The sequence below is a fragment of the Cryptomeria japonica genome, chromosome 3 (assembly GCF_030272615.1).
Source record: "Cryptomeria japonica chromosome 3, Sugi_1.0, whole genome shotgun sequence".
In the NCBI taxonomy this organism is placed as follows: Eukaryota; Viridiplantae; Streptophyta; class Pinopsida; order Cupressales; family Cupressaceae; genus Cryptomeria; species Cryptomeria japonica.
In genome coordinates, this window is record NC_081407.1 from 188,647,572 (window position 1) to 188,791,750 (window position 144,179).

General features: G+C 37.1%; 1 protein-coding gene and 1 long non-coding RNA gene across 6 annotated transcripts; both read left to right on the forward strand.

Annotated features, from left to right (window-relative positions):
• The first annotated feature begins 10,277 nt into the window (after positions 1-10,277).
• On the forward strand, positions 10,278-108,316 carry LOC131037311 (golgin candidate 2). Of its 5 annotated transcripts, none has more exons than XM_057969407.2 (11): positions 10,278-10,610; positions 10,746-10,898; positions 11,728-13,185; positions 32,716-32,826; positions 33,006-33,065; positions 51,012-51,069; positions 88,490-88,542; positions 88,753-88,845; positions 106,099-106,237; positions 107,371-107,418; positions 107,566-107,638. In XM_057969407.2, exons 2-10 carry the CDS (start codon positions 10,845-10,847, stop codon positions 107,373-107,375), a joined length of 2,031 nt encoding a protein of 676 aa, XP_057825390.1. In that variant the 5' UTR covers positions 10,278-10,610; positions 10,746-10,844; the 3' UTR covers positions 107,376-107,418; positions 107,566-107,638. The 5 variants fall into 5 exon arrangements, with proteins under 5 accessions (XP_057825390.1, XP_057825386.1, XP_057825387.1 ...); XM_057969403.2 differs by having other exon boundaries at positions 10,281-10,610; positions 106,099-106,224; positions 107,566-108,316; XM_057969404.2 differs by having other exon boundaries at positions 10,281-10,610; positions 10,751-10,898; positions 106,099-106,224; positions 107,566-108,316.
• Positions 86,306-88,470, forward strand: LOC131037312 (uncharacterized). Its single transcript, XR_009104207.2, has 3 exons — positions 86,306-86,657; positions 86,748-87,080; positions 87,273-88,470. It is a non-coding gene; the product is annotated as an uncharacterized LOC131037312 (long non-coding RNA).
• Positions 108,317-144,179: the final 35,863 nt, after the last annotated feature.

Below are 144,179 nucleotides of genomic sequence, written 5' to 3' on the forward strand. Positions count from 1 at the left end.
GGTTTATCAAAGGATTAGGAGGGTTTCCCATTTGAGGGATATCATTTGGGTTTTCTTAGAGGTTATGGAAGGTAAATTTTGTTGTGGGGCATTGTTTTGAGAATATGATATCAAATTTAAAAAATAAAATAAAACAAATAAAAAACTATGAAAATACAATAAGATTTTAAATAAAAAACAACAAGAATGCATAAATGAATGAGAATTTACCTCTACGATGGTATGGCATGAATCTAGCTAATAGGGCATAAAACACGATCAGGTCCTTTCTATTTTTGGGTGTGTCATCTATTTTGTTGGTCACGGGTTAGAATGACCTAGTCGAACATTTAAAAAAAATATATAATCAAAGAAATGCGAATGGGTTACTCTAGTTTTAAAACCCCAATCACGTTTCGTAATAAAGTTAATACATATAAAGTTTTAAAATTAAAATCATGTACGGGTTATGGTTTGGATTTTTCGAACCATAACACGTTCGAGCTATTTGAAAAATAAAATAACTCGAACGTGTTACCTACATTTTTTGGTTTTTTTGGGTGTGTGGCCACTTTTTTGTTATCGTATCGGTGCACTTACCTTCATAGAAAAAAAAAACTATCATCCATGTTTTCCAAATTAGAGTTTGTAATTGAGTGACTTTGTATCTCTTTCATGCCTCTATATGTCCTACATTGACTTGCTTTAAAATAATGGAAATGATCAAGATAAGAATTAAAGAGGCCTTCATAAATTTCAATGATCCCTTTGATGCCACCATGGAGTAGATAATTACTCACTATAAATGATTGTGTACATGGTTTCATAATTGATTGATTGAGTCACATCAAACATATTTCACCTCCCTGAGCATTGACTAGGATTTGATAACAACAAAGCCTTGTCCATCTCCTTAGTTCCTATATGCATGGTACTGAACAATGAAGATGTGTATTATTGATCTCCATTTATAGATAAGTTAAAATTATCCACCATATTGGTATCATCCACCCTTTCTTTTTGCCTCTTGTCATTCCATCCTAATGCTTCTACCCCATAGTCTTAGCATTTTCTCTTCCTTAAGCTACTCCTAGAGTGTAAGGCCATTGCATTCAATCCAAAGTAATCAATAGTTGAGAAGAGGGAGTGTAATCACCTTTTTAAATAGATTATAATCATATTAAAAACATCATGAGATAATTGCAAGAAGATATGTTACAATATACCAATGCATGAACAAGAGGCCTATGGAGCCTATCAAACATGACTCTCATTCAATGTGCTTCTAGTAGAAATAACTACTACCATCCTTGTGGTGCATAATCCTTTTGCCACAATGATTAAATTATCATTATGGCATAACGTTCATTGGTACTTTGGTAGGTAAAGAGGACCCTACTTTTGGAGATCCCAAATTAATCAAGTCTAGACCTTGTATGGGAAATTATTTTATCATTCCACATTAGAGATGTTGCAAGGTGTACGCCCTTGGTCTCCTTGTGTTGTGCAACACGGTGCTTGGGGCCAACAAGTGGTATTAGAGCTTGAGTCATAGGTTCAAACCCCTCACTTGCACTTGGGGGGATTGTTGCAATATGTGTGCTCTTAGTCTCCTTGTGGTTGTGAAACATTATGCTTGGGTTTGTGACATGGCTTAACCGCCTCCCGTGGATTCATTAAGTCTCATGGTTGTATCGAGCATTAACAGGTCGATCTTTTGGTGCAACAACAACCATGTTTCTAAACAAGAGAGGTTTCTAATGCTTCTCACATTTACTCCTTTATAGGTTTCCCAATTGGATGTTGAAGTTCCTTATCTTTTGATGTGGTGAAAAGAGATTTCATCATAGCTTTCCATCAAAATTTGTTGTGCCCAAAAATTTAAGCTTGAACAAAAAACATAGCTAGCAATTTTTTTTACATAATATTATGAAACTTTACCAACATGCTTGACATGTAGTGCAACTATATGTACCAAATGAACATCACAAGTTCGACATCATCTGTGGAATTTTTCTTGAGAGTGAAAAAAGAGAGCATGCACAAGCAAGTGTGTTGAAATCCATCACACATGCCCTCAAATGATGAATGCATAACTCTATGAAAGAAAACACTTGCACACAATGCAATGAAGGAGAATATATATATGTTGGTTTCCAAATTGGTTTAGGTAGGGATGGTTGTGTCATTTTCTAAATGTAGGATGATATTTCCACCTAAAATATTTTTACTAACCAGTTTACACACACCCAAACACTTTTAGAAAAACACAAAAAACTAGCCACATCAAGTACATGAACTCCCACCAAGGCTTTCATCACACATTGAATCCAATTTGGTTCAATAAATGGGGGGAGAGAGTGGACAAAACTCTCTTTGGGAAGACACATACAATCACTTCTCGATAAGACAATTTTTTATTTTTATTTTTTACCTTGGTTCCATTTTTATTTACTACACCTTTTCTCCAAACCCATCACATTTTACATTAATGGGGGGGTGGGTACTCATAAGTTCCCAAGCCTCTTCTCTAAGGAGGAATGATTTATTTTCATGGAGTGTCCTTCCCTCTCACCCCTACTTGAGGTCACTCTTCCCGAAATGGTTGAGCTTGACTTCCACATCTATTTTCTCCTCTCCCTAAGCTCATTTATGAGCTTCAGGAAATCCACAAGACACCCTTGGGAGACTTTTGGGTTGAGTGTGCAATCCCCTTCCTATCTTTGAAGCCACACTCAAGGGTGAGCACATGTGGGGATATCAGATTAGAGAGTGATAAGTGTCACTCTCTCATTCAAATTACTCAAACTTGGAACCCCTATTAATCTCCCATTGGAAAGATGGGAGAGATTTCTTCTCTTTGGGGTTTTTGCATTTAATTATGGATTTTGGAGTTCATCTTGCTTAACTTGGAAGAAAATAGGAAAGGGGAGTAAGGATCACACTACCCAATTTCCCCTTTTGCAATGAACAAGTTTGAGGATACCCCATTGTTGAGAACAAAGTAGGAGGCCATAGAGATGCAACTATACATCCTTTTACACCAATCCTAATCGAATATGACTTTAATCATTACCAATATTATGAACCCTGATGTTACCCTATCATATGCCTTATTCACATGCAATTTGATTAACATGGAATTCTTCACATGTTTGATGCCATTAAATACCTCGATGAGCAATGATTATACCATTAAGTATAGATACCTTCCATTAGGAAAGCCACTTTGTTAAGGTTCTAGATGATCACATCAAATTTTTTCTAATATAAGTGTCATAGCCTCAATAACAACTCTATAGATTAAAATGCATAGGGCTATGGCAAGTGCATAATTCATAAGCTCATGGAGACCTTGAATTTTGGGATGAGGGCTACAAATTTATTTTTTACTTTTTAGCATAGCTATTGGTGTAAATAATTATTCATCATGGATATTATTACACCTTACTTAAGTTTACTTAGGTACATGCATTCCATAGTAGTTTGGGTATGAGACACTTGGGTATTTATACCACATTGAGATAGTGTGTGTAGGAGAATTTCCACCTTTTATGGTGTTGATCTTGTTGTTACACTCCACATTCAATGGGTGATCCACCTCATGTGGATTATTATATTGTTTCTCCTACCTACCCACACCTATTTCCTACCTACCCTTGTTTCTTATTGAGCCGCATGTCATGTTTGTGTGCTCACATATCCATATAGCCTTGCCTATATAAGGAGGCTCATATTCATTGTATGTAACATCGCTTGATGATCCAGTGGATTAGTATTTTCATTTTGATAGAATACAATTTATTTCTATCATATATTTTGTCTCTCTTAGTTGTGCTTTCCATTGCCTCTTGATCTTAGAAAAATCTCACATGGTATCAGAGTTGGTCCATGTCTCACATGGTATCAGAGCCATTAGAGTGTCATTGGTTTGCTAATTGAGAGAAATTTGATGCTATTTGGGGTTGTGTATTTTGGAGTTTTCTATTGCAGGTTATTATTGAAGCTTGATGGGTCAAATCTGAGGTTACCATTGGATTTAGGAGGTCCAAGAAAGTCAGTTTTGCCTTTTGTTTGATCTAAATCGGACTTCAGAGGCCAAATCGAGAGGCATTTGAAGTTTGACGCTGCAACGAAAATTTTTCAGAAATTATAATTTTGCAGACAATTTTCAAATAGCGATATCTCACTCATCCGGACTCATTTTTTTGAGCAATTGTTTTTGTTTTGGGGTATAATTTTGTGATCTATACAGTGGTGCAGAATTTTTCGGATTTTCGGATACAGATTTTTTAGAAATCACAAAATCCCGATTTTTACAACTTTGGAGGCTTCATTTGGACTCATATGGACTCCTTTTCAGGTGCCATTTTTTTTGAAAGTGCATATTTTTTCATCTACTTTCATAATATGCCATCTGTTTGCAGTGATTTTAAATAGAAATTGTACTTTCAGTATTTGGCCATTTTTTGGCATATTTGGTACTTGCATTTTGCTTGGATCTTAGTTTAGATCACTAGCAGTATTTGTTGAAGTCTCTTAGATCTCATTTTGAGAAATTGTAAATTGAAATCAGAAATCCACTTTGCCTTGATTTGCAAGTGGCCCATTGTATACACACTAAGTATAAAGTGCCAAAATCACCATTTTGGGAGGATTTCTTGATTGAGTATTTTGGGGGGGTGTCTTGTGTGATTGTGCCTCTCTCTATCTTGTGTTTTTTCATTTTGGTGCTATGGGTTCTCCTAAATTTCCACTTTTAACTCCTCATAATTATTCATCATGGATAATTAAGGCATGGAGTAAACTAATGGAAAAAGGACTCATTCATTATGTAAATGAAACTATTACAACACCACCTGATCCTAAGGTTGATCCTAATGCTCAAATTGAATGGCTTACTAAGAATGTTATGGCAATTGGAACCCTTAGAAAGTATGTATCAAATGACCTCATTTTTCACATTGATAAGTGTACAACAATTAAAGAGGCTTGGGATATTTTTAAGAAATTGTATGGTCAAGTTGATGAGATTAAGGGCTACAAGCTTGATAGCGAACTCACAACTTTGGATCCCAAAGATTTTGATACAATCCAAGATTATGTCACAAAAGCAACTGAGTTAAGAGCAAAGCTAAAGGATTGTGGAATTGACAAAAAGGATGCTCAATTGGTTTATAACTTGTTGGACAAGCTTCCTTCAGAGTATGCAGCCTATGTATCTAGCTTTCACACCCATAGGTTAGCTCAAGGTTCCTCATACACTTCTCCCTTATTTGATTCATTCACAGAGATGTTGATACTTGAGCAATCTAAGTTGACCATGATGGGGATTCTCAAATCTTCAAAGTCACAAGCTTTGGTGGCTAACAAAGGGAATCAAAGTAATCAAGGAAAAGGCAAGAATCAAAAGCAACCTAAGTCTAAACCACAACAAGATGGAGCACAATCTTCCTCTCCACAACAAGGTGATACACCTTTCTCACCTAAGAGGAAATCATATAAGGACAATCTTTTTTGTGGATATTGCAAGAAGTCGGGACATGATGAATATCATTGTTATAAGAAGGATATTGATGAGTTGAAGAATCTTCTTGAGAAGAATAGAATCGACCTACCTTCTAGAATGTCTACATCAGCTTCTTCTTCCAAGGATAAAGGAAAGGATCACTCTTTTGGGACGGATAAAGGAAAGAGACAAGCTCTTTGTGCTACTACAAGTCATGATTCAAGGAGATGGCTTCTAGATTTAGGGGCTTCTCATCATATGGCATCTTCACAGTCTATGTTTTCTATATTTGAGCCTTGCCACATGCCGCAGATTTTGATGGGTAATCATACATACATGGATGTGATTGGGAAAGGATCTATTGCCATTGGGGATAACTCCTTCAATGATGTGTTGTGTGTACCCCACTTGACAAATAATCTTCTTTCCATCTATCAAATCACACATGGGGCAACTAGGAAAACTGTGGAGTTCACACCTGATTCAGTTATCATTAGAGACTTGGAGAGTGGAGCTATCATTGCGACTGGGGTGGTTGATCATACATCTCGATTGTACTCTTTTTCAGATTTTGGTCCTATTGATGAGGTTGATTCTTCCTATGTTGATGATTCAGATTTTGAGGAGAACTTTGGGCATTTGAACTTGGGGATTCTCACATGTGACCCCATTCTTGAGCCTTGCATATCATCTCCTTCTATTGATATCACACCACCTATTGCACCTAATGATGCAGCTAGTGCGACAATTTTGCCTTCTTATGATTCAGTGTAGCAGGATATTTCATGTCTTCCAGCTTCGGTTGATTGGGATGCCTACTTGACAGACATTGTAGGTTTGTTTGTGGACTCCTACATTACAGACATGGGAGACACCATTGATGACATTCATCTTCTCTTTGATGAAGATGATCCTTCATTGATTGTTTTGAGGGATCACTCTGACCCTCTCGTGCATTCTCTACATGATCAATCTTTAGAGGTTGACATGATTGTGGATACTTTTGTGCAACACTTGGAGGAGGTCTCTTTATCTTTTGAGGAGACATATGAGTCTTTGGATATTGTTCTACATTCATCTCCACTAGATCTTGGAGTGCCTTTTTCAGCAGTGTGGCACAGTTTACCACCTTTGGAGGGGGTACCTTTTGGCATCGACATGGGGACACTTGAGCAGTTTTCAAAGATTCCTTTCATCATGAGTATTTTTGCTTCATCTTCCCTTCATGATTGGGGAGACTTTTTGGATACACCTTTGGTTTTGTTTCTTCCTAAGGGGAGGAATGTTGTTCGACGTTCATGGAGAAGTTTCTTCATTCATCTTCGAGCTTCTATCATTGGTGTAGATTCCAGATTGAGGGGGGGCTTCCTAGTCTTTCTTCTTCTTCTCTCATATGGGGGGGACTTTTTCCTTACATGGGGTTTTGTCCTTCACATACTTCTATGAGAGTTCTTTGTATCTAGTTTTCATCTCTCTTTTGGGGGAGGGTTTTTTCCCATTGGGTTTTTCTCTCTTTCCCCACTTTGTGAGAGATTTCATTGCATTGGTTTTCATGCATTTTCATTTATACATGGGTACCTAACATGGCCTCATAGCCGGGACCCATCTTGCATTGCTTAGTTGCATTGTAGACTTAAGTGCATTTCCCTGAGTTGCACTTAAGGGGGGGTGTTGGTGTAAATAATTATTCATCATGGATATTATTACACCTTACTTAAGTTTACTTAGGTACATGCATTCCATAGTAGTTTGGGTATGAGACACTTGGGTGTTTATGCCACATTGGGATAGTGTGTGTAGGAGAATTTCCACCTTTTATGGTGTTGATCTTGTTGTTACACTCCACATTCGGTGGGTGATCCACCTCATGTGGATTATTATATTGTTTCTCCTACCTACCCACACCTATTTCCTACCTACCCTTGTTTCTTATTGAGCCGCATGTCATGTTTGTGTGCTCACATATCCATATAGCCTTGCCTATATAAGGAGGCTCATATTCATTGTATGTAACATCACTTGATGATCCAGTTGATCAGTATTTTCATCTTGATAGAATACAATTTATTTCTATCATATATTTTATCTCTCTTAGTTGTGCTTTCCATTGCCTCTTGATCTTGGAAAAATCTCACGTGGTATCAGAGCTGGTCCATGTCTCACAATAGCCTTATGGTTATGGCATTCGTATGTACCCACTTTATCCCAAAACCTTTTCTAAAAGCTTGTTTGGATACCAGTTGGACTCGTGGACTTCTTAATGCTCATAGAGAATATAGTCATCTTGATTTCCTTAAGGGAAAAAGACTTCATAAGTTTATCATTATGTTAAATTCTAGACTTTAACAAGGAGATGGTTCTAAGCCTCATGATCTAGTTCTAACTCTTGCAATAGTAGTCTAGTATAAAATCTTATCCCTTCCTTCTTATGAATTCCACACTAGTTTCCTTATTGCTCAAATGGGGAATGGTCTTTTCAATTTGCTTGACTCACCTCCTAATTTTTGTAGAGAGGTGAAAAATACTTGGTGTTTTGTCCCTCCCATTTAACCGTTTAATCCATGATTTTTGCAACTAAAAGATCTCTTTCATATTTAGAATAGTATTTAGCTCCCTAACAAGTTGTTTTCCTAACTTCTACTCTCCCTTGTGAGGCCTTAAGAAGCAATCTCCGATCTTAACTCTCCTAGTTCATCCTCCACACTCTTCTTTCTTACAAAAATGACATTCCATGATTTTTTTCCCTATCCTTGACCATTCTTCATTTTTTCAAAGTTTAAATCTCTTATAGCCCTTGAAATTAATTCTCTACAATTTCTTAGGCTATGTTTTGAAATATGGATGCTTGAACCAAGAAAATTTATTTTCGAAGGGGCTACTTCTCCCACCTATCTTAAGGCATACTGGCTAATGTTCCAAACTTGGCAAGGAGATATCTTTAGCAAAGAAGGAGGCATGTTTTAAAGACCATTTTGAGTTTAGGAAGAACATATCTAAGAGACACTTTATGTGCATGTGAACCACCTCTCTTTGGGCTTCATGTCTATTAAAACTAGATGTGAACAATGTGTTTATAAGGCTCCAACACCCACTACAAAGTTGGGTTTTCCTTTAATTTTTTTCTTAGGTACTAATATAAAATTAAAGTCCCCACACACAAGTAATCCATTTTTTAATTAGGTATAGCCCCTAAAACCTTTTCACAAATTACCATAGTTTCTCCCTCTCACTTTCCTAATCAGGGCCATAAATATTTGAGATGACTACCGTAAAACTCTCATGGGTCCCATTGATTCTTATGTGGAGAGCATTTTGGCAAAAATAACCAAACTACTTGAAAAATACTAACTATCCTAGAGCACAACTAAACCTCTTGCACAATCAATTGAGTCAAACATTGCTCCCCAACACTTAAGGCCTAATGTATCTGATCATTGCCTTCATGTCTTCACCATTGACCTTTGTCTCTTTTGAAAATAACACATTCAAATTATGAATGTCCACTAGTGGTTTTATCAATTGAAATCTTTTAGGGGAATTCAATCTCTTGATGCCTCATCTAATTATTCTCATGTTTTCTTTGAAGGGAGGTGCTTACCTCCATTATGATAAAACCTAGTTATGGGGGCCTATATCACCTTCTTTGCCTCCTTCATGGCCATCACTTTGGCTTTGATTGCCTTTGTCTTCCTAAACCTTTACCTTCCTCCACACATGTTTGCTAAAGGAGTGGATGGGTTAGGGACAATAGTCTCGACAAAATCTTGCTTCCCTTTCAAATGAGTATTGCTCCAATATTTTATTCCAGCACTATTTCCTCCTCATTACCTTCACCATCATACAAACTATCATCTCGATCACGAGTTTTCCTCAATCCCCTCCTTGCTATCTCACTAGGTTCTAGGGAGCCTTCCCTATCCTTTAGCACCCTAAGTGCTTAGACTTACTGTGCTATCTTACTCACACTTTTCCTTCCCGAGGGAGTTCTTTGCCCAAATTTGAATTCAAATATTTTTCGAGGTCCTCTCCCTCCACACCCACCTATTTGGAGACTAGGGTTTAGGCAAGGTTTTTCACCTCTATTATTTTTTTTGGCTATGCGGCCTACCTACTAACAACCAAAGTATTGAATAGGTAGACATTCATAATCCAATTCTCACGTTTGGGATTCAAGTGAAGGAGGTCAATTTGGCTTACTTAAGTTCTATCTTGACACCTATCCTCATAAATTTTGCCATTTTGTAGACTCTATGAAATTGGAGTTATGCATGTATTCTCCATGAAGATCAATAAAAACCCATAAGACCATAATTCCATTAAAAAATTATACATTTGAATCCAAAACCATACTTCCTCCTCCAATTCCTTTACAAAATTCAAACCAAACATCCAACCTTAAAGAATTTCCCTTAAACCAAACACTCCCTTCCAAAAAATACTCTCTATCCCCCTATAAAGTAATTTGAAGAAAACCAATTGCTAGGAAGCTAATGTGAGTTTGTAGGAAATCTAACTAGAATGAGTTTGTAGGAAATCTAGCTAGAATTGGACCCATCCAAGTTTTAATCTTATCCATTGATATCCAATTTCTCATAATCTTCACAATTATCATAGTTTCTTTGAGTGTCTTGTCGAGATGGAGCAATAGTTCAACTTGGATGTTACATTAAGAACTAAAATTTAATTATATTGGAAATCTAGCTAGAATTGGACCCATCCAAGTTTTAATCTTATCCATTGATGTCCAAATTCTAATAATCTTCACAATTATCATAGTTTCTTTGAGTGTCTTGTCGAGATGGAGCAGATAGTTCAACTTGGATGTTATTAAGAACTAAAATTTAATTATATTGGATTGCTTTTCAGATTTCCCGTACTCGTCATTTACAGCTTGCCCAGCTTCTTCAAGGATTCAACCGAGATCTGGGTTGCCTTTCGCCACACACACCAAACCTTTTGCCGAATCTGTTTGTTTTTGACATGGATTTTTATCATTTTTTATTCTTACTCCGAGTTGCCATTGCCAATGGTTGAGGTGTAGCATGTCTCTTGCCATGTGAGGGCTTTTACTACTGGCTTCCCTCCGTTTTTCCGCCCTTTACTGATATTCGGATTATGACAGGTAGGTTGACCGTTAAATTTAGGCCGATTGTGAAGTAGATATTATGATCTATTTTTGTTACAATTAAAATACGATTTCATTTGAAACAAATTCGTGTTTGACGAGTCCAATATTTTTCTCATCTTAAAATGCAAGGCAAGTCCCCCAAAGGTCGCCTGTCAAACACCAAACCAAAAATTAAATTAATATTTCAGGGTTTACGCAAAGCGGGTGGAATATGATCCATCTCTAACAATGGCGGGTTGGCTCTCTTCAAAGCTCAAAGTTGCCGAGGATTTCCTTCAACAGGTATCAGATCAGATCAGATTCAGATCTACATATTTCATTATTACAGCCATCAGCATTTCTTTTAAATTTAAAACAACAATCCCCACCGAGCAAAAGCCAGCATCGACTATGAATTAGGTTAAAATTTAAATATTGGGATTGTATACAATCATTCGAATTTTGACGCATTGTATTCGATAAATTGTGTATGCTTCATTCAATTCAACTAGCCAGTCCAAGGCGAGTGAAAGCCAGAATCAATTATGAATCAGGATAAATTTGAAGCATTGTTTTTAATGAATTGCGTACGTTTCTTTTTAAATTCAAACAACCTGTCCACGGCGAGTGAGCCAGAATCTATTATGAATTAGGTTTGGTTTTCAATATTAGGATTGTTTAGAATTGCCCAAATTTTTAAACATTGCACTCGGAGCTTATTGTATTTAACCTTGATCCATGTCTCCTCTAAAAAATAAAAATTCGTAAATAGTTCCCTTTTTTAACAATGGCGGGGGATTATCTTTATCTTAGATGTTCCCAACCAGTGGTGTTTACAAGTTATGTACCTTCGATGCAGTGTCTTACTCAATATTACACTTTTAAGATGTCTTATCGGTACTTGAATGTGGGTTTCGTTCTGAAAATCCTGTTGATTTCCCAGTTGAGCTCATCCCAATTGGTACCTGCTTCATTTAACAACTCGCTAATTTAGTTACTACAGTGACTAAATTGTAATTTTGGCTAAATTTTTCTAAATCTCTTCTGAATTGCATTTTTTGCCTTGTTTATTACATATCTACGGTATTGTATCTTTTGCTGAATTTAAAAGAGCTGTGACACAACATGACAGATTGATCAGCAAGCTGCAGAATCCCTCGGCAAGCAAGAAAAGCCTGGATTCCATGATTTAGGTAGTTCCGCCTCTGTTTTCAGTGAAACCTCTCCTTTGCAAGACCAAAGGTTTAAGCCAAAAGGGTCACATGAGAGCCTTGAATTTTTAAAAAATAATAGGTCAGTGACAAATGTTGAGACAGACAAGCCTTCACAGGTTAAATATCTACAAGGTGTTAAGAAATCCAGTCCATCAATTAACCCCATTCGGCAGCAGGAGGTGGCATTGGTTAAGTCTTCTAGTATTAGGACGAGGGTTGCAAAGCCCTTGCCAGATGACTGGACAGAACTTTTAGCATCCCCTGAACTTTCGACACGTGGAAACAATGATGGAACCTCAAGCAAAGATGCATACAGTAACAGTAATGGAATTTCAAATGGGGTATTCTTCTCTAGTTCTTCCAAGCATACTCTATCCAATTCTAGTCTTGGGAGGACGTCTCATCAGGTGGATGCCTCTTCTGCATCTATTAGATTTCATGATTCCAAGAAAAATGTGAATTATGATGGTAAATTGAGACAGCATTCAGAATTTGATTACAGAAGCAAAGCAGGTCATCCGCAAGGTGAAGCAAGTCTTAAATATAGCAATGAACATGACACAATTCCTGATAGTAGCTCTTCCATTCAACGGAATGGATATGATTCTTCTTCATCTGAAGTTTCTCCAAATGGGTGGAATGGAAAAGACAAAGTGCACAGGAAATCTTATGAGCAGTTTGAAGCAAATCAAGATGCCAAGGAAAGTAACGAAGCGCCCTCTACTTCAGATGTGAAGGAACATGGCTCGACAAGAGTGCAACCTCTAGAGAACTCTGGGGAGGCTTCTTCAGAGCCTGCTTGTGATTCTTATGATAAGAATTTAGATATATCTTCCTATAATCAAAATAACCGCTTTGAACAGAAAGATGCAGAGTTAATTGGAATTAATGAGAATGGTATACCTAAGGGTAAGAGTGATGACTCCCCTCTATCACCTGAGGAAATCAAGACAGATGTGGCTAGCTTAGTGAGGGATGGTAAGCAGGATCAATGTCAGCATGATGCTGAAAGAGATGGATTTAACACAGATGCTTCAGAGGTGCAAATTGATGACATTCAAAGTCACTATAAGCAAGTGCAAGAAATACCTACAGTTAAATTAGATGGTGTCCATTATAGTTCATCACAAAGCGATGGGAGGTCTGAGACAGAGACAGACTCAGCTTCAGCATCTGATTCAGAGGATGATGAAGTTGAAAGGCGCAAACAGTCACAGAGAAAAAGAAGGGCAGCACAAGAAGCTGCAGAGGCAGCAGCTCTTGAGGCTGCTAAAGCCGCTATAAAAGAGAGAGAAGAGTTTGTGATGAGACTGGAAAGGGAGAAGGAAAGGCTGGAGCAAATATTGGCTGAACGTGAAGAAAAGCAGGCTAGAGAAGTTAGTTCTCTTCATCCTTCTTTTCGACATATTTCTATATTATCTCATTGCTGTCATAGAAAAGCTGTTTATCAAAATTCATCAGCTATTCTTACTAACATATGTACTTATGAGAACCTGTCATTGGTGAAAGATTAGAATGAAATAATTTTTTTCTTCTGCTGATTAGCGTGCAATGAACAATCTTTATTTATTTTATCTATTTGTTGTCCCTGCATATATGGACAAGGATGTAGTATGCAAGGCACCTATTCTTTTGCTGTTTTGTATAGCTTTACCTTTTCAGTAGGTAGTGATAGATAATTGTCCCCAAGACGGCCAAGAGATGTCCACACATCCCTCATCTATCCCAAGGACAACTAGCCATCCCCTAACATCCAAGGGACATTTTAATTACTATTAAAAATAAACTTACAACCTTTCAATGCTTGTTTGGTTTATGACATGCCCATCTAGGATTTACAAAAACATATGAAAATAGTGTGTGCCATGAAGGTTTGTGTGGTTTTGAAGGTGTTAATTTGGTCTCGGTGATGGGGGTTCTGCCCTTGACCTTGCCTTGTATTGTGATAGGGAATGCACTAGGAGCGTTGCCCTCAGATCTCATGAGGGGCACTGCCTCTCTACCCTATTGGGTACGCTACCCCTTGATTCTGTTGGAGGTGCTGCCCCAATCCCCATCAAACTGTAGGTCTAACCAAGTAATAGACCAATGATGAAACATGATCACAAAATCTACAAAATAGATACCCCCTGTTGAAAATCGTTACATCTTCACAATCAAAATCACAATCAAGGATTATCTTGTTTCATACATTGGACAACTTGTTTAGTATACAAGGATGGCCATAGACAAAGTTGGCATGCTATAGTCATTATATTGTTGAATATGAGTTAAGTCATAGTTGGTAGGAAATGCCATTTTCATAATGTAAAAATGTATCAATCATGCCCTGCACAGGCAACTCTGAGAACATAACCAATTCCTTTTTACTTAATCGTTCCTTTGTTAATGAGTTTGACAAGAAAACATGCAATCTTGAAGGCTTTAGGAAAACTTTAGTAATAAATCCCTTACTTGAATATACACATGAGTTAGGCATGTCTTCATTAACTCATGGTCATATGTATATATAAAGAACATTGTAATTCTTATTCAATTACCCATTCTCACAAAGGTTCTATAATGTCTACGATGAATGCTTTTTTATCAATGTTATCATATGGATATCTGAAATTTCCATATATTTCAAAAATTTCCTTTTTAAATAGTCATCCTTTGCTGTCCCTAAAAAATGGCCAAAAAAATCCTTGTATTGGAAACATGTTTGACATCCCTTGCCGTCATTGTCTTGGAAACTTGGGGGAGCATAGTTTATTTCTTGCCGCTATTTAGTGTTCATGCAAGACTTTCTAGCTTTTGGAGTTGCTCCAATTGCTCCCATATCCACCAAAAATTGAAGCTCTTTGAAACCTACAACAAGAGAAGCAATAACCCAAAGCCACATTTCCAAAGAATGGACTCTACATTAAATATTAAAACCTTGAGAAATACAAACATTGGACCATTATGTCCCACATGCCACTCTAGCTAACATTATTCCAGCCAAAGCGAAAACCTACTCCAGTTCTTTACAAAATTCCCTTTCGCATGTTTGCATCACCATATGTTGCATACTGGTTATCCAGTAACTTGCAAAAACAATGAGGCATTAAATCCCTCTGCTGTCAATCTAATAACATTCTTGAGGGGTTATGCATGAATATCTATTATGTATCGAGAGGGGTGATTACTAATATAATTACCCAAATCTTATCATGCACCACATATGAGCTGTACTCAGCTGTGTTTGGGTCTTGATCCGAGCCTACATTGGCTAGGTAATATGCAGCACCATTAGCTACCCTTTGACAATGACTCAAGGTAATATCTGTAAAATTCTGCTTCAATCTGTGAAATTCTTCCACATAATGATTAAAATGCTAGTTAGGACATGTTCCTTTGAGGAGGGTGTCTATAACTATCAAGGAATCTCCTTCAACCATCACCTTCTTATATTGATGATATACTACTATACCCACCCCAGCAATCAATGCCTCCCACTAAGACTCATTATTAGTTTTTGTGCCTAAGAACAATGATCCCCTATACCAAGATCGATGTAATGTCCAAACATGCAATAATTTGTGCAACTTTGTGATTTATTGTATTTTTTCTGAATTTTGAAAATCAAACCTAATTGGAACAGCAAATAAAAATTGAAAACAATTGACTGGAAACACATCAGCAACCCTCATTTGTTTATACAATTCTTCATATGATTAATCTCATCAATTACAATTGCTGATATAAACCCTAGGTTACTCCAAATGCTCAGATCTGAATTAAAATAATTATGATAGTATCATTTCACACCATACAGTAATTTTAGGAAACCTCAGAGATCTGATGTTATTTGCCCATTGAGCTGGAAACGATTACAAAATATTATGCATGAAACAATATTTTGTTTTGATTTTAGTCATAAAAGATCACTCCCAAAATGCAGATCTGAACATGTCATGAAACCCTCCAATACCTGGGATCAATTGCTGTAGGTTGTGGCAAGAAATTCATGACTGTGGCATCTGGTAAAATGGTGTAAAGAGCTGCTGCACAGTAGCATATAATGCTGGTACAGCTCCCCCAAGTCTGATCGAACCTTCCTTGATGCTAGTACATGATGTAGAAAGATGAGAAATGGCTGCTATGGTGTCTAAAGGCTGTATGGCTGATGCAATTTGACCCACAAGTGCTGGTATTCCACTGATCTGGAATAAATGCTAGGCACACCGACCAATGTGTATGCAAACCCTTGAAAAATAATTTCTGAGTTTGTGTAGCTGGGCTACCTACAAAATAGTGCCAAAACCCTCGAACAGTGTTATCTAGCAGCTGTTATGCCTATAACAACGCAGATCCAGCCCTTTAGCATGCCAAAATTTGCCAACTATTTGAAACTCAATATATAGATCCTCAAATATGCGTTGGTGATGAAGAGATGATTTTTGCCTGCCAAAAAACACTATAGCACTACTATAGCGATACTGTAGAAAATTGAAAAATGTCTTCAAATTCTCAACAAATTAGTGCAATTGTGATCTTTAGATGGAATCACCCAAATTGTGAAACAAGGGTTTTTGCCCCTGATCCCAAAGGTGGAATCTAAGAGGGTTTTTCGTCCTTGGATGCCTTAGATTGAACAAACTGCTTAAATCTGAAAATTGGGTGCAAAGAGATAACTTGAATGCCCATGAACGAGGAAAAGTGCTTCTTTTATATTAGTCTTTTTCAGGCTCTCCATATATATATGTATATATGTTAAATATTTAAATTTAAATTTTATTTGCACCTCAAGTATTAAAAACCCTTATTATATTTAAGTGTTTAATAAAAGCTTTTATTAAATCTATTAAAATAATATTATTTAAGTTTCCTCAAAAAAAGAGTGATTGGAGGCAACTCAAAAAAATAAAATATTATTAATTATTTTAATCCAAAAAAGGGGACATGATAGTCCGCTCTTCTCAGAATTGCTTGTTCACAAGCAATTGCAAACCCAGATGATGAATTATGGTGTAATGCCCATAGAGTCTAGATCTTGTACCTATATGGTGACACATATCTTGCCAAAGTACACTATGAGGTCTATGCAAACTCGGATATTTGAGTGTCATAGTGCCATTGTCATCAATCAAATTGTAATATCCATGAGACAAGTTTTGCCAAAGAACACTGCAAGCTCTACTATCTCCAATACTCACACCATCCTTATACAACTCATGTAAATTGATCACCTTTGTAAAAAACAACTTGATGTCATGAGAATAAAATAACAAAGAAATATGCATGAATCACAACAACATAAATGCAAACCTTTGAAAATTTTGTGATGAGAGTTTGAAGAGTCTCCTTACTATTCCAATTAGTATTAGACAAGGAATGCAACTCACTCTCAAGGTGATCCTCTTCAATTTGATGATGCATGAAAATATTCACAAACTCCCACCAAAACAAGGGTTGCCTTATTTACTCAACCATATTTTTGTTACATCACTTGGCTCCTCCTATGTAATGAAGAATCTGGAATACCAAATGTAATGTCCCCTTTTGTAAATGCCCTAGCTTTTGCCCTAAAATCATAATCCCAAGTAAAATAAGAAATGAAATAGAGATACCATTTACCAATTAGATTCTGATTGAGACCCCTCAATCATGGTAGATATAAAATCAATCATCCCTACTAGGGTTAGTGGCATTATCTTAATCATCATTGTAGTTTACAAAATGTACATGTGCGGTTCCTTTAAGGTTCTACCCAACAACCCATTGTCAACTATGGAGCACCACTTGGGAGATCATACTAGTCGCCTTTAACCGTTCCATCCAGCCCAGGAGCATGGAATGACGTCCATCATTTGGCCTTACAGCCTCACTTGTGATGTCTCTACCAGAATGGCTTCCTAGCTACTTGCATTCCTCATATGCACCATCTCCCCTCCATAATGGGACGACAGATTGGATGAGAGCTTTAAAGGAATCATTATATCTATTCTATTATGCATAGGCGAGAGTAACAATATATAGAAACTGAAATATATATAACGGTAGCAATATGTTATCTGTGTAATATTCTACTTCCTATCAAATCAAAGACAAATAACAATTCAGTCAATTAGAATGCCCTGCATTATATTTCATACCAAAATATTGGCCAATATGTCAACTGTTGTCTAATTTATTAACAGTGAGACTGCAGATCTCTTGCTTGATCGCTGCCTATTCTCTCTTCTTCGATGCCTTAAACAAATGATGTCTCCTTCACTTTATACCCTTCATGGAGAAAAAGGTTCACACCCTTTGGTTATGAAAAGATACATCTGTTTGGCAACAACTGCTGCCTTTTCACTTCTTATTTAATCTTCTCCTATCTGTCAGTTCTCAAATCTGTCTTTACTTCTTTTTAAATCTGCATATATCCCATTCAAGATCTGCATATCTTCTTCTAGATCTGCATATCTTATTTTCTTCTTTCCTTCTCAAATGTTATTTCAAATCCCTCCATATACTTCTGATTGAATCTGCTCTAGATCTCCTCTAATTCTGAAATGGTAATTGCATGCTGTAATTAGTTAAGGAGAGGAATACTCCTTATATAGAAAATTACATGACAATCTTTCCATGATGGAAACAATCGAGAATAGAGACACGAAAGATAGAAAGGAAACTTCCTAAAACTAACTAAAGATGAAAGCCATAAACGAAAGTTTGTAAATACTAACTAAATGACTAAGATGACCATTATATCAATATTAGAATATTATTTTAATACCCTTCCTTAATTCTACTAACTACCCTTCAGAAGACTTGACATAATCTGCAGGTCGTTTGGCCATGAATGCAAAGAAGTCTGCCCTCAGAATGCTCTGCGACATGAGCTTGCTGAGACCCTCCTTGGTTCTGCAAAACTTTTGGATATGACCAAGTTTACCACATTGGTTTTATGATCAGACTGATAACAAAGAACATAAAACAATAAACGCAATACAAATAACACAGTAGTACCCTGGGAAAACCTCCCTCTTGGAGGTAAAAAACCCAGCAACAATTAGCTCAGTTTATATTAGATCAAACACAGTAGCACAATTACAACATTCCCATGCTAGGGCAGACTTATCTGAAATGCTATGACCTTGACAATCCTTCAAATGCAGATCGCTGTCACTGTAACTTCATTCGGCAGCACTGAAGGATGTTCGCTCAGCTTGGAATACAAAGTTTGCCAGTCTTTAGACAGATTCAGGAACCCTCGGTGATTTGCTGATTGCAAAGATAGGAAATTCGCTGATTGTATTGATGATAGAATGATCACAAATCATCTTGTATACATATGAATTAATGCCTCCAATAGATCATAGTCGGCCTTGTAGTTTTGGTGCCAAGAATAGGATCAGACCTTTAATTACAAGTTACATATAGGTCGGCCCTAATTATAAGTTACATAATTCCACAAGGGGTTCGCCCATTTAGGGTCAGACCTAAATGCCTTACAAGTTACACAAATTACATGTTGCCGCCCATGATTACATAAATAACTTAAACTAGAATCCGATTCTAGCTACATATTTCAACACTCCCTCTTAGCTAGAGAGGATTTTATGAATAATCAAGTCACATAGAGGCTACCACCATGGCTACTCCCATGGATGAAACACATGATACGTTCACCATAGCTACTCCCAGAGGGTGAATGAACTCATCATGGAATTTCTTCCATGATACCCACCATACCTACTCGTAGAGGGTGGGACCACCATGCCTACTTGCAGAGGGTGGAACTTCTTCCATGATACCCACCATACCTACTCGCAGAGGGTGGGACCACCATGCCTACTTGCAGAGGGTGGAACGAGGGCTTTCACCTCAAACTTCTCCCAGAGAAGAATGCATCACCACCATGCCTACTCGCAGAGGGTGGATCCACCATACCTACTCGCAGAGGGTGGAACGAAAACTATTACACAAAAGATGAGTCTTCCTCTGAAGCTGAAAGAAACTGGCTCCCTTTGAGCCTAACAAGCTCCCTCTGAATGTTATAGCCTTCTTTTTCCGAGAAGACATCTTCAGCCACCAACTTAGTCTCATGGCAGCAAGCTGCATCTCCATTCTTCAGCCCGCGTGACTTTCCCACAGGATGTATCAAGCTCATCCACCCTAGAATGCAATCTCCGTCCTAAAAACATTCAAGAGAGGTTACCAATGGTTTAAGACTATCATACATGATTCACTATCCAATGAATTGATAACAGCATGAAAAATTCAAAAAATACTTATCTCTTTATAAGTTAGTTTTCAACATAACCATCCACTTAGATCACACTGAATCATCTGATGATGGTTGCGTGGCCTTCGGCCCTCGCCATCACTCAGAATCCATTCTCATCTATAAGCACTTCATAAATACCCTCGCCACAGGAGTGTGAATTTAGTTTGAAGTCTAGACACTGCTCTGATCTCTCAGTCTGCAAAAAGGATACGGGATCTACCTTCAAGCTATTAGGCTTTATAGAAGGAACCCACTCTGATACCATGTTGATTTTATGATCAGACTGATAACAAAGAACATAAAACAATAAACGCAATACACATAACACAGTAGTACCCTGGGAAAACCTCCCTCTTGGAGGTAAAAAACCTAGCAACAATTATCTTAGTTTATATTAGATCAAACACAATAGCACAATTACAACATTCCCATGCTAGGGCAGACTTATCTGAAATGCCATGACCTTGACAATCCTTCAAATGCAGATCGCCGTCACTGTAACTTCATTCGGCAGCACTGAAGGATGTTTGCTCAGCTTGGAATACAAGTTCGCCAGCCTTTAGACAGATTTAGGAACCCTCGGTGATTTGTTGATTGCAGAAATAGGAAATTCGCTGATTGTATTGATGATAGAATGATCACAAATCATCTTGTATATATATGAATTAATGCCTCCAATAGATCATAGTCGGCCTTGTAGTTTTGGCGCCAAGAATAGGATCAGACCTTTAATTACAAGTTACATATAGGTCGGCCCTAATTACAAGTTACATAATTCCACAAGGGGTTCGCCCATTTAGGGTCAGACCTAAATGCTTTACAAGCTACACAAATTACATGCTGCCGCCCATGATTACATAAATAACTTAAACTAGAATCCGATTCTAGCTACTTATTTCAACATACCACAATCCTTCCAACCTGATGTTGGGTAATAAAGCCATCTCTCCCTTTATCTAGAGACACCGAGATCAGCTTCTCAAAACCACACAAAAAACCCATCATGATTTTTTTTTGTTTTGGAAAAAAATAAAAAAACCCACAAAACAACATTACTTATGATTTTTTGTGGAAAAAATCAGAAAACCCTCTAGTAGAGAAAGAACCCACGATTTTTATGTGAAAAATCACGCAAAAAATGAAAACCCATGACCATGATTTTATGGAAAAAATCATGCAAAACCTTTCATGATTTTTTTGTGGAAAAAAAAATCAGAAAAACCCTCCATGAAAATGTTTTCTTCAAAAACACATATGATTTTTGAGGTGAAAATCGTACAAAACCCCAGTTTGTTAAAAAATTTCACTCGTGGCCATCACGAGTAGTAAACATAAAACAACATGCAAAAGGCCCATTTTAATGAACCCTAGCTCGAACACCAAAATCTCAGAACATCTTCTCAGAAAAATGCTTGATTTTTTTTTTAAATCTGCAATTGTCCTTGTTAGAAGCCCTCATGTGAACGAATCCTTCTACGATTTCCAACAACAAACCACGTTTTTTTTCATTAAAAAACGATTCAAAAAATTTCTGAAAAAATTCCAGGTACCACGAATTTTAATTGAAAAAATTCAGCAAAAAAGCAACCTCTTCTTTGATACCATGAAATTGTAATTGCATGTTTGTAATTAAGTAAAGAGAGGAATACTCCTTATATAGAAAATTACAAGACGATCTTTCCATAACGGAAACAATTGAGAATAGAAACATGAAAGATAGAAAAGAAACTTCCTAAAACTAACTAAAGATGAAAAACATAAACGGAAGTTTCTAAATACTAACTAAATGACTAAGATGATCATTATGTCAATATTATAATACTATTTTAATAAATTCCACTTCATCCCTCCCATTCAATTTGATCCTTCTTCCCCTTAATATCTTCCAATGTGAGGGAAAGGTCACACCTCTTCATGTCTGCCTTTTGGCAAGAGTCACAACCTTTCACAATTAGCACCCTTTGAAAGGGTACAACCCTTCATAATTTCTACCCTTTTGAAAGAGTCACTTCCTTATTTACTTCCCATTCTTTTCTTCTTTCCTTAATCCTTCCTTCATTCACATGCTCCCTTCTTTCTTCCTTTCTCAATATCCCCCCCATTCAAATAAGTTCTCTTCTCCCTTTTATATCTCATGTTGAGGGAGTTACAACTTTTCATTTCATGACTTTTGACCATTCATTAAACTTAACTAAATTTTAATTATTTTAATTTTAAACTTTATATTTTTTTTTAATTTAATTTTTATTCTGTTATATTTTTTTTTAATTTAATTTTTATTCTGTTATATTTTAATTTTATTATTAGCATTTATTATTAAATCCTACTTCAAAATGGGGACATTACACCAAAACCTTGAGTTGCAACAAATCCTTCAATGAGATGACAAACTGTACCTTTCAAAATATAGTACAAATCAGTTTGTAGATGGGTTGGAAACAAGTTACAACAGTCACAAATGATTTGGAATCTCACCCATATTAGAATTATGATTGCTGAAATATTTGTTCCCTTTAGCTAAAACCTTCTACTGACATCAGCTAGTGATAAAACTTTGATAATGTGCAAAATTGTAGCTGTTCATGACTGATGACAGTAGCCTATAATCTGAAATTAGCAAGACCAGTAATATCACAATGGTATAACAGTTGCAATACTGAAACTTGCAAAAATAGAAAATGTGAGCAATCTAAAGGATGAAAACATCCCTACAAAGACTGAAAATTCTTTGTTAGCAGTCACAGACTCACAAATTGAAAACACTCCTTCCCATGACTAAGAACACTTGCATATCCATTTGTGTAAGTGTAACTGAAATAATATGGTGGCTGATAATGGTGATAACAGCAGCATTAATGATGACAGTTTGGTTCATAGCTGTTTTGGGTATGCCCCCTCCTCCCTTTGGTGAATATTTGCAGTTGCACAACCTTCCAAGTTCGATGCTACCTCACTATACTTTTGCTACACCTCTCTTATTGTTATGTGCACTTCTCCCTGAGGTCTCCATGTGATGCTCATGACTGCCTTAATAAGATAGCTACTTGACACACAACTCGCTTTATCTTGAATCCCTTCTTAGTAATGAACTTCCAAAATAATTGTAATCAATACATCTACAACTATACACACCTCTTCTATATTGCTGTTATAATGGTCACCTTGGTCTCCACAAGTCGTTTCCATGTTGCCCCAAGTGGTTCCATGGCTGTAGCATTGCATTCTCTTAATTAGAACTGTAGTGGCTGGAAACCATCTTATATCAACTGCAGACATTTCACCAATGATAATAGGTGGGAATTACATCCTCCTTGTGATAAAAACTTCCTGACGGCTGCGAATAGAATGTGGGGAAAGCTAGAAATGTGGGTAACAATAGTTTTAGAATTGAAAGCAACCTTACAATGATCCATGGGTCATAGTTCATGCCACCAAAACAACTAGCCATTTTAAGTTGATGATTCTTACCCAAAAGATCCTGTTTTGCTAATATCTCATTGGGTGGCCATCTTCAATGTGCCACATTGAACCTATTTAAAATAGACTAAACATTATCATAATGAAGTATCTTACCTTGGAGTGGATCCTTGATGATCTCCATGCATTGAGTGGCTTGGATTCCTTGAACACTCACCTCTCTTCTTTTCACTTTATCCATGCTTGAGACTCCATTCAATATGACCTGGAGTATCACCTCCTTCTCATCCATCTTGAATTTCAACTCTATAATGTACTTTTCAAAGAAGTGTGACCATCGTATGCCAATAATTGTTCACCTCTTCTAAGCTGGTGTTATAATGTTTACCTTGGACTCCAAAGACACTAACCATGATGTCTCAAGCTTTCCTACTTGAAAAATGGTTTGGATCAGATTGTAGATGGGCTGGAAGGTGGCTGTAACAGTCATACATCACTCCAAATTTCTGCCCCAGCAGCACTAAAAATGCTGGGATGTTTGCACTTAGTGATCTCAGCATGTGATACCTTCTACACACAACATTAAACCAAGAGATATTTTCCATACCTTGGCTGTAACACTAAATTCTTTTGCTTAGAATTAGAAATGTAATGGCTGGAACCCACCTTGTACTAGCTGTAAACACCTCAACAATGATAATGTGCTGGAAACTCTGCCAACATGTGACTGAAAACTCTTCTTTGGCTACAAGGAAAGTGTAGGAAGTGCTGGAATTTTTTAGCGCAGCAAATCTAAAATTGGGAGCCATACTCATAGTGACCCTTGGCTTGTGCCTATTACAACTGATACTCATTTTTATTATGTCAACTTTGCTATGGTAAATTGATGTATTAAACAAAGGAGACAAAGGCTCCTTAAATAGATTTACAAGGACAATGTTTCTAAATGAAACAATCGTGAACTGAAGCCAGAATTAGAAACTAACTAAACTAACTAAGATGATCATTAAAGAAACAATACATTATTTAATACCCTCCCTTAATAGTCATCGTCCTAACAACCCTACAAAAGACAATCTGCAGGTCTTTTGATCACAAACACAATGAAGGCTGCCCCTTCTCTTCAGAACACTTTGCTGCTGCTGAGACCCTCCCTGGATCTTTAAAATGTTAATGATCAAGATAATAGAAACCTTTTAACCTGATGTTGGGAAAACAAAAATTGTCCCTCCTTGTAGCCAGAGACACTGATAACAACTTCTCAAACTGAAACCACGATTTTGAGGAAAAATTGGCAAACCCTTGCGTAAACCGTTGCCCAAGCAACTCTAGGTGTGATCCAAAACAGCTGCAAGAAACTATGACTTTTGTGGAAAAAATTGCCAAACCTTTGATGTGATGCGGAGATCATCCACGAAATAGTAATTTTCTTTTTAGGAAAAAATAATGAAACCCAAAAACGATTCAAACACGATTTTTGAGGAGAAAAATCGATCAAAACCTATAAATGATTTTTGAGGAGAAAATAGCACAAAACCCAAAAACTGAAACATCAGAAAGTAGCTAGCACAAAATCCGAGACATGAATCATCATACAAAACTTCGTTTTTTAGGAAAAATGGTAAAACCCTTCCACACTTTTTAAGGAGAAAAATTAGAAAAAAAACCCACCACTAATTTTTATGGAAAAAAATTAGAAAAACCAACACTAATTTTTTATGGACAAAAAATTAGAAAACTCATACAACTAGAGAGCCTTCTCGACCTTTGGAAACCCTAACTAGGGCATATAGGAGCAAACATAGAACCAAAAAGAACTCAAAGGACTTTGTGCGGGTTGCGAGTTCTAAGAAAAACCGCAGACATAAGAACCCAAAAATCCACATCGCAGGCAACAAAGAGGCATCCGAACAGAGATAAGGGCGCCTTGACACGTCTGTAAAACACATCCTTGACACATCTGTAAAACACAACCTTTGTCAAAAAAAAAAACGGTGTGGGATTCCAGAGAACGGTTCACAAAACTTTCGCTCGAGTAGAAAATGTTAGTTTTCATGATCAGATTATCCACAATAAACAGAAAACTAAAGTTGCACAGTAAAGCATACAAATAGAGAATCACACAACACAAGACTACCCTGGGAAAACCTCCCTCTAGGAGGAAAAACCCAGCAACAACAGATCCTCAGATCTGATTATGTTATATTGAATTGTAAGTACAATAACAACCCAGCTAGGGCACAATTGGAGCAGACTTATCTGAGACTTAAGTTCTGATCTGAACTTGATGAATTTCCAGAATGATAAAGAGCAGACCCCTAGTTCATGTTCACAGTCTGCAGGAGCAGATTTAGGCAAATATCTTCGACACAAACATGTTAGCCCAGCATGAGGAGAGATTCGCTAGGCTTGAGAGTGATTTGCTTGCCTAGAAACCCAATATGTCACATGAAATCAGGTTCGCCATGCATGATAATGACTTTGCTGTCCTCTAGGAAGAATTCGCTGTCTTCTAGGGTGAATTCGTTGACTTCTGAAGTGCAGATCAGAATTCGCATATAGCAGAAGATGATCGCATGAATACAAAAATATATCTTTAAGCCTTGCAAGTGGCTGGTATATATATATGGGGTTCATCCTTTTATTTATCTCGAAGTCGGCCCATTTAACCTTGGGCGCTAATACCATTTTACATATTACAATGATGTGGATAGGTCCACACGTTTGGAGTGTAGACTTAACTTCGCACATTTCAATATAGGGTCGGCCCTATAATGGAAGCATGAGTTTCTTTTATGTTTGGCGTGAGGATATAGAGGGGCCAGCCCTATTTGTTTTACACATAAATACAATACAATAGATAGGGCCCTGCCCTATAAGGATTCGGATGATGCCTTAAGGCAATCCGAATCCTATTTATTTTCCTAACCTAGTTACAAAATCAACAGAAAAAACTCGAACTAAGAAATTGCATAACAAAAAAACTTGTCGCGAGTAGAGAAAAGGAGGGCCGTCGCGATAAACAAAGGTAAAAAAACTGGTTAGGAAAATCAAAAGGGTCAACACAAGATCTGGTTCGTCCAAAAGGCTGCTTGATTTGGTGAAAATGGTGCCCAGAAATGGAAGAAAACTAGATGAAATCGTGGATGCAAACCGCTCGCAAGTTGTATAGAGAAAAACCAATGCCTCAAATGCCTGTGAAATACCCTTTCCTTTGAGCCACAAACCAATAGACGTAGGTTTGCAAACAGAAGCTCACAAACACATAATACAACATTTAAACAAACTCCTACAAATTTTTTATTTTCATAAAAAATTGAAGAACAAATTTTTGGAAAAAAATGCAGATCAGAAGAGGCTTGAACTTTTCTTAAAAAATTCTTCAAATTTTATGAAATCCCATCGAGCCACTTTGATACCATTTTATGGTAAATCGATGTATTAAATAAAGGAGATGAAGGCTCCTTAAATAGATTTACAAGGACAGTGTTTCTAAATGAAACAATCGTGAATTGAAGCCAAAATCAGAAACTAACTAAACTAACTAAGATGGCCGTTAAAAAAACATTACATTATTTAATAAAGTTCAAGATTTGCAACAAGAAAGTCCCATCTTACGATTGTTCCATTTGGTAGCCACCTTAGGGTTGTAATATTGAACTTAGTCAAATTAGACCAAATACCATTTTGATCAAACATCTCAAGTTTCAACTTTCAAAAGTTGTGATTGTCACCCAATAATCTTCCATCCACATAGCCTCAAAATCTTGACACAAAATGACATCCATTTTGCTTATCATCATCTAGCATCAAGCATCGTGTGGTAACCATTTCCATTTGGCCGTCCCCTATCTTGTCTTCAATTGTGGTACTTAGCTTCCATGATTGATTTATGTCTGTGAACATTCACAATGCACAATACACCCTATATGGTTCCTCATTAAATTCCTTTCAATGCAAGAGGTACACAACTCAATAGTGATATCAATACCTCTATCCACTTTTACCCCCAAAAGATTACCCGGATCCTAGATGCAAAACAATCTTGAACTTGAATTAGAGAGTCGACACGACCTATATTGCAAGTTCTATCTTTTACTCTATTATCCTTTTTAGCATGCTTTCCTTCATGACAAGAGTTTTGTAGTGACATAAGGAAGCAACAAATTGGAAATATTTTCATAACTTAAGCTGCAGATAAAATGCTCAACCTTTTTCACTGAAGAAAATGTTTAGATATCCTCAACGCATTTATGTGACTCAAAACTGCCAACTTTGGGCTAACCAAAGTATTTTTCTCAAATGCATATCCATCCACAATGCTACTCTGCAAATTAATCAATGGCTCACCATTTGGAAGTTTAAAAGGCAGTGCATGATTTGGTGCATCTTCCTTCAACTTGGGCTCTATGTATCTGACAAGTTAAGCGTTTTCCTCCTTGACTTCATCAATATTTTCCTGACATATACAATCATTAGATGTCAATAAAACATTTTCTATTACCAAAGATATTTTACCTTCAACTTGTATGTTAGACCCCTTTATCTTTGCCCAATGATCTCTTGTGACTTTGAATTTAATAGACAACCTTTGACTTTTCTTCTTCCTTTCTCAGCCTCCTTATGTTGTCATATAGGCCTCTTTTATTTGGATATCTTACTTCGATAATATCCAAGTAATCATCAAAGGAAAATTCAGATTTGATTTCATCAAACATCTCTTGCTATTGGTCAAGGATTTTGGAGGGTTCAAACGGGTACCTTTCTTGGTTCCTCCGTATTTTCAACAACACCTTTTGAATAGGATTTATCTCTTCTTTTTTTGGCAAGAATTTAGGTCTCCAATCCATGTGCTCTCTCCTAAGTTACCCTTTAACTCGTGTCCATTGTAGATCTGAAATCAAAAGTTAGCTTTCAAACCTGTAGGTTGGCAAGATCAACGCTCTAATGCCATTGTAATGCCCTTGATCAAAATCATGCAATTTTTTGTGCAAGTTAATGATTTATTGTATTTTTCTGAATTTTGAAAGCGAAGCCTAACTTGAACAGCAAATAAAAATTGGAAATAATTGATTTGAAACACTCTAGCTAACCCTCATTTGGTGATACAACTCTTCATATGAACAATCTTATTAATTACAATTGCTGATACAAACCCAAAGTTACTCCAAACACCCAGATTTGAATAAAATAATCACGTCAGCATCATTCCACAGCACATGTAAAATTCCACGAAAAAAATATACAAGTAATGTTGATTATGGAAGTTTCTCATCTTAAATTAAAAAGCATGTTTAGCATTTGATTATCCCACATTGATTATAATTGTGAGACAAGGTAAGCCTTATAGCGGATTCCAACCAAAAGCTTTTTCACTTTAGAAGCAGGTATTTGCGTGAAGGGTCCCAGTGATGTGTTAGCATTCTCCTCTCTTTGATACTAATACCTCATATAGTTGCTTATGCGCTTATTGGTTGAGTTAATATTTAATAATTAACAGTGTACATGAGATGGGGTTCATATAGAATGACTTTCATGGAAATTGGTTGTGGCTGATGAGACCTACTACATTCTAAAATCTCACAAAAAAATAAATTCCAAATGATGTTTACTATAGATGCTTCAATAAACTCAAAGTAAGAAACAGGCAGGGGTTTTATATTTCCACATTGAGAGAAGGTAGGGTTATGAGGCATTCTATGTACCAAAAGCTTTGCTAGCATGGAAGTAAGGATTGGGATGAAATTCCCTGGGTTGATTTGCTTGCATCCTCTTCTTGGAACTAAGATTGTTTAGAGGTGCTTGTGTGCTTTGTGGGTCCCCATCCTTTGTGATTGTTGTTTAATGTACGTGAGAAAAGGTCAGAAGAGATTTCTGTTCATGGAAATTGTTTTTTGCAGATGACTTGTATCCCATGGTTAAAATTTCACAAAAATAAATTGTCCAGACTGTGTTTACTGTGGAAGCTCCATTTACTTTAAAATACTAAAATATGTTGGGTTTGATAATACAGCACAAGCTTTGCCAAGTCAGAAGCAGGCTTTGAAGTGAGTTTGTGGGTTGATGTGTTAGCATTCTCCTCCTCTTGGGTACTAAGATTGCTTGGATGTGTTATTTTGTTTTTTGGGTCCCTTTGCATTCTAATTGTTACCAATGCATGTGAGTGACAGGATACATAAGAAATGACAACTGATGGAAATTTGTCATCACAGATGAATTGTGCTACATGGTTGGAATCCCGCAAAAGTAAAAATATTTAAATGTTGACTATCACTTAATGTAGCGTCGTAAATTGTACGCACTTGCTAAAGTGGTACAATTTCACACTTGGTTTAGCTCCCGCCTTGGCGCATTTTGCATTTTGCATTGCATTTCCCCTTTAGCACTTAATTAATTAAAGTAATTAGGTCTAAGGTCCTATTTCATCATCTTCCACATCATAAAGTTGGGCCCTTTTCATTAAAGTGTGCCCCTTTTATTTTATTCCTCCAATACATCATTTAATCAAAAACCCTAATTAGGTCCTATTTTGAACTTGGGGGCTTGATTTCGGGGGTCAAAACATCTTGAAATCAGCTGTAACTTCGGGATTTTCTCTAAAATCATCATATCCGACGGCCCTGAAAATTTGGTGAAAAGTTGTCAGGACCATGGCGCCCAGAGTGCACACGGTCCCGGACATTTTTCCCGAAATTTTAGGAGCGCAATCCAATCATAAAATAAAGCTTAACCCCAAGAAATTGGCGGGAGATTCAATCTCTAGGTCGGCCAAAAGTTGAAATTAAGACCTAGGGTTTCATATATAAGAGCTCTCTTTCTTCATTTGAAAGGATCCGAATTTTGGTTTCAGGGGCCTTCTACGCAGCGAAAGAGCAGATCTTTGAAGACTTCAACAACATTCAATATCCATCCATCAAGCATTCATCAATTTCATTCATCCATTTAGGGCTTTGAAGACATTGAAGAGCAATAGGGGATCACCGACTGAAGATTGGCTTGTACCCCTCCCTTGGGGTTGGGTATGATTTCATGTTGTTTTCATGTCTTTGCATAAGCCTCATTATATCATTTGTATTCATGCTTTAGATCACTTTGCATCTTGATTTGGAGCATTTACATTAACATTTACAAGCAATTAGGGTTTACTTTCTAGGTTGCTCTAGTTTGCTTACTTGCATTTTAGGATCTTGCACACACACAAGGTCTGCACACACACTATTTTACAATACAACTTGGCTATTAGTGGAGGTGGAAATCACCAAAGCGGGGGTTTGACTAAGGCAAAACCCTATATAGCCGCCCACCATACCTTTTCAGATATAAGTGCATATTTCGGGATTCGGACGACGCCGCAAGTTGCAGATCCGGCAGAAGCAGACAGGAACTGAGCTACACACCAAATTTCAGGGCAAAAGACTAGGACAGGGGCGTGGGGCGCCCTGGTCCCTCTGTCAGACAACAAGTTTCAGCATTTCCGACAGCTTTTCAGGTTGCAAAACAGCAGTTTCAGGAGCAGTATCAGGACAGTGGCACCTACGCCCCCGTCCCGAACATTTTCACTCAGATTTTAACACCGGGTACGCATTTGCATTCTTGCCTTGTCCTTGTGTTTACAACTTTCCATTGTTTAATCTCAATTCTGCATACTTGCACTTTAGGGTTAGGAATTGAACTTGCATCATTTTATCTTTCAATTACAGCAAAGGAATAGAAACCCTAATAGGTAGCCCGTGGCTCTCTCTTCCACAAAAAGAAGTAGCCAATTGTGTGATACCTCTAGGCTCTTTCGTATTCCACAATGTGTGTCAAAAGGTAGGATTAGGGCATGTTAGCCTAGTCTCGCTTTTTCCCCTACACAGAATCCCACAAAAGTAAAAATATTTAAATGTTGACTATCACTTAAGAATCTGTTTTTGTAAATATTCCAAAAACATTTTTTTCGTGATTGGTTTGGTGTTTCCTGAAGATGCTGAGGCAGATGGGTACAATGAAGTCCTCAAGGTATTGGTATTTGTTAAGTTCCTCAAGCAAGTAGACTGTTATAGTGAAGTCCTAGAGGTGGTGTTAGATAAATCATCCAACTGAAAGAGGCATCAATTACATGAAATTTTTGAATCCCATGAGGCATTATTATTCGCAAAATCTGAACTCGACCAGATATTGATATGTCATTATATCTCCTAGGCATGTGATAGTGGTGTCCTTGAGCACCATGAGGCACTGCTGTCAGTAAAGTCCATAGGTCATTGAAGGCACTGATTGCATGAAGTCATTGAGTTCCTTAAGGAATTGAAATTTCTAGAATATAATTTTAATATTATTATTTTTATGCTAGGTGATGGAGATGGTCCCTCAAGGAATTGAAATTTCTAGAATATAATTTTAATATTATTAGTTTTATACTAGGTGATGGAGATGAGATGGTCAGAGTCCTTATGTGGTGTTGCGCTAAAGAGTAAGTGTCATGGGACACAACCTTGGATGCAGTTTGGTGATGGTTTCCCTCTGTACTAGATCTACGAGATTTTCATTTTCCAATTTGTGAGTTGGGTGTAGGCATACAGGTGGGGTGAAATGTAACAGAGTTAGTTGTTTTGCATCTTTCCTTGTGTGTAAGTATTTGGGTGGGACAATCAGGAGCATACAGCTTGACATTATTTGCTATCATTGAGGGTGCCAAGGTTGAACATAGAAAAGTCTATTGTTTTCTGGATTTCTGTTACATTCGATAAGGATTCTAGACTTGCAGTATCTATAGTTGATTATCAGTTATCACCTTTGTCACGATGTTATATGAATGTGTTACTTAGCTGTTCCACATTTCTTCAAGCAACATAGAGGACATTCATTGCAGTAGTGGTATCCTGGCAGGCTGTGCATTCTCACTCACTCTATTGTGGTAATGATGAACTATAAAATTTTGTCTCTATGATGCTGGTTGAAATGGAGGTTGATTCCTTTGTAGTGTATCTACCACTATTGTGGTTTTGGCCTATGATGTTATTGTGATGGGTTGTATAGTTGCATGTGTTTCGTGCTAGCTAGATTTTCTTAACTTCTAGATATCGTTTTGAACTCAATTGCAACTTGCAATGCTTGTAACAGAATGCATGTTTGAGTTTTCTTGTGCATCATCACAGTCAAATAATTTGATGTATATTTTTATTCTGATTTATTTATTTCAAATCTTCTCAACTTGTTATCTCAATGAGCATGAATAATAATTTCATTTATTTGGTAATTTCAGGCTGTAGAACTTCAGATGAATATGAAAGAGACAATGCAAGCTGTGGACTTGGAGAAGCAAAACCATAATATTACCAGAATGGAAGCCCTTGCACGAGTGGCTGCATTAGAGGTTTTGTTCTTTACTTGAGACATGTCTATTGTGGCTTGTTATTACTTTCTAATCTGTGGCTACCCATATATGTATTAGAATTCTGTTTATATTGACTAATTAAAAAGATTAAACATTCAAATTTCAGACCATCTAAACTGCAATGTTTTGAGTCTTGACTGAAGCCGTGTTAATTGCAGACAGAAAATGCAGATCTTGCCATGTCCCTTGCTGCAGTACAACGGAATCTTGAACTAGAGGTATGCAAGACTGTATTGTTTAGTTTTAGAACTATCCTGCCATAATGCAGTGCTTGTATTTAACACTTTTTTTAGAAATACTGCATTATTACAATATGGCTAACACCAACATTTTTTTTTGATCGATTAATAGCAACTTGGGCCTGGACCCATATATATATTTCAAAAAAGAGCATTACATAGTTTGTGTGAAGCTGAAACCCAGAGAACCAGGACTACCCAACTAAAACCACCTACAGATGTCTCCTGGCCAAAAGGGCTGACAGCAGCCATCCATATATACAGAGCTAGTAACCCTCCAAATATCTCCGTATGACAAAATGGAGACATAGCTATACACAGTATACCATAGGATATAATCTAAAACTTAAACCGTTATTGAGACCATTACATATATAAAACTAGAACTCAAACCAGAGAGACAAAACCATCTAACCCAGGTTCTGGGCCTTCACCCTAGTCTTCACCGGACAGTTTGTGTTAATTTTAGTGATCAGAATTAGTTAAACTCAGAATTTAACTAAAATGTAAACACACAAGAGACACAAAACACCAAAATACCCTGGGAAAACCTCCCTCTTGGAGGAAAAACCCAGCATCAAAGATCCAGATCAAAATCCTTTAATCATGAGCAAATTACAAGTACAATGAAGATCAGATCACTTTGATTAAGTCACCAACCTAGGGCAGAGCTTTGCGCAATCTAAATCACTGACGTGCAGGCCCTAATTCGCTGATCCCACAAGTAGGGTTTCAGCACCACAGAAGAGGATGATCGCTGCTCTAAATTAGTGAGTTAGACAACTCAACATCGTCCAGCATAGTCGCCCATAATTTGCACAAGTCTGCTCCACAATGGTGATCAGATTCGGGTCTGGAATGGAGCTCAGAATGCTCAGATATAAGGTAGATTCACAGCTCAGATTCCACACTAATTCGCCCAGCCACAAGAACAGATTCGCATTAATTAGGATGACAAATTCGCTAGTAGAAGACCACGGATAGCAGAGCAAATATTCGCTGATGATGAATTGTATTTGGTTGACAAGATTGAGTTTTGTTATATACAAGACTCAATCAATCCTTTGCTCAAGTCGGCTGGCCTAATTTGGCCGACTCAAATTCATATTTCCTTTTTCTATATTGGCGCCCAACCTTGGGATAATAAATTGATTAACGTTACATTGTTTTCCAATTGGGTCCAGCCCAATACTTTATAAGTAATTTGCTCATGATAATATTATGATTATTATAATATATATTTAAATTTTTAATCGCCACTTAGGCATCACTAAAAATTTAATCCACATAATCCGATTCTAGCTATCAAATTTCAACAGTTTGGGCCACAGTCTTCATGTGCTTGTAATGCCCCCTTCCCAATTTGCCCTAAGGTCACAATTGCAACAAATTTGGGTTAGGGTTACGTCTTACCAGATAAATATCTCTTTAATGATGCAATCCTAGATTTAAATCCTGCAATCACAACATGAACAACATATGCAAAAATACACATGTATGTTTAATTATTAGGGTTAGGCAATTACATCATATTCATAGATTATCAATAATACAAGCATATTAGGTTTTGGGAGAAGGGACATGATGGGTTCGCCTGAAGCCATTTCTACACCAAGCCTAAGAGTGGATGTCTATCACAACCCTCTTGCTTGGCGGCTTGTATTTGCTTTCCCCATCAATGTCTCATCCCCTGAAAGACACTTGCCATCTTATGGAATTGGGTGGGGGTCATAAGTGGGTTACTTGGCTCTCTACGTAAGTGCCCTTTGGTCCTAGGAGCCATTACAATCAACTCTAGAATGGCCTACATAGCCTTGTATACCCCTTTTGCTTACACCCCAGGCCCTTCCTACAATGTGGGCTCCAGTCAATCAAGCTGAAATATCCTGAAATATCCCCGAATGGATATAATAGGAAAAAAACGCTATCTACCTTAAAATGTTATGAATGGTAGGCTAAGCCTTGCCGCCTCCTCTCCATGTATCACATCTAGCCGAGAGTTGCATCCATTATTGCCAAGATCTGGCAGATAGGCTCCCAATCTCTAGAATTTATGTCTTTCTTGCTTTGCCAATTGAGTTGGCTTGCTGTGTTGCTAGACAACAACAAGGCACAATTGAACTTTGCCTATGTTGGTAGGAACTCGTGTCCCTTGGTCTCACTCTAGGTGTAGATTACTAGCTCTTGCAAGTGATCAGCTATGAGAAATGATAGGCTGGAGTATCATCCCTCCTATTTGTGATTGCTGAGATTCAGAGATTTTTGCCCTAGCAAGCAATGCATTTGTTTAACGTAAATATCATAAACACTTCTCTATCCTATCCTCCTAGCATACGCATATATACCCATCCTTACAAAGTCGGACTCAGGAAACTGTTGTGACGTTTTCACACATCGCCCCATTGCAAATGGGGACCCTTGCTTTTTTTGTTTTTTTAGGGTTTTGTTAGTTAGCCTTTGCATTTTGAGTGTCGCCCAGGGGATCACATGGATAGCAAGTCCGGCTTGAGTGATGTCTTGATCCTGAAAATTTGGCTAAGTCTGGAATGTCCTGAAAATTTGGCTAAGTCTGAAAGTCCTGATCTTGAAATTTGGCAAAGTCTGGAATGTCCTGATCTTGAAATTTGACTAAGTCTGGAAACTGAAAAACCTCAAAAAACTAGATTTTGCTATATAACTCTTGGAGGTCTGAAACCACTCTCAAACATCCTGAAAGTATACATGGAATATAACTTAAAGTATAAGAAAGAACTTATACTTAAATGTTATATTCCATACAAATTATCCTGATAGAGAGTTCGAAAAGTCAAATTTCGCTCCTGTCCTTCACTGAGGGTCCAGAGCGAAAAAGCTTAGTGGAGTCATTCCCGACCTTGTTTGGACAAATTGAGACATCAAAGGCATGATGGAGGACAAAATGAACGTGATAGAGCATCCAGACTTGATTAAGGACGATGAAATGATGAAGTATTTGTCTAGAAAGGTAAATTCGCTCCTGTCCCTCACCAAGGGACCAGAGCGATTTTATTCATATACACATTTTTAGACCTTGTTTGGACTCGAACTTTTATTCATGGCGTGTAAAGAGATGATATTTTTCTCAGCGAGGGAAATTTGAAGTGAAAAGTAAAAAGATTTGGCCTTGAGAGCAAAAATGGCTCCTGTCCCTCACTGAAGGACCGGAGCTTGAATTCCAATTTCGCATTATCCTTGCAAGATTTAAGTGGTTTCGCGATTTGAGGAGGTCAAGGGAAGTATGTTTTGCTCGTTGAATATAACTTAAGTACGCCAGAATGAAGAAAATCGGCCTAAGTAACAAGTTCGCCCCTGTCCCTCTCCAAGGGACCAAGGTGACTGGCTAGGGCGCTCCTGTCCCTCTATAAGGGACCAGAGCGATTCCTCCACAAGACAAGTTTTTGGCGAAGTGAAATGAGTTTTTAAGTTTGAGGCAAGTAAAAGGAGGCGTAACGAATCTATTGAATATAATTTTGAAGAGTGCAAGACGCCAGTGAAGCCTATTTTGTCCTAGGCGCTCCTGTCCCTCTCCAAGTGACCAGAGCGATTTCTTCCTAAGACAAATTTCTCACCAATTTGAAGCAAATTCCATGTCAAAGATGAGTGAAGGGGAGCATAGCGGATCCATTGAAGATAGTTTTAAACATTGGCAAAGAATGATTGAGCCTACAAATGAAAGTTCGCTCCTGCCCTTCAGTCAAGGACCAGGGCGAAATATTGGTTATTTGGACTTCCCCTTCGAATTTTAATAAATCCAGGCCAAGGTACAAGGGGGCGAGGATGTTTGGGACACTTCGAAGAAGAACAAAGTTGCAAGGACCATGAAAAGTGATGAAATTACCCAAGTTCGCTCCTGTCCCTCTCCTAGGGACCAGAGCGAACTGTCCAAGTATACTTAATTTTGAGATGTCACTTCCATTTCAAACGTTCAAGAAGGAGTAAGAGACACCATTTTATACTTTGAAGACAATCGAAAGTTGATAAGAACAAGGATTAGCCCAAGGAACAAAGGTTCGCTCCTGTCCTTCAGTCAAGGACCAGAGCGATTTCTATGAAGACCATCATCCCTTCCAAAAACCACGCCAAGGCAAAGTTATACAAGGTTGAAAATGTCTTTAGGAAGATGATGAACGAGAGGTAACGACAAAAGGTTGGCAAATTTGAGCTAAATGCAAGGTTCGCTCCTGTCCTTCAGTCAAGGACCAGGGCGATAATGGTTCTAAGAGGCATTCATTTACAAAATAGAATCGATCAAGCATCAAGTTACGAATGAAGATCCCAGTTTGGACGTAGGAGATGAAGTTTCAAACGTGAAAAATGCAAGATGGAGGACCTAAATGTATAATCGCTCCTGTCCCTCTCCCAGGGACCAGAGCGATGTGGTTTGTATCCCTTACATCTCTCATGTTTCGGCGTCAATAAATGTTGAAATACATTAAATGCTAAAATTCGATAAAAACTTTGAATCATTTGATTAAAATGGCATTTGAAAAATAGCGCATAAGGCATTTAATAATTGATTGGGCCTTTTAAAAAATCGAAATTATTAAATACAAAGGCATTTAAATTGATTAATTATTAAATTAAATAAAAAGGGAGAGCGCTTGGGGTTATATTTTTATAAAGTCGGCCTCCCTTTTATTTAAATTTGCTTATTATTTGCCTTATTTCTAAAAGTCGGCCTTTGTGAAAATAAAGAGGTAAGCGCCTATATAGTGGAGGTGTGTTTGGCGATTCTAATCCATCATTCATCCACTCACACAAGTGCGATTTGGAGAAGAACAACAAGGTGCGAAATCTGGTCTAAGGAGGAGCGAATTTAGTTGAAGACTAAAGAAGGAGCGAATTTAGTTGAAGACTAAAGAAGGAGCGAATTTTCCTCAAAGCGTTGAAGGCTAGAGGTGGTGAAGTTGATAAAAGAAGCACATTTTGAGGACTTCGATCCACATTTTGCCTAGCAAACTTGCTTAATTTTGCATCTTTTCTTAGATTTAGTTCTCAAGTGGAGGTATGGCGAGATTCTCCTAGTCTCAATTTTGAATTTTGAATTTTCAATTTCAAGTGGCTTAGTTAAATTTAGGAAATGATAATTCAAAGATTTATCATGAAGTTTCCTAATTAAAATCTTGAATCTTCCTTTTAAAGTTTAATTTTTAGATTTCAAGATATATTACTAATTTTAATATTTTGTGTAGGCATCAAATGGAGATTCCGGAGTTGTAAAATCAAGCCAAATCAAGGACGATCAAGCAAGGACAAGGACGACCTTCTTCGATCCAGCCTAGCTAGGACAAGGGCGACCTCCTCCAGCCTAGCATCGACAAGGATGGCCTTCTTTGGACTAACGTCATCAAGGGCGACCTCTTCCAATCTAGCATTCCATGGCGAGGTACAACAATCATCCTGCACATCAAGGACACAAGAAGTTAGAACAAGGGTTCGTTGAAGAAGCAAATAGTTCCAGATGAATTAATTAAAGCTAGCTTCTCAACAACATCAAGTTGAATATCTACCAAGTTACAAGTGTCAGATGAGGTGGCATCCCAGTCATCACTCCTCCAGTCAGTGTGGTCCACCTCAGCATGTCCAGATTCAATGTACCTAACTCATGGAAGGTGGCACAAATTCCGATGTACCTACCCCAGCTATCCATTGGTGGAATTTTCTAGAGAGGACATGTGTCCAAGCAATACAATTTTATCATTGGTCAAGCATTAAATGTTATGTAATGGTTGTAACAAACCCTAATTAGGGTTTTCATTGTAAAATCTTGGCCATTGATCTCGAATCGATCTAAGCCATCGAATTGTATTGTGGGCACTATATAAGCCCTGGCATTTCATTTTGTAAAGGCAATTAGAAATAGGGAGAATATAATTAGAGAGTTAGAAGATAGAGATAGAATAGCAATTAGAGTAGAGTAGAGAGAGAAGGCAAAGATTGTTGCCAAGATGTTGTTGTAAAAGACTTGTAACTTCATTGAAGAAATGGTGAAATTTATGGGTCGATTCGACAATTTGCATGGTCTTTATACTTCTCATATTGGATTTCGTATTATTAGATGAATGGAAGAAATGTGCTTGATTAATGGTGGAATTCGTATATCCATACTACTAGCAGTTTGTTGATTGCAGACTTGCCTTGCGTAGTCAACTGGAATCATTCAGCTTAAGCTTAACTTCAATTGTCGCTTCTTCATTGATATGCATCAACCTGATGGTGTCTATGCTTGCAGTGATGATTTGAACATCATAAAGCTTTTCTTCGAAGATCGCACTAGCCTTGTGGAGATGGTCCTGCGATGTCAAAACAAGACCTAGTTAGAATTTCATCAAAGATCAATCATTGCTCCTACATTCCTTAGTATTAGGATTAGATTCTTTCCTCACCCTCCTCTTTTTTCCTTTTTTTCAAGTCAAAGTGAGTAAAATCCTGTGTCCAGCAATATTCAAAGCAAATCAGAAGTTCAGGCATCAAGTGTAAGTCCCCTTGTGATTCCAGCAAATCACATCATACCACAAAGAGCTTATCCACACGTAGAGACCCTACATACAAGAACCTTGAAGTCATCCTGATTGATCCTTTTTCGCGATATCTTCAGCAATCAGAGACTTTATTCAAGAGAGGATAAGGTACCCTTGGGTATTTTATTCTGTGTTTGATGGTGTACAAAAATACACGTCAACAGAAACCGCCACAAAAATTGGCCTAGGACATAACCGCCAAGACTTAGATAAGGTCGGCTCAAAGGGATCCGTTACAATTATTTAATAATTTTATATATTATTAATTTATTTAATGTTTTATCTTTTCATTTAATAAAAATGCAAAATAGATGGCCTGGCTGACCTAACAACTAACTGGGGTCATTACAATCCAAGTATTTTCTCATGATTGATGTCCTTATTGTCTTTGCACTAGCATCAGTAGGTTCGAAAATGATTTCTTTTAGATATCCTAGATAACCTTTTCCCATTAGATAGTTCCATGCTGATTTTCTCCATGAAGCATAATTATATTAAGTTAGGAGTTCAATTTGAGTTTTCCCCATTGCAAGAATACACAACAAAGAGATGAAAGCAATCAACCAACACAAGATTATGCTCTCAATTTCACTCAATCAAGGATGCCCCCAACAATATATGATCTTAGCATTTTATATTGAGTGTGATTATAGGGGCCACTTGTGAAAACAACAAAGTGGTATTGATCTTATTACATGCAAGTGCTTGGGCACAAAATTGAAAGTACAATTTTTTGATAGAATGATAACAAATCCAATCACCCAATTGCACAATATACAAAAATCTAATCACTTTAAAAAAAATTGCACAAAAAATGTAATTGTAGGAGTCCAAATGGAGGCTTAGAAATTCCCAAAATGAGAACTGCTTAGTAACACCTATGAGAATCTACATTTCTAGAAAAAACATACACTGACATAAAAAATCCTCTACACCATTACAAAGCTAGAGAAATACTGCCCCAAATAAGAAATATTGTTTGCAAAAAGAAACCTATATGATTGAGAACAAAGCCTCTGAGGTTTAGGTGTAGAAAAAAAATGCAAACAGAGAGGGGGGGCAGGTTGGGAGGAAGGGGCTGATGATGTCATGTTGACATCAACATACATAGCAAACAAAGTTTTCCCCAGGTACGGAGTATTCTCTTTGAAATCCAAAACCATTATTTGGTGTATGAAGCTATCGCTGATCATTGAATATTGCTGTTTTTGGGAGAAAACTACCTTGAACCTGCAAAAAATTGCTTTTCAGCACTCAGAGTGGTTTTGCATAGAGGAAGTGCTATTTGGTGGCAATCTTTTCTTGGCAGTAGCTTATGTTAGTGTTTGTGGTCGATTTGGGGTCGTGCATAATAGGGAAGGCAACATGGTGCCCTTTGGAGGTCCATGGCGTATGCTATGGCTACCTGTTGACGTGTATTTTATACACCATCATACACAGAATAAAATACCAATAGGCATCTTATCCTCTCTTGAGAAAAAGCCTCTAACTGCTGAAGATTCGCATAAAGGATCAGTTAGGAAGACTCCAAGGTTCTGGTTAGTAGGGTCTCTACGTGTGGACAAGCTTCCAGCGGTATGATGTGATTTGCTGTATCCTTCAAGGGGTCTTACGCTTCCGAAAGTTCAAGATTTTACTAAACTAAAGAAACTTTTCAAAAAATAACAAAAGAGTAAGGTTTTCAAGGGGTATAATTTAGTCTAACCCTAAGAATGACTTCGTGTAGACATGACTTGGCAAGATTCAACCAACTTCAATTTTGCCATAAGATAACAACTCAATTGAAATTGATGCGATCTTCTAAGGTAACAAGATGATATTCAATACATCAAAGATCAGAGATACTACCACGAAGGTACATATCTAAGGTACCATAATGATTGAAGATTAAGGGATTCAAGGTATTCTCCAGTCGACCATGCAAGGCGTTCCTACAATCAGCAAGAAGCTAGTGGTTTGGATTACGAATCCTACCAAAGATCAAGTCTTACACTATGTCCTTCAAATTAATACACTACTTTGATTGAGTATGATTCAATTGAATTGAACAACCATGAAGATAACCAAGAAAGTTGCAACAAAACACCATAACTTCAATATTTCATTGATTTCCAAGTCATCATATACAACAATTGCTTGAATTCCTTTCCTCAAAACTCAATCTTGCTACAAAATAAAATTGCTTCTAGCTCTAATCTCTCTAATACAACAAACTCTTTGATATCTAACTATTACAAATGAAATGAAAAATGAGGGTATAAATAGCATCCTCAAGTACAATGAAAGGTCCAGATTGAAAGTAGATCAACGATCAAGATCATGACACCTAAACCCTAATTAGGGTTTGTTACAAATGGCCTCCTTTTTACTGAACAATATTAAATGCATAGCCAAATATTAAATTTGGCACAAAAACCTAGGAGACATAAACCAATGACAAATAAGATGCCATGTCATCTATAACAACCTCCCATCTAGAATCTTATTCCCTTTCCAATGTTCTTTTTTAGCATATGCAATGAATCTGGATACGATTCCTTCGATTTCTGCAATTGGAATCTCGGGAAGATTCTTCATACTCTCTTCCAAGTGGATGACCTGATCGAATGCATCTAGAAGAGCTGTGTCCCAAGTAGGTTCAAGTTCTTTCGTTCTTTCAATCAGGAGCATGGTGGCAAACATCTGATCATATTGCTCATCTGTAACATTAGCGTCCTTGCAAAAGATGACCTTGATTCTATCCTCTAATTCCTGCATATCGACATCTGTCTCGACCTCGATCCTTCTACCAAGAATGGTACGAAGTACCTCAAATATTCTGTCCTGGATCGGATTGATCACCTTCTCAACTGTACGTCCAAGCAATGGCTAATCATCCTAGCCCAATGTATCGTACCTTTTCCCTGAACAATCACCTGGATGAAGTAGAACATCCACTTCTCAAAGTAGAAGGCCTGAGGGGCTCCTGTAACTCGGTTGAGCATCGTGATCAAATCTCTGTACTCCTCCTGGAAATCAATCCTGTGCGGTGTGTTCGGGATCTTGCTTAGACGGGGACGGCTCTTGAGTAACCAGTTCTTATTAATTATGCTTAGACAAGCATCTGGATCATCTTCGTACATTGACCTGGCTCCTTCTATGCTCTTGTATATCATGTCCCTGTGCTCTGGAAGATGGAAAGCTTCACTTATAGCTTCCTCTGAAAGGTATGCCAAAGTGTTTCCCTCATTGGACACGATCGTTCTGGACTGTGGATCATAGTGACGAGCACACTCGATCATCAACTCATGGCACTGAATAGCTGGAGGAAAGCCGGCCGCCTTAATGATGCCACTCTCGATTATTCTCCGGGCGACAGGTGATGGCTTGCCAATGTAAGGGACCTCTCGAAATATCTTCGTGCTAAAGTTACCCAAGTTGGTATCTCCAATGTTGCTCCACTTAGACACGATCTTGGTCTCCACTTCTTCGGTCCTCTGATCTTCTTTCATGAGAGCTGAACGACTGGTGGATGCTCCCGCCTTTGGGGTTGCCATACCTACACAACATTTCACAATGAGAAACTAGATCTTGCAATATATAACATAGATTAGAGAATATTTTAGGAAACTTCATGATAAGTCTTTGAGTTATCATTTCCTAAAAAACGATTGAGCTAGGAATTCAAAATTCAAAATTCAAAATTCAAAATATGACGATCTAAAACTTAAAACAATAAAACCAAATCGCCATACCTCACGAGAGAGCTAACTCTAGAATGCAAATGAATAAAATCGCCTAGGCAAAATTGAAGTTATATAGTCTTCAACGTGATCTCTCCTTCAAAATAGCAACTTCGCCACCTTTGATATGTCCTTGACGTAGTCTCCAATATCTTCTTCAAGTTCGCACAATATGAAACTTTAGATTCGCACCACCTTGGATAATATTTGCACCTTCCTTTGGATATAAATTCGCACCTCCTAACTTGAAATGAAATTCGCACTTGAACACAATTTCGCACTTCTCCCTTTGTCTTCGAAATCGCATGTAAGAGATGAAAATGATAATGTGAAAATGACGATTCTCACCTCCCTTTTATAGCGCTCACCTCATATTCTCCGTGAGGCCGACTTGGTAATTAAATAAGGCAATTTAAAACAATTTTTAATAAATAACAAGGCCGACTCTCATAAACCAAGCGCTCCCTTTGATTTTTTTATTAATTAATAAATAAATAATTAAATGCCTTTATTATTTAAATAAATAAATTTCGATTTTTAACAAGGCAAAATAATTAATTAATACCAAGCGCAATATTTAAATGCCATTTAATTGAATTTTCAAAACATATCGAATTTTAGCATTTAAAATAAATTCAAAGAAATGTGTTTGAGCGCCAAAATTTTGAAAATGAAATATACAAACCTCATCGCCCTGGTCCCTTACTGAGGGACAGGAGCGATCCATCATCTTGGTCTTGATTCTTGCAATTTCGACGTCCAAAGTCTCCATCTCCACGTTGGATTTGGCATTTTCGTTGGGTCCTTCGAGCTTGAGTGTCTTGCTTGTGCGAATGAATACCCTTTTAATGTGACATCGCCCTGGTCCCTTGGAGAGGGACAGGAGCGACCTCCATTGTTTCTCCTTGATCTTGCATCTTTAATCTCAAATTTCCATCATGAGGCGAATAATAACCTTGTTTCTCTATTCCATGCTTGTTTCACTTGACTTCTACAAGGCGTTTAGATGTTTGGAAGGATCATCGCCCTTGTCCCTTGGAGAGGGACAGGAGCGATTCATGTGTTTTCTCCATTTCAAGCTTAAATTGGTAACATCTTAACGTTCACCTCCTTTATATCGCCTTCCAAATGATGTTTTAAACTTTGTGCAACTTTGCTTTGACGTGATTTTCAAAGGATAAAGAGTGCTCTAACCAACATCGCCCTGGTCCCTTGGAGAGGGACAGGAGCGATCCCTGTGTCCTGGCTCAAATTTGCAAACTTTTGATCTTTGTTCTTCGTTCATTACCTTCCAAATGGTGTTCTTGTCCTTGCCTATCCTTGCCTTGTCTAGGTTTTGACGGAACATGAGTGTTTTAATAAAAATCGCCTTGGTCCTTGTCCAAAGGACAGGAGCGATATAGGCTCTTTGGCTCAATTGATAACATTTTGACGTTAAAACCTTTGTATATCATCATCGAAAGACACCTTTGACCTTGTATGATCTTGCATAACCCTGACTTAACGTGGTTTTTGAAGGAATTATCAATTATAATCAATATCGCTCTGGTCCCTTGGAGAGGGACAGGAGCGAACTTCAACATTTTGAGCTTGTCCTTGTTTTGACCAACTTGCAATCACTTTCATCGTGTAAAATAAAGTCCCTCGATCCCTCTTAGCCGCTTGGTACTTGGCAAACTTTTGAAATCTAGGCATTTATAGGAATTTCGCTCTGGTCCCTTCCTGGGGGACAGGAGCGAACTAGGGGTCTTGGTGTAAATCCTCCAATGTTGACGACTTTGGATGCTTCGTGCTTGATTGAGACGCTTTAAAACATCTTCACCCCCTTGTACTTTGTCTTGGAATGCCTTGAACTTGGAGGAAAAGGCATCATAATCATTATGTCGCCCTGGTCCCTTGGAGAGGGACAGGAGCGATATTGCTCTTGTAGGCCTCGTTTCACTTCATCACCTTCAAAAACTATCTTCAACAAATTCATCATACCTCCTTTCATCCATCCATGCCTTGAGATTCTTTCAAACTTGGCAAGAAAAACATCTAGGACAAAAATCGCTCTGGTCCCTGCCTGAGGGACAGGAGCGAACTTGGGCATTTAGGTCCCTTGTTGACGTTTGGTAATCTTCAATTTGTCTTCAACGGGTTCGATTCACCTCCTTTCTTGCCTTCAAACATAAAACTTACTTGATTTTTGCCTAAATTTTGCCTTATGAAGAACTTCGCTCTGGTCCCTGGGAGAGGGACGGGAGCTACAAAGAACTTCGCCCTGGTCCCTGACTGAGGGACAGGAGCGATTTTTGCATTTTGGGTCATTCTTCTTCACGACGGCACTTCAAGTTATATTCATTTGATAAAACACATCTCCTTGGACCTCTTCAAATCATCAAGTCGTTAAAATCCTGCAAGGACAAAGCAATATTTGATTTTAAGCTCCGGTCCTTTACTGAGGGACAGGAGCGATTTTGACTCCTGGAGGCATTTCCTTGTTCGTGAAATTCTTCAATTTATATTCAACGGAAAGATCACGCCTTTCTCTATCACTTCCATTTTGAAATTTATCTTGACTCTGCAGGGACAGTAAGATATTTGAAAACGAGCTCCGGTCCTTCACTGAGGGACAGGAGCAATTTTGCTCCTACAGGCCAAAATATCAAGATTTCACAAATTTAATCACTTCACAAGGCAAAAACAAATCATTTCAAATGCCTAGGATCAAAAATCAAAAGGGTCAAAATTTGTTCAAAATTAGTCAATTGGACAAAATTCACATTTCATCTTCAACACTTAGACAAATTTAAGCTCTGCACTCAAAATTTCCAATTGAAAATAGACCATTTTGGCGAATTCATTGCATTCAAAATTGCATCCTACGAAAGGAGGCTCAAAAAAGCTCTCAAAACTGACTGGATTCTGGCCTGAAAAGACGGCAATTAAAACCCTAAGGCTTGACCCTAAATCCAGACAATTGACTGACTAACAAAACCCTAAAAAAACGAAGCAAAAGGCGAGCGAAAAACGAGCAAAAAGAGGGGGTCCCCATTTCAAATGGGGCGATGTGTGAAATGGTCACAACATCTGGCGACACCACTGAGAAATGTTGAAAAACATTTGGGAATCAATCTTTCTAGAAGAAAACTCAGAAAATCTCCCTCAACAAAACCAGGAGTTAAGAAACACTTACAAGAAGAGACCATCCTATTGAGACAAAGTATCAAGTCCACAGTTACCCATGTGTGTGCAAATGCGTTAATTCCCCTCAACAAGACAATCATGATCTTCAGGCTCCCCTGTGATAAGCTACGTAGTTCGTCTAAACTCCAAAAGCATCCTGGATAGAGCCTCGTTGCGAGTCAGACGTCTATAGTCCCGACGAGGTTATCGCCGCAAGCTCACAAACATTGCTCCATTGCCAGCCAGGCGTCTATAGCCCCGACGGAGTTACTCGTAAATTCCCTTTAGCCAATTTGATATTTCTTTTGGCTCATCTTTTCTTTTGATTTTTCTCATTTTTTCATCTTTTCTTTTGATACTGCTTTTCAGTTCCGTCAATTCTTTGGCTCGTGAGTAGTAAAACTCACTAGGGTCTGAGGATTGCGGTGGCGCTGAAGTTAGACTTTAGATTTTTCACTGATCACAGCTTCGCCTGGAAACCATAATGACTCGGAGATTATAAGTGTGTAAAAATATAATAACTAGAGGACAAAATACGTGAGTTCAATAAGCTAATCTACTTCAATGTAAATACGTCCTAACTCAAAGCTTTACTAAAAGAAACTCCCTTTGCAATTCCAAAAGACCTCATGATTTTCCAGGCTAGGAGCCCCAAGCACACGAGAGGTGTGGCTTAAGGGGGGGTGTTGGTGTTGGAAATAAGCCACATAATTTGGAAAGTTCGCTTTCAAGCCTCTGCAAGGTACACGATTTCTCAAATTCGCTCTTGACTCTTGGCAAGGTACGGGAGCTAAATGCAAAAATTCACTTTGGACCTTCTCCAAGGTACATAATTTGGAAAGTTCACTGTAAATCTTGAGTAGGGTACATGACGGGGTCTAAGGCAAGTTTGCTCCAGCAAGGTACAGGGCCTAAATGAAATTCAAGGAGGACAACATTCAAACAACCAAGGCTTGTTCTTGCAACTAGAAATATGATCAGATAACACAAGAAACCTAGGCATGATCCAAGGGGTTCTAGATCTACTTTCATGCTCACAACCGACTGTCTTCACTCCACCCTAAGGAGACCAACCTGACTTGATGACCCTCTAGCTACTTCAATGCAAAGATTAATAGCAAAGACTCTAACACAACCTAGAAAGCAAAAAAAGTAGGGGGTCCCCATTTGCAATGGGGCAATGTGTGAATACCTCACAACAAGAACCTCAAAATCTGGTATCAAGTTTTTTCTGATTCTCTAGGTCACCATATGATGCAAGGGAAGAGCATACTCAACTTTTCAAAATCCACTAAGATTTGCAATCTAGATCACTCAATAAAGAGTAACAAGAAGCAATTCTACAAGCTTTAATACCATGTAAGAGTTGGTATAGAATTGTCTACAGTTACACCATGCAAGATTTGCCTGAAGATGTAGCCACCCAATATCTAGGAGCTTCAAAAGCACAACAAAGATAAAAAATGAGAGAATAATGCTATTCTATGTAATGTGCCTTGTTGGGATATTCCCAATTCTTGCCCTAAAACAACAATTCCAACTTAAAGTTAAGAATGCAATTCATTTACAAATATAAATTTTATATTAATATTACCAATTGTAATGCACTATATAAGATAATCCTGGTTTAGGTCCTACAAACAATAGAGATTGATACTGAAAGTCATTAAGTATTAAGAATTCATGATAACATCTAAATCCACAAAGTATTAAATATCAAGAATACTTGATAGCATTTAAAATATTTTATATTCATCATTAATATCTTATTTTAATACATGTACATACTAACTATTTTAATCAAAGCATATTCCTATGTCAATTGTACTAGGAATTCATTAGGACTATTTGCAAACCACAATCTCAAGCATACTTGTCCTTGTATTGCAAGAGCATGGGTGGATTTGCTGTCCATCCATCTCGGGGTGGTGTACTTGAGAAGACCCTCAAGCCCAGGGGCATGATTGGATTTCTGATCCTCAACACCCCTTGGCCCACAAGCATGGCAGGATTTCAGGTCCATTTCATCTCTTAGTCCACCTTAGAGGCTAGCCATCCTCCTTGACCAAGCCCAAGGGCATGATTGGATTTTTGGTCCTCAACACCCCTTGGCCCATGAGTATTGCAGGATCTCTTTATAGGGAGTTGAGCTGGCCGTTTCTCCTGAAAGATGCATCTGTTCAGGAAACTGATACCATCCCAGTTAAGGATATCACAGGAGACTGTTAAGCCATATCACAAATCCCGAGGGGATATGCTGGACACTTACCAACAATCTCCCCCTCAGTGTTACCCGAGGGGATTCAAACCTGCAATCTTGCTCCAATACCACTTATAGTGAGTTGAGCTGGCCATTTCTCCCAAAAGATGCATCTGTTCAGGAAATTGATACCATCCCAGTTAAGGATCTTACAAGAGACTGTTAAGCCATGTCACGAATCCTGAGGGGATATGCTGGACACTTACCAACACTCTTGTCCATCCATCTTGGAGTAGTGTACTTGATAAGACCCTCAAGCCTAGGGGCATGATTGGATCTCTGGTCCTCAACACCACTTGGCCTATGAGCATGGCAGGATCTCTTGTCCATCTATCTTTGATTGGTGTGTTTGATATCTCGTAAACTTGGAAGGCTGGCCATCCTTCCTATTTGCAAGATATAAGTATAAATTCAAAATAGATTGCTAAAGGAAATCTGCTATAATAAATGTTAATAAATACCTCTTATAATCTTTGAAGCAACTTGCAAGGAGTATAAAAATATATATATTTATGGCTGAAGATAATTATAGATATGCTGGTTCAATATATACTCCTTTAGAATGATAAACAATTTTCCCAATTGCTGAACGCTGCTGTAGTTCTTAAATGATCCAAATTCCAATGCTTATCCTCCTTACTCGAATGAGGCCTCCTCCTTTTATATCTTCTATAATGAGGGATAATAACTCTTCAAACGAAATGATGCATCCTTCATTAATTTCCTGCGCTTGTTAGCTATTTGTCTTATCTATAATTGCTGCCCAGTTTGTTTACCATTAATAAATATTAATTTGTTTCCTTGTGTAAGCGCTGCTCCCTAATTGGATTTCCTGTGATACAAAAGGCAGCGATTTTAATTTATATTGCTGTCACTTGTCTTTTACGGTGGGGGCTGGTTCAATATATAATCCTTTAGAATGATAAACAATTATCCCAATTGCTGATTGCTGCTGCAGTTCTTAAATGATCCAAATTCCAATGCTTATCCTCCTTACTCGAATGAGGCCGCCTCCTTTTATATCTCTATAATGAGGGATCATAACTCTTCAAACGAAATGATGCATCTTTCATTAATTTCCTGCGCTTGTTAGCTATTTGTCTTATCTATAATTGCTGCCCAGTTTGTTTACCATTATTAAATATTAATTTGTTTCCTTGTGTAAGTGCTGCTCCCTAATTGGATTTCCTGTGATACAAAAGGCAGCGATTTTAATTTATATTGCTGTGACTTGTCTTTTACGGTGGGGGCATGACATTCTATCAAAGGATGCAAATAATAATTGATTAGGACGAATGAAATGATTGAGAATACAAAGAGAACCATTTGGTCACATACACTAAGGTGTGACATAGGATTACATAATTATATGACATGTGTCTAAATCTTATGACTTGAGACATAAAAGATAAGTATCTTGTGTGTACCCTAAGTAAACTTAAGTAAACTAGTGTGAATATAACGTAGGTGATGAATTAGTTAGGTAAAACACCTCGTTCACACCAACAAAAGGTATAGATGTTGCTCCTTTACATCAATCCCACATACTATTGCTTATCAACCATGCCCATTGCATCTAATTCTAACCATGCTGTTCTGCCTAGTTGTGAGCACTTTGTTTCAAAAAGGGCTTTTGTTAAGGAATCCTTGGTTCAGGTGGAACCCATTTGCTCAAGGACAGCCCTGAAATCAAATGGGGGGTGGGTGAAGTTTGATGTTGGAGAGGGTTTCAAAAAGCTCAAATCCAAGGCTAGAAATATTCTGAGGTCTTGTCTTAAGCATATCCTGGTAACTTAATCAGAAAGAAATTTCTAAATAGTTTTGAGTAGGATCATTATATTCTGGATAAATCGAATCATAGAGTACATATCATTAAAGCAATTATTCTTTGATTGACTTTAGACATGTGTGACCTAGGCAATTTATTGCAAATAATATTATCTTCATCTTGAACTGTTCTCTTTCTCTAGAATGCCTTGTTTTATAAGCAGAGCTATATGAGAGAAAATAACTAATATTTGATACGTAGTTGTTATAACGAGATGTTGGTCTTCTAATAAGAAACAGTTTGAATAATTGGAAATCAAATGTTTGCTATAAGTTAATTAACATATTTTGTTTATATCGATGTTAATGGTTTTTAATTTGAATGGTCTGGCAAAAAATGAAGCTAATTTTATGCAATTATTTCAGGTGCCTTTTTTATGATGCATTTTTATCATTTTGCAAATTGCAGTTAGATCATGTAGCAGATCTACGACGAGATATAGAGTCAAAAGAGGTAGCTCAGGCAGGTATACATTCTATCACATCTTAAAAAGTTCTCATTGCATTAAAAGTCAAAACTATGCCAACCTAATGCATTAGCTTATGTTTTGGTTTCATGTGTATTTTTTGATAGTCTAGTGATGTTCATTGTAGATCAACTTTGACAAAGCCTTTAGGAGAATTTTCACAAGAGTGTTTGAAAGGCAACTATTCAATTTGATACATCTGTTCTGTACATACTATCATGTATGTCTTATATATGGATGCTTTTAATGCCGAGAGGTATCTAACTTGAGGTGCATATTTTATTTTGAGATGTTTGATAATCAATTGTTCTACTTTTGTTTTTTTCGCCACAATTAATTATTTAATTACTAACTAGTCTTCAACTTTATCCTTTGTACAACATCTATGAATGAAATTAGTTTTTTTTTATATGGTAATAGTTTGTGTTAATGCATGATAGCTTTGGTAAGATAAATGATTGAATGAGAGATAAATGAAGTCTCACATTCAATCATTTATCCTATCGATAATTATGATGAAAACCTTCAAGCTATTAATCCTTCATTTGATAACCATTCTTCGTTTGTATATGATCAATCTACTTAGTTTGATTAAATGCTTAACTATCGATAATCATCCTATAGCATAGAATCCCGATTTAATATCGGTTACATTATTTGTGTTCACTGATTATTAAATCGGGCTAACCAATGCAATCCGATTTATATCGGTTAACATATTTAATAGTAAACAAATGATTATCGGATCAACCAAACACCGATTAGTATCGGGTGTCAATATAAGCTTGCACCGATTGATATCGGGTTATGCATGCACCGGTTAATATCGGGTGGCAAGGTAAATACGCACCGATTGGTATCGGGCTATGAAGTTAAGCATACACCGATTGGTATCGGTTGTTAAGATAAACGTACACCGATTGGTATCGGTTGTTAAACATACACCGTTTGTTATTATTGCGATTAGCAAAGGGGCATGATCAAGTAATGTCTTGATCGGTCATGTCTAAAAGACATGACCGGTCACATGACCGGTCAAGGCATTGCTTGATCGTACCCAGCTTGCATATATATATCAAATGGCATTTGTGAGAAAGGACATCGAAATCAATAAATGCTCCTCTCACCTGCCATACAAAAGAAGATAGTCAGATTTATAATATAAATAGATAATACATAGAACAAGATAATATCAACTAGAATATAACTTGCATATTGAATGGAAAATTGAACATCATTTACATGGTATCAGAGCCAAGTTAAATTGAACCTGAGGCTGTTCAATTTTGTGAAAAATTCAAAGCAAAGCATATATTCAACATCACAATTCTTCTAATGGCTAGCGCTATCAAATTTGAAGATAGACTCGGAGGAGGTGATGACTTCTCAGCATGGAAGTTCAGAATTCAGATGATTCTAAAAGAAAATAATGTCGAATCATTTGTAAAAACTAAAACTGCAGAACTTGAGACTGAACCTGACAAAACAGCTTGGAGAGAAGGAAATGAAAAAGCCATCAAAATCATAGTTGATGGGGTGAGAAATAATATTATGCCCATCATAAGGAAACATGAAACAGCCTACAACATGTTCAAAGCACTTGAAGATGCATTTGAGATATCTAATGCCAGTAGAACCTTGGCTTTAAAAAGAGAAATAAATCACATAGCCATGATCAAAGGAGAATCAGTCAATGCCTACTTCATGTGAATATCAGCCCTAAGGGATGAACTGGCAACCCTTGGATATGAGATCCAAAGCAAAGAATTAACACTCATTGCTCTAGATGGGTTGCCTAGCATATGGGAAACATTCGTCCAAGGCATCAGTGCAAGGGATGAATTTCCAAAATTCGATAGGCTAAAGGTTGACTGTCTCCAAGAGGAATCAAGGCAAAATAAGAAAGGGATCAAGCAAAAGAATATAGATGAAGATCTCCAAGTTCTAAATACAAACTCAAACAAGAAAAGCAAGCAAAAACAATTTAGAAAGAGGAAGGGTCGTCATGGAAAGAACATCTTCAAGAAGGACCTTTCTCAGATTCAATGTTACAGATGTGACAAATTTGGGCACTATGTTGCCAAATGTCCAAAGAGAGCTAAGCAACAAGTCACATTTGCCTAAAGAGGAAAATCTAAAAGGGAAGAGGACCCCGAGAAGTATGTACTCTATTCAGCACTTACAAACCAAGCATCAAACAAAATTAACTCCTGGGTGATCGACAGTGGCTCATCCAGACACATTACAGGATTCAGAGAAGTGCTAGACTCCATGAAAGAGGAGAATGATGAAGAAGTAACTATCGGAGATGACTCCACACATCCAGTCAAAGGAGTTGGAACCTGCACCATCAAACTAAAGTCAGGGGTATCATTACAACTTAAGGGAGTACTATATGTTCCAGGCACCAAGAGAAACCTAGTCTCAATATCAGCACTGGAGGACAAGGGATACAGAGTGACCTTCATGGACAACAGAGTGTTGGCTTGGCAAAAGAATTCATCCATCAAGAAAGCTAAAACTATTGGTCAAAGACAAGGCTACTTGTATGAGCTATGCACAGAGCCCAACTTAGCCCTAATTCATGAGACTACAGATGCTAATGAAGTCTGGCATAGAAGACTAGGCCACCTAAATTTTAGAGCTTTATCATCAATGGGAGACCTTGTCACAGGTTTACCTAAGTTAAAGCAATATCATTCAGGGGCGTGCAAAGGATGTGCCCTAGGTAAAAATACTAAGGGTGCCTTTCAAAATAGTACTAAGAAAACAAGTAAACTTTTAGAGCTAGTTCATTCTGATGTATGTAGATCCATGTCTGTACCTTCTTTGGGGGGATTTTTGTATTATGTAATATTTGTTGATGACTACTCTAGGAAAACTTGGATCTACTTTCTGAAATGTAAAGAATCAAAAGAGATCCTTAATAGGTTTAAAGAATTCAAATCACGAACAGAGAACTACTCAGGAAATAAAATTAAAACCTAAGAACTGATAATGGGGGGGAATACACATCAGAATTATTTAAAGAGTTTTGTAAAAATTCAGGGATTAAAAGGGAGTTAACAATACCTTATAATCCTCAACAAAATGGGGTAGTGTTGACGTGTATTTTGTACACAATCATACATAGAATAAAATACCCAAAGGCATCTTATCCTCTCTTGAATAAAGTCTCTAACTGCTGAAGATTCGCATGAAGGATCAGTTAGGATGACTCCAATGTTCTTTTGGTAGGGTCTCTACGTGTGGATAAGCTCTTTGTGGTGTGATGTGATTTGCTGGAATCACAAGGGGACTTACATCTGATGATTGAACTTCCGATCTGCTTTGCTGGAACACAGGCTCTTACTAACTTAGATTTGAAAAAATGGAAAAAGGATGAGGGCGAAGAGAAGATCTAATCCTAATACTAAGAATGTGGGAGCAATGATTTGATTTTTGATGAAACTCTAACTAGGTCTTGTTTTGACATCAATGGACCATCTCCACAAGGCTAGTGCGATCTTCTAAGGGAAGCTTTATGATGTTCAAATCATCACCGCAGGCATAGACACCATCAAGTTGATGCATATCAATGAAGAAGCGACAAATTGAAATTGAGCTTAAGCTGAATGATTCCAGTTGACTACACAAGGCAAGTCTGCAATCAACAAACTGCTAGTAGTATGGACATACGAATTCCACCATTAATCAATCGCATTTCCTCCATTCATCTAATCATCTACCATCTAGGATTGAAGACTCAACAAGAAACCATGCAAATTGCAAGAAACGACACACTTCACCATTACTTCAATGAAAATGGAGTTTGTTTACAATCAATGGCAACAATTTCTTGCCTTGCCCTCCTATTCTACTCTAATTGCTTCCAACTATTCTCTAACTATTCTAACTATTTACATACTATCTCTAACAATTGCTAATTAGCCTTTACAAATGAAAAGTCTGGGCTTATATAGTGCCCACAATACAATTTGATGGCTTAGATCAATTCAAGATCAATGGCCAAGATTCAACAATGAAAACCCTAATTAGGGTTTGTTACAACCATTACATAACATTTAATGCTTGACCAATGAAATAATTGTATTGCTTGGACACATGTCCTCTCTGGAAAATTCCACCAATGAATAGCCGGGGTAGGTACATCGAAGTTTGTGCCACCTTCCATGAGTTAGGTACATTGAATCTGGACATGCTGAGGTGGACCACACTGACTGGAGGAGTGATGACTAGGATGCCACCTCATCTGACACTTGTAGCTTGCTAGATATTCAATTTGATGTCGTTGAGAGGCTATCTTTAATTAACTCTTGTTCTAACTCCTTTTGTCCTTGATGTGCAAGACGATTGATGTACCTTGCCTTGGAATGCTGGATTTGGAAGAGGTCGCCCTTGTCCTTGCTTGATCGTCCCGGCGAAGACCGTCCTTGATTCGGCTTGATTTTTCTTGATGAGATCTCCATTTGATGCCTACACAATATTTCAAAATTAGTAATAGATATTGCAATGCATAACATAGATTAGATTAATTTTTAGGAAACTTCATAATAAATCCTTGAGTTATTATTTCCTAAAAAAACGATTGGGCTTATTGAAATTCAAAATTTAAGGCTATGACGATCAACGTTCAAAAACAATAAATCCATATCGCCATACCTCTCTTGAGAGATAACTCTAGAATGCAAAATGAAGAAAATTCGCCTAGGCAAAATTGACGTTAGATCTCTCTTCAACGTGATTTCTTCTTCAAAATATCAACTTCGCCATCTTTGATATGTCTTTGATATGATCTTCAAAGTCCTTGGCAAGTTTGCTCAAGTGGAAACTAAGTTCGCACTCCCTTGATGATATTAGCGCCTTCCTTTGCTTGAAATGAAATTCGCACCTCTAACACACAATTCGCACTACTCCTTTGTCTTCCTCAAATCGCACTTGAATGATAAAATGGTAATGTGAAAATAACAATCTTCACCACCCTTTATAAGCGCTTACACCACCAATTCACTTAGGCCGACTTTTATAAAATAAGACAATTTAAATGATTTTTAATAAATAATAAAGGCCGACATTCATAAACCAAGCGCTCCATTTAATTTTATAATTAATTAACTTTATGCCTTTATTATTTAAATTATCAAATTCGATTTTTTACAAAGGCAAAAATAATTAATAAATATCAAGCGCAATATTTAAATGCTAATTTAATTGAATTTTCCAAGTTATCGATTTTTTAGCATCTAAATAAATTCAAAAATATTTGTTTAGCGCAAAAATTGGAAAAGTGGGAAGATTCAAACCTCATCGCCCTGGTCCCTGACTGAGGGACACGAGCGATCTACCATTTTAGTCTCGATCCTTGTACTTTTGACGTTCAAAATCTTCATCTTTACGTTGAAACTGGCATTTTCGCTAAGAACCTCGAGCTTGATTGATTTGTTTTTGCAAACGAATGCCCTTTAGATGTGATATCGCCCTGGTCCCTTGGAGAGGGACAGGAGCGATCTTCATGCTTTCTCCTTGATTTTGCATCTTCGATCTCCAATCTTCATCATAAGGCGAATAATGACATCATTTCTCCACTCCACGCTTGTTTCATTTGACTTCTACGAGGCATATTTGATGCTTAGAGGATCATCGCCCTGGTCCCTTGGAGAGGGACAGGAGCGATCTTGATGTTTTCTCCATTTCAAGCTCAAATTGGTAACATTTTAACGTTCTCCTCCTTTGTATCGCCTTCCAAATGATGTTTTAAACTTTGTGCAACTTTGCTTTGACGTGATCTTCAAAGGATAACAAGCGTTTTGGCAAATATCGCCCTGGTCCCTTGGTGAGGGACAGGAGCGATCCTTATGTCTTGATTCAAATTGGCAAACTTTTGATCTTTGTTCTTCATTCATTGCTTTCCAAATGGTGTTCTTTACCTCGCCTATCCTTGCATTGTCTTGATTTTGAAGGAGCATGAGTGTTTTAATGAAAATCGCTTTGGTCCTTGTCCAAAGGACAGGAGCGATATAGCTTCCTTGGCTCAATTGATAACATTTTGACGTTCAAAACCCCTGTATATCATCTTCAAAAGACACCTTAGACCTTGTATGACCTTGCAAAACATTGACTTAACGTGATTTTTGCATGAATTGGCCAATCTAATCAATATCGCTCTGGTCCCTTCCTGAGGGACAGGAGCGAACTTCAACATTTTGAGCTTGTCCTTGTTTCGACCAACTTGCAATTACCTTCAACGCGTAAAATGAAGTCCTTTGATCCTTCTTAGTCGCTTGATGTGTGATAAACTTTCAAAATTTATGCCTTTATACAAATTTCGCTCTGGTCCCTTCCTGAGGGACAGGAGCGAACTGGGATATTTTAGTGCAAATCTTTCAATGTTGGCGACCTTTGATGCTTTGTGCTTGATTGGAACACTTCGAAACATCCTTGCCACCTTGTTCTTTGTCTTGGAGTGTCTTGAATTTGGAGGAACGGCAATATAATCATCATATCGCCCTGGTCCCTTGGAGAGGGACAGGAGCGATATTGGTCCTGTAGGCTTCATTTCATCTTATCTCCTTCAAAATTTATCTTCAATGGTCTCGTAATGTACCTTTTCACTCATCCATGCCTTGAGACCCTTTCAAACTTGGCAAGAAAATCATCTAAGACAAAAATCGCTCTGGTCCCTTCCTGAGGGACAGGAGCGAACTTGAGCATTTAGGTCCCTTGTTGACGTTTTGTAATCTTCAATTTATCTTCAACGGGTTCAACTCACCTCCTTTCTTGCCTTCAAACATAAAATTTGCTTGATCTTTGCCCAGAACGTACCTTATGAAGAACTTCGCTCTGGTCCCTTGGAGAGGGACGGGAGCTACAAAGAACTTCGCCCTGGTCCCTGACTGAGGGACAGGAGCGATTTTTGCATTTTGGTTCATTTTTCTTCACAACGGCACTTCAAGTTATATTCATTTGGTAAAATGCATCTCTTTGGACTTCTTCAAATCATCAAGTCGTTAAAATCCTGCGAGGACAAAGCAATGTCAGACTTTAAGCTCCGGTCCTTCACTGAGGGATAGGAGCGAAATTTGCTCTCTAGGCCAAATCGTTACAATTTTCATCAAAAAAAGTCTTGGCTAAGGAAGATATCATCTTACTATGAATAAAAGTTAATGTCCAAAAAAGGTCTAAAATTGTGCATATAAAGAAAATCGCTCTGGTCCTTCAGTGAGGGACAGGAGCGAATTTGACCTTCTAGGCAAAACTTCATCATTTCATTGTTTTTGATCAAGTCTGGATGCTCTATCATGCTCATTGCGTCCTTCACCATGCCTTTGATGTCTCAATTCGTCCAAACACGGTCAGGAATGGCTCAAATAAGTATTATCGCCCTGGTCCCTTGGAGAAGGACAGGAGCGAAATTTGACTTTTCGATCTCTCTATCAGGACAATTTTAATGGAATATAACATTTAAGTGTAAGTGACATTTCCTTCTATGTTTCTTCTTTCTTATACTTTAAGTTATATTCCATATATACTTTCAGGATGTTTGAGAGTGGTTTCAGACCTCCAGGAGTTATATTGCAAAATCTAGTTTTTTGAGGTTTTTCAGTTTCCAGACTTAGTCAAATTTCAGGATCAGGACATTCCAGACTTAGCCAAATTTCAGGATCAGGACCTCACTCAAGCCGGACTTGCTATCCATGTGATCACCCCGACAGCACTCAAAATGCAAAGGCTAACCGACAAAACCCTAAAAAACCTAAAGAACAAACCCTAAAAAGCAAAAAAAGCAAGGGTCCCCATTTGCAATGGGGCGATGTGTGAAAACGTCACAACAGGTAGCTGAGAGGAAAAATAGGACAATCGTTGAAGCTGCCAAAGCTATGATTCTTGATCAGAATCTGAATGTCAATCTTTGGGCAGAAGCAACTAGCATTGCTGTATATATTCAAAACAGATGTCCTCACTCCCATCTTGAAGATAAGACCCCTGAGGAAGTCTTTACTAAATCAAAATCAGATATCAGCCATCTTAGGATATTTGGATGCCCTGTCTATATTCATGTACCTAGGGAGAAAAGATTAAAATTAGAGCCTTCTGGAAAAGGGGAATTCTTGTAGGATATAGTGAAACCTCCAAAGCCTACATGATCTATATACCTGGTCAAAAGAACATTGAACTAAGTAGGGATGTGATCTTTGAAGAAGACTTAGCCTTCAAAAGAGCCCAAAGCTCACTAGAGCCTGAAGTCGATATCCCTACCCCTAGCATAGATGAAGATCCTACTCCTGAGCTTTAGAGGGAGAATCCTGAGGAAACTATAGGTGAAACTCAAAATCCACCTAGAGAAAAGCTCAAGAAAAGACCACTATGGGCCACCAAGACTGTAGCAGAAGCTCAGAAGTTTGTTGCTCCTTCAGGAACCTTCAGGGAAAGCAAAAGGCCTAATAAATTCACTAACTATGCTGCCCTTATGAATGATCTCTCTAAAGCCGAATCAAACAATGTATCAGATGCACTTGAACATCAAGTATGGAAGGATGCCTTGTCTGAAGAGTATCAGTCCATTATGAAAAATGATGTTTGGGAGATTGTTCCCAGGCCAACTAAAAAATCAGTTGTTTCATCTAAATGGCTGTTCAAGACCAAACATGCTGCAAATGGCAGTATTGAAAAACACAAGGCCAAATTTGTAGCTAGAGGGTTCTCACAAAGGGAAGGAATAGATTATGAAGAAACTTTTGCACCTGTTGCCAAGTATACATCAGTAAGAGCTATATTAGCCATTGCAGCAGTAAAGGGGTGGAAGGTACATCAGATGGATGTTAAGACAACATTTCTAAATGGTGAGATCTCAGAAGAAGTCTACCTAGAGCAACCTGAAGGGTTTGGAATTTATGATGCTAAGTCTCATGTGTGTAGACTCAAGAAACCTCTCTATGGGCTTAAACAGGCTCCCAGGGCCTGGTATGAAAGAATTGACACCTATCTCTCAGGACTAGGCTTCTCTAAGAATGATGCAGATCCTAATCTCTACTACAAAAGAAATAAAGGTGATATGCTAATATTGATTTTATATGTTGATGACTTATTAATCACAGGAAATGATCACCTTATAGATCAATGCAAGAAAGATCTATCCAAAGAATTTGATATGAAGGACTTGGGACTCCTTCATTACTTTCTAGGATTGGAAGTATGGCATAATTCTGACAACATTGTACTCAACCAAGGAAAGTATACCTTGGACATTTTGAAGAGATTCAGAATGCTAAACTGTAGGCCTATGACCTCTCCTATGGAAACCAATTTACATAAACTTAAAGAAGCAGCAGCAGAGTCACAACCCACCGACCTTACTCAATACAAACGGATGATTGGATCCCTGATGTACTTGGTAAATACAAGGCCAGATATCTGTTATGCAGTTAATGCTCTAAGTCAGTTTATGTGTGAACCTAAGGAGATACACCTAGTTGCAGTAAAACACATTATGAGATATCTACAAGGTACCCTAAACCTTGGTCTCAAATATGAGCTAGTTGATATAGACCTACATGGATTTACAGATTCAGATTGGGCTGGAAGTGTGACTAACAGAAAAAGCACTTCAGGGTGTTGCTTCAGTCTAGGTTCAGCTATGATATCTTGGATCAGCAGGAAGCAGTCTTCTGTAGCTCAAAGCTCCACCGAGGCCGAATACATTGCAGCTTCTATGGCTGCCCAAGAAGCAGTATGGCTTAGGAAGCTGCTTGTGGGGTTATTTGGAGAGCCTATGAAACCCACTATTATACATTGTGACAATCAAAGCTGCATAAAACTTTCAGTAAATCCAGTGTTCCATGACAGATCCAAGCAAATTGAGATTCCATACCACTATGTGCGAGATATGGTAGACAAGAATGTGATCCAATTAGAATATGTTTGTACAGGAGATCAAACTGCAGATATTCTGATCAAACCTCTTTCCAGAGTGAAGGTTGATCACTTCAGAAAAGGTTTAGGTATGATAGAAAGGTAATTTGCTTTGTAAATCGGTATTTGCATATCAATAAAATGTTTAATGTGTAAACTTCTATGTCATGATAGGACATTTTGGATTTTATCCCCTGGGTTCATATCTAAGAGGTGGCGATCTCTCAAGATAATGAACACTTGTATGAAGACATTGTAAGGTGACGATCTTATGATGTCCAAACCAGTTATCATGTTGGATCTTTGGTTTGTCATGGATGTGCCATGTTTGTGTTGTGGTAAAACATTTGTATAAGGTGTTAGTGCACATATCACAACTTGGATAAGATGAGAATTTAATCTTTCTCGTATGATTATCCTTAAGTATTGTGTGTTTAGGCAATACTGATATCACATGCTTAGGTGATATCCTGTCATCACAAGATTGACGTGATGGACATTTGTATCATGTGCTTAGGTGATACTTCATATCATGTGATTAGGTGATATGATTTTCTAGAGAGTCAGATTGTGTAAAGAATGCTACCTATCATTTGAATTGTGATGCTTGATATATTGTTTGCATTTATCTTACCTAGCTAAGAGGGAGTGTTAATGCATGATAGCTTCGGTAAGATAAATGATTGAATGAGAGATAAATGAAGTCTCTCATTCAATCATTTATCCTATCGATAATTATGATGAAAAACTTCAAGCTATTAATCCTTCATTTGATAACCATTCTTCATTTGTATATGATCAATCTACTTAGTTCGATTAAATGCTTAACTATCGATAATCATCCTATAGCATAGAATCCCGATTTAATATCGGTTACATTATTTGTGTTCACCGATTATTAAATCGGGCTAACCAATGCAATCCGATTTATATCGGTTAACATATTTAATAGTAAACAAATGATTATCGGATCAACCAAACACCGATTAGTATTGGGTGTCAATATAAGCTTGCATCGATTAATATCAGGTTATGCATGGACCGATTAATATCGGGTGGCAAGGTAAATACGCACCGATTGGTATCGGGCTGTGAAATTAAGCAGACACCGATTGGTATCGGTTGTTAAGATAAACATACACCGATTGGTATCGGTTGTTAAACATACACCATTTGTTATTACTGCGATTAGCAAAGGGGCACGATCAAGTAATGTCTTGATCGGTCATGTCTAAAAGACATGACTGGTCAAGGCATTGCTTGATTGTACCCAGCTTGCATATATATATCAAATGACATTTGTGAGAAAGGACATCGGAATCAATAAATGCTCCTCTCACCTGCCATACAAAAGAAGATAGTCAGATTTATAATATAAATAGATAATACATAGAACAAGATAATATCAACTAGAATATAACTTGCATATTGAATGGAAAATTGAACATCATTTACAGTTTGAGGGGATTTGCGATTATTTTTTTTCAATGTGTGAATCGGTAAAAATTACTTTTTTCTTTTCTTAGACTCCACTTCCATTGAAAAGAGTTGAAATAAGTGTTGGCTTTTGACAAATTTTTTGCTCCTCGTTCAATATGAGTTTATCCATCTCATGAATGACACTATTTTAGCCTTCATTATTTGAAATTAGTATTTTGTTTTTATTATGGTAATAATTCAAGGGTGTTTATCTTGAATGTGTAAATATGGTAAATTTTTTTTATATGGGGATATTTTTTCACCCCTCCACCCACATCATTGTCCTCCTTGACGTCCTTAAGATAGTGAGATGGTAGCCCCGCTCCCCCTTGCCATCCCTTGTCCATGGGGAAACTAGAGACATGGCTTGGAAACACTAGCCTTTGCGGCTTGTCATTTTAAGGATAATTGGGACGTCCTTCTACCATCGTAGGGATGGTTAGCTATCATCAAGTTGTTAAATTAAAAAAAGAGTTTTAAAAAATTCTTAAAGGGAATGAGGATATAGGTGGCCTAGACAACATATCTGACTGCACAAACCCTCCCACACCCCTTACGAAACTCTAATTGAAATATTTAAGAATTTTTTTAAGGATTTTCAGCTTGGTCAAAAACAGAAAAATTATAAAAAAATGATGTGCCATGTGGCCTCAAAGGTGTTTTCCTTGGACTTCATAAGGGGTGCAACCCCCCAAACCTATTGAGGGATATCGTCCCCAAACACGCTCTTTGGTTTTTAAAAAGGGAAAAATCAAAATGGTTTTGGTATTTGCCAAATGGAAAATCTAACAGTTTTTTTTTTCCAATTAAATTCCAAGTAATTAAATTTGATTTATACTTTTGATTTGCCATGTCAACCCAATTTTTATATTTATAGTTTAGGGGCATAGCTGTACTTAGTACTATTTTTTAAATGCCTATAATTTCACTATTCTTACTATTGTTGGGCATTTTGTCATTTCTGATTATTTAGCCTTGGTGCCTTTCGTCGCAATGAAAATGATGAAATTTCTAATTTTTTATTGGTGCTATAATTTAATCAATGAACATTGAATATCAAATCATATATTTTATGAATGTTTGCACTTGAATTTTGATATCATGTGTAACTAGTAAAAATTTGATTCTATCTCTCTTGCCATCCCTTAAAAATGCCCCTTGAACTACCATCCTTGAAAGGTATTTCACTATCCCTTGTCATCCCTCTCTTGGGACCACTATGGAACTTGGTAAAATGAATCTTTTTCATAGCCTTCACTTCCAAGGAAAATAGGTTTAGAAATTGCTATTTTGGGTTTCAATATAGGTATGGCGGTTGATCCATTATTCTTTACGTGGGTTTGATATTGCTGGGTATGATGGTTTGCCAATTTTTTAACTTGGGTTTGGTTTCACTAGGTGTGGCTTTCAAAAAAATATATAAAGTATTAGAAAGTAAAAATATTATCCATAATTTACACAAATATACAAAATTAAACATAGAATACAGCTGACAATTCAATGTAAAATGTTAGAGATAAATCAAAATCTTCTATATGTGTTCCCATATAGTGATGTTTAGTCGCCAAACATTCAATTGTACATGGAAAATCACTAAAAATTATCATATTGCTCTTCATTGAGAGGATCAGCATCATCAATTGGTTCATTAGAGCACAATTGCCACTCCCACTAGCTGAACTATGCATATCTTGTGTAGCCTTGTATTGACATTGTTGATCATGACTATGGCAAGCTGTGCAATAGAAGGAAACAAGCGGAGATGCTCTAATCATCAATTCAAGCCATAAAGGGGGTGTTCATTGCTGTTGTTGGATGGAGGCTTTGGTACCTGTAATTCATCAGAGGATACAAAATTCAAATATATAGGTGCAATATCTTCAATAGTCATGCTATAATTCTGCTAAAGAGATTGACAACAAACTAGATATGATTAATTATGCTGAAGGCGTATTTTTTTTCAATAAGTAAATAGCTGCAGAGGGGCAGCACCCTTGTATTAATCAAAATAGGAGAATACAAGATCTGGTTCAGTGAGAGCGGTAGGGGGAAAGAACCAGGAAGAAAACCCCTTACCCTAGCTCTATTCCTCATACAAGAAGAAACCAGCAATGGAGGCTGGACAAGTACAAAACACCAGTCGACAACTGCTGGAAGTAGATAACAGAACCAGCCAGAGGCCTTCAAACAAAAAACAATAACCAGAAAACAGAGAAATATGAGAAAGGTGACACAATCGGAATCATTGGGAGTCTTCAGAGTCATCGTCCACAGGAGCACGAGCCGCATCCAGGATTATTGGGCATTCAGTGCCACAGGTCGAGTGGGCCGCCGATTCAGCCTTCTCCCTAGGGAGTCGGTAGTCATTTGGGAACCACTCCTCGCCAAGCCCAAACCCCCAGACATTGCTATCAACCAAATCTCTATACTCCAGAATGCCAAATCCTTCTGCACTCGCTAACCCTTCATCTCGAAGATATTTTTCCCTCCATTCCGATGTGAAGCCATTTTGAATGCCTGCCGCCTTAAACAAAAATTCAATATTCCTAGTAATGGCAGGCCAGGTTTCTTGAAGAGCATCATAGTCCAGAGAGTTCACAATCACAAACTTTCTCACCTCCGCCTCGTTGCCCAGGACATATAGTAATTTTGGGGAAGCGGTATTCTCAGGTTGCCATCAATATTGTCCAACGTGGCATCAATTTCCCCCAACAGGCGGTGTTTAAACACCATTTGAGTTAAAAGCTTCGCTCTCTGCTTGCTAGTCCCCATGTATATCACCATTGCAAGGAAAAAGGTCGGGATATCGGCATTAGCTCTGTACCTGTGATAAGCCATAAGGAATTCCTTCCCCAGTATCATTTTAATGTTGTGAAGAATGAGAGGGTGTCGAGAGTGGAGGACCTCCTGCAAACGTTTGTCAGTGATTTCGCCCAGGAAGGCCATCTGTCGACAAGTAGCTTCAAGGAGAATTGGGGATTTCATTGCAAGTCACCGACCAAAGAATGCAAATGTTTGATGGGGAAATGAGGGCATTCCTTTGTTAAGTAGCAAGACATCAAACCAGGGGATACGAGCGCCTGGCAAGTAGTTCATACCTATTGAATACACACACGCGTGAAGTGACAATGTCCAATCAACTTCTGAGACAAAGTTCGTCAACTTAATGTCGATCGTCTTTATCCATCTAGTAATTATATGCATATCCTGACAGGATCTAGTCGTAACTAGATATCAATTAAAAGTTCACACATGTCCAATTGCCACGGGGCGCATACCGGCACAGACCAATATTGACGGCAGAGAGCCACGTCTCGGTGGCAAGAAGAAACCTTAACTGGTGAACCAAATCAATCAGTCGATCAATCCATTGGGAACCACGACCATTAGGTGAAGTAAAAAAATATAGAGGCCCAACCGGGGAGGCAATACAACCGGTTTGTGCCACAATCGGTAGGTCAATCGGAGAAACATCTCAAATGGAAGGAGAAATGGAGAACGCAACCGGCAAGTAACTCAACCGGTGAGCACCATCATCGATAAGATAGTCGGGAGTCCATATCAACTGGTGGAGGCAATACAACCAGTTAGCACCATCACCGGTAGGTCAATCGGAGAAACAAATCAGCCGGAAGGAGAAGACAATCAGTTGAGACCACAACTGACAAACTCAACCGGAAAGCACCATTACCGGCAATAATCAAACCATATCAACCGGTGGAAGCTTATTTGGGATAACAAACCAGTCAGAAAGACCCAATCAGAGTGCCTTGGGGGGGTCACCATCGACAATCGCCATTTTAGAGAGTCTGTTAGCCTCTCCATTGCCTTCCCTATAGATATGGCTAATTCAAAATTCATCAAAGGTGGCTAGTAGCACCAGAACCGGTTGAAGCCACTGGTTAAGGCGCCAACTAGGGGTGTTGTTACAGTGGACAACATTAACCACATTTAGTGAGTCTCCCTCCAGATGAATTCTCTGCACCCCAAGCTCCATCCCTAGCTGCCTTGGGGGGGTCACCATCGACAATCGCCATTTTAGAGAGTCTGTCAGCCTCTCCATTGCCTTCCCTATAGGTATGGCTAATCCGAAATTCATCAAAGGTGGCTAGAAGCACCAGAACCAGTTGAAGCCACTGGTTAAGGCGCCAACTAGGGGTGTTGTTACAGCGGACAACATTAACCACATTTAGTGAGTCTCCCTCCAGATGAATTCTCTGCACCCCAAGCTCCATCCCTAGTTGCAGTCCTCTTAAAGCCGCTTTGAATTCAGCTTCGTTGTTAGTAGCAACTCCAATCTTTTCAGAGATTTCTTTTATACAAATACCATCGAAATTCCTCAATATACACCCAATACCACTTTGACCTCGGTTACCAACAAAAGCACCATCGAAGTTTACCTTGAACCACCTAGGCTCTGGCGCTTCCCATTTAACACCCAATCTTGGATTGACCTGATCCACCGGGGATCCCTTGCCAAAAAGCGGTGGAATGAGCAGATTTGGAAGTGCCAGCTTAATCTTCCAATCCCAGTCCATATATGTATTTTTCTTTAATGATTTGGATAGAGCAGCCTCATTCAGGAGCTCAGTTAGATGGTTCTCAATTTTCCCACATAGAGTCGTTAAGCTCATCTCTTTACCCTGGAAAATTCTGCGATTCCTTTCTTTCCAAATTTCCCAAATCAGAAGAGATGGTAAAATATAAAGTAAATCAGCAAATATAGCCTTTACTTCTGGTTTAGGCCATTGTAGAAACCATCATCCAACCCTAATGGAAAGGGGCCAAAGATTCTCAATTTTCCCATGAAATGCCACCAATAGTGACTGGAGAACTTGCAGTGGAGAAGTAGATGATCCGTAGTCTCTTCTTATTGTTGACATAAAATGCATCTACTGGGTCCATTGATGCCCATTGAATGGAGTCTTTCTTTAGTTAGAATCTTTCTTTGACAAGCCAGCCAAGCAAATGAACCTGCTTTGGGTAGGAGATGTCGATGCCAAAAAAGATTAACAGGCCAATCTTTTTTGTCAATAGCCGCTTCTTTCAATTTGTAACCAAAACATACCTTGTATTTACCATCAGAGGAACCACACCACCTAATAATGTTCTTATCAGGGGCAGGGAAAATGTCGGCAAACAAGTCTTTCTGGTTTTGATCCAAGTCCAAGGGATCCAAGGAGTTCCATTTCCACTTAGCAATGCCATTTTCTTGAATAGGGTAACCATAATCACAGATATTGTGACCCCAGAGGCGACAAGTTTCTACCATAATAGGTTGCAAAGAAGGGTTGAGACATAAGGCAGCTTCACTAGCCCAAGAATCAATCCAAAAGGAGGCATCCCTTCCATTCCTGACATCCCAGGTAACCTGATCACTTATGATTTCCCTGCATTCCACAATAAAATTCCAGATGGCCGAACCTCTGGGGTGGTTGTTTATAGTGAGAATCCTTTTTGGCTCTAGGGAGTCCAAATATTTATGTTTTAGAATTCTTGCCCATTTTTGTTTACCACCGCTGCAAATTTCCCAAACCAATTTAGCACCCATAGCTAAATTCGTAATCGAAATTTGTCGAATGCCAGCACCCCCTGCCTTTTTTGGTTGGCAGATCTTTTTCCAAGCTATTAGAGGAAATTTCCCTTTGTCATCCGAGCCATTCCATAGGAAATTTCTCATTATAGAGATCAATTCGTCTTCAATTGCCATCGGTAATCTCAGATACGCCATGGAAAAAACCAGTAGCGCAGAAAGGACCAATTTTATCATAGTGAGTTTCCCAGCAAAGGATAACCACTTGCCTTTCCAATTTGCAAGCTTGGATTTGCACTTATCAATAAGATGCTTCCAATAGCAAGTTTTGTTACTACCAATGAAGAGGGGGGTTCCAAGAAATTTCCCTAGGAAGTTTGCAACTTTGAGATTAAGAAACCTTGATAAGACACCTTGCAAGTTAATTAGAGTGTTGACAAAAAACACTTCAGATTTGTTCCAATTGATTTTCTGCCCGGAAGCCATACAATAATCATCGAGGCATGATTTTATTGTCCTTGCCTCTCTCCTACATGCCGAGCCAAATGGAATGGTATCATCGACAAACTACAAGTGAGTCGTTTTTTCAACCCCTGTTGCCACATTAACTCCAAGCCATCGATCATCTTGTTGAAGAGCTCTTATTGATTGACCTAAGGCTGCAACCATTATGATAAACAAAAGCGGTGACATTGGATCACCTTGTATTCCTCTTGACGTGGAAAAGAAGCCATGAGATAAGCCATTAACCAAAACAGAGAATTTGGGGGATGATAAACAACTTGTGACCCATGTGATCCATTCCTTGCAAAAACCAAATTTATTTAATATTTCAATTAAGAAACCTCTGTCCACCATATCATAAGCTTTCAGAATATCCAGTTTTAAAATCATGCAGGAATCCTTGGTTTTCCTAGCCGTGTGAAGCGTTTCATGGGCAATGATAATGCCTTCCACAATGGATCTTCCAGGGGCAAATCCACTTTGTTCATCCGATATGGTGTGTTTAAGGAGGGGCTTCAATCTGTTGGCAATGATCTTTGTTACAATCTTATAGACCGTGTTGCATAAAGCAATGGGCCTAAAATCACTCATCAGTTGAGGGTTTTGCTTTTTCAGGATTAAAGCTAAAAAGGTGTGATTAATAGCACCTAACATAGTCATTTTCTTTCTTGATTCTTCTACTGCTAGGTGTAGATTTGGAGCAATGATATCCCAGAATTGTTGGAAGAAAGCCGCAGGGAAGCCATCAGGGCCAGGAGTCTTATCAGGATTCAGCTGGAAGGTAATTTTCCTTACTTCATCAATTGTAATAGGATAAAAGAGAGCTGCATTTTGATTATCAGATATTATGGATGGGATTGAGTTAAGAAGTCTAACTCTTGCTTCATAATCATTCTGGCAACCACCATTCATTAAAGATTCAAAGAATCTTACAGCTTCCTACGCAATGTCCTCATAGTTTCTGACAATGTTTCCATCCGGTCTCTTAATCTCCGATATTCTGTTCCTATTGCGAATGGCAATGGCCAATCTATGGAAGAATCTGGTGTTTCTGTCACCTTCCTTAAGCCATAACTCCCTTGATTTTTGTCGCCAATGGATTTCCTCACATCGAAGGATTTCATTTAGATCAGATTTGAGGGATTTTTATTTGTTAAACAAATCCTCATTCATTCCTGAAGTAATAATAGAATTGGTTATTTCTTCCAACTCAGCCTTAATTCTTAATTTCTCCATATGAATATTCTTGAAATGGCTCATATTCCATTCTTTGATCTTAACCTTAATATACTTGAGCTTCTTATTGAGTATGAATAATCTCGAATTATTCCCTAGAATCGGTTCGTTCCACCAAATAGATATAAGATCATATAGCTCAAGCACTCTGAGCCACATTTTCTCAAACCGGAAAGGGGTACCTCCCTCCGATTGTCCCTTGGCGACCTCTAGACAGATTGGGTAGTGATCTGATCCAATAAGCGGGAGAATCGATGACTTTAATACAAGATTTTGTCCTAGCCAATCACCAGTAAAAAGGAACCGGTCTAGCCGTTCAGCAATATTAGTAAAACCCAATCTCCTGTTAGTCCATGTGAAAATTCCATTTTTAGGAACAATGTCTATAAGGTGATTCTTCTCAACAAATTCCAAAAAATCCTTCAGGGACGTACTAGTCCTCTGAATGCCCCCACTTTTTTCATTTCTAGAAAGGATTGCATTGAAGTCCCTAGCAACCACGCAACTGCCTTCGGTAATATTGCAAAGTCTGATGGCTAAAAGATCCCAGAGAGCACGTTTATCACCAGCAGAAGATGGTCCGTAGACATTAAAAAGATTGAAATTCTCATTCCGTCCTAGGATAGTTACCAAACAATGTTGCCAATACTTGTCTTCCCCAACAAGAGAGATCCTAACATTCATGGGATTCCAGATGATTCCCAAGCCACCAGAGGCTCCATCCGATTGCCTAAACAGACCATTCCACTGTTTCCAAACTCTTATTTTTGCATCAATCTCAGACTTACTCCATTTAGTCTCTTGTAGTAGCCAAATATCTCCTTCGGTGTCATCAATTTGGCGCTTAATCAAGCGCCATTTGTCAGGGGCATTGATGCCCCTGACATTCCAAGATAAGAGTTTCATTGCTCCTGGGGAAGGGCGTTTCCCTTCCCTAAATTAAGTTTGGTTTGACCACTAGCTGCACCAGCAATTGCTAGCATTATTTTTTTTGACTTGTGCCCCCGCATTCCTTTTGGCTTGAAGTTTGGTTTGTCAATGGTTGAATCCGACTTCCCAAAACCTTTTGTGGTATCCTCCAATATAAGATCAGAGTCAGGCTCAAAGTCTTCTTCCCACTCCGAAGAGGAAGACTCAATTTCTCCATCTTCCAATTCAATACCCAACAAAGAGCAAATCTTGTCTCCCATCTCCCCCAGATTTCTAGTAGTGTCCTTTTCCCGAGTGTGAATTTTGCAGTCTTCAATTACCAGCTGACTCCCAGTCTCAAGAGGAGAGGATGGTAGTGAATCTGCTAGTTTAGTTTCAATATCCGCCTGTAAGGTTTTAGTCTTTTCCAGAAGCATGAGTAGATCTTGTTGGCTCTCACTTTGATCAGAGGAGGGAGGAGCTATGTTCAAAGGAGTTGCCTCAGTCAAGGGAATATTCTCATTTTCATGAATTTCGTTTCTCAAATCCTCCCCAGTATTAGTGGAGATAGGAGGTTCCGGTTGCAGATTTTCTTCAATAGGAAATTGCATACATGAATAACTTTTCTGTATCGTAGCCGAAACATCACAACCTAAGACGGTGTGATCCAAGGAGAAGCATTTAGGGCAAATATGCAACTGATCTTCTCTATCAATCTTTTGGATCTAGAACTTCCCTGCACCAATAATTTTAACTTCTTCAAGGATCTTGGTGATTTGATTTGTGCAAATGCATATTCTGAGGAAGCTTCCCCATATTTTGTTCTCCAAAATGTCATCAACCGATACAAATGTTCCAAGATCTTTGCATATATCCTTAATGACATCAATATGCCAGTAATCTAAGGAACAGTTATAGAGTCTTATCCATACCTTACTGTCCGGTAATACATGAGTTCGGGGATTGAAATTGGGCTGCCATTCAATGATGTGAACATCAATACCATCCAAGATATATGGACCTTTGTTTTTAGCTTGCCATTTCTCCTCATTACTCATAAATTAGATCATATAGAAGTCATTTGGGAGAATATTGATGTTAATATCCTTTCCCCATTGTGCTCTACACCAGGATTCAAAGTTACCCCATACCCGTTTTCCACCTCCCCACTTGATGAAAAAGCAAAACTCAAGCAAATTCGATCTAGCAGAATTAATTTTATTTTCATCCAAAAAGATAGGTCTTGAAGTTTTCTTACCGGTTTAGGATGACGGGGACGATGAGGGGGAAAGGTCCGTCCTCGAAAATTAGTATTTCCCACTCGATCCGAACAAGGGTTCCGATTTTTAGGATGAAAAATGGATCTCCAAAACATGGCATGGTCCGCCCTAGAGTTGTCTTGCCCGAAACGTCCATTCCGCATTTGGAAATTACCATGAGATTTTGGAGGGACCAGATTGGGTTCAGAATGTGGATTACCTCGCTCGATTGCCGCACCAGGGATGCTAGATTTAGGCAATGGTTGCCATTTTCGGGGAAACTCGGAAGTAGGATACTTGGCCTTGCGAAACCAACCTTTGTTATTCCAAATGAAACCCTTTTCCTTCCATTTTAGCGGGTCAATAGGGCACTAGTTGCCACTCGAATACAGATTTCCATAATTCATCCGTGGTTTGGAATATCTGTCTCCATGGAAAATGTCTTTTCTCCCAAAATTAGCCGGTTTCTGAGAGGGTTGAAACCTACCTGCTTCAATGGAAAAGGCAATATCTGCTTCATCGCTCCATGAACCGATCTTTGGAGCGACTTTGTTTTGATTTGGAATCTTCGCAACCTGAACGCCCAAACCTCGCATATCGGCATCCCCGCTCCTGCTGCCGTTGTCACTCCTGCTGCCTTCGAATGCCACCATTCCTATCAAAGGATTAGTTTTTACTGTTATGCTGAAGGCGTATTACACTCACATATAGATGCAAAAATGTTCATCAATAAAAACTAGAAGCATTTAATTTGATGTGTTTGTGACACTTAAAGCATGAAAAACAAAAAAAATCATTTTATTATTGTTTTTATTATAAGATTAGTAAGTTAACATTGTTCATATATATATGAACAAAAAAATATTTCTACATTGTTTTAAATATAATATATAAATATATAATATAATCAAAGAGAAGTGTAATAATAGATTAGAAACAATATTATTAATTATGGGGGATTGAAAGTTTTCCTACATTTAATTTCACTTTTTTCTCAAGGATAAGGATAAGAATGAATATAAGATAAAAATATAATGATATGATAACATAATAATAACAATGTAGTTTTAATAGATTTTTTTGCTTTTATCAAGAGTTTAATAGAAATATAATAATAATAATTTGGTACTAAAATCTTTTTTACTTTTATAAAGAGTTTAATGGAAATATAAAAATATAATAATAAGAATATATTAAAACATAATAATATAATCATATCTTGATAATAATTTCAATATCATAATATAATAATAATAATTTTTTTTAATAAAGTGTTGTGTAAACTTTGTAACAAGACCGGTGATGCTGGCACGACACACTCTTTGGTACCACATGAAACGCTTTTGACTCGGAGCTATGAACTGGTGAGGTCACAAACGGGGGATCTCATCCCCATTTAACAATGTTGAGGCTCAAACCAGCGAGCACATTGGATCAATGAAGACACAAGCTTGCAATCACAATTGCCCAGTGGAGGTGTGAACCTTGGTGGTCACAACAACAACACCACCACTTAACCAACACACCATGAGAAGAACCAAATATGAATCATTTTTGCCCCCCTCAACATGTGTAGGTATAGCTCTAGTGGCTGATCCACCAAGTGTGTGCTCAACTATCCCATCTTCATCTATGTCACAAGCCCTCAATTGGCTTTCCCACAAAGTTGACTCATGATCTCCATGATGAAGACTGTGTGTATACTTAGCAATTTTAGAATCATACTTTTCCTTAAGCCCATGCAAACCTGAAAGCCTTGTGCTTGACCATCATAAGGGGTTCTCCCCTCAAGCCATGAGTACCATTCTCCTCCTCGGGTGTTATGGCGGCCATAGAAGACTGGATTTCCGTTGTGGATGATGATGATTGAGCCAAACTCAATTCTTCACAGAGCTCATCAATTTGAATTTTTGATTCTTGTAGGGCCATCTTAGTGCTCTCCAAAGAATCCTAGGTAACCTTAAGCTCATCGGTAAGCGTATCTTCCTCCTCTTGTTTCCCTTTCAGCACATCAAAATAGATCTCACCAAGCATGAAAAGGTGATCTCTATTGGAAAGTAGTTGTAGGTACTTGGTCTTCATTACCACTAATGCTTCTCTAAGTGCCTGTAAATCTAAAAGGGAAAGTTCACCACCAAGGTTCATATGTATCCCTAAAGACCTCAACAACATTTTTCCATCAACTTGTGGGTGTCATCAAAATGTTTAATGGCTGCAATAGTCTGGCCTTTATTTACCTTCAACTGTCCTGCCAAATGATAGGACTCTTGGAACCTATCAACCCCATACAAATTTTCTGTTCATGATTAATATTATGCAACACTGAATCAGATTTGTTTTTCAAGGTTAACATCAACACCATCAATGCTATTAATGCCGTCCTTCATACACAACTATGTAGGTGAAGCTAGAACAGCTCTATGGTCAAAAGTAGATCCATCCCAAACAGGTACCACGTCATATCAAGGGACCATCTCACCCGGGCCAGCATAATCATCATCACTCACATAAGATGTGGAGTCATCATCATTGGCTGATTGTAAAACATCTTCATATATGTTATCAATATGCCCATCATATGCATTAGTGTGATCAACCTTGTAGGATAGCTCTACCTCCAAGCTTCCTACCAAGAAACTGGTGCAATCATTACCTGAAATAACATCTTTCCCATGACTAAAAATTGCACTTTCAAGTGAAGATTGTTCCTCGTTTGTGACTGCAATAGATGACTGATTTTTTGATTCGGCAACCTCCGTGATGGCATCTCTTTCAATCTTCATGTACTCTTCATCTATAGATTCAGTAGGTGACTCCCCTACATCCTTTTCCTTATAGGGCTCAAGTGAACTTGTGGTTCTATTTTCTCCCATGCATTTTGACTGATTTTTATCATCTCCAAGATCACTTATAGGCTGCAAGTCACAAACAAGCGCTTCTTCTTCCTTCAATAATCCTTCGTCAAGGGTAACTTCTGATTTTTCTTTCATTATTTCTTCTGATGTACTTCACCATGCCCATTTTACCAGATCTCAAGGTTACAACCAAACTTAAGAAATCATCGAAGGAAACCTGTTTTTCAAACCCTTCGGGCATGCTTTGATACTCTTCAAAGAGTTGGATAGCTTCCTATTCATAAATCCTCTTGTTCTGATCTTCAAACCTGCTAAAACCCATTGTTGAACCTCTAAATTTTATTGAATCTCCCAATAGGATGGCAGGAAAACTCTGCTCTGATACCACTCTAGCATCCCACCCCACATTCTTGTAATTTTCACAAATTATGCTTGACAAGCATTTCATCAAACAATTGGCACGCTGGCTGATTCGATTAAGCTTTTCAATTTGTTTGATTGGATGTGATAAAAATCATCATAGATTCACTCCACAATGTCTAATTTGATAATGACTTTATTACACACCATTTCATTGTAAAATATGACCACTAAGCAAAATTATGTATTATTTTGCATTGCTGTTTACAAAGCTAATCACAGGAATTTTATACAGCAGCTTTATCATATTGAATCATTGTTATAAAGAGTATGGCAAAACTAAAAATGATTACAAGTTCTAACTTCAAGGTCTGAGAGGAAGATGCCAGCTGGAAGCTTCTTAATTAACAATTGCTAATGTATACATTCTGCTGTAGATGCACGAAGAACTTTAATTTTTCTTCCTGAATGCCTGAAATATATAAATTGACTGCCTTCAATGAACACTAACTCAACCAGCACAAACCCTATTTCATAACATGGTATCCAGATATTACCTTGCCTAACAACTCTTTTAAATAAATTCAAGATGCATTTTAAACCTGCATATTATATTTCAATCTCCATCGCCCAACTATGGAAATTCATATGCAAAGATACCCAGAACAATATAGGCGATGCTTGTGAAATCCTCCAGAGAGATTTCCTACTGAAACCTCCAAGAATTTGAAATAGAAACGCAATGATGAATCTTGGATGAATCCACACCAGAGCTGGATTTGGATTTTTCGTTCAAACCACCAAGAAACTCCAAGGGTTTCCGTCCTCAGATTTCCTACAATGAAGCTAGAGCTGCCAACTTCTCAGAGAGAAAATAAATTAACCAAGTATATCTCAAATGAGCTCCAAAGTGCCTTTTTATAATGCTTTCATCCCAACGCCCTAATTAGGGTTTGCACATTTTAAATCAAAAGTGGCTTTTAATAAATCCACGTCTCCCAAAGCCATTAAAAGTCACTTTATAAAATAACTTTTATAAAGTCAATTTATTACATCACTTTATAAAATAACTTTATAAAGTCACTTTATCATATTAAATAACGTAAAGTTAAATATTTAATTTAACTTTATTATTCAAACGTTATTTAATATAATATCCATAAAACTCTAGTCGTCATGATGCTATCAACTTCTGCAATAACTGACTATCCAGAAATAGCCAAGATACCCACTAATCATCTGTGACTATAAATAGTAAGAAAGAACAAAAGTGACCAAAAAGAGCTCTAGAAGGTACACACAAAACTTGCTAATTGAAGTTGTTGCATGCTGAAGCTGGGAGGAGACAATTGTGACAAGCTATCGGAAATAGAGGTTGCTATAAATAGTAATTGCTATAAATAGTAAGTCAGCCTGGACTGCCAGTTGACCAAACGTTGTTGAAACTGACACTTACTAAAAATAAGTCTCGAACCTGTTTCCCAAAATCACCCCAAAAAGTGTCAAACAACTCCAAAACATTCTTTGAGAAACTGGAAAGCTCCAAGAATAGGCCAACCCTATCAGAATTGGAAGGCATAAAAATGGGGACATTACAATAGTGCATTTGTTTCTTTCAGGAGTGCTTGTGTTTAGTCTGTGAATTTCTACATCTCCCCATTTAGATTTTTTGGATGCACTGTATTATCATGTAATCATTACTTCCACAGATTGTGAATCCAATACCCAAGATCAAATCTAGTAAATGAAAACCTCATTAAATAAATCCCAATGGCAAAGTAGAATTCCTAACAAGTTTTAACAAGGACGTGAAATTGAGTAAGGGAGAATCAAAGGTTGTGAACAAGATAGTAAATACTGCAGAGAGTCATAACGTGGGCTGTGTAGCATGAACTTGATAAAATATTGTTAATCACAAGGATAGTGGTTAGGGTGAGTGTCTTAGAGACATGTAGGAACTGAAAGATGGTGAGACTCACTGTGAGACATGAGTCAAAATATAGACAGATTTTATGTTTTTGAAGGCAAAAATTCTAGTAGGGCTTATTAAAGTAATGTTGTAATATTGCTATAATGGTCATCGTAGTTTAGTTTTTTTTTAGTATGTTTCCTTTCTTGTTTTTGTTTTCAATTGTTTCCGTTATGGAAAGCTCCTCTTGTAATATTCAATATAAGGATTTTTCCTCTCCTTTGTTTAATAGAACATTCAATTATCATTTCATGGTATCAGAGTAGAGGTTGCTCTAAGATTTCTTGTCGAATTTTTTTGAAATAAAACTTCGTGGCTTGAAGATTTTTGAAATGATTTTTAATGAAAAATTGTGGGTTCTTTACAGCACACTTTTGTACGAAGATTTTTTGAGATTCGTTCTTTACCTGGATTTTATCCAGAAGTTTTTGACTATTCTTTTTTTAATAAAAGTCGTTGGTTCTTTTTATGTCTGAAATTTAACAACCTGGTATGAAGTTTTTCAAAGGTCGTGACTGCTTGTTGTTTTCTGCGTTTTTCTTTTGAGTTGGAATCACATGCTGAGGGTTTGAAATCGCGTTGTTTCAACATTTTCCAGTGGCAGATTTCAAATCGCCAAGGTTATTTTCTGGGTCGTGGCACCTTCAAAACATGGGTTTTTCCTGGTCAAGACTGGGTGTATTTTGGGTGTTTTTTTGAAGCAAATTTTTTCTCGTGTGCGATAGTGATGACTTAGCTATTTTCCATGATTGTTTTTTTGCTCGCATTGGGTCTGGTTTGTTCGCAACGAGGGTTTTTTGCGGCCTTTGCTCATGTTGTGGTTTGGGCAAGGTTTTCTGGCACGTTTTTTGTGTCTCTTGGTTTTTGACAAAACGTGTGACCTCTATTTTTTTTGCATGGCCTCTACAATTTCTGCCATGGCTAGGATTTTGGAACGACATGATTTCTGAGTTTTTGCAAGATTTTTCTTAATAATTGTGAATCTATTTTTCCTGTTTTTGGGTTTTAGGATTTTTTTCCAAAAAAAAATTCATAATGGTTTTTCTGATTTTTTTCCAAAAAAGTTATGGTGGGATGATTTTTTAAATCATGAGCTTTCATTGTTTTTCCACAACGAAGGTTTTTTACTTTTTTATCCACAAAACTATGATTTTTGCTGATATTTTTATAAAATCATGTGTGATTACATTGCATTGAGGGTTTGATGATTTTTCCACAAAATTGTGGTGTTGTCTTGCAACAGCTTTTTTGACGATTTTTGGACAAAATCATAGTTTTCAGGTTTTTTGCGATTTCTTATCAACAAAAATCGAAGTTTTTTGAGAAGCTGATATCGGTTTCCATGTCTTTAGATAGCAGGAGGGATGGTTTTTGTTTCTTGGTCATATGAAGAAGTTTTGTAGAAAGCGGTTGGCTGATCAGAAGTTCAACCAGCGAAAGTCTCAACAAAAGGCTCATGTCTTAGAGTGTTCTGAAGAGGAGTTAGCCTTCTATGCATTCATGGCCAAATGACTTGCAAATTATGTCAAGTCTTCTATAGGGTAGTGTTGACGTGTATTTTATACACAATCATACACAGAATAAAATACCAATAGGCATCTTATCCTCTCTTGAGAAAATAGTCTCTAACTGCTGAAGATTCGCGTAAAGGATCAGTTAGGTAGACTCCAAGGTTCTTTTAGTAGGGTCTCTACGTGTGGACAAGCTTCCAGTGGTATGATGTGATTTACTGTTTCCTCCAAGGGGCCTTACGTATTCCGAAAGCTCAAGATTTTACTAAACTAAGAAACTTTTCAAAAATAACAAAAGAGTAGGGTTTGAAAGAGGTCTAATCTAGTCTAACCCTATGGATGACTTAGTATGGACAAGACTTGGCAAGATTCAACCAACTTCAATTTTGCCATAAGATAACAACTCAATTGAAATTAGTGCGATCTTCTAAGGTAATAAAATGATATTCAATGCATCAAAGATCAAGGACACTACCACGAAGGTACATACTCAAGATGCAATAATGATTGAAGATTAAGGGATTCAAAGTATTCTCCAGTCGACCACGCAAGGCGTTCCTACAATCAGCAAGAAGCTAGTGGTTTGGATTACGAATCCTACCAAAGATCAAGTCTCACACAATGTCCTTCAAATTAACAAGCTACTTTGATTGAGCACAATTCAAGTAAATCAAACAACCATGAAGATAACTCAAGAAATTTGCAACAAAACACCATAACTTCAATATTTCATTGATTTCCAAATCATCATGTACAACAATTGCTTGAATTCCTCTCTTCAAAACTCAATCTTGCTACAAAATAAAATTGCTTCTAGCTCTAATCTCTCTTACATCAACTATTGACTATTACACTATTCACTATTACCAAATGAAATGAAAAATGGGGGTATAAATAGCATCCCCAATTACAATGAAAGGTCCAGATTGAAAGTAGATCAATGGACAAGATCATGACACCTAAACCCTAATTAGGGTTTGTTACAAATGGCCACCTTTTTACTGAACAATATTAAATGCATAGCCAAATATTAAATTTTGGCACAAAAACCTAGGAGACATAAACCAATGAGAAATAAGATGTCATGCCATCTGTAACAACCTTTCATCTAGAATCTTATTCCCTTTCCAATTCTCTTTCTTAGCATATGCAATGAATCTTGAAACGATTCCTTCGATTTCTGCGATTGGAATCTCGGGAAGATTCTTCATACTCTCCTCTAAGTGGATGACTTGATCGAATGCATCTAGAAGAGCTGCGTCCCATGAATGTTCAAGTTCTTTCGTCCTTTCAATCAGGAGCATGGTGGCAAACATCTGATCATACTGCTCATCTGTAACATTTGCGTCCTTGCAAAAGATGACCTTGATTCTATCCTCTAGTTCCTGCATATCCACATCTGTCTCGACCTCGATCCTTCTGCCAAGAATGGTACGAAGTACCTCAAATACTCTGTCCTGGATAGGATTGATCACCTCCTCAACTTGGCTGCATCTAGTACTGATGTCTTCAAAGAAAACATTCTTCATATGGAGTAAGGTTGACCAATGGAACAAACTGTGAGGTTCTCCATCCAAGATTTTCTCCTGCGCTAAAATCTTCCTTGATGTGTGTCTAATAACTTTCAAGACAGGAATGATAACGTCCTTGGTATGGGCGAATGCAGCTACTGTTATCGTCAAATTGTGGATCATCTCAAGAACCTGGATAGCTTGATGAATAATCTTCATCATCCTTGTTGCAAATTCTATAGCCACTGTATGAGATCTATCCATCCAATTACTTGTACGTTGGACCATGTTCTTGAATCTTTCTGCTTCATTGATTGATTGAAGCGGCAATGCTTGCACTGGTGATCTAACTGGATCCTGACGTCCCAAAGGTTCATTGATGTGACTGAAATATGTCCTCGCACCGACCTCTCTCTCAAGCTTTCTATTCTTCTCCATTTCTTCTCTAAGTTTGTCTTTCAACGCTTCAAATGAATCGGTAGCATCATCTAAAGTCTGCTCTGCAGTGGATGGTCCTAACTCAAAAGTCTGTATATCATATTCTTCTGCCAGGATCTCACCTTCATATTTGTCTGCTGCCGGTGTAGCTATCTGCAATTTCCTGGATCCAGTCTCATCTCGAATCATCTTGGACATCTTGGTAGCCTTCTTCTTTTCTGTTACTTCATGTGAGCGTCCAACAAGGCTCTCTAAATCAATTGCATTGTCCTCGTCCTCTACTATGATCACCTTGGTTAATCTTTCCTTCAACCAATCTGGGATAATCGATCTGGTTTCTTGAACTTGAATCTCTTTATGTACTATTTCTTCTTGTCTGGGAGGAGATGTCATTTCATTGTCCTCTTTGTCTTCATCTAACTCATAGTCTTGGAGAGATCCATCTGGTGAACCATGCTGTGCATGTCCTTCCTCCTGCCTATCGTTCTGTACCATCGACTCCATGGATTCTTCAACTTGAATTGTTCTCTTCTCAGGTCTAGAAGAAGTACCGGATGATCGATCTCTGTTAGCCTCTTGTTTCTTCTTGGAAGACTCTCTCTTTCCAGGTCTCTCTTTCCTCTTCGAACCTCTTGAATGGAGATTGCCCTCACTGGCACATCGAAGGTTACTTTCACCTGAATTCCTAGGATTAGGATTGCCTTCACTCATACTAGCTCCACCTTCGGCAGGTTTATCTTCCAAAGTGAAAGTCATGGCTATGCCTTGTTCTCTCAACTTCTGATGTTGTATGTCAACCCATCTGCGAGTACAAGACAAGACTGGTGCCATCAAAGCATCTAAATCCACGACTTCGGGCTCATTCCAATCTAACCTTATTGTTTTGCTTTCTCGATCATAGGAAGACTGAATATGTCTGCCACTGTCCTGAGCTTGGTCGGCCACTCTATAAATCCTGCATTTCCTGATGAGATCCAAAGGCAATCTAGAATGCATTTTCCGTTTCACTTCAAGATCATCTAAGAGATTCATCATAAAATCTTCAATCTGGTACTCATGTCTAAACTTCCTGCCGACTGTCTCCTCTAAATGTCCACGTGGATCAAAGCTTTCTCTCAAAGCAAAAGATGAAAAAGAATACAAGGCTAACTCCTTCTCTGCGTCATCCATGGCTAAAGCATTAGGACATACCTCAACTGAATTACCCAAAATGATAGGTACTGGAACTCCATTCTGATGTCTGTGTCTGAATGCCTTCACATATGCTGCCAACTGTCTTGTTACTTCAAGTAACACAATTCTGTCTGTCGGATATCTCGGCAACATGTATGGAGGTAAAGGAGATCCATGCACTCTAATATAAGTGAACTTGGGAAACTGAATGAACCAAGCACCGTACCTCTTTATGAATTCTTGGGCATCCTGAGATAACCTGTTGTGAATTCCTCCTTGCAACGTCCTTGTGATGTTCATCGTGAAAGTATCATTAACCAACTTATAGTTGCTCCCTGGCGGATGATGCAAGTAAGCATAGGAATCACAAGCTCTGACCTCGCCGGGTCCTCTTCCAATCACTCCTCTGTGAGGTAGTCCTGCGTACTCAACACTTCTGATCAAGGCATAGATGACATATGAACTCATGTGGAAGGACTTAGTAGCCTTGAGTCTCCTCAACTGTACGTCTAAGCAATGGCTAATCATCCTAGCCCAATGTATCGTACCTTTCCCTTGAACAATCACCTGGATGAAGTAAAACATCCACTTCTCAAAATAGAAGGCATGAGGGGCTCCTGTAACTCGGTTGAGCATGGTAATTAAATCTCTGTACTCCTCCTGGAAATCAATCCTGTGCGGTGTGTTCGGGACTTTGCTTAGACGGGGACGGCTCTTAAGTAGCCAGTTCTTATTGATAATGCTTAGACAAGCATCTGGATCATCTTCGTACATTGATCTGGCTCCTTCTATGCTCTTGTGTATCATGTCCCTGTGCTCTGGAAGATGGAAAGCTTCACTTATAGCTTCCTCTGAAAGGTACGCTAAAGTGTTTCCCTCTTTGGACACGATCGTCCTGGACTGTGGATCATAGTGACGAGCACACTCGATCATCAACTCATGGCACTGAACAGCTGGAGGAAAGCCGGCCGCCTTAATGATGCCACTCTCGATTATTCTCCGGGCGACAGGTGATGGCTTGCCAATGTAAGGGACCTCTCGAAACTTCTTCGTGCTGAAGTTACCCAAGTTTGTATCTCCAATGTTGCTCCACTTCGACACGATCTTGGACTCCACTTCTTCGGTCTTCTGATCTTCTTTCATGAGAGCTGAGCGACTGGTGGATGCTCCCGCCTTTGGGGTCGCCATACCTACACAACATTTCATAATGAGAAGCTAGATTTTGCAATAAATAACATAGATTAGAGGATAAATTTTAGGAAACTTCATGATAAGTCTTTGAGTTATCATTTCCTAAAATGAAAAACGATTGAGCTAGGGATTCAAAATTCAAAATTCAAAATTTAAAATATGACGATGAATAAATGAAACAATAAAATCAAATCGCCATACCTCAATAGAGAGCTAACTCTAGATTGCAAAAAGAACAAAATTCGCCTAGGCAAAATTGAGGTGTAGATGATTTTCAACGTGATCTCCTCAAGAAATCAATTTCGCCACCTTTGTCCTTGACGTGATCTTCAAATATCGCCTTTAACGTGACCTTCAAATCTTGGCAAATTCGCTCAATATAGATCTTCAAATATCGCACCACCTTGGAAGTATTAGCGCCACCTTTGGAGGATATTCGCACTTCTTCAAACACAATTTCGCACCACCTTGATTGGGATGAAAGCTCGCACTTGAATGATAAAATAATGATGTAAAAATGATAGTTTTCACTCTCCTTTTATAGCGCTCACCTCTTCCATTCATTAAGGCCGACTTGGTGATATAAATCAATTTTCAAACGATTTTAATTAGATAATAAAGGCCGACCTCCATGTCAAAACGCTCCATTCGATTTTATTTATTTTTTATATTAATTAATTAATTATTAAATGCCTTTGATTTCTAATTAATAAATTTCGATTTTTAAACAAGGCAAAAATAATTAATAAATGCCAAACGCAATTTTTTAAATGCTAATTTAATAGGATTTTCAAAACTCATCGATCTTAGCATTTAAGGTAAATTTAAAATGTTCATTTGAGCGCCAAATTTTGAAAATGGAGTAGACGTACCTCATCGCCCTGGTCCCTTGGAGAGGGACAGGAGCGATTCACCATTTTTGTCATGATTTCTTGTAACTCCCACGTTCAACTTCTTCATTTCCACGTTCAAATCACCCATTTTGTCGGGTCTTTCAAGTTAGATCGCCTTGCACGTGCGCATAAGTGGCTTTGGATGTATCATCGCCCTTGTCCCTTGGAGAGGGACAGGAGCGATCCTAAGGTTTTTGCTTGAAATTCTCCATCTTGATATGAACTTTTCCTTGTATCATCTTCCAAATGCCATTTAAAACCTTGTGCGTCTTTATCTTAACGTGATTTTCAAAGGATATCATGTGTTTTGGCTAACATCGCCCTTGTCCCTTGGAGAGGGACAGGAGCGATCTCCATGTCCTGGCTCAAACTCGTAAACATCTAACCTTTGTTCATCGTTTATTGCCTTCCAAATAGCGTCTTTTACCTTGTCCATCCTCGCCTTGCCTTGACTTTGAAGGAGTATGAGTGTTTTTGATGAAATCGCCTTGGTCCTTGTCCAAAGGACAGGAGCGATATGAGCTTTTTAGCTTGTTTGACAACATTTGGACGTTCCAAACTTTGATATATCACCTTCAAAAGACGCCTTGAACCTTGTATGACCTTGTGAAGCCTTGTCTTAACGTCATTTTTGCATAAATTGATCAATATACCCAATATCGCTCTGGTCCCTTCCTGAGGGACAGGAGCGAAGTTCAACATTGTGAGCTCGTTCTTGTTTTCTTCAACTTGCAATTATCTTCAATGCGTGAAATGACGTCCCTTCGATTCTCTTGGTGGCTTGACACTTGCTTGTCTTTTGAAATTCATGCCTTTATGGAAATATCGCTCTGGTCCCTTCCTGAGGGACAGGAGCGAACTGGGTCTTAGAATGCAAATTCCTTCAATGTGATGACCTTGGTAACTTGTGCTTGATTGAAATGCCTTGAAATGTCCTTGCCACCTTGTTCCTCGTCTTGGAAGGTCTTGATCTTGGAGGAACGGTTTTAAACTTGAATAAGAAGCAATATCACCATCATATCGCCCTGGTCCCTTGGAGAGGGACAGGAGCGATTCTAGCTCTTGTGGTCTTCATTTCACTTTATCACCTTCAAAGTTATATTCAACGGGTTCGTAATGCGCCCTTCCATTCATCCATGCCTTGGGATCGATTGAAACTGGACAAGAAAATCATGCATAACAAAAATCGCTCTGGTCCCTTGGAGAGGGACAGGAGCGAACTAGGCATTTAGGGTCCTTTGTTGACTCTTCAAAATCTTCAATTTGTCTTCAATGAGTTCCTTTCATCGTCTTCCTTGCCATCAAACACAAACTTGCCTTGATCTTTGCCTGAATTCTGTCCTATGAAGAATATCGCTCTGGTCCCTTGGAGAGGGATGGGAGCTATAATTATTTCGCCCTGGTCCCTTCCTGAGGGACAGGAGCGATTTTAGCATTCTGGGTCATTCTCCTTCATGTTTGCATTTCAAGTTATATTCATTTGATAAAACATATTCCTTTGAACATCTTCAAATTGTCAAGTCGTCAAAATCTTGCAAGGACAAAGCAAAATTTGATTTGTAGCTCCGGTCCTTCACTGAGGGACAGGAGCGATTTTTCTCCTGGAGGTATTTCTGTGTTCATGAAAATCTTCAATTTATATTCAATGGAAAGATCTCGCCTTTCTTCATGACTTCCAACTCGAAATTCATCTTGACTCTGCAGGAATAGTAAGATATTTGAAAACGAGCTCCCGTCCTTCACTGAGGGACAGGAGCGATTTTGCTCCTACAGGCCAAAATAACATGATTTTACAAGTTTAATCAATTCACGAGGCGAAAACAAATCATTCTCAATGCCCGGGATCAAAATTAAAAAAGGTCAAAATTTGGTCAAAATTAGTCAATTGGACAAAAATTCACATTTCATCATCAACACTTAGACAAATTTAAGCTCTGCACTCAAAAATTCCAACTGAAAATAGACCAATTTGGCGAAATCATTGCATTCAAAGTTTGCATCCTAGAAAAGGAAGCTCAAAAAGCTCTCAAAACTGACTGGATTCTGGCTTGAAAAGACGTTAATTAAAACCCTAAGGCTTAACCCTAAATCCAGACAACTGACTGACCAACAAAATCCTAAAAGCGAAGCGAAAAGCGAGCGAAAACGAGCAAAAAGAGGGGGTCCCCATTTGCAATGGGGCGATGTGTGAAATGGTCACAACAGGTAGTTAATAAATCGACCATTAAGGGAGGGTATTAAAGTAATATTGTAATATTGCTATAATGGTCATCTTAGTCGTTTAGTTTCTTTTTAGTATGTTTCCTTTGTTGCTTCTGTTTTCAATCGTTTCAGTTATAGAAAGATCCTCTTGTAATATTCTATATAAGGAGTTTTCCTCTCCTTTGTTTAATAGAACATTCAATTATCATTTCAGGGCTTAGGGTATATAGGTGAGACCACCATTCAATGGAAAACACGTGCCTGCAATTTAAGAGAATTAAGATTATTATGCTCTAGTTGTTAGGCCCCAAACAATTCTATTGCCATGGGACACTTAACAATTTGAGATTCTTAAGATTTATATTGTCATCTTAGACTTTACTAGAATGTCTTCTCGCAAATATTATTTCATGCAAATGAATCTAACATGTCTAGTCAGGTGGGTGCATTGCTGGTTTGAAATATTAATAGTGTTCAATTGCAAATGAATTAATATTGCAAATTAATTACCCCTTAGAAAGATCATTGGAATCTTGTTGAATTTTGTTCAGCAGGCTTTCTTCCCATAGCATCTCTATATGACTGAGATATTTGACTCCTCCATAGGTGATTTGATCTGAATATTGGTGGGATGGGCTTTCCCTTTGAGACAAATGGTGAGGAGGAAATCTAGTTTTTTAGTTATTTCATTCACAGTTTTAATGCTAACGTAACTCCAAGGATGTATTTGGATTGGCAAGTTACAGATTACTCTTGAGTTTTGTGAGGTGATGAGAACCTGAAAGTCAACAAATCCTTCTGTTCCCTCAACTATAAGTGTCAATACACCAATTAGGTGTGTTGGCCATGCCGGGAAATAAAAATCACCTTTTTCTATTTAGTTTTTTCTTATTAATCCCTCCACCATGGCAGAAACTTCAGTATGGTTATCTATTCACTCCAGCTGTAAATTGAATGTATAACTCAAATAACGGTTGGTGTCACATGATATAACCTGCTGTAACTGGCCCCAATTTCCGTTTGAGATGTCATCAAACCGAACAGAGGATGGCTGAAGATCCAATATGATTCCTGATCAGGTATTAAACTTGCTTTGAGTTGTAAGTTTTTTTGGAAATTCTATTGTTGAAACCTTTTTCTCATGTTAAGACCTCTTGGGTTCTCTCTTGACAGAATTACAAAAGAAATGAACTTGCTTCTTGAGAGGGATTTTGATTTCTGATATTGCCTTTTTCTGTAAGTTGTTTGAAAAAAATCTTATCTGCATCCAGATTTCTCAAAATATTGCTGCTGAGCATTATTGTTTCCTATCATGCGTATATCTTCAAATGGCCTAAATGAGATTCAATCTGGATTTGCCAATTGAATCCATCCATCAGATAAGTCTTTACGTTGGTGATTTCATTGAATTTCTCATTCTCTCATTAAAGGGCTTATGTTTCTTTACAAATTTCTGGAAACATGCCATGTAATGGGTGGTTACATCCATCCTATAATTAAAGAATTTCTGAGTGTTGGAAGAATATATAATTGGATATATGCTTTTATATTTGGCAAATATCGGTAAGAGGAAGTTGAGGTCTGTGTGTGGAAGGAAGAGAGGATAGATTGAAAATTAGTTTCTGGAGTCTGTTAATCTTGATTGGAAGGTTTTTCTTATTGATCTCCATGTTCTATTCAATTTTATTGTTCACTTCTATTCATATTTTTATTTTTGCCCCGGGGTGGATCAAAATGAGTTACAGAACCTTATTTTTAATCCAGGGCTTCCTGAGTGCAACAGAGACCAGGTAGTTCTCAATAAGTTGCTGCTGTTTTGCCACTGATCCCTAGAATTATCCGCGACGTATCTCTTTTGTACTGGGTCTATCTCGATCGGTTGATACGGCTAGACGATTACCCAACTGACATCCCTACCTCTTCTGATGCCTTATTGAGTGCTACTGCCATGCTTGTAGATGGGACAATGTAGCATTGTATGCTTATCATCCTCAATTCATTCTTGCTAGGTGATGAGAGCTTACCCTGAATTGACAAATTAAAGTTACATGTGGAAATTCTTATTTTTCTGATCAAGAAACATTCAACTACAAAATTAATGACGGCACTTAGAGCCAGCTAAGCTTTGACTGATCAACATGAAGTGGATGAGCTATTAACAATTTTCAAACGTTTACTATCTAGTGCATGGATGAATATACATTTTATTTGTAAATGTGTGGCATGTAGTTGATACTACTTTTACCTGATAAACGTGAAAATTTGAATTATATCCTTTTCAGTGGGGGAAATTTGACTGCTTCTTGGGTCTAACATGCTGAGCACTATATACTTGCTCCTGAAGTATGATTTGGTTACAATAGATTTGAATTATGTCAAGTGGTTGACAATAGATTTGAATTTTTTGACAACTGGTAAAAATGTGGTGAAATAATTATATTTCTGTCTATCTTGGAAGAATAGTAAACCTCTCTTTTTGTTGTCTCAGAGCTTGAGAGAAGGCTGGCACTTCTCCGCCATACGCTAGCAGGTTCTGATCAGGTTAACTCATTGATCTTATTTACTAGCGACATTTCCTGTATATATATATATATATTTATAAATTTTGGTCATCTATTGAAATGTATTTCTATGACTAAAGTTAGTTTGTGCATAATTTACATTATTGTATAAATTGGTTACATTTGATGGGAAAAGAGTTGCATTAAATTAGCCATTCAGTGCTGACTGTTTTTTTGGTTTGATCTACAGGTTGATATTTCAAAACAAACTCAGTTGGAACAAGAAGGATTTGATGAAAGAAAGTTAAATTTATGTGAGAAAATTGAACAAGTGCAAGTTAAGGTAATCTCAGATAATTCCAATCTGAAATATTATCAAGTTGTTCTTATGTTTACAACATTACGAAGTACCCTTTAATGAGTCTTGTGCATTGCTTCTAGTTGATTCAAACTGAGTTTTTATCAAGCTCTAATATTTGCAACGAAGTTGCCACAGATGAGAAATGGTCAAGATGGTTTTCTAGAGTTGTATCCTCTGGAAATGGCTGAGCTATAATTAAATATGGAGATACTGACTGGTAATTATCTTTTTTTTTTTTAATATGTGACTATTGTTTAGCAGATACATACCTAAATGCTCTGTGATATTGAATAAATATCTATAAGAGAACTGCATTTCATCATAATGCATCCAATTTTCAGTAATTAGAATTTCTCAAGCTCTTCTCAGGTTACAAGCTCTATAAAGAGTTGTGTTGAAAGCAGTCAGGAAAGGCAGAAGGATACTTACTCCAACCTGTCGTTTCAGAGAAGGCTTTATAATTATTGAGAGACTATGTAGCAGTAACATTTTTGTAATTGGCAGAAACTAGATAGGTTTCTGCAACACAAATAATGGAGGTGGATCACTATCACTAGGAGTGGTCAATTAGGATTGGGAAGGGTGTAGGTCGAACCAACAATAAATTGTCATACTATTGATGTGTTTTTATGCACTTCCTACGCAGAATAAAATATCAAGGTATCTTATCCTCTCCCGAACAAAATCCTCTTAAATGCTCAACTAAGTGATCACTTGAGGTGACTCCAAGGTTCCAATTGTCAGGTCTCGACGTGTAGATAAGGTCAATGGTCTGATGTGATATTGGTGGAATCACAAGGGGGACTTACATTTTGCTTAAACTCTTTGCTTGAATGTGGCTGGAACTCGAGATCTAATTGACTTGAAAAAAGATAAAAAGGATGAGGGTTTAGAGAGACTACACTACTCCTAAGATCAATGATTGAGTGCAGCTGGAACTTGAGATCTAATTGACTTGAAAAAAGATAAAAAGGATGAGGCTTTAGAGAGACTACACTACTCCTAAGATCAATGATAGCACTGGATCATGCTCGGATGGACACACTCCTTAAACCGAGCTTTGCTTCACCATGTTGCCAACAACTAAACAAAACCGATGCAATCTTCTAAGGGGAATGAAAGGTTTTCATATCATGAGCATTCATCCAAATACCCAATACACTGCCGCAACTTGAATAAACATATCCCAATTGAACTTAGCACATTTTAAGTTTTAGGTTTACTATGCATTGTAATTGAAAGTCATCCAACCACAAATAGTATGAACCAAGGAATTATCAACATCCATATGTTACTCTATCACAATCAATGAACTTCATCTAACATGAGGATCCAACAAGAAACCATACAATATGCAAAAGAAACACCACCATTCACCATATATTCAATGAAAAGGTATGTTTATTTACATGCCTTGACAACAATTTTTGCCTTCTCCTCCTACTCTACTCTAACTGCTAATTATCGAGCTGCTAACTATTATCTATAATTGAACTCTTAACCTTTACAAATGAGGAGAGCAAGCCTTATATAGACTTCTCTTTACAAATGAATGGCTACGATCAAATCCACATCAATAGTCAAGATTGAAAGATAGAAACCCTAATTAGGGTTTGTTACATCCATTACATAACATTTAATGCTTGAACAATGATAAAATTACATTTTTAGGACACGTGTCCTTCCTTGAATGCTGACCAATGAATGATGAGGTTAGGTACATCGAACTTTGTGCCTCCACATATGGTAGTTATCCTCCTCGTTGGATGAGTGAAGTGCATTGAATCTGGATGCCTTGACCTGGAATGATGTGATTGGGTTGAAGATGACTAGGTGCCACCTCAATTTATTCCATGTAACTCATCACAAGTGTTTGTGATTCAGGCAATATCTCTTGATACTCACATTTCTAAGTGCTTGAGGTGATGACGGTGGGGGATATTCCCAAATTGCATCATCTCAAAGTGATCAAGTTGTTAGGCTTGATTAACTCTTATGAAACTATCTTTTGCCTTGATCACATTTTCATTCTCTTTCTCTTGAGTGGAAACTCCTTCCTTAGGATGTCTAGAACTTGTTGTTGCATTGCTCTCCATCTTGAATCTCCTATCTTCTATTATCTTCCAAAGAAAATTCAAGATGGTCATATGTTCCTCCCTTGATGTTGATCTCTACACTTGCCCTGTAGTGCCTTTCCTTTGATGCCTCCTCATCATGATTCCTTCATGCTATCAATACGATGCTAAAGTTGTAAAGTGAATATGCTGATCTCCTCCTTTGCATTGTGAAGTCCTTGTATTTGATTTTTTGAACCTTGAATATCTTGACCCCTCCAAGTTGTTATGTCTTCTCTCAATCATTCCACATGCTTGCTTCCTGCATCAGACCTTGATGTTGCTTGCAGCTGGCTCCTTCATCTTCTCGCATCTGCAAAACAGAGATAGCATCAAACACATATGATATAGATTTCACCAACCTCCAATTTCATATGTAGTCTAAATGATGGTGAAATGATGACCTGATTTCCGATTTCATGTCTGATCTTAAAATCTGATTTCAGGTCTGATTGGGGTTTTCAGTCTAAGATTTCACCTTTTAAAGGTCTGATTGGTGTTTCTACCAAGTGGTAGACAAATTGTTGAACCTCACCAAGACTGCCTTGGATCTTAGGAACCTAAGGAAGAATGTGATGCTGACTGCCGTGGATTTGGGCAGGTCAGGGAAGACTGCCTAGGACTACCATGGACTTGGGCATGTCAGGGAACAACTTCCATCATGGCTAGGGTTTTGAGGTAGTCAGGGAAGAAATGAAGATGGCCGTGGATTTGGGCCTGCAAGGGAAATGTTTGCTGACTTCTCCAAGTCATGTTTGCCTTAATCACATCTACCCTTCATCAAACTCCTTCATTTGTCTGATCAAATATCAATGTAGCTCTTTCCATTGCCTAGTAAAGGGGAAATTGGTCATATGCCATGGATTTGAGAGTGTGAGGGAAAGATGTCACGATGGCCAGGGTTTTGGGGCAGTAAGGGAAGGATGCAAAGGATGGCTAGGCTTTTGGGGGAGTGAGGGAACTTCTTTCCTTGGACTGCCATGGATTTGGAGTGGTGAAGGCAGGACGTTAAGGATGGCCGGGGTTTTGAGGCAGAAGGCAATGTCACAAAGAATGGCCGGGGTTTTGAGGCAGTAAGGCTATTTCGCAAAGGATGGTCAGGGTTTTGGGGCAGTAAGGCAATGTCACAAGGAAGTCTGTGGATTTGGATGGGTGGAGGAGGTCTGCTAAGATGGCCGTGGATTTTGGCCTGCAAATGATAAAATCTTCTTTGTTGCTCAAGCTTGCTGACTTCAAGCACTTAGCTGATCAATTCACTTCACCTTCAGCATGATGTCAATCATCATTCAATTTGCTTCAAACAAGTTTAGCATGTCAAGGAAAATTTCCTCCTAGGCCGTGGGTTTGGGGGAGTAAAGGAAGAATTCTGATCATGGCTGGGGATTTGGATAGGTGAGGGAATTTTGCAAGGATGGCCTGGGTTTTGAGGGAGTGAAGGAAGGATGTAAATGAATTGTGCATTCTTCATTACCATTCACCTTCAACATGAATATTTCCTCACTCAATTTACTTTCAAAGCCTCTTTATCCTCATCCATCAAGGCACTTCCATCACCACTCAACAAGGAATTGAGATAGCATCATCGCTTTCAAGCTCTTCAAACATTTGACTTTCACAAGGCGTGAATCTTAGCGAGGAAGAAATACGTCCTAGGCCGTGGTTTTCAGCATGTCAAGGAAAAATACATCCTTGGCCATGGATATAAGGAAGTCAAGGAAAAGCTCCTTACTTGCACTTTGAGTTTATCGCTTCGTTGCTTCCACCAAGTGTAGAACGACTTGCTCATAAGGTTGACTTGTTGCTTTCTTCCTCTTTCATCACCTCTTAGACCTTGGTTGATCTTCGTTAAGCACTTCATCTTATTCATTTGATTTCTCATCTCTCCTTGATCGATTCCTGCTTCTAAGTTCTAACCTGAGGAAACCCACCTGCTTGCTTGACTGCTCATCACACTTAAAACTCACCCTGTCTTGACCTAGAAGTTGCACTGTGAAGCATCATCCAAAGACTACCTTGACTTTCAACTATCATCTAAGTCTCACTTATCACTTGAGCACTTAGAGATGAGAAGACTCCAAACTAGTCTAGAGGGGGACTTGACTGCTGCTAGACTGATCACATCCTGACAACAAAGGCATTGCATCTCCTCACAAGCGAGAGGTTAAAGACTAATGAAACTACTGCCAAGCAAAGCAAACTAAGCAAAAGAACTAACCCAAGAGCAAAAAAGTGGGGGTCCCCATTTGCAATGGGGTGATGTGTGAAAACGTCACAACACATACGCTACTTGAAGGTCCAAGTAATAGTAAAGCAACCAAATTATCCAAGTTTAACTAGTTTTTTTTGGCATTTTTCAAGAAATATAAATATTCAAAACTTCCCAGTCCCACATAAACTATATGGAAGCAATGCAGAAAATTAAAGTTCACTTAAAATTTATATGCCTAGACAATACATGTGTAAGTAATATACTCAACAATATAACAACACTGAAAACAAACTCTCACCTTACTAATATGGTGGTCCTCACTTTGCTAAAAAGTCTAGAGATTATTCACCTCACCAACTTTCAGGAATTCTGCAGCAATGTGTCATTGTGTTGGGAGGTGTGGATGGCCAATATGATGCAGATTTTTGGTAACTTCCTGATTGAACCCTGAAGGTGAGACTACTATTTTAAGAGAGCCTGTAGATTGAGCAATGTGAGAGTATAATCAAGAATGCAAGATTCTTTGTCATCATATTGGGCTAAAGGAGGTTTTGGACTATGGTTTACAAATGGATGCTATAAGTTACAATGGAGATGTACAAAGGCACACTGATCTTAAAAAGGGGGATCACACGAGATTAAAAAACCTTAAAAAGTTAAAAGGATAGCAACTAGCTTTTGACAGGGACCTTGAGCCTAAAGGAGTCCAAGTGGTGCCACCATGCTTATTCAGAAATCAGTGGTGGAACAAAACTAAATATTGTGAACTTCTCATATAAAGGAGCAGTGGGAATGCTAGATTCCTCAGGGTAACTCTCTGAAATTGGTAATTGATGGCCATTATAGTCTCAGCCAGCCATCGGAAGTTGGAACACAATCATCAGGGTGTTATTCTGTAAACAAGTCAGGAAATAACCTTTACAGTTTCTTGGTAATATAGTTTAGAAATGGTTTTTTGAAAACCCAAAAACTTGACTTCCAATGTGTGTTGCTGTATGTGTAGTGCAGTTTATATATCTTTTCTTTATTGCTCGTTAGTCTGCATGCCATATGACTTTGCCTAGATCTAAAAATAAGTCTTCCAAGAGAGATGTCTGATTTAGATGATTTGACAAATGGTCTTGTGGCTTTTGGCCACTTTGGATGCAATGGTGAACTTAGATTTGCTCCAATATGATGCAGAATGAATTAGTTGCAAAAAAACCACAATTGGCAAAGAATCTGAAACTCTTGTTAACTTGGCCTTTGGGTGCCCAATTTAGGTGAAATAAAAGACAAAACTAACATTTTCCTATGTTACCCAGGGATGCGTCCCCAGTCAAAATGGGGCTGTCCTTGCTTAGAAAAATCTTAGGGACGGGTTGGAAACGTCGCCCGCTGTCCCCAAAAAACCAATTTTTTTGGAAACATTTTGGGGACATTTGAGAATTTGCCGGAATGTCTCGGAACGGCTAGCTATGCCTGGGACAGCTAGCCGCCTGCTACAGCCCAGCCAAAAAAGGTTTATTTAAAAAAACACACAAGTAATGAATATAAGCTAAGTTGCCGGTTCGGGTTCGAAGAACCAGTATACCAGTACGACAAAGTTTTGAAAAGGGGTTTGGGTTCGTTAGTACAAATATATATATATGCAGCATATAAGCATGAATTAAGACTAGCATGTCACATAGCATCATATAAACAACAAAACCAACATAAACTTGTAATCATAGCATCATGATCATACCATAATAGCATCATATACATCAAGTTTAATATCAAAATGACAAAATATTCAAGTTTCATTATTTCAACTTTCAACAATTTAAAGTTTAATCATCAAATGGATTCTCTAATTCATCATTCTCATTCTCCTCATCCTCCTCATCGTTGACATTGTTATTAGATGAACCAATGCCAATACCACTTCCACTTCCACTTGCACTTGCATTATAAGTTTGTTTGTTATCCAAGTCATCGAATGCAACAAGTTGAGAAGCGGAAGCATCCAAATCAGTATGCTTTGGCTCTATATCCTACATCTTTGTTTCCCCTTGGCTGTAGTCACGTTGCTTGTGTGAAAGAAGACGTAGGTTGGAATGCACATATACTAAATTTTCCGCTCTTTTTTATTGCAATCTATTGCACTTTATTGAGTGGATGGAAGAGTGTGCTCCAATTTCTTTCTAAAGCAGATGAACTAGCAACTTATGAAGACAAAGTAAACAATTAAAGCTATAAATTTATAAAAATTAAAATAAAAAATTACTAGCAACCTATGAAGACAAAGTAAACTATAAATAAACTTGTGATAAAACTTTGACAGCAAGGGGTTGTAGGTTTTGGAAGCACGTGCCATGGAAGTACCACCAACTATGAGCATCCTTTTTGGATCTATGACGAAGAGCATCAACACCTAGACCATTTCCATTTGCAAACTCTATGAACTCATTTGTAATAATATCTCGCAAATCATCATCAGGATAGAGTCTAAGTAATGCTTCTTTGTACCTAGCAGACACTTCTAGATCTCTCCATGGTGCAATCCTTCCTGGTTTATCAAGAAATTGATTGCTATAGTACTTTGGTTTTAAGGCATAGGCAAGAAGATGCAAAAGAGTGGTCATCTTATTCCACCTTTCTACAACAATTTCTTCCACTTGTTTGAAAAATTTCTCCTCGGGGTCATTCTCTCTTGCATTTATAATGCACTTCATTTTTTCAAGCATTGAGTCAGTGCCATCATAAATCTCACCTATGCAAGGCCTATCCATGTCGGTATAACGAATCATGTTCATAATGGGCTCAGTGAAACTAAGGAGATATATCACAAGATCCCACCATGACTCATTCAATATCCATTCCCTAATTTTTGCTGCTCTCTCACTGCTACTCTGCTTCCAAATAGTCCAATTTGTGCTGATCACCATATTGCAAAATGCCACTTTAACTTTCACAAGTCATTTCAAGATGATTGTGTTTGATGCAAAACGGGTCTCAGCAACCTATAACACAAATTAATGCCAAAATGATTAAAAAATAAAGCCAAACTTTAAAGAAGAATACACAATATAGCTTACACAATGATATTATGAACATTGAAAATTTAAAAAAATCAGAAAATGTAAAATTAAATTACTATTTCACTTACCTTCAATAGCTCCAAGTTCGAAAAGGATCTAAAAATCCTTTGAGACGTGGTGGTATGTGATGAACATTTGGATGTCCTCGGCCTTTGCATACACATCTTCAATCCATTTAATTTTATTCCCAATCTTTTGTAGCATAAGATTGAGTGAATGGACCGCACAAGGTGTCCAAAAGATGTGATCATAGCGTTCCTCAACCAACAAATCAGCAGCTCTACAATTTTTTGCGTTGTCTGTTATGACTTGGACAAAATTGCGGGGTCCCACTGACTGAATGCCGGAGATGAGAATATGAGCAATAAATTGGCCATCTTTTACATGGCCCTCACAATCCACAACTTTCAAAAACATTGGCCCTTTAGGGGACACCACTATGACATTGATCAAGGGATGATTTTTAGAATCTTTCCCCCATCTGAAACAATTGATACACTGTCGCAGCCCATGAATCCCTTATGGGTTTCAATGCATCTTCAACCCCCTTCACCTCTCTTTCTAATAAGGTTCCACGTACCTTCTCATAACCTGGGCCTTTATACCCTCTTGGAGCTTCAATACTACTTCTCAATATTTGCTTCCAATATGGGGAGCAAACAACATTGAAAGCCAACCCATTTGCATATATGCACCTTGCTACATCTTGGTCAGCAATGTCTCGACTCTCTTTTTGAAATGTGGTTTCTAAAGGCCCCTTTGTTCTTTTGCGTGACAAGCGTGCTTCACTTTGAAGTTCAACTGTGGAAAAGAAGGGGTGGTTTTCAACTACAACATTGGGACTAGATGGGGGTTGCATTCCCTTTGTTTTTTTTGGTGCGGTTTGATTCAATCTATGGGCTTCTCTCTCTTTTGCTGCCTCATGCTCCTTAATAAATTTCATCACCGTCTCATCTGGTATAGGTTTATCGTCTTTTCCAAGGCATTTTTTGATGCCTCTTCCTAGTATTCCACACAAATGGCTTACCACCCGAAAATATGAACTATTACATTCTACACATCTTTGGCATCTCCAACGGAATCCCCCACCCCTTGGAAGTGGCCTTATAATGTCAACATACTTCCATAGGGGAGAATTTAGATCATTTCTTTGTTTTGATATTGATTGTTTATTTGTGCCAATGGAGGAAGAGGTAGATGCCATTCTAGTTCCTATGGCAAGAAATAATATGAAGACATTCAAAACAAAAGCAAAACAATGAAAAACAATTAACGTTTTTGTAGACACCTAAAATTGTCTTGTCATCATTAAATAAATATTTTTATTTATTTAATTATTTTATCCTAAGCCTTCTATAATTAAATAGATTTTTATTTATTTAATTAATTCACTTATCCTCTTCTAGCCTTTCCCTATTTAAATAAATATTTTTATTTATTTAAATTATCCTTTCCCTAAATTAAATAATTTTTTTTTATTTTGGTCCCACTTCTTCTATTAATTATATAGATCTTTATTTATTTAATTAATTCATTAGCTTTTTCCCTCAATGACACATGCCATTTATCTCTTAATTTTCTTCCACCTACCCCCTTCATATTTTATTATTTTTCCTACCTACCCTTTAATCCTATCCGACCATTTATCTTTTCACCTCTTGATCTTATCCCTCCATTTTTTAAGGTGTCTTCTATATAAGAGGATCCTTTCATCCTTTCACAACCCTAATGATATATGCAATCAAGCCTTCTTGTGATCAAGTGACCTCGCAACCACAATTCCGTTCTTTGTTGACCTCTTGTGCACATATAAAATCTGAGAGCAAATATATCAAACATGATCAATGGAGATAAGAGACAATGGAGATCAAACCTTATTTGGCATGTGAATGGTATTATTATCTTATTTTTTGATTTGCATGTTTTTAGGTTTCTTCATTGGTGTATGATGAATGCTTTATTGTAGAACTAGGGTTTGCTTGTGGTTGGATCTTTTATGGTTTTGCAATAGTTTATCATCATCATTTTTCACCATATACAGTTTCATGTTTAACAATTTGTGAAACAAAAATAGTTGAAAACAATGTTAAAAAACCTACCTCTTTCAGCCAATGGGCGCTTGCAAATGTGTGGAAATGATGCTGAAAACTTGTTGAAGCTTAAAAAATCAGTCTTCAACTCCTCCTATTTGGTTTTGGAAGCCAAACTTTGTTCACCCTTTCTTCAACCTGCTAGCAAAAAAATGTCATTTGCTACACAAATGAGGAGAAATGAGCCAAGTTTATGTTTTAAAACTCACTTTAGGGTTTTATTTTAAGTTTTATGTAGCGGATCTGAAAAAAAAATTAAATTTTGCAAAAAAAAGTTTGTTTTTGGGCTGCCGACCACCCAGGTTCAACCTGGTCCCAACTAGGCTTGTGAATCACGAACCCTAACTGGACCACATACGGACTGGACCAGGATCCCAGACTAGGACCAGACTGGACCGGTACCAAGGGTGAGGGGGTTCGCCCCTGCAACTTAGAATATAAGTATCAAGTTAATGTGGACTAGATTCCTTTGATGGATTTTAATGCACTTTTTTGTTTATAGACGTTAATTAATGTTAATGTGGACTCTTGGTCACTATCATTGTCACCATCCTCTTCAAATGTCATGCCTCTACTTATCTGTCGCGTGGTCGAATTCACTGCTCTTATTCTTGAGTACTATCATATTTATGCCATGAATAAGCTTGGTATTGGCACTTATGCCTCCTACATGTCTTTGTTTTGGTAGTTATATCTTGAGGTGTGTTTCTTATCTTCATATAGGTGCATGTCTTATATATCTTTCCCAATTATTATCCTTGAACTCTATCATGGATTGTCTCGTGGATAATCATCTCTAACTTTCAATCGTGTCTTAGTTTAGTGCCAAACCAATACATTTCTTTTCTGTCAATAGGATTTAGACATTCCTCCACCAAATGTTCTTCTACTATGCTACCATATATCATTCCATTGTCTTGTTATTTCCTAAGTGTATCTCTATTCTAGCTTTGCATAGGTTGTCCTCGCCATGACATTCTTGATTGTCACCTTGTTTTGATGAATGTCCTCTTGAACAGTTAGGTGTCTTTGATGATTATCATTTTCCATGGCATGATTGAGTTTCCAAAAATCCTTGCGTCTACCTCCATGCACATACCATTGACAACTATAGACATTTTTCACTCATTATTTGGTTTGCCTTTGTTTGATAGGGCTTCTGCATTTTGACAAAAGGAAAATTTTGACAAGTCTAAGCTTTTGACAACCCTTTGACCATCCAATGACATAGCATATGTTGGTCCCTTGTGTTTGCACAATCTCTATCATTGTGCATGCTTTATCTAAATATTTGAAATTTTCTATATTTTTTAAATTTTCCTTATTTTATTTAATAGTCATCCACTTGCCATGCCCAACAAATGGCCCCCTCTTGTCCTTGTCCCCAAAATGCGCCCTTGTCTCTTGCTGCCCCCATCCCGGAAACTTGGGGTAACTGTAATCTCCCCTCATGGGTCCAAGCATGTTATTTCAATAAACTTATGACTCAAACTGAATATATTAGGAGACAATTCCACCTTAACATGCATCAAATCAGTGATAGTTCACAGTTCGATCAATTAAATATTAATAAATAAATTATTCATCTCTCAAACATCCATTGTTCTTAATGTAAGTATCAAACCAAATGTAATGTCCCCTATTAGGAACATCCCCTTTCCCAACTTCTTAAACACAGGCAGTTGTAACAGAAAAACATATTCTTCTTCCTAATATTAACTTAAGAATTCTTCTGATTTATATTCTAATATTTATTGTCTGACCAAACATTATTTTATATATTATTATTATTATATTCCTCTGCAGAACATTTCTCAGTCAATATTATAATAATAATAACTATTATACTATTATCAGTATTTATTATAATTATTATATTATTATCAGTATTTATTTATTTGTTTATTATAATTTATTAATATTTTATTTCATTAGGCTTCTTATATTAAACATGCCAATTAAGTGCATCCCACACATTGCTGAAGTGATACCCACACATTGCTGAAGTGAGCAGGGATGTTACTGCCTGTAACTTTCTGACAGTTCTGATTCTGTCAGCACTTTATCCTTGCTGTCCTCCCTTGCCTTATTCCCCAAAGTCTGCTCCAAACTCAGAAAAATAACCCCAAGAACAAAGGTATTATTGATTGTCCTCCTTTTATGAGCACAGACTATATCATTTCCCATCTATTCGATGATTGTAGATGATATCCTCCTCAATCTTGTTGACTATTAATATCCTCTATCTTCCCGTCCTCTTCTCCCCCTTATGCAAATGGAATTGAGACGTATTTTATACATCTACGTGCCCCTTTGGAGAGACTTGGGAACCCCTCACCTAATCGCGCCTCTTCTCCTTGGAGAATCGTGTAATACAATTTGTTGGTAATAATATCGCTTATTGATTAATACGATCTTTACCAAGATCGCATCCCTCCACACACACAATTCTTGCCCTTAATAATGATTTATGTTCTAAATAAATGGTTCATTGAGTAACGTGAAAGTCCAATAACTTATTCTTGAAGTGGACTGCCCATTAAAGAAGTCTCCAATTAAAGAAGTGGCTGCTTCCTATCTCTTCACAATTTAAGGGAGTATAACATCAGTTACATAAATTATATATATTTGTTATTTTAAATATATATAAATTGTGTTACAATTAAAAATATGTAAATTATGTTTGTTATATAATATTAATTTACTCTCATTTGAATATTTCAAGAATATTATTAGTAATAAATATTATTAAATAATAATATTTAATAAATAAATAAATTTCAAATAATTATTTGCTGGTAATTATATTAATTAATAACAATAATTGTTTCATTTATGCTATATATAACGATCAAGGAGGGGACATGACGGTAATATAGAACTTTTCAGGTTCTTTGGACACAATATAGAGCATATATTTGCTCTAACATTCACAAATGAACCTACGAAAGGTCATTCAAAACTCCTAGAAATAACTTCTATGAAATGGAAATAAATTATCTCAAGTGTAAACATGCTTTGATACCATGTAAGGTCTGCTCATGGAAAAATCTACTCAAGAATAAATGCTTTTAAACTATTTATGATAACATATTTGTTCAAAGGAAAAATGACGAACTCAAGTATGCAATGAACAAAATTGCTATTCCATTTATAATAAGTGCAAACAATAAATACAATGAAGTTGCCTTTATACAAAATACTATGTTAATGTTTCGCCCAAGAAAAGCCCTAGGTCTTGGTCCGGTTTGAACTTGGTTCGGGGTTTGGGTCTGGTTCCCTGTGGGTTCAAATAGGGTTTTGGCCCACAGCTTGTGGATTCGGCTTGGATGAACATAGGCCAAATTTTGCATCCAACAACGTCAATTCGTCGAATTCGGGCATTTTAAATTTTTTTTGACTTTTTTTAATTCCAAAAAGAGCCATATGCCCCTCTAACCCTAAAATATGACATCCAAAAGATCCAAAAGGCAAAAAAAACCGCTTTTTTCATATTTTGAATGAAAAATTAAAACATTTTCTTCGATTGTTGAACTTATTTTCTTGCTTGCCATTGAAGATTGATTGTTGAATGCTCAAAGCTGGTTGTGCTATTCCTACGCATTTGTAAGTGTTTGTTTGTTGTCAAGGTCTTAGAGGAAGATTTCTTCAAAAGAGGTAGGTTTTTTGAAGTTTTTGTTTTTTTCTTTCATTTTTTGCAAATGAACTCTCTTGCTTTTCATGCTTCGTTTGTTTCAATTCTTCGAATGTGTTGTTTATTGAACTTGTCTTGGGTATGAGAATGGCAACCGTTTCTAGCTCGATGAACCAATCCTGCTTCAAAACAAACCCAAACTCCCCCCTTTGGAAATATGTTGAAATGGTACAATAGCTTCTAGGTGGTGGAGGTTATGTTTGGATTTGTGGTCATTGTAAAGTTAGATATTCGAGCTCATACAATCAAGTGAAAGCTCATTTGTGCAAGATCCTTGGACAAGGCATCAAATTTTGTCCAAGTGAAGATGATAAAGGCCTTCCAAATGTACAAGTCTTGGCATATATTCATGAGCAAGAAAAAGTAGATCAAGTATCAAGCCATAAATTAAATTATCCTTTGGTAACGAAAGTATCTTGAGCGATGAAGCGCCCTCCACCGCCTTCTCATTTTAACCTATAAAGAGCCATCCATTTTTGTCCATACCCAAAGAAAAAGATGTGGCCTCTATACATAAGAGATCAAAGGGACCTTTGGAAATGACATTTCAGAATGAGTCTAGAGAGATTGCCGATCAAGACACAACAAGATGTGTCTATGTGAATGGATTGGCCTTTGATGTTGTTCATTCACCATATTGGCAAAAAATGGTGAAATCAATTAATGAGACTCCAAAAGGGTAAAAGGGCTCAAGTTTTGAGAAGGTGCATAACACTTTATTGGATAAAGGGGTGAAATTTGTAAAGGGCTCCTTGAAGTCCATCAAGGATTTGTGGGTCGAAACAAGGGGGTCCATTGTTTCTGATGGATGGAAACATTCAAAAAGCCACCCATTGATCAATGTTATTGTAGTGTCCCCTAAAGGGGCAATGTTTTTCAGAGTAGTGGATTGTGAAGGAGGGTGCATTGATTGCTAACATTCTTTGTCAAGCCATTGAGGAAGTGGGCCCTCAAAATGTTGCACAAGTTATAATAGACAATGCCAAAAATTATAGGGCTGTTGGATTATTGGTTGAGGAGCATTATTCACACATTTTTTGAACACCTGGTGCTGTCCATTCCCTCAACCTGATGCGACAAAAATTTGGTACCAAAATTGATTGGATCAAATAGGTGTATGTTGAGGCTGAAGACATCCAAATGTTCATCACCAACCACCATATATCACAAGGCATGTTCAGAACATTCTCAAAATTGGAGCTGCTGATTAAATAATAAATATGTTTCACTTCAGTAAACTTCTAATTTTTATTTTCAAATTTTATTTTATTTTCAAATAGGTTGTTGAGACCCATTTTGTCTCCAACACAATTGTGTTGAGACACCTTGTGAAGGTTTGTGAGGCACTTTCTAACATGGTCATTAGCCCAAATTGGTCCATATGGAGGCAATCTAGCACTACAAGGGCAACAAAGGTTAAGAAAATCATCCTAGTTGACATTTGGTGGGATCTTGTTGAGTATCTCCTTAGTTTCACTGAGCCTATATCGAGCATGATCTATTATATTGACATGGATAGGCCTTTTTTGGGTGAGGTGTATGATGGCATTAAGTCAATGATTGAGAAGATGAAAGTCATCATAAATGCAAAAGAGCAATATCCTGAAGAAAATTTCTTCAAAGAACTACACAAAATCATTTTAGAGAGATGGAACAAAATGACCACTCCATTGCATCTTCTTGCCTTTGCATTGAGTCCCAAATGTTATAATTCTCAGCTCCTTTCTATGACATCAAGAGTTGCCCCATAGAGAGATCCTGAAGTCGCTTAAGGGTACAAGGTAGCACTTCCCATACTCTTTGCTGATCATGACATGCAGGGTGCAGTGAGGGCTGAGTTCATGGGTTTTAAATGCTCCAACGATTGTGGTCTTGATGCTCTTCGGGACAAGTATATGGTTGATGCTCATAGTTGTTGGTACTTCTGTGGTGAAACATACACACACCTACAACCTCTTGTGATCAAAATTTTATCGCAAGTTTTATAAAAAAGAAACTAAGTTTTATTTATATTTTAATTTTATATTTTAAAATTTATAACTCCTAACTCTCTATTTTGTCTTAAGAGGTTGCTAGTTCATCTCCATCTGAGAGGAATTCGAGCACATACTCTATGCACCCAATAATGCACAATAGACTACACTCAAAAACGATAGAGGACTTGGTGTTTGTGCATTCAAACTTGTGGCTTCTTACACAGAAAGTGACTACAAAGAAGGGGACACAAGTAAGTGGATATTGAGCTAGAGTGTATTGACTTGGATGCTTACAGTTCCCACTTTTCTGCCCTTGATGTTGACGATGACTATGAGCCAAGTAGTGAACATGAGAGTGCTAGTCCCAGTGCCAATGTCAGTGGCACTATTTGTGGTTCTTCTAATTTGCCACTACATACATAATATTAATCTATTATGGTTGATGATGCTATTTTTGATGACCCATATGACATTTGATCAACAATGGCTGATTGTTGACACTTGACATTATAATTTTTTAACTTCAATATATATCACGACATTCAAGTTTGAGTAATATTTGACTATTAATATGGTGGTGTATTTTGAACTTAATTACTGCTGCAAATATGTATATATTTCTGATTTTTATGTATTATTGTCTGGACAAACCAAAAACAAATGTAACCCCAATTTTTTTTTGACTGAACCCATGAACCGAACCATCAAACTCGAACCTGAACCGGTAACTTATATAAAATACAAGAGTATGAAAACATAACATATAAGGCTTGAATTGCTTTGTAAGAGGTGATGGATATGCATGGAATTATTAAATTAATGTTATGTTTTAGACTTTAAACTATCATCTAGAATTGGTTCCTCTTGAACTCTGTGGCAGAATATGTACTTGTTAATAATATACAGTAATACAAACTTAGAAGTGTCGTTGACAACAAAACAATAGCAGGATGCTTGGGTTCAATATTTCTTATCACTGTTTATGGTTTTATAGTTTGCTTCTAAATGTTTGTTCTTGTTGATATTAGTGTTATAAAAAGATCTCATGTACTTTCGGTGCAAAATTGTGCTATATGGAAAATAAACTTTTTTTCTCCATAAAAGCATGTCTTGTCTTCTGCCACATGCGACAAAATCATTTTGGCTCAGAAAAATAAAAAAAACATAGCAGTTTTAAAAATGAATCATGTGATTCACTGCTAAATGCAATTTAACTTTACATTAAGAATGCAGGACAGTGAACTCCAAATTGCAGCTGGTAACAAGTCCAGTACCAATCTCCGTTGCGTAGAGTTTTAGCAAGCAAATAGATTTTCTGATCCAGAAAACATTCAAGGTCATCCAAGTGGCAGTCTTGGACAAATTTATGAAGATTTCAGAAAATCTATTTTTAGTACGTTTTCTATGTTTTTTTATTTTGCATTTTTGTCCTTTGGAGTGGAATTTGGTGATGTGAATTGATTATTTCATTACCTAAGCTTTCCAACACATACGGACTCCAAGTTTTCGAGTAATTTCTAGAAGATATGACCCAAAGGAGGGGTACCAAAATTAAATAGCTTTAACAAACTTTTTCAGTTTTTTTATTTAGTTTGTTCTTATCTATCAATTCATTTCAACTTCCAAGGAGTATATAGGTCACTACCAAGTGTGGTGACTCTTCAATTCTCACTAAGACCCCTAATTTATTATTTTTAGTAAGAATTCAATCTCTTGTATGAAAAGATATGTAATGGCTGGATTCAAAGCATGTCATCAGAGTAGAAGGCATACTCCTCTCCTATAGAATTTTTCCATTTTGTATAAGCTCTCAATTGAAATGAAAGAATTTACTTTATTTAGGTATTCAATAACTGTCAATCTTATGTTTGTGTTTTTTTGAATTGCTACTTATGATACATGACGGTCCTCAATTAGTGTATTGTCTTTTGAATTAACAGCTTAATTCATATCAATGTGTTGGCTAAAAAGAATGAGATCAGTAAGGAAATGCATGCTAAAGTGGCTATTTGATGTACATTCTAACAATGGAATTGTCATTTCTATATATATTAGTTGGAAGATTTTATCCAACGTTTCACATTTTGCAGGTGAAACAACTGGAAGAAAATATAGAGAGAACTACTGAAGCATGGGAGGGTCCAACTGAAGTAGAAGTGGAATTGGAGAGCAGGCTTTCACAGCTTACTGATCATCTCATCCAAAAACAAGCACAGGTTTTCATGCAAAGTTAAATTTGTTATTGGAAGAATAGATGTGATGCTCATACATGCAGCTAACTTATGATTTCCATCCATGGAATGATCTAACGTGTTTATGTTCTTGTTAACTTGTATATTTAGTCTCCAAAAAACATTTATGATCTGTGATTCTATTTTTCTTGAAAATGCTTTTGTAGTGTCAATTTCCTCAATGGGGCTTGCTTGGTCATTAAGCTATATCACAAAGATTTACAAGTGTACTGTTAGGCACTGTTGAGGAAGAATTCATCTGATGAACAAGTTGCAGCATATCTACCATCTAGCTTTCCTTTACTTTTTGTTCAGATTAAGATAGGAAATTGATTGTTCGCTGGAAAGATTGCTTTCATTATTTTGAAATCTAATATTTTGATTATACTCAATCAAGTATCTTGCTTACACACCAAGCGCTTGTCATTTCTTGTAAGCTTACTAGAAATATGTAAATAGCCCGTGACAATCAAAGCCAGAGCAAGCCATGGAAAAGCTTTGCATTGCTGTTCTGTTATGCAATATTACATTGTGCTCAAGGTTCACAATATTATTCTCCTTGGTGAGAACTGTGGTGTGGTTATTTTAGTATCTCATTTTATCCTTGCCTGTGCAGATTGCCATTTCTTATGCTATAAAACCAAATAATTTAAAAGCATGAATATTCAAAGCAGAATAATAAATGTTGCTCATGTATAGATTTTGTTAAGTGACCATGTGACAGCTTATTATAGGTCAATTTGTTAAAAAAAATATTTAGAGTTTTTGTCCTCCAATGTGTCGGTAGCTGTAGGATATAATATAAACTATAACAGATAATTCATTTTCTAAAACTTGGGCATCTTCTAGAACTTGCTTTTCTGTATTAATATATTCCATTTTATGTTCATCCTGGTAATTTAATTGCTGCCATGATTTTGCAAGTAATGTGTGTGTTTTGTTTTCCTGGAACTTATGTAGGGATGGGGTATAAAATATGCCAAAATGTAATTTACTTCTTGTGTTATGAAATAATCTTTTCCTTATGCAACTGTTCATTTTACCCTAAGGCAAGATGATAGTATGCACCACTGGACATCCTTTTGCTATTGTAGCATGCATTATGATTTTCTACCCATGATTGCTTGGCAGGTTGAAACCCTCTCTGCAGAGAAAGCAACATTGCTTTTCAGGCTAGAGGTATGTTTTCTTGGATGAATCATTGAATCCTCTATTCATCCACCATTGCCATTTTCTAAATTTTACATTTGATATATGGTATTAGTTAACTCTTTAAGCATTAGGTTTACTTAACTTCGAGAGTATTATTTTGTCATGTAACAACAGGCACTTTCCAACACACTATATGAAGAAAGGTACCTGGCACAATCACAAACATCAAAGGGAAACAAGTCAAATTATCTAGATTCAATTTCTATGGATGAAGATGTGGAGTTTGGATTGGCAAGGCCATATGATCCGAGAAGAGGAATTTATGAGAATGAAGACTTTGAAAGAAGCCCTATTTTCTTTCTTCTCCGCCAATTTGATATGATCTTTTCTGCTGGTGCTTACTATCTACGTAGGCATGGGATAGCAAAATGCTTTGCCTTAATTTACCTTTTGGCTCTGCACATTTGGGTTATATTTGTTATGTTTTTACGCACTCATGAAAATCAAGACATAAAATCTGGTGCTTTATTCTCCTTAGAGAGCATTAATAATGGGACAAATTCTTTAAATTCTACTCTGTCTTAGAATGTACGTGCTGCAATTCTTTAAAAACCATAGAATTATGGTCTCGGTGTAATGTATAACGACGCAATATGTGAAAACTTTCTTGATGCTGTGCTGTCAATTTAGGTGCTGCTTTCTTATTTGAAACTTTCTTGATACCATGCTGTCAATTTAGGTGCTGCTTTCTTATTGCTTATGGGAAAGCATCAGTGATACCAGTTTCATCGAATGCCACACGATCTCTTGTATCCTTTCATCTTCTGCAGAGATGTTACAAAGTAATATTCTCTATACTCTGTAAAATAACATTGAATATTGGGCAACATTTTATAGAGAGTAAATTTGATGGTACTATTTTCAACTTTTATTTGTCATCTATGAACTAGAATCTGTAGCGTGGAATAAGTTGTCGGTGGTAGAGGATTAAAAGACTTGAATTTTTTCTATGCAATATCCCTTACTGTTTAGAATTTTATATATCGATGATTCATATCTTCTCTTTACTCGTGCCTTCGGGGGATGTACTGAATAAGAAATATTGCAACTTATAATTTCTGTTTAACATTGATACTTAGAAGTTGTGGTGCTGTATTTCTTCTTGCTGTTATGCTACATGAGAGGACAGATGCAATCTGAAAAATCATAATGCTAGCAATAAGTGCTGCCATGCTAACATTTGTGAAGCATAGTATGATTTTGGTGAATTGGTGAAATATTGAGGTCATTTATTGTTATAATTCAAAGATGCTTGGGTAGTCAGAAGGGAAGCACTTTAGTTTGTACTATTCACTCTTGCGGCTGTTCCTTTTTCCCATTTACTGTTTTGTATTCCAAGAGTGGGTTGTTGATATAAGGCTGTCAGATTTTTATTTTTAGAATTAAAAAACTCAAAATAAATATCTATTTATATAACAAAGAAAAAATAGAAGACATTGTTCCACCAGCATATGATGCAAGATGCAAAACGCAGATACTGAAGAATGTGTAATACTTCATTGGATTGCGGTTCATGTTTTCAATTTCCTAGAAACAAACATTTTTAAGACTTTACAAAGGGAGATAACTGCAAATTTGAAAGAAGAATTACAACATAGGCTAAAGGATAAATTTTATATGTTTAGAGGTGCATTACAGGCTTTAAATTCAAATTCTATAATCATAATTTTTAGGATGCATTTATATTTATAATTAATTATGCAATTATTATAGAGTTAGGGTTATTTATTTAAGGAAAAATAAGAAATTTTAAAATGGGATGTTACAATATGTTATAAAGCAAACCATTCAATGGTGACATGCAAATCCAAAAATGTGTCACAAAATGTTTGGAGTAAGAAGACTTCTTGTTCCCTTAAGGAGATCAATGTTGTTGTTTAGACAATGTCATTTGAGACCAACCATGCTAGAGAAATTGGCATGTGACAAATTGTGATGCTACAGTTAAGGATTTGCACCCTCCCATGGGTTTTCACCTAAAAACGAGTTGAGAAATTTGGGGCTGATAATCCCTAATGTTTGTGGATTGACCTTTTGTCACATTAAATGCTTGAGGATTAGTAGGTATTCCCCTAGAGACTCCATGATTTTTTATATTCTTGATTCAACAACATTGTTGGCAAAATTAGTTGAGAAGGGCCCTAGATTTGGTTTGGGGGATTGGTGTGTGTATGCTGAATATTGACCTATTTGTAAATCCTAAATGAGATCCAACCACTAGCCCTAGATTTACAAATTCATTCAACAAACAATCAGTAGAGAGATCTACCATGCACATAAAACCATAAAAATTATACCTTCACACACATAGTAGGCTTGTCTCCATTGTTCTCCTATCCTCCAAGATCTTGTATTGATGATGGTTGCTCTCAGCTATGTAGCACATGCACAAGAGGTAATGGAAGAATGGAGTGTGGTTGCTTGATAAGGTAAGCTATGATGTAAAGATGGTGTGATGATGTATGATTCTAGAATGATTTTGCATTATGGAAGTATAAAATTGATTGTAGATTGATCAAAATAAAAGGAAGAAACCTTTTTTTATAGAAATCTTTAAGAGAATCAAGGGCTTAGATTAAGATTTTAAATTGTGAATGGCCAAGATCACATAGAGGGAAGAGATCAATAGGATTTAAGGGTAGGTAGAAATAAAAGGAGGAGATTAAGAGGTAAGTTGAATTTGGAGAAAGTACAAAGTGAATGAAGAGACGATTGATACTTGTCACATGCCTATGATTTTAGATTATGATCCATGTGAACAAGTTGGAGAGCTAGGATTAAAGAGAGAAAAAGTAGGTGAATTAATTAAATAAATAAAAATATTTATTTGATTAATAGAGGAAAGAACTAGATTAAATAAATAAAAATATTTATATAATTTATAAAGAGGTGGGATTAGATAAATAATAAATACTATTTAATTTAGAAAGAAAAGGCTAATGAACTAATTAAATAAATAAAAATATTTATTTAATTACAGACAATTTTAGGTGTCTACATGATGTATCTCCCTATTGCAAGTTAATTGTTCATGCATCATTCAGTCATTGCAAATTCAGCTAAGCGTGTGTGAGCCTGGTCAAAGCTTATAAATGAAACAAAAAATTTGTTCTTTCTTTTGGGAACTTACACAATTTTCTAACCCAACCTCTCTCTCTCTCTCTCTCTCTCTCTCTCTCTCTCTCTCTCTCTCTCTCTCTCTCTCTCTCTCTCTCTCTCTCGTTCTCGTTTTTAGACCTTTTTTTATGTTTCTCGTTACATGCATGGTGATTCTTTCAACTTATTAGGTGGTAGTTTGAAAAATTTGAGGGCAAATTGCATACATTTGAGGCGATTCTCTTGCCATTGTCTACCCTTGGCAATGTTTTGGCATTTGATTTTTTTTCAAATTGTGAAATTCTTTTTATGGAGATACAATGCCAATTAAGATGAGGGTGAAGGTAGGGCGATTAAAAAGTTTTACAAGTCTCGTAGCCTATGTTAGTGAAAATAGAGTCATTATACATCTAGTTAATCACCGTTCTAGGATTGATATTCACACCTAGCTTAAGTTTACCTAGGATTTTTCATGTTTTTGTTTCACCTCATATGGTTGAGACATGTGTCCTCATCGCTTGAAACACCTACTCCATGCAAAATTGTCACTTGCTCACACACTTGTCAAGTGATCTCACAAGTGATGCACCTTTGGACATGTAGTCAAAGTTTCACTCTTCCCTTCTCACCTCCTCATCCTTGCCTATATATGCAAGACTCCTATGCATATTTTACACTCTCTTCATATTATATGATATATATCCTATTGTGTTTATCATTTCACAGGTGATTCCAACACAAATCCCTATCACTGGAGTGTCATAGAGCCAAACAAACACCACCATCATGTTTAGAAGGTTTGAAAAATGAAAAAAATATGTTTCGTTTCATCAATTTTACTATTTTTCATTTTTTACAATTCTTTTATGTTACACATAAGAGTTGTAAAAATTTGAATTTCTTTTAGGAGAGGGCCAAAATCGCCCTCTACTCATTTGCCCATCTACATAAAATTTTTTTTGGCTTTGCAAATATTTTTGGCCCTATCCGACCTATTTGGAGGTTATCAACTATATTTTGCAAGTTTTTTGAGGCAATTGTTTGTCACTATTTTGGTTTGTTTCATATAGAAGCAATCTCTCATTCTTTCGCAAACATTTAGGTATCTGTGTGGTGAGAAAAGAAGATTCGGTGCTCATATCTCTATGTGACTCATTGATGCCACACCAGATATATACAACACCATCAAAAGTTTTCCTTGTTATTCATTGATGCCACACTAGCAGCTATATACACTTGGCATTTGTTTTGCAGTATTCGTGTGGAAATAACATTGATCACCAACAAGAGGCAAATTTTGTTGTTGACATCTAAAATGTCCCATTAATTGCTAGTGGTTACTTAACAATTTATGGGGATTATTGCTAATCATTCATATTATGTGACATTAATAGTTAACTAACTATCAAAATAACCCTCTATTCAAATCATTAGTGGAGTTTCTATTTATCCGCTTATTATAAAAGTTTGCAAAGGAGGGGAGTGTGTTTTTTTAATCTTGTAAATGCGAAGTCAAAACTTGGAGTGTGGATAGTCGATGAAGAGCTCATTTCATCTTGATTTTAACAAGTGGCTACACATATGGGATTTCTTTCATTGTAGTGCTTTCTTAATCTTTCTATGCAAATTGCATTTAAAATAGGTCTAGTTTCAGGGAACTTGTTTATGTCATAACTTTTGGTCAATAGCTCAAAATCGAGTTTCATTCTTTGCAAAAGTTAATATTTTTACATTTATCATGCATTGAACATATTTTCATTGTAAAATTTATTAAGTTATAAAGTGTCAAAATTTGAGGGGACTTACCTAATATTGAATCAAGAGGGGAACTTGTGTGTTTTTTGCTTTTGAGTTTCTAATATTGTTTTCATGTCAAAAATCAAATGTGATAACTATAGAAAGAAACTATAAAAAATTTGGATGCTTGTAGAATTTTTGAAATATGATAATTGTGTCATAACAGAGGCCTCAAGTTACCAAGTTCTTTCCTTTTAGCACCTACAAAAACATAATCCAATCTCACTCAGCCATCATGTGAGACACCATTATTTGGGGATGAACAAAGCAATCACATGACTTGCATTGAGATCACATCTCCTGTATCACATGTTGCTACATTTGAATCCATTGTCAACTCATCCATGAGTTCTAGTCATTCTATTTATTAGGTCATTTACATCATCTATCAAGATCCACCACATTGGGATGCATATATATTAGACATCACATATTTGTTTGTAGAATCCCACGTTGTAGATTTGAGAGACACCATTGATTACATCCAACTTATATTTGATGTTTGCTTCAATGAGTTTGCATCACCATATTTGGATATTGCTCTTGTGTTGCCTACATCTGCTTCTATAGTGACATATTCTAGAGATTATCATGTATTTAATCTAACTTAGTCATCGCCATCTATAGCAGTATCAAAATCACATTGGTTTAATTATTACTATATATTTATGGTCCCTATTCTTGAATCTTCTATGGTACATGATCCATCATATTAGCGTTTATTACCTCATAACATTGGTTTGGGGAGTACTCAACATCTATCACGAGCAACATTTTGGTCTTTGGATCATGTTCAAAATTCAAAGATGTTCATTATACTTCCTACATCTTCCTCTCAAGAATGGGATGCCATCTTCTACAAATTTGTGGTGTTGTTTCTTCCCAAAGGAAGAAAAGTTGTTCAACATTCATGGATCATCTTTAGCATCCAATGTTGAGCATCTACCAACACTATATCCATCATTCTAAGGGGAGGCCATATGGTTCCCCTATTAAGAAAATGGTGTCTCAACCTTACGATAATAAAAATGTATTGTTAATAAAAGGTTATTGTTGATACATGAGTGAAGGGGGTTGCAAGGGGGATACCCCCCCCTATGGGATTTGGTCCCCAAACTAGTTGGGGGCTAGGGGGTAGCACACCCTAGTGGAGGTTTTTAGCGGCAACACCCTCAAAACAAAATTGTATTTATAATTTATCATTATGAATCCTAACCATTTATCATTAGGTCATATATCTAATGATGGATATTTTGTGTGTTTTGTTTGCCCCAGAAGGCAACCCTATATTATGAGGGCATTCTATTATGGCTATGCATTATGATGTATTATGAGAGTCTGATAGTTGTTGAGTTGCCTTTAGATCTTCGTTGGTGATACTCCTATGAGAAGCTTGCTCTGCAAGTATATTGTAATTTGTTGTTGATTTATGAATAATATATTGGGCTAGTTTTGGAGTGTGGGGTTTTTCTCCTAAAAGGGTTTTCCCCACATAAATCATTGTGTTGTGGTATGCCTGCTATTTATGTTAAGTTTTTGTAATTGTTGTAAAGATCTATAAAAGTTTTTCATTACCCTCCTCTCAATATTAATGTAGGAAGTTGTTCCACTACCTTAACTTCCTTACATTCTTTTTCTTCTATTTTAGGATTTACCTATTCACAACTAGCTTAAGTTTACTTAGGATTTTTCATGTTCTTTCTCACCTCATGTGGTTGATACATGCGTCCTCGTCGCTTGAGATACCTATTGAATGTACACTTGTCAAGTGAGCTCATGAGTTTTGCACCTTTGGAGAGGTAGCCAACATTTCACTCCTACCTTCTCACCTCCTCATCCTTTTCTATATATGCAAGGCTCCTATGTATATTTTACACACTCTTTATATTATACGATAGATATCCTATTATGTTTATCATTTCACAAGTGGAAGTTTGTTTTCATGCTTTCAGATTCTTGGATTTCTCCAATAGCCTCTTCTTAGCAGTCTTTGATGCATAAAAGTTAGATTCTTTCATAAGAAAATGTTAAAGTGTTTGAACCAAGTGCAATAGTCCAAAGTAAGGCTATTTTGTGTTTAGGAGCATGTGAAAACCTATGGAGGCATAAAAAAAGCATTGCTATGTAGACCCTTTTTTTTGCTATGAATAACATTGCAAAAGAGACATGGTTTATTTGGCAATACAATGTGAGCCCATCCTACAAGTCACACTTACCACAGAAGTTGAAAAGATATTGTAGTGTCATAAAATTGTGACCCTCACAATTTTGACCACATCTTAGGCCCTCACTTATGCGACTGCATTTCTCTACTCGACTGAGACCCCTCTTTGCACCTTCATCTCGAGTTTTCTCCCATCTCAGCCTTGATGACACCTTAGGACCCTGTCCAGGCCCCAAGATAGGGCAGGACAGGGGTGTGGTTCCCCTTTCCTCCCTCTTAGGGTGGCCCTAAGATGGGTCCATCCGACCCTTGAACCCAGTTTGTTCCTCGAGGACTTAAACCCTTCGATGTCGACTTTTAGTGAGATGAAAATAATTCTCCTAGGCTAGTCTAAAAGGGGATCTAGCTCTCTCATTTGCATAACAAGGAATAAGCGGAAATATATAAGCATAAGGAGAATAAGAGAAATTCAAGTGGAAGGTCTCCATTATCGTCATCAAGCATCCATCAAGATCTCTTCTTCATGTGTCTTCTTCATTCATCCATTGGAGCAACATTACAACATTCATTTGCAAGCATGCGTGTCTTAGGGTTTTGTCATGTTACATGCCATTGCATACGACATTTATGATTGCATTCAAGAAGCAAAGCAACAATCATCAATCAATCGCAGATCTACAAGGTATACATTTCCATTATTTACATTTAAGCATTTGCAATTACTTTCTTTCAAGGTTGATTCCTCAACTAGGGTTTGACTAAGGCAAACCCCTATCCACAACCCTTTTCCCCTTCTCTTATGTGTGTAGGTTGCAGGTGCACAACTGTAATTGCAGGTTTGGACTTCATTTGCAAAGACGGAAAACCCTTTTTGGCGCATGGATTTTTCGGAGGACCAAGTACACTTTCAACTTGGTCCCGATAAATTTTCTCCAAATTTGCAGGGCATATCTGTATCAATCTAAATATCTTAGATTCGAAGTTACAACGCGATCCTAAACCGGTAGCTCCCTATTTCATCCATTTTTGTCTCCTTTTCTACATAGTCAACAAGTCAACATATCTATTTACAAAAGAGGGTAAATCACATTCCAACAACTTGCAATCCACTTGGTAGTCACATCCTTGTTTCCCTTGGATTTGGATCTAGTGGATTCAACCCCTCTTTTGAATGTAAAGTATCTCCCAAGTGAAAATCCTCCTAGTGGTTTCCTTTCTCTCTCCTAGGTGGGGAACCACTAGGATCCAATTTTCCACTTTACATTTTGGTGAACTCGACGTCTTACATATTTATTCTAATTTCTTATTATTAGATCTGAATAATTTCAATTTGAATTTCAAATTTTCATTTCTAATTTTGACCTTTTTGCGAATTTTAGAGGCTAATTGCATAGAAACCCTAATTTTTCATTTTGAGAAAATTGAGCTTGTGAAGTGTAGCATTTTAGTTGCTTGTTTTAGATCTGATTTCTTTTTCAAAATTGCAATTCAAATGTGTCTTTTCATTTTGAAAATTAAGTGGTTAAAAAACAAAACCCTAATTTTTAATAATCTCCTATTACCACCTTTGACTACCAATTTGACCGATCTAGACATCTCCAAATCAACTGTATTCTTGGATTTTGCAATAAAATCATAATTTCTATCATCCCTGAAAATTTCAGAAAAATTTAGTCAGACTGTGTACAACTTGCACACGGTCCCTAGCTTTTTTCCCGAAATTTCGGGAGATGGAATTGACTGTATTTTTCTGCTTAAATCTAGAAAAATGGCGTACTTTATCAATTTTTACACCTCTTAAGGTTGAACACAAATTCCAATTTCAACACTTTCAACTTTTAAATTAATTTTCATAAAAGGGTCCTAATTTTGGATCTTCTTTCCAAGTAAATTAAGATTTTAATTAAGAGACTTTCAATGAAAATCAATGAAATAGATTTCTTTTCTCTTTCACATATGATTACATTATTTTTAACATATATTTATTAAAATCATGTGTTTGATAATGACTTATTTCATTTCATATTGCTTCTTTTCATTCATAGCACTTGGTCATATTGTGTTGTTAGGATTTCGAGTTCATTTCCTTTTCAATTTGATCTTAAAGATTTCATATATCATTTTTTTGCATTATGGTGATATTATTAACAAAGTGCATTTCATATGTTAATCATCTTAAGGCTTTTGTAGATCCCAACCATAGAGACCATAATTCTTGCACCTCTCCTAGGGTATCTTGTGTGAATGAGATGAGAGCTAATACTTCAACCAATGATCTTTTTGAAAAAGAGAAAGCATTGGAAAATAAGATGGGCCCATCTTCTTCTTATACACATACCCTTGAGCAAGGGGGGCAAAATCAAAGTATCAACATTCTTACATCTTTAGACCATCCTTATTTTCCTAGGACTTATCTTCAACATCAAAATATATGTAGAGAGGATGATGTTATGCATTTTATGCATGATCTTTCCCTTCACATAGAACTAAGTAAAGATGAACCTTTAGATGATGAAAATGTTCCTTCCCAATCTCCCCAAAAGGATAAGCATGATGAGAGAAAGGAGAATGTCCCTTCAAGTGACATTCCTTCTTCATCTACAAACCCTATTATTCCCCCTTACACATCAGATTCCAAAGAAATTCATGATCCTATCACCCAAGCTACTCATTTGCAACATTCTTATAGTCGTAGCTTTCATATAATAACCAAACAATATTTTCAAGGACAAGGACTTGGGAAATTTGAGCAAGGAATTCATGTCCCTCCTACACAAGCTACTATAGAAGGCTTAGGAAATGAGATTCCTCTCTCTATGGATGAACTCCTTAAGCTCCAAAACTTCAAAAATTATCTCCAAAGGCAACAAATCAAAAGAGCCCGCAAGAATGCTTCTTCTTCAAAACATCCTTTTTGCTCATTTCATCAAACCCATGATCCTAATGCTGATGTTTGCCCTGATTTTCAAAAATCTATTCAAGATGGGATAGATAGTGGCAAAATTAGGATCGTGGATAATAATCCTTATTCTTCTAATAATTCTTCTCCTTCATGTCAAGACAATGAGCTAAAACACATTTATCATCCTAATAGACTAGCTATAAGAATCTATTGGAGATTGAAATATGATAAAAACATTTCCTTTCCTCCTAAAAATGAAAACACAAATCTTCGGTAAGAGAAAGGAGAGGAATATTGTTATTTTCATGATTCATATTCACACACTCTTGGAAAATGTCATGCATTTAAGAAATTTGTTCAAAAGCAATATGATTGTGCACAAATTTCTCTTACAATAGATCTAGCTGTCTTCCTTGACCTAAACATAGTGCCTTAGCACTTCTTTTTCTTTTCATGTTGCTCTTCAGCTTATGACATAACTAGCCAATTTAATTGGGGGCTCTCTATTATTTGTGGTGGTATTGTCTCAAATTTAAATACTTTGGGGTAGCAACCTAAAGTTCACTTCTCTTCTTTTTTCAATGGATCTATCTCTATCTTTGTGCATTATTCATTATTAGATATCCTTTCTTGCATAGAGTTATTCTTATGTGAGCATATAATTGTTCTTTGGTTTTTCTCTTTGCTTGAAGAGGAGCATCTTTCATGAGTAATACACTTCTTCTTCTTCTCTTAATTCTATTGGAAAACTTACCTTTTCTATGGTTTCGATTATTTACAAGTATGATATGTTAGGATAACCGGTGAACAACTGAGAGGGGGGGAGGGGGGGCGGGGCGGGGGCGAATCAGTTGTTAACATATTGTATTAATCAAACCACTTTATAACTTAACCAGTGCACATAAACATTGAATACAAGAATAGCAGAAACATATACCGATAGGAAATAGAACTTAAGAATGAAACAGAGAATTAACACAATGCAACCATACCACATAACACCATGATTTGTACATGGAAAACCCGATAAAGGGAAAAACCACGGTGGGAAGCCTACCCACAGTCAGATAATACTTTTGCAGAAAGTATGTGAAACGATAAGGGGCATGCACATACATGAAGGAACACTGGATAGAGCGTACTTCTCATTACAAAAGAGTCTCATTGAATATAGAGAGGTTATAACCACCTCAAGATAATTGGACAACAATCTAGAAGAATGAACTGCTAGAGATAGCATCTATCATGCCTGATTACAATCTTGGTTAAGCTCAATATCAGAGGCCTTTGACCTCTTACTTAAACCCAATTCGATCACCTATGATTGACCAAATCTCCTTTGCATATTATATTGCATTCCAAGACCACAACCATTACCACCATAACCATGATCTACAATGAGATCTTACATCAATTTATACAAACCCTAAGGCCTAAACCAATTAGGTCGGCCACCTAAAAGATATTACAATAAGATCATTGCATATATCCATATTACAATGATATGCCATGTCGGCTTAAGACCAAAACAACAATAACGAATCCATAAAACATCCTGGTAACGTGTATAGAAGATATTAACATGATATCGGTCCATAACCTCGATAGGTACCAGACCTAATCTGGGTCCACCACACCAAAGCGATGTCTTCAATCAGTTGAGGCATGATCAGGGATCACCTTCTGCATCCTAGATTCCATCTAGAAGCCACCACAACACCGCTTAACCATTTTGTCAAAGATTCTCAGTAAAAGCTCTGTCGGTTAAACCTTAAACCCATGTCAGTAAGGGTTCACAAGAGTGTATGATAGCATCCGATCACCAAGTCAATACCAAATGACCAAAACATGCTCCAGAAGAATGTAACACATAAAAAAAAACATACTCCATAGATCAAAACATGTCGGAAGTGTCCAACAGATAGTCCCTTCTGTCGGTAACACTAGATCTTCTACCCGTAACCAAAACCTGTCTGCCGGTAACCAACCATAACAACTAGTGTTGACATCAATGACAAAACATCAATGCAACACATAATAAATTCCTCCATATTGCCAACAATCTCCCCCTTTGGTATTGATGGTAATACTAGATGTGAAAAACATCTAAGTACCAAGAAATGCCAAACAAGTCTCCCCATGTGGAAGACAACCAACAATCTCCTGAATATCAATAACTCTCCCCTATGAATAATATCTTTGTAAAGTTTTGAATTTATTTTTCACATCACTATCTCTCCCCCTTTGACATCAATGCCAGAAATCTGACAAAAATATCAAAGCAAGAATATAAGCCTCTGAATCTCAAAGCTGACTACTCCCCCTGAGTAGTAGCACCACTACATCAACCCGGAGCAAAGGATAAAGCTGATGATGCATACCAGACTGATGTTCTGCTCCATCAATTAAGTTTCTGCCAGAGGGGTAGATACCCCTAACCTGTCTCTCAAATACTCAAATGATTCCTTAGACAATGGTTTAGTGAATATATTTGCAATCTATTCTTTAGTGTTCACATTAACCAATTTGACTTCCTTTTCTTCCACCTTGTCCTTCAGAAAGTTATATTTTATTGATATGTGTTTAGTCTTAAAGTGATATACCGGATTCTTAGAGATGTTAATAGCTGCAAAGTTATCACAATAGATAACTACTGGTTCACTATAATTTACCTTGATATTCTTCAACATTTGCTTCATCCACAAGACTTGAGTGCAATTGGTTGCTGCTGCAACATATTCAGCTTCTATAGTAGATAAAGAAATGCATGACTGTTTTTTTCTTATCCATGAAACCAATTTCCTTCCAAGAAAGAAATCTCCACCAGAAGTTCTCTCCCTGTCATCAGTATCACCTGCACAATCTGAATCTGTATATGCACATAAAGTGAAGTTATCATCTCTAGAATACCATAGGCCATATTCTGTTGTTCCTTGCAAATACCGAAATATCCTCTTTACTGCACATTCATGATTTTCTTTAGGATTACTTTGATATCTTGAAACAATACTTACTGCATTCATAATATCTGGTCTAGTCTGAGTTAGATATAACAAGCCACCAATCATAGACTTATACCTTGTCGGATTTATCGGTGCAGATGTGTCTTTGATAGACAATTTCTCACTTGTCACCATAGGAGTACTTACCGGTTTGGAATTATCCATACCAAACTTCTTCAACAATTCCCTTAGATACTTAGTTTGATAGATAAAAATGCATTTGTCAATTTGAGTAATCTGCAAACCTAAGAAAAAACTCATCTCACCAATCATGGACATTTCAAATTCATTCTAAATATTATTAGAGAATTCCATGCACAATTTATCTTCACCTCCAAAAATGATATCATCAACAAATACTTCAATAATTAGAATATCATCATCAGTGATCTTATAATATAAATTACTGTCAGCACTGCCTTTAGTAAAACCAAGCTTCAAAAGATATTTATCCAACCTTTCATACCAATCTCTAGGAGCTTGTTTCATTCCATATAAAGCTTTCCTTAATCTGCAAACCATATCTTTATCATCTGTCAATGAAAATCCATCAGGTTGCTCAATGTATACCTCTTCCTCAAGTTCACCATTCAAAAGTGCACATTTAACATCCATTTGATATACCTTATAGTTCTTATAAGCTGCATAGGCAAGAAATAGCCTAACAACTTCAATTCTAGCTACAGGTGCAAATGTCTCACCATAATCAATTCCTTCCATTTGAGAATATCCTTTAAAAACCAACCTAGCCTTGTTTCTTACAACTTGACCATCCTCATTTAGTTTATTACTAAAAACCCATTTAGTTCTAATAACATTCTTATTTTTATGTTGTGGAACTAAAGTCCAAGTCTCATTCTTCTCTATCTGATCTAATTCATCTTCCATGGCCTTTAACCAAAATTTATCTTTACAAGCTTCAATAACAGATGCCGGTTCAATTTGAGAAATAAGACATACCTCTTCATTTGTCAGTCTTCTTCTTTTCATAACTCCCTTGTTCTTATCTCCAATGATTTGATCTTCAAAATGATTTAACCTTACATACCTTGGTGTCTTTTGAACTTCAGGTTCACTGTTATGATCATCAGTCACTGTTGAATTTTCTGATTGTGCCGGTGTAACTGTCTCAGTGTCCTGTACCGGTTGAGGCATTGCTAGTTCAGTTATGATCATTTCCACAGTCGGTTCCCTATCATATGATATAGATTGATTTTTGTAATGCTCATCCACTTTCACATTTGCGCTCTCCACAATTTTCTGCAATCTTTTGTTATAACATCTACATCCTTTGCTTTGAATTGAATATCCAAGAAATATCCCTTCATCACATCTAGGATCAAACTTTCCAATTGAATCATCCCTTTTGATATAATATTTACTTCCAAAAACTCTAAAATATTTAACATTAGGTGTATGTCCAAACCATAATTCATAAGGTGTCTTACTGGTTTCACCTTTGATGTGAACTCTGTTGAATGTGTAGACTGTTGTACTCATTGCTTCTCTCCAGTAGATGTGAGGCAATTTGGCTTCCATCATCATAGTTCTTGCTGCATCCAAAATGGTTCTATTTTTTCTTTCAACAACTCCATTTTGCTGAGGAGTTCGGGGCGCAAAAAACTGTCTCCTAATTCCATTTGTCTCGCAATAACTATTAAATTCATGAGAAGTGAAGTCATCACCTTGATTTGAACTTAGACATTTGATTTTCAATCCAGCTTTTGTTTCTACCTTATCTTTAAAGATCTTGAATATATCAAAAGCTTCAGACTTGTCCCTAAGAAAAGTCACCCACATTATTCTAGAATAGTCATCAATTATCAGCATGAAATATCTACCACCTTGAAAGCTTCTAGTCCTTGCTGGACCACATAAGTCATTGTGACTCAAATCAAGCACATTATTATATTTATCATGTATTCTCTTAAAAGAAGTTCTAACTTGCTTTCCCAATTGACATTCCTTACATACCGGATTATGAGGTTTCATAATCTTAGGTATATCTCTAACTGCCTTTGTTGAACTGATCTTAATAATACAATCAAAATTAACATGACACAACCTCTTATGCCATAACCAACTCTCATCAATATGAGTAATCAAACATGTCTTATTATCAGTATTCAAGTGAAAGATATTACCTCCAGTCTGAGTACCGGTTGCAATCTCCAAACCAGTTTTGTTAATGATTTTGCATTTTCTATCTTTAAATTGAAGTTGGAAACCCTTCTCCACCAATTGACCAACACTTAAAAGATTATGCTTTAAACCTTCTACATAATAGACATTGAAATAATACCTCTACCTTTAATCATACATGTTTTTTCATCTCCAAATCTGACTTGACTGCCATTGTATTCTTACAGGGATAGAATTTTTCTTTTATCTCCAGTCATATGGTGTGAGCGTCCACTATCAATTACCCATTCATCCTTGTCCTCAACTTTTGCTGCCAGGGCCTTTTCTTCATTCTCTGTAGCCAGTTCTGGTTCATCTTCCTTTAAAGAATAGAACACCCATTCCTTTCCATTGCCGGATCCACTAGCAAAGTCTGTTGTCGGTTCATCCTTAGAGTCATCACTTACTCCTTCCTCATCCGCTATGTAGCATTGTTTACTTTTCTTGAATCTATATTTGTTCTAATTAGGCTTAAATGATTTCTTAACTCACTCTTCAAATCTTGCATTCCTTTCAGGACATCCAGATGCAAAATGACCAATCTTATTACATGCAAAACATTTAAAAGGTGCTTTTCCTTCATACTTACTTCCTACCGGTCTTTTAGGTACTCTTCTAGAAAATAAGGCTTCAAGTTCCTCAAATTCTTCATCCTCTTTCGTCATATCTTCCAATTCCTTTGCATATAAGGCTTTCCAATCACTTTTGCCGATAGATGACGATGCATGAAAAGCAGGTTCAAATTCTTCAAGCTCAAAAGCAGATAATTTCCCAATTAGAATGTCTCTATTAACTTTAGTGTTTGCCATTTCTCTCAGTTCATTAGTTGCAGTTGTCTTCATCTTGTAAGCCGGTGGAATGGCTCTCCAGACTTTGGAAACTATTTCATCTTCACTCAAAGATCCTCCACAACATTGAATTCCCATGACAATATCATTCACTCTTTCAATAAATGTAGTAATTCTTTCATTATCTTCCATCTTCAAGTTCTCATATCTTACCCGATAACCATCAAGTTTAGCAATTTTGACAATAGGATAACCTGCATTCAGAGTTTGAAATTTATCCCACATAACCTTTGTCGATGATTTATTAGTTAATCCCATGATTTGCTAATCAGTAAGTGGACACAAGAGGGCTTCTCTAGCTCTGCAATCATTTTCAATATTCTTGTTCAGGTCTGCAGGAGCAGGATTTCCAGATGTCAGATCATAAGGTGTGTATCCTTTCTCAGTGATCTCCCAAATATTATTGCCAAGACATCTAAGATGAGTCTCCATTTGTATTTTCCATATCTCATAATTTGTTCCATCAAGTTTAGGGATTTCTCTTCTAAAAATAGTTGCTGGTGGATTTGAAGTGTTAGTTGTCATAGGATCTACCTCAAGCAGTTAAGCTTCTACAAAAGAGGACCAAATATCTGATACCAATTGTTAGGATAATAGGTGAACAACTGTGAGGGGGGGGGGGGGTGAATCAATTGTTAACAAATTATATTAATCAAACCACTTTATAACTTTTAACCGATGCACATAAACATTGAATATCAGAATAGCAGAAACAGATACCGATAAGCAATAGAACTTAAGAATGAAACAGAGAATTAACACAATGCAACCATACCACATAACACCATGATTTGTACGTGGAAAACCTAGTAAAGGGAAAAACCACGGTGGGAAGCCTACCCAGAGTCAGATGATACTTCTACAGAAAGTATGTAAAATAATAAGGGGCTTGCACATGCAGGAAGGCACACTGCCTAGAGCATACTGCTCATTTCAAAAGCGTCTCACTGACTAGAGAGAGGTTATACCCACTTGAAGATAATTGGACAACAATCCAGAAGAATGAATTGCAAGAGATAGTATCTATGATGCCTGATTACAGTCCCAATTAAGCTCAATAATGGAGGCCTTTGACCTCTTACTTAAACCCAATTCGATCACCTATGATCAACCAAATATTCTTCACATATGATATTGCATTTCATGACCACGACCATTACCACCATAACCATGATCTACAATGAGATCTTACATCAATTTATATAAACCCTAAGGCCTAAACCAATTAGGTCGGCCACCTAAGAGATATTACAATAAGATCATTACATACATCCATATTACAATGATATGCCATGTCGGCTAAAGACCAAAACAACAATAACCAATCCATAAAATATCCCGGTAACGTGTAGAGAACAAGTTAACCTAGATAGGTACCATACCTAATCTGTGTCCACCACGCCAAAGCGATGTCTTCAATCAGTTGAGGCACGATCGGGGATCACCTTCTACATCCTAAATTCCATCTAGAAGCCACACCAACACCACTTAACCGTTCTGTCAAAGATTCTCAGTAAAAGCTCTGCCGGTTAAACCTTAAACCCATGTCGGTAAGGGTTTACAAGAGTGTATGATAGCATCCGATCACCAAGTCAATACCAAATGACCAAAACATGCTCCAGAAGCATGTAACACATAAAACCAAACATACTCCATAGATCAAAACATGCTAGAAGTGTCCAATAGATAGTCCCTTCTACTAGTAACACTAGATTTTCTACTCGTAACCAAAACCTGTCTATCGGTAACCAACCATAACAACTAGTGTTGACATCAATGACAAAACATCAATGCAACACATAATCAATTCCTCCATATTCCCAACACTTACCTCTTCTATGGTTTCTATTATTGACAAGTGTGATATGCCCCTTAGCATGGAATGATCTCTTGTGAAGAACATGCCCCTTCCTTGAGAAAAAATGTTCCATTAGGAAGGCACATCGCTTGAAAATAATCACCATTTGAAGACGTGTAATGCTTCTCCTTGTTCTTCTCACTTGGGGGCCAAGGTTTTTGCTATTTTCTCTTTCTTTCTATCTCATTTATCATTATTTCCTTTAGGAGCTGTATTTTTCATACATGATTATCATTTCTTACAATGGTATATTATTATGACTAATCCCTCTGGGGGAGTATGTGACTCTTTTTCTCTTTTCTCTTAGAAGATTACCACTTCTTGAGACGTATATTTTACATCTACTAATGTCTTTTCTTGCATGTGTTCATGTAAGGTCATTGTGCATTTGCTTATGTTTAATCTCTCTCTAGAAGATTGTGTAAGTTCTTCTCATTGTCCCTACACTTGGGGGGAAATGATCTCTCTCTCTCTTTTTCTAAGGATCCACTCTTTCCTATTTTGCGGATGGTGTGAGTTTTATTACTTGATGTCATTCCTTGTGTGAAATTATTGTTGTTTGCTCAAGGGTTCTCTCTTATACAAGAGGTGTAAGCCCTTGACTATAACCTCTTTCGCACTTTGTAATGTACATCTATAATAAATTAACCCATCCCCATTGGGATAGGAGTGAGTCATCCTTCATCAAGAATCCCTTTCACCTAGAAATAGGGGTAAGGATTGAATTCTTGTTCTCTTTTGTGCTTCATTCTAGAAGATGTTATATTTGTCTAAGACAACTCCTCTTGGAGGTAGATGTCTTTTTGAGCAAAGATCTCTTCTCCTCCACGGATATCCTCTACACTTACAACAAGATATCTCTTTTCAACTATCTTATCCTTGCTTGAAGAGTATTCCCTCTCTGGATTTATGACATTGATGCATGATGAATATCTTCTTTGTGTTAAAGGTAGGTATCCTTGATCTACTTTCCTTAAGATATCAACATTAAACTATGTTGACATCTTAAGGGGGAGGCACCCACACTGCTCCTTTTGTACTATATTTCTCTCATGCATTATATCTCTTATATAGTGGGTCATTCTCGGAACCATAGCACAACCTCTTAGAGCGAGATGTCACCACTTTTCCTCTTTTATAGTGGGATATTCTTGGAACCAGAGGACAACCTCTTAGAGAAAGATGTCGTCACTTTTCTTTTATACAGTGGGATATTCTTGGAACCAAAGGACAACCTCTTAGAGCAAGATTTTGCCACTTTATTTTATACAATGGGATATTCTTGGAACTAGAGGGCAGCCTCTTAGAGAGAGATGTCACCACTTTATTGACATTTGTACTAAACATCTTATACAGGTTGTAGCATACTCGGGCATAGAATCCTATGAGGTGCTTTGAACCTCACTTGCACACATGCGCACGCGGTTGAGTGGAATTAACGGTGTTCTCACTCTCCTCCCTTACATGGATCACCTAGACAAAATCTGGGGGCTAGTTTTCTATGTCCTCTTTTTTCTGTGGATTACCTAATTCTAGGGGCGAGATGTCCATGGTTCCCTTCATTCGCCTTTGTTTTCATGGATCACCCAGGTGTGTATTCATGCCCTCTCTATCCTTCCTCTCATGAGCTCATAGTTTTACTATTGATGGTTCATGGATGATGTTAGCTTTTCTCTTTTATGTGATTATTGGTGTTTATGTGATGACATTTGTCTTTGTGTTGCAGTTAGTTATTTGAGACATTTGTATCAAGGTCTCTTCGGCTAGTTGATTTGTGGTCTTGTGTTTTAGTTTTTGTCATATGTCTTTTGTGCTTTGTCTTGTTTTGTTTGTTTGTTCTTTTTTGTCTTGTGTGCTCTTGCATATGTTTGAGTGAGTTAAGATCCTAAGATTGGGGGCTTTTGTTCCTCAAGATGAGTGATGTCTTATACTCCTTGTGGTATTGCTCTGCCTCTCTCATATTCATCTTTCTCTTTCTTCTACTTTACCAACAGTATTGGCATAAGTCATACTCTCGCTAAAGTGGGGGCTAAATGTAGCATCATAAAATTGCGACCCTCACAATTTCGACCACATCTTAGGCCCTCACTTATGCGACTGCATTTCTATACTTGACTATGACCCCTCTCTGCACCTTCATCCTGAGTTTTCTCCCATCTCAGTCCTGATGAAAGGGGTGTGGTTCCCCTATCCTCCCTCTTAGGGTGGCCCTAAGATGGGTCCATCCAACCTTGAACCCATTTTGTTCCTCGGGGACTTAAATCCCCCGATGTTGGCCTTCAGTGAGATGAAAATAATTCTCCTAGGTTAGTATAAAAGGGGATCTAGCTCTCTCATTTGCATAACAAGGAATAAGCGAAAATATACGAGCAGAAGGAGAATAAGCGAAATTCAAGCAGAAGGTCTCCATTATCGTCATCAAGCATCCATCAAGTTCTCTTCTTCATGTGTCTTCTTCATTCATCCATTGGAGCAACATTACAACATTCATTTGCAAGCATGTGTGTATGTTAGGGTTTTGTCATGTTACATGCCATTGCATACAACATTTATGACTGCATTCAATAAGCAAAGCAACACTCATCAATCAATTGCAGATCTATAAGGTATACATTTTCATTATTTACATTTAAGCATTTGCAATTACTTTCTTTCAAGGTTGATTCCTCAACTGGGGTTTGACTAAGGAAAACCCCTATCCACAACCCTTTTCCTCTTCTTTTATGTGTGTAGGTTGCAGGTGCGCAACTGTAATTGCAGGTTTGGACTTCATTTGCAGAGACAGAAAAGCCCTTTTCAACACGCGGATTTTTCAGAGGACCAAGTACACTTTCAACTTGGTCCCGATGAATTTTCTCCAAATTTGTAGGGAAGATCCATATCAGTCTAAATATCTCAGATTTGAAGTTACAATGCGATCCTAAACCGATAGCTCCCTATTTCATCCATTTTTGTCTCCTTTTCTACATAGTCAACAAGTCAACATATCTATTTACAAAAGAGGGTAATCACATTCCAACAACTTGCAATCCACTTGGTATTCACATCCTTGTTTCCCTTGAATTTGGATCTAGTGGATTCAACCCCTCTTTTAAATGTAAAGTATTTCCCAAGTGAAAATCCTCCTAGTGGTTTCCTTTCTCTCTCCTAGGTGGGGAACCACTAGGATCCAATTTCCACTTTACAGATAGAAATTAAAATATTTTTTGTCCAATCTCCTAGTAGTAGGCCATTAGCGTTTGGTTTTGCACAAGGATATTGAAGTTGGAGCATGTCACTTGATTTTGCATGAGTTTGCATGTGGATATCGAAGTGAAATCTTGATTTTACATTTGACAAATCTTTGAAAGTTTTATGAGAAACATTAGAATGTGACGAGTGCAATTCAATTTTGTGTGATGTGTTCAAGTTTCTAAACCTCTTATTAAAAGAAAAGTTTTGATTTCTTTTTCATATGTATTAATTTATTTAAGGTGCCAAATTAGGAGGGGGGAATCTCAAAATTGGATCAAGAGGGTGTTCTTGTGTTATGTTTTGTGCACTTCCATAACATTTATTTCTGAACTTTTATTTTTGCACTTATTTTGTTCTTCAATCTACTTCAAGCATGGATTCAAATTTGCTCAATGTGGCTTTGACACCATTTAACTATCACGATTGGAAATTTAAAGTTCAACTTGTGCTAAAGAGCAAAAGGTTGTATAGTGTAACAATTGCATTGAGAAAGAACCTATTATTGATGAAACTAAAAAAATGGTTTAATAAGTGTGATCAATATTTTGGATTTTTATGTTTGAACGTATCTCCTAAACTTCTCTTTCATGTAAAGTCTTTGAAAACACCCAATGAAGTTTGACTTGCACTATAAAAACTCTTTGGGAAGGTAGATGAAATGAAAGGTCATGAGTTGGAACATGAGCTCATAATTTTGAGCCTAATTTTTTTGACACTCTAAGGACTTTGTCACTGAGCTGAAATAATTAAGGTTACAGTCAAAATAATATGGAATAGATAAAAAGGATGATCAACTTGTTCTTTCTATACTTTCAAAACTAGGTTTTTTTTTTTTTTTTGGTTTTTTTTTTGTTTTTTTTTAAGCAAGCGCTTTTGACTGGAGCTATGAACCAGTGAGATCACAAGGAGGATCTCATTTCTAAATCGAGGGCCAAGGCATCCTCTTTGAAGCATCCTACACAACCTGAGAGGACAACTGTCAATTTACTAGCCAACGAACAGAGAGCAATCAACCAATGAGCATCGGGGGGACCAAGAGCACGCTCCAAATTTATCAATCACTCCTCGATGTGCACCAACAACGAACTACCTCTCCGACCAAAGCAAACCTTTGTTTGCCAAGTCAACAGACCGGTACAATGATAGATGATGTGAAATAGTGGGGGTGGAGAGGGGCCAAGCCCCATGCATCGAACTCATGACCTCCATTGAGGGAGGCTCGCAGCAGTACCGTTGCGCTATGGGGTGAACCCAAAACTAGGTATTGACTATTCAATGTTTGTAACTATCTTTTACTATACCAAAGGGATCTTGGAACTATATGAAAAATGCCTTCACTAATTGAATTTATTACCAACTTGAGTAGAGAGGCAGATAAGTTAATTCATATGGGCACATCAAAGTCTCTGAAACCTCAAGCCCTCTTTGTAGGGACCACAGACCAATAGGCTTCAAAAAATCAAGGGAAAACACAAAACACTCAAAGGACAAGGAGACCAAGGAAGAAAAAAAATATGAGACCTCCAAAACCAACATTGAAAAACAAGGGAAACATAAGGGTTCCTATTGCAAGAAACTTTTGCATGATGAGCTGAAGTGTATGAAGAAGCAAATTGACCGCCTCACACATCTTGAGAATAAGAACAAAGAAGTCATTGAATCTCCATCTTCATCAAACCAATAATCTAATTAGATAAATGAAAAAAGATATGTTGGTTATGATTCCATTGTTGGACATTGTTGCTGCTAGGATATGATGTTTTCATTGATGTCAACATATTCCTATGATTTATTGATCGGGTTTGTAGTTTGGTTTTTCTGATCAGTACTTTGCAGAGTTTCTTATTTCCTCCGGTATATTCCGGTGTGATCAAATCTTGAGTCATGATTTTGGGAGATTGTTTGGGATGTTCATGTGTATCTACATTTCAGATGGTTCATGACTTGATGCTCCGCAAGCTATCTTTCTAGTCTAAGTTGTTGTTCGAGTGTTCTTGAGTTTCAGATCTTGATCGCTGAAGATTTGATAAGTGGTGTTGGTGCAACTATTGCGAATGGTTCTAATGTGCTTCTTGATGTTTCCTAATCGTGTCCTATTTGTTTTGGTGGTCCATATTGATCATTGTGCATGGTATTGGTGATTTTGTTGATCCGGTGATACTCTTCGTGTTATGCGGTATTCTTGGTGGTGTAGCGTGTTATGGTTGATCTTGGAGTAATTTCCGGTGGTGTTGCATGTTTGAGAATTTGATTTAGGTCCATGTTATATCATGTATATCATCATATTGGTCTGGTGGTTGATCTTTGTATCATGTGATGTAATTTTGAAATTGTGAGATGAGGGTTTAACCGACCTTGTTGCCAATGTTGATGATCAACATATATAGGTGATGTAGTCATGTAAATTGGGTATTGATGTAGTGTCTACATTATCAGAGAGTGGTATATGTAGTTCTTAAGAGAATTTATCCTTCTGTGTGGTGTATTGAGGAGAGGTTTTTGCAGAGCAAACAAATGTGCTTAACCGGAACTATCATCGAGCATAAGGAGATGCTATATTTGCAGTTCATATAATCCAGATTGTAGTCCAATCATTATTGTAAGGTAGTGAACCTTCCCTGAGGGTTGTAGCCTTCTAGGTCATCCTATTTTGAGCAGTGAGCTCTAGACAATGTGTCTGAATGCATGTGCATTTCCCATTGTAATATTTTCACATACTACTATAGGGTATCATCTTATTGTGGGTAGGTTCCCACCGTGGTTTTTCCCTTAATCGGGTTTTCCACATCAAAATCTTGGTGTTGTGTGTTGTGTTGTCAATTTGATTATCTTTGTTGTTACTGCAGTTTATCAAGTTTGCTTTGAAGGTTAAGTTTGATAATTTGGTGAAAATTGATTCACCCTCCCCTCTCAGTTTTCCTTCATTGTTGTTGCCAACAATTGGTATTAGATCTAGATCCTCTGGAAGATGCTTGACCACGTGAGGTGATCCAAGATGGCAATTGGAAGTGGAAGTGTTATTTTTAAGAAGGAGAGTCTGAGATTTGATGAAAGTAACTGTGCTATATGGAAGAACCGGATGGAGGTGCACTTGAGATGTCTTGGAGAAGATTACTGGAAGATTACAAAGAATGCCTTTTCTATTCCTCAGAATGGACCGATCATTGCTAATGAGATCAAGGAAGATGAACATAACATTATAGCTAAGGAAGCATTGCTGACCCTGACTGATTTGACTTAGATGACTAATGTAATGGGACTTCAGACTGCTCATGAGATCTGGGAGAAGCTTGAGACTTTGTATGAAGGAGATAAACAATTCAAAGTTGCTAAGTTGCAGAGTTTGAAAGGGAAGTATGAGATGTTGAAGATGGGAGAAGATGAGAACATAAAATATTTCATGGCTAAGGTGAACGAACTTGTCCTAGGTATCAGATGTGCTGGTGGAACCATTGAAGAAGATAATATTGTTGCTAAGGTGCTGAGATCATTGCCTCCTACTTAGAAACATAAGGTAGCTGCTATTGATGAGATACAGCGTGTGACTACTGTGACAAGAGATATGCTGGTTGGAAATATTGCTGCATTTGAACTGAGTGAGTTTGGTGAATCACATAGAAAGTCAAAGACAACATTTAGAGCATCTGTATCCAATAAGGAAAAGTATGACCTTGATGAATGCAAAATATCTAGTTATGAAAGAGAGAGAAGATAGATGGAAGATGAAGAAAGAGAATTGGAAGAGCTTGAAGCACTAATTGCCCGAAGATTGCCTAAAGGAGCTGGTAAGTATGATGGTAAATTGCCTCTGAAATGCTTTTCTTGCAATAAGATAGGACATTTTGCTTCTAGGTGCTCGAACAGAATATCTAATTATGATAGGCATGATAAATTTGATAAGCATGATAGAAATGATAGATATAAGAAGCATGAGATGTATGACAAGCCCTACAAGTCTAACTGGAAGTATAAGTATCAAAAGAACCGTTATTATGCTGCTGATGAAGGTGTTACAAATGAAGAATCAAAAGGAGATGAAATTGTGTTTATTGCTATCAAAGAAGATGGATCAGTACCTGTTGATTTCACAAGTTGCACTATTGAGGAGAAAGCTTTAGCTGCAAAAGTTGAAGTGAAAGATGAACGAGTAATCGACAACGGTTGTTCACATCATATGACCGATTATAAAAGAAAATTGTGAATATGGAGAGATATGATGTTGGAATAGTAAGATTTGGAGATGACAAAGCCTGCGTGATCCATGGTAGAGGTTCTATTTCCTTTGATGGTAAGCATAACACTGATGATGTCTTGTATGTTGAAGGTTTGAAGCATAATCTCTTAAGTGTTGGAGAGATGGTTGACAAAGGTTATGATTTGCAATTCAAGAATGGAAAATGCAAGATCCTAAATGCCTCTGGTATAGAGATTGCATTGGGAACTAAGACTAAAGGTAATATCTTTCATTTGAATGTCGGTGAGGAAATTTGCTTGATTGCTCAGATTGATGAAAGTTGGTTATGGCATAGGAGAATGTGTCATGTTAATTTTGAATCAATGATTAAGATCAGTTCTAGTCAAGTTGTTAGAGATCTGCCTAAAATTGTTAAGTCTACTAATCCGGTACGTAAGGAATATCAAATGGGTAAGCAAGCGAGAATTTATTTCAAGAGTAAATAGTATACATCTGATGGATTGCTAGATCTTGTGCATACTGACTTATGTGGATCTACTGCAATAAGAAGTGTGCAGGGTGACAAATATTTCATGTTATTTATTGATGATTATTCCAGGATGATGTGGGTTGCCTTTTTGAGGGAAAAATCAGAAGCATTGGACAAGTTCAAGGTATTCAAAGAAAAGGTTGAAACTGAGACACGATTGAAGCTGAAATGTTTGAGATTTGACAGAGGAGGAGAATTTTGTTCTGGTGATTTTGACTCATTCTGTGAGAAGCATGGAATTAGAAGACAATTATTTTCTCCTAGAACCCCACAACAAAATGGAGTTGTTGAAAGAAAGAACATGACCATCTTGGATGTTACAAGGACTATGCTAATTGAAGGGAATGTTCCGAAGATCTACTGGAGAGAAGCTATTAGAACTGTTGTTTACACATTCAACCAAGTTCATATAAAAGGTGATACCAATAAGACTCCTTATGAGCTATGGTTTGGTCATGTTCCTACTGTGAGATATTTCAAAATTTTTGGAGGCAAGTGTTATATCAAGAGAGACAAGGATTTAAGAAAGTTTGATGCGAGAAGTGATGAAGGATTTTTCTTGGGATACTCTACAAAGAGAAAAGCCTACAGGTGCTACAATAAGAGATTAAGAAAGATAATGGAAAGTGCAAATGTGAAAGTTGATGAGAACTATGAAAAAGAAATCAGAGCATGCAGATATGATGATGAGAAGGATTTTGTTTTAACACTAAATCAGTCTGAAGAATTGAAGTAGGTTGATCAGGTAGAGGCTGTTAACCCGAATATTGTTGCAATTGGTGGAGAGGTGTAGGAACTTGAAAAATTAAAATAATTAGAAGATTCTGAGGTATGTAAAATTGAATCATTCTGAAAATCAGATCGTTCGTGATAAAAATAAAGGCGTAATGACTAGAAGGCTAGTTGTTGAAGAGGTATGTTTGATTTCCAAAATTGAACCTAAATATGTTGTTGAAGCTTGCAAAGATGAAAATTGGATGAAGGCTATGGAAGAAGAATTGAATCAGATTGAAAAGAATAACACATGGGAGCTTGTGCCTGGACCTAAAGACAAGAATGTGATTGGTACTAAATGGGTATTCATGAAAAAATTGAATGAAGTCGGTGAAGTTGTCAGAAATAAAGCAATACTAGTATGCAAAGGATATTCATAGAAAGAAGGAATTGATTATGAGGAGACTTTTGCTCCAGTGGCTAGACTTGAAGTTGTTAGACTATTGTTTGCATATGTTGCTTATAAGGATATCAAGGTATATCAGGTGGATGTCAAGTCAGCTTTCTTGAATGATGATCTTGAGGAAGAATTCTACATTGAGCAAGTTGATGGATTTTTATTTTTAGATGATGGAGACATGGTATGCAAACTGAAGAAAGCTCTTTATGGATTGAAACAATCCCCTAGAGCCTAGTATGCTATATTGGATAAGTATTTGCTGAAATTAGGAATTAATAAAGGTACTACTAATAGTAATCTATATCTCAAGATTGAGAATGATAACATTTTGATTGTTGAATTTTTTGTTGATGAAGTTATCTTTGGAGGAGATGATAACTTGTGTATGAAGTTTGTCGGTGATATGCAAAAAAATTTTGAAATGTCCTTGATAGGAGAAATGAAATTTTTCTTAGGTTTGCAGATTTCACAGACTGGAAAATGTATTTTTATCTCTCAAGCTAAATATGTGAAGGAATTATTGAAGAAGTTTGGGTTAGAAGATTCTAAACCGGTTGGAACTCCTATGGTGATTAGCTGCAAATTATCTAAAAATGATGAATCTTCGAAAGCTAATAAGACCTTGTACAGATCTATGGTTGGTGGACTGCTATACTTGACTCAGAATAGACATTACATTATGCATGTTGTGTGCATGGATGCTAGATATCAAGCTGATCCGAAAGAGAGTCATGTCACTACTCTAAAGAGGATATTCAAATATCTGAAAGGAACTGTGGATTATGGTTTGTGGTACCCTAGGAATGATGATTTCATGCTATGTGCTTACACTGATGCTGATTGGGCTGGTGATGTTAATGAGTGGAAGTGTACCTCCGGTGGTGCATTCTTTTTGGGTAAGAAATTGGTTTCATGGGCAAGTAAGAAACAAGATTAAGTTTCCCTATCTACTTTTGAAGCCGAGTACATTGCTGCTACTAGTAATTGCACCCGGATAGTTTGGATGAAACAAACATTGAAGGATATCAAAGTTATCTATGATGAGCCTATTGTCATATATTGTGACAATTCCAGTGCTATTAATATGTCAAAGAATGTCGTGCAACATTCAAAGACTAAACATGTATCAATCAAGTATCATTTATTGAGAGAAAAAGTCACTAAAGAGGAAGTGAAGCTGGAGTATGTGTCTACAAAGGAATAAATTGTTGATATTTTTGCAAAGCCTTTGCCTGCAGACACATTTTTCTATTTGAGAGACAAGTTAGGGGTATCCGATTGATGAGTTCATGCTGCTCCTCTGATGGAGTAGTTTGTTTGAAGTTCAGTTGAGCTGATTTGTTTATCTAAGGGGGAGAGTTTGGTTTTTTTTGTTTTGAGAACATTTGTCATTGATGTCAAAGGGGAGAGAAAGAATGTGAAAAACTATCTTATTTGTTGTTGGTGAGCTTAGTCTTAGGGGTAGTTTGTTGGAGATGTTATATTTCTTTGTTTTGATTGTTTTTCACATCCATACGTTAACATCAATATCAAAGGGGGAGATTATTAGACATTGCTGCTAGGATATGATGTTGTCATTAATGTCAACATATTCCTGTGATTTATTGATCTTGATTTGCAGTTTGGTTTTTCTTATCAATACTTTGTAGAGTTTGGTATTTCCTCTGGTAAATTCTGATGTGATCAGATCTTGAGTTATGATTTTGGGAGATTGTTTGGGATGTTCATTTGTATCTACTTTTATGATGGTTCGTGACTTGGTGCTCCATAAAATTTTTTTCTAGTCCTAGTTGTTGTTGTTCAAGTGTTCTTGAGTTTCAGATGTTGATCGATGAAGATTTGATAAGTGGTGTTGGTGCAGATATTGTGGATGGTTCTAATGTGCTTGTTGGTGTTTCCTAATCATGTCCTATTTGTTTTGGTGGTCCGCATTGATCATTATGCATGATATTGGTGATTTTGCTGATCTGGTGATACTCTTCGTGTTATGCAATATTCTTGGTGGTGTAGCATGTTACGGTTGATCTTGGCATAATTTCCTATGGTGTTGCATGTTTGACAATTTGATTTAGGTCCATGTTATATCATGCATATCATCATATTGGTCTGATGGTTGATCTTTGTATTGTGTGATGTAATTTTGAAATTTTGAAATGAGGAATTAGTTGACCTTGTTGCCAAGGTTGATTATTAGTATATATAGGTAATGTAGTCATGTAAAATGGGTATTGATGCAGTGTCTGCATTATCAGAGAGTGGTATATGTAGTGCTTAAGCGAATTTATCCTTTTGTGTGGTGTATTGAGCATAGGTTGTTGCAGGGCAGATAAATATGCTTAACATGAACTGTCATCAGGCATAAGGAGATGCTATATTTGCAGTTCATATAATCCAGATTGTAGTCTGATCATTATTGTAAGGTAGTGAACCTTCCTTGAGGGTTGTAGCCTTCTAGGTCATCCTATTTTGAGCAGTGACATCTAGACAGTGTGTGTGAATGCATGTGCATTCCCCATTGTAATATCTTCACATAATACTGCAGGGTATCATCTTATTGTGGGTAGGTTCCCACCGTGGTTTTTGCCTTAACCAGGTTTTCCACATCAAAATCTTGGTGTTGTGTGTTATGCTGTCAATTTGCTTATCTTTTTTGTTACTACAGTTTATCAGATTTTCTTTTAAGGTTAAGTTTGATAATCTGGTGAAAAATGATTCACTTCCCCCCCCTCTCAGTTTTCCTTCATTGTTGTTGCCAACATCCACATCATCAAAAGGAAGAGATCTTTATGCTACTACAACTATTATATCAAGGAGATGCCTTTTTGATTCTAGAGCTTCATATCACATGGCTTCTTTACAATCTATTATATCTTATTTTAGGCCTTGTAATATGACACCTAGATTTAATGGGTAACACTTCACTCATGAGTCTAATTAGGAAGGAATCTATAGACATTGTGGATGATACTTTCAATGATGTATTGTTCGTACTTGATTTTTCCAATAATATTATTTCCACCTATTAGATTATTCACAATGGAGTAGGGAAGACTATGAGATTTACACCAAATTTAGTAATCATTAGATATTTTTAGAATAGAGAGATTATCTCTACTAGGATGCTTGTTCATGCATCTCATTTGTACACCTTTTAAGATTCTTCTCATGATCCTAAGTTTGATCCTTTTTCTATTGATCACACTTCTAGTATGGACTATGATTCTGAGGAGAATTTGGTTACTTGAATCTGGGTATTCTCACATGTGATCTAGTTCTTGATCAGTGTACTCTATATCTCCTCCATATACTATTGCATCTATAGATTTTATTGTTTCTTCTTTGAGATCTTCTAGTGATTCAGTGCAATAGACTATTCATTTTCTTTTAGACACAACTACTTGGGAAGAGTACATGATAGACATCACATGCTTATTTTGTGAGTCATATCTTATTAACTTGGAGGAAACTATTGAGGATATTCATATTCTCTTTGATGTTATATCTTATGGATTTGCATCACATTCTTTAGATGTTGTGAGGGTATGTTCTAACCCTTTTGTTCCTTCTCTATATCATCATCTGCAAATTTTGGCTTTGGTTTGTAGACTTTTGAACAACATTTAGGAAGCGTTATTTATGGATTTTGTTCTACATTTATTTTTATTGGTTTTTGGATTGTCACCATCATCAATGTGGCCTAAAAATATTTATTTTACTATGCAAATTTCTGTGAGAGTAAAAGGTTCTATTTACTTAATTAATTTAATCATATTGATTAATTAATTAAGTCACCTTTTCTTTTTTTCACTTAAGCTAAATTTACGATATTTTATTTTTAGGCATTTAATATGCATGCATCCCTTAGGTATATTAATAATTAATTCATTATTAAATTATTAATTTTTTTTTAGGGTTTATATCTTTAGAATTAGATTTCTTTATAAGGATGACATATTCTTCATTGTAAATCAAGCAATATTCAATCAAGTATTCAGTTCTTGTTATTGTCTTTAATATTCTTGTGCAATTTCTCCTTTGTATGTAACATGTATTCTTGCATATGATTATCTGGGCTTGTGAGAATTCAACAATCATGAATTCTAACATGGTTTTAAAAAAAAGTTTTTTTTGCATGTGTAAAGTGGAAAATTGAACCCTAGTGACTCCCCACCTAGTAGAGAGAAAGGAAGCCACTAGAATGATTTTCACTTGGAGGAACTATACATTCAAAAGAGGGGCTTGAATCCACTAGATCCAAATCCAAAGATGTAAATTCCAAGTGGATTGCAGGAGTTGAAGTGTAATTTTCCCTCTTTTGCAAATGGGAAAGTTAACTTGTTGACTATTCAGGAAAGAGAGATAAAATGGGTGAAATGAGTAGCTACTGGTTCGGGATCATGCTGTAACTTTGGATCTGAGATATTAGACTAATGCAGATCTGCCCTGCAAGTTTAGAGAAAAGTCATCGGGATTGTGTTGAAAGTGCACATGGTCCTCTGAAAAATCTGCGAAACGGAAAAGGGTTTTTTCGCCTTTGTAAATGGAGTCCAGATCTGAAAATACAACTATGCACCTGCAACCTACACATATAAAAGAAGGGAAGAAGGTTTGTGGATAGGGTTTGCCTCAGTCAAACCCTAGTTGAGGAATCAACCTTGAAAGAAAGTAATTGCAAATGCTTGAATGTAAACAATAGAAATGTATACCTTGTAGATTTGCAATTTTTTGATGATGATTGCTTTGCTTCTTGAATGGAATCACAAGTGTTGCATGAAATGGCATGTAACATGACAAAACCCTAACACACACACATGCTTGTAAATGAATGTTGTAATGTTGCTCCAATGGATGAATGAAGAAGGGGACTTGATGGATTCCTGAAGGCTTGAATGCTTGATGAAGACCTTTTTCTTGAATTTCATTTATTATTCTTATCTTGCTCATGTATCGCCTCACCCAAATGAAGGAATTGAATCTCCTTTTATACATTCCTAGAGGATTAATTTTCATCCACCGAAGGCCAACAAAGAGGAGTGCAATTCTTAAAGAACAAATTGTGCAAAAGGGGTCGGGCAAACCTATCTTAGGTCCACCCTAAGAGATGAGGACAGGGGTGCCATGCCCCTATCCTACCCTATCTTGGGGTCCGGACAGGGTCCTGAGACTACCTCATGGCTCAAACAGGAAAGGTTCATGGGGTGAAAGTGCAGGAAGAGGTCTTGGTCAAGGAAAAATATGTTGTCGCCAAAGTGAGGGCCTCAAATGTGGTTAAAATTGCTAGGGTTGCAATTTTATGACAGTACATTTAGCCCCCACTTTAGTGGGAGTATGACTTACGCCAATACTATCAGTAAATTAGAAGGAGAGAGATGAATATGAGAGACACAAAGCAACACCACAAGTAGTATAAGACGCCACTAATTTTGAGGAACAAAAAGCCCCCAATCTTAGGATCTTAACTCGCTCAAACATATGCAAGAGCACACAAAACAAAAAAGAGAAAGGCACACAAACAAAGCACAAAATACACACGACAAAAACATGATACAATATGACAAACCAACTAGTCGAAGAGACGTCGACACTCAAATGTCTCAACAACTGATTGAAACACAAGGACCAATGCCACTACATAAACACAAGTGATCACATAAAAGAGAAAAGATGACATCATCCATGAACCATCAATAGTAAAACTATGGGTTCATGAGAGGAAGAAGAGAGAGAACATGAATACACACTTTGGTGATCCATGAGAAGAAAGGTAAAAAAGAAAGAGACCATGGACATCTCTCCCCTAAAACTAGGTGATCCATGGAGAGAAGGACATGGAAATCTATCCCCCAAAGTTTGTCTGGGTGATCCATGTAAGGGAGGAGAGTGAGAACACCGTTACTTCCACCCAACCTCAAGCACGTGTGTGCAAGTGAGGTTCAAAGCGCTTCATAGGAGTCTATGCCTGAGTACGCTACAACCTGTATGTATAGTACAAATATCAAGAAAGGCGCGACATCCCACTCTAAGAGTTTGTGCTCTGGTTCCGAGAATAATCACCCTGCATAAGAGAAAAGCGACGTCATCTTGCTCTAAGATTTTGTGCTTTGGTTCCAAGAATAATCCACTATACAAGAGAAAATAAACGTCTTCTCGCTCTAAGAGTCTATGCTCTGGTTCTAAGAATGAACCACTATACAAGGGACAGGAAGTGGTGACATCTAGAGAGGTTGTGCTCTGGTTCTGAGAATGACCCAGTGTACAAGAAAAGTGATGACATTTTTCTCTAAGAGGCTACCCTTTGGTTCCAAGAATATCCCACTATACAATGCACAAGAGAAATATAGTACAAAGGAGCAGTGTGGGTGCCCCCCCCCCCCCTTAAGATGTCAACATAGGTTGATGTTGATATCTTAAGGAGAGTAGAACAAGGATACCTACCTTCAGCACAAAGAAGATGTCTGCTATGCAACAACATCATAAATCCAAGCAAGAGAGGGAATACTCTTCAAGCTAGGATAAGATAGTTGAAAAGAGATCCTTGGAAGAGAAGAGATCTTTGTTTGAAAGACATCTACTCCCTGAGAGGAGTTGTCTTAGTCAAACATAACATCTTCTAGAATAAAGAAAATAAGAGAGAAAGAATTCAATCCTTCCTCCTATTGCTAAGTGAAAGGGATTCTTGATGAAGGATGACACACTTGTAGCTACCAAGAGGAATGGGTGATCTTATTATAGATGTTCATTACCAAGTGTGAAAGAGGTTGTAGTCAAGGACTTACACCTCTTGTATTAGAGAGAATCCTTGATCCAACAACCAACAATTGCACACAAGGAATGACATCAAGTAATAAAACTCACACCACCCACATAATAGGGAAAAGTGGATCCCTAGAGAAAGAGAGAGAGAGAGAGAGGGATCATTGCCCCCCAAGTGTAAAGACAATGAGAAGAACTTACACAATCTTCTAGAGATAGATTAAACATAATCAAATGCATAATGTACTTGCATGCAAGAAAAGGCATTCATATATGTAAAATACATGTCTCAAGAAGTGATAATCTTCTAAGAGAAGAGAGAAAGAGTATCACATATTCCTTAAGGAGGATTAATCATAAGAGCATGCATATGAAAAAATGCATCCCCTAAAGGAAATAGTGATACATGAGATAAAAAGAAAGAGAAAGGAGTGAAAATCATTGCCCCCCAAGTGAGGAGAACAAGGAGAAACATTACACATCTTTTGATGGTGATTATTTCCAAGCGATATACCTTCCTAATGTAAAAAAAACCTCTCAAGGAAGGGATACGTACTTCTCAAGAGGTCATTCCATGCTAAGGGGCATATCATACTTGCGGATAATCAAAATCATAAAAGAGGTAAGTTCTCCAAGAGAACGAAGAAAATATAAGAAGTGCATTACTCATTAAAGATGCCCCTCTCCAAGAAAAGAGGAAAACCAAAGAACAATTATTTGCTCACATAAGAATAACTCTATGCAAGAAAGGATATTTAATAATGAATAATGCACCAAGATAGAGATAAATGTAGAAAGGAGGAGAAGTAGACTTCATGTTGCTACCCCAAAGTATTAAAAATTGAAACAACACCACCACAAATGATGAAAATCCCTCAATTAAGTTGACTATTTATGTAATAGGGTGAGGAGCAACATGAAGAGAAAGAAAGTGCTAAGGCACTATTTTGATGTCAAGAAAGATAGCTAGATCTATCGTGAGAGAAATTCGCACAAGATCATATTGCTTTTGAACAAATTTCTTAAATGCATAGCATTTCACAAGAGAGTGTAAATGTAAATCATGAAAAAGGCAATATTCAATTCCTTCCACTTGCTTAAGATTTTTGTTTTTATTTTGAGGAGGGAAGGAAATATTCTTATCATACTTTGATCTCCAATAGATTCTTGTAGCCAATCTTTCAGGGTGATAAATATGGTCTTGACATAGAGAAGGTTTGTTAGAAGAGGAAGATTTATTATCCACGAATCTAATTTTGCCACTATTTATGCCATCTTAAATAGATTTTTGAAAATCAGGGAAATCATCAACATTATGGTCATGGGCTTAATGAAATGAACAAAAAGGACGTTTTGAAGAAGAAGCATTCTTGCGGGATCTTTTGATTTGTTGTTTTTGAAGATAGTTTTTAAAGTTTTGGAGCCTAAGGAATTCATCCATAGAAAGAGGAGTATCATTTCCTAGGCCTTTTGTAGTAGTTTGTGTAGGAGGGTTTATAGGGACACAAATTCCTTGTTCAAATTTCCCAAGTCCTTGTCCTCTAAAACCTTGTTTTGTTATTATATAAAACCCACGACTATAAGACCATTACAATTGACTAGATGAAGTAATGGTATCATGAATTTCTTTAAAATCTGATGTGTAAGGGGGAAGAAAAGGATTTTTAGATGAAGAAGGAGTATCATGTGAAATGACAATCTCCTTTCCTTTATCAAGCTTATCCTTTCTAGGAGATTGGGAATGAACATCTTCATCATCTAAAAGCTCATTTTTAGTTATTTCTGTGGGGGGATTGGTCATGAATAAAATACATGACATCATCCTCCCTACATATATTTTGATGTTGGAGATAAGTCTTAGGAGAATATAGAGGATCTAAAGATGTGAGAATGGTAATGTTTTGATTTTGCCCCCCTTGCTCAAGGATATGTGTAGAAGAAGAAGATGGGTCCATTTTATGTGCCAATGTTTGCTCTATTTTAGAAAGATCATTGGTCAAAGCATCAGGTCTCATCTCATCCACACAAGGTACCCTAGGAGAGGTACACGGGTTAGGATCACTAGGTTTAGGGTCTACAAAAGCTTTGAGGTGATTAACATAGGAAATGCATTTTGTTAACAACATCACCATAATGCAACATAAATGATACATGAAAGCTTTGAGATCTATTTGAAAAGAGAATAATTTGGAAATCCTAACAACACAATATGACCAAGAGCTATGAATGAAGAAAAGTAACATGAAATGAAAGAAACCCTTATCCGACACATGATTTTAGTAAATATATGTGAACAACAATGTAATCATATGTGAAAGAGAAAGTAAATCCAACTTATTAATTGCCATTGAAAGTCCCTTAATTAAAATCTTAATTTGTTGGAAAAGAAGATCTAAAATTAGGACCTTTTTATGAAAATTAATTTAATAGATTAAAGTAGTGAAATTTGAATTTGCTTTCAACCTTAGGAGGTGTTAAAATTAATAAAGTAGGCCAATTTTATGGATTTAAGTAGAAAAATACAGTTAATTCTGTCTCTCAAAATTTTGAGAAAAAAGCTAGGGACCGTGTTGAAAGTGCACATGGTCCGACCAATTTTTTTTGAAATTTTTCAGGGATGATAGATATTATAATTTTAATGCAGAATCCAAAAAAATAGCCAATTTGGAGATGTCAAGATCGGTCAAATGAGCAGTTAAAGGTCGAAAATAGAAGGATCTTAAAAAATAGGGTTTTCCTTTTTAACCACTGAATTTTCAGAATAAAAAGACAGATTTGAATTGCAATTTTGAAATAAAAACCAGATCTGAAACAAACACTTAAAATTTTGCACTTCACAAGCTTAATTTCCTCAAAATGAAAGATTAGGGTTTTTTATGCAAAGAACCTCTAAAATTTGTAAAAGATCAAACTTGGAAATGAAAATTTGAAATTCAAATTGCAATTAATAAGATCTAATGATGAGAAATTAGAATTAATGTCTAAGACGTCGGGT

Excerpts from the sequence above, each read along its gene's own strand:
- LOC131037311 (XM_057969403.2), top strand. The coding sequence starts at position 10,845 with ATGGCGGGTTGGCTCTCTTCAAAGCTCAAAGTTGCCGAGGATTTCCTT. Across the intron at positions 10,899-11,727 it reads CCGAGGATTTCCTTCAACAG|ATTGATCAGCAAGCTGCAGA; the intron begins GTATCAGATCAG and ends ACAACATGACAG. Across the intron at positions 88,846-106,098 it reads TTGAACAAGTGCAAGTTAAG|GTGAAACAACTGGAAGAAAA; the intron begins GTAATCTCAGAT and ends CACATTTTGCAG.